This window comes from Taurulus bubalis (assembly GCF_910589615.1).
Source record: "Taurulus bubalis genome assembly, chromosome: 3".
NCBI classification, from domain to species: Eukaryota; Metazoa; Chordata; class Actinopteri; order Perciformes; family Cottidae; genus Taurulus; species Taurulus bubalis.
Window position 1 is genome coordinate 5,695,141 of NC_136591.1, and position 144,179 is coordinate 5,839,319.

At 42.1% G+C, this 144,179-nt stretch overlaps 4 protein-coding genes across 4 annotated transcripts in view; 3 read left to right on the forward strand and 1 right to left on the reverse strand.

Moving 5' to 3' along the window:
- The window catches only part of rbpjb (recombination signal binding protein for immunoglobulin kappa J region b), a gene marked incomplete at both ends in the record, with an annotated part of 39,198 nt that extends 31,758 nt beyond the window's left edge, over window positions 1-7,440 (forward strand). Inside the window, 8 exons of the mRNA XM_079214913.1 lie at window positions 2,487-2,652; window positions 3,001-3,175; window positions 4,168-4,305; window positions 4,570-4,682; window positions 5,157-5,297; window positions 5,653-5,808; window positions 5,936-6,039; window positions 7,116-7,440. Of these exons, the coding sequence (XP_079071039.1) occupies window positions 2,487-2,652; window positions 3,001-3,175; window positions 4,168-4,305; window positions 4,570-4,682; window positions 5,157-5,297; window positions 5,653-5,808; window positions 5,936-6,039; window positions 7,116-7,440 (1,318 nt within the window). The remainder of the gene's footprint in view (window positions 1-2,486; window positions 2,653-3,000; window positions 3,176-4,167; window positions 4,306-4,569; window positions 4,683-5,156; window positions 5,298-5,652; window positions 5,809-5,935; window positions 6,040-7,115) is intronic.
- A 6,063-nt stretch (window positions 7,441-13,503) lies between these two features.
- Window positions 13,504-20,333, reverse strand: cckar (cholecystokinin A receptor; the record flags this gene model as incomplete). Its single annotated transcript, XM_079214668.1, has 5 exons — window positions 13,504-14,087; window positions 14,707-14,834; window positions 15,345-15,606; window positions 19,208-19,459; window positions 20,213-20,333. The coding sequence occupies 5 exons, from the start codon at window positions 20,331-20,333 to the stop codon at window positions 13,504-13,506; spliced, it is 1,347 nt and encodes a 448-aa protein (XP_079070794.1).
- A 1,862-nt stretch (window positions 20,334-22,195) lies between these two features.
- On the forward strand, window positions 22,196-36,367 carry tbc1d19 (TBC1 domain family, member 19; the record flags this gene model as incomplete). The annotated part of the gene is made up of 21 exons (XM_079214925.1): window positions 22,196-22,291; window positions 22,413-22,485; window positions 22,620-22,665; window positions 24,258-24,333; window positions 24,505-24,579; window positions 25,005-25,068; window positions 26,041-26,087; window positions 26,178-26,288; window positions 26,400-26,472; window positions 27,499-27,537; window positions 29,673-29,785; window positions 30,905-30,979; window positions 31,148-31,210; window positions 33,321-33,405; window positions 33,598-33,642; window positions 34,053-34,085; window positions 34,247-34,356; window positions 34,491-34,582; window positions 35,010-35,125; window positions 35,313-35,383; window positions 36,293-36,367. 21 exons carry the CDS (start codon window positions 22,196-22,198, stop codon window positions 36,365-36,367), a joined length of 1,578 nt encoding a protein of 525 aa, XP_079071051.1.
- A 3,883-nt stretch (window positions 36,368-40,250) lies between these two features.
- stim2b (stromal interaction molecule 2b) lies at window positions 40,251-77,961 on the forward strand (the record flags this gene model as incomplete). The annotated part of the gene is made up of 12 exons (XM_079215060.1): window positions 40,251-40,383; window positions 59,381-59,511; window positions 67,597-67,708; window positions 68,204-68,315; window positions 69,720-69,835; window positions 69,965-70,142; window positions 71,463-71,640; window positions 72,040-72,201; window positions 73,243-73,343; window positions 74,088-74,326; window positions 74,416-74,605; window positions 75,722-77,961. 12 exons carry the CDS (start codon window positions 40,251-40,253, stop codon window positions 76,332-76,334), a joined length of 2,265 nt encoding a protein of 754 aa, XP_079071186.1. The 3' UTR covers window positions 76,335-77,961.
- Window positions 77,962-144,179: the final 66,218 nt, after the last annotated feature.

Here is a 144,179-nt window from a genome sequence, read left to right on the forward strand (position 1 = left end):
CGATAATCATTGGAAGTTGTTGGATTTGAGAAAATAAAGTAAGGTGGAGAAGGTTGTTCGTAGATGGAAAATGCACCCAATTTCATCAGTATGTGTAATCTCTTTGGATCTCTCTCCACTGTAGGATTAACACTTCACATTTTTAAAGCTGATTTCTTCTCCGTCTCAGAGGAGTCGTTCATCATTTTTGGGAAATATGCTCTGCGTTCTTGCTGAAAGTTGAAATGTTTGATGAATATGAAGCTATAGCCAGCAGCCAGTTACTTGAAGCAACGAATAGGCAACAAAATCCTCCACCCAACGCCTCGAAAGTTCATTCATTCTTTAATATTTTTGGGGGGTTATGTGCCAGACTATTTCTTGGCCGGGAGCAATCGAACTGTCTTCTTGTATCCCGTCTATGTGCTCAGAGGCTGCAGAGACTTTACTTTTTTTAATCTAATTTTGAACATTTTCATGCCTCAGTCCAATTTTTTCCAAATGGGGAGAACAAAAAGACAATCATGTGAAATTGTCAACCTCTTATTCTGGAGGATGCTTAAGAAGCCTTTAAACTTTATATTTTAGTACTCTAAATGCAAACAGCTCCGCTTTAAAGGAGGCTGTTAGCATCATGTAGGAACACACACACTTGGCCTCTTCACTGCAAGGGTTTATGGAGAGGTAACGTATGTCACTCAAGGGGATCCGGCTAAGGAGCGAGTGAAGAGCACACATTCCAGCTTGCCTCAGTGCAGCGTACCTCGACCCTTCTTGACCTCCCGTATCAAAAGAGGTCAGAGGAGGAAGCGAGCGTCGACCTCCTGTGTGAGGCCACGTTCAGGTGAAGGCCGCGAGGCGGAACTTCTGGTGAGACCTTGGAGCATCTAGGTGTAAGGATTCAAGGAGAAGAGCATACAGGTCTTCTAAGTCCTTAAAGTGTTGCCGTCTTTCTTTGTTGTAGTTTCCCCGCCCTCTCTTGAACTCTGCAGCTCATCGTTTCTTCCTCAAGCCCTTCCTGTAACTCTGCTCTCACCTTTTTACCTCTCACTCTAAAAGTTTTTATAGCTCCCCCCACCTCCCCTACTCCCGCTTCTTTTCCCTCATTATGCAACTCTCTGCAGCGCTCCATCCTCCGCCTGTTTTCTTGGCCGAGCTGCAGCGCTGCTTGCGATCGCATCAGGCCTATCTCTTGGCAAATCAGCCAACCCTTGAGACACCTCGGAGAGTCGGAGCACAACGGGAGAGAGAGAGGTTGAGAGTGAGAGGAATTCCTCAGATACATTCTTGTCCTCTTAAAGTGACACCAGTGAAGCAAATGGCAATGAGGGGAACAATCTAAACTCTTGTCACACGCGGATGTACAGGTTCAGTAGCTAGCTGATGAAGGCCTTAGCTGCGTGTGCTCCGTTAAAACCACAGTGTCTGTTACCAGTAGACCATCCAGAAAAAAAGTGTCTGAATGAGTGCGCTTAGCCGAAGGATTTCTGCTGTATCACACAGTCGGAAACTACATTCCCCCTCACAAGACAGGTTTCTGTCTCTGTGCGCATATCAGTGTTTCAACATCCTCTGGCTTGAAATAAAAAAACCCTGTGACGCGCACGTCTGTCTCGCGCCGCTGATTACATCGGCATGTAACGTAACCAGGGAGCCCGAGAAAGTGGGAGCATGGAGAATGCCAATGGGCTCTTTTTCTTTCTGTTTGAGCTTATTATAGGAGGTGAAAGTAGACAAACACCCACAGAGACAGACGCTTACCAAATAGGTCGCTTTCCAGTTCCACACTGACGCACATGAGTTTGTTTGAAGTTCTTTTGGATAAGTCACGAGTTGATCTCACATTTGATAAGGCTAAAGTTTTTTTTTTTTATTGAGTTATGTACTGATGTTAGAAAGTATTTTACAGGAGCGAAGCAGGAACAGCATGACATCCTGAAATGGAAAGATTGGTTTCATGTTGGGCTGCTTGTGTTAACATCTGCTAAATTAGACTGGACAGCTTAAGGAAAGAGCGCTTAGTTCGATTGTATACAACAGTGTGTGTTGGGAACCGTTTCTGACTGTCTTGAAGAGGAGTAGCACAGGTCTGCCCTCTTCTGGTGGAAGTGAAGAGATGCACGTTGTGTCTTTTCTATCGGTTGTTGACTGTTTGGACCATTTTGTTTGCGTCCTTGAGATTTACTTTTCTGTAATAATATTACTTTTTTTCGGTCAAATATTGTAGAAGTTAATCCTATAGTCACAGAACTTTCCGAGCACGCTTGCCAGTCATACAGATGTTATTTCTTTTCTTTTTCTGTCTTGGCCGGAGGATTAAAAACATACTATCCATACATCTCTCTATATCTATGAAATATTAGTTACATGGGGAGAAAAACAAACAAACATTTTGACCTATTCGGCTGAACAGGTAGCCGCTGAAGCGATTATCAATGAAGGAGAAAACAGATGGTCCAACGAGTTTAAGTCCAGACATTCATGGATGTTTTTGTGCTTGTGTTCAGGTTCTTCTGCCCTCCTCCCTGCGTATACCTGATGGGCAGCGGCTGGAAGAAAAAGAAGGAGCAGATGGAGCGAGACGGCTGCTCCGAGCAGGAGTCGCAGCCGTGCGCCTTCATCGGCATCGGCAACAGCGACCAAGAAATGCAACAGCTTAATTTAGAGGGAAAGGTACAACACACACACACACACACAGACAGTGTCACTCTGTCACTTCCTTTCACACAGATACATGAGTCATTCACTAGAAGCTGACACAGCTGCACACCTTCCCTGCCGGCACTTCACAGTAATACTACTGGAAGTCTGTCACTTGGCTTCCCATCATCTGAGGGCTTCTTCTGTTGACAGTGATGACACATATGTAACCGAGAAAGAAAAACAAACCGGAATGTGAGCCGTGTTCCTGTGTCACTCTGTGTGTCTTTTCCAGGAATCATTCATTTTCACCAGAAAAACAACATCTAATGTGTTCTGATTGCTGTCCTTATTCTGTCCTCCCCCACCTTGTCCACCCAGAACTATTGCACAGCCAAAACCTTGTACATATCCGACTCCGACAAGAGAAAGCACTTCATGTTGTCTGTCAAGATGTTCTACGGCAACAGCGCGGACATCGGTGTCTTCCTCAGCAAGAGGATCAAAGTCATCTCCAAGCCCTCCAAAAAGAAGCAGTCGCTCAAAAACGCTGACTGTAAGTTTGTGCGTCTTTGTGTCGAGCACGTTTCTGTCCATTATTTGTGTTGACACTGATGCGTTCTGACGTTCGCTGGAGTGTATGCTTCACTCCCTTGTTTGTCAAAAGTTGTGGTGTGTGTGTGTGTGTGTGTGTGTGTGTGTGTACACGCATTTGGCCTCCATCTTTACCCTTTGGGTTTATTCTTCAGTACATTATATGTTCACTGAGAGAGATTTCTTACAGCAGTATTATAGATGTGCAAATCAATGTCCAGGAAAGTAGGATAACGTGTCATTTATGGACAACACTCATTTAACAGATTTTCAACACGTCATCGTACATTTGTACTCACCAAACTGGATAGTCAAGCCAAAAGTCTTCAAATTGTTTAAATGAACCTTAAGTTACGGTCAGAATATTGTTGGGAACTTTTTATTTAACACATGCAATGGAGGTATTTAACAATAGTAATAATGTTTTGGCCTGGTCAAAATGTCAACACAATTTTGATGCACACACCAACACAGATGTCATAAATGTAATAAATAAGAATAGAGGCTAGAAAAAGGGGAGAAAAGCACAGAAAATCTGAAAACAAGTCACTTAAAAGGTTTCACAGCACACTGTTTTTACAAAAAAAGGAAGCTTGCACATTTCAGTTTTGTATTTTTTTCTTTATATTGCTTATTCTCGTATTTCATATGCAATTCAGACTTTTATTGAAATCTTGTTGAAATCTTCTAATGTCTTTTATTCTGTTTAATTGTATTTACATTTTCAATTTGAATTGTTGGATTTGTCTTATTGTCAGTAATCTTATTGTTAAGAACAGTACCATGGTGTTATATGTCCAACCACTAGAGGGCAGCGTAGCTTCACTTGAGTGTCTAGTAACCCAGTAATGTCACACGTAGCACACCTGTAGTGTAAACATCACCTCCTCATCACACGTCTGGGTTGTTCTAACCGGTCCGTCTGTGTCTTTGTGTCTTCATGTGGTTCCACAGTGTGCATTGCATCAGGGACCAAGGTGGCACTGTTCAACCGGCTTCGGTCCCAAACGGTCAGCACGCGCTATCTACACGTGGAGGGTGGCAACTTTCACGCCAGCTCCCAGCAGTGGGGCGCCTTTTACATCCACCTGTGTGAGTCCCGAAGCATAAGCACGAACATATTGAATTCTGAAAAGCTTTAAGTTCAGCGGGAGGAAAGTGAGGAATGTGGTTTGACGGCGTGTCGCTTTGTCTCGGCGTCTATCTCCGCTCACTGTAAATGTATCCCACAATGCATTATAGTCATTACACAGCTGAGTCATCGCAGACAAAGAAAGGGCCCCATTGATTGAACAGTGTCCCGTGGGTTATTCGCCGCAGCACTGACTTCTTCATTCCTGCGTTGTGCGTTTTCAGTGGATGACGAGGAGTCAGAAGGAGAAGAGTTCACTGTGAGAGACGGATACATCCACTACGGCCAGACGGTCAAGCTGGTTTGCTCCGTCACTGGCATGGCCCTGCCCAGACTGGTAAAAGAACACACGTCATTTAAGATTAGAAAGATCTGAACACAAGTAGAAACTTGGCAGTTGATCAGCGAAGAAAATGACGCCAAGAAACATGCAAATCACTTCAAGAAATACATTGAAATGGAGATTGTCCTTATGTTAAAGTAATGTATTTTTAAATTAGTTTTTTTATAAAGATTACCCAAAGTACATACATGTTAATTACTGAACTGTTTCCAGTCTTTATGCTAAGATAACGATGATAGTGGTACCATCTATCTTTATGTTTAAAAAAAAAAGTAACATATAGACCTTGTTTGTCCAAAGAATATTACCCTGACATTAGTTCCATGTTTCTTTACAGTTTTTACTGATTTCTGTCTGTCAATCTTTCTTGCTCATCTTCTTCTTATCCTCTTCCCCCCTCCTATGCTTTTCAACCTTCCCTTTCTCTCTCGTCTAATCCTCGTCTTTTTTTCTTCTTCTCCCCGTCAGATCATCCGTAAAGTGGACAAGCAGACGGCGCTGCTCGACGCCGACGACCCCGTCTCCCAGCTCCACAAGTGTGCCTTCTACCTGAAGGACACGGAACGCATGTACCTGTGCCTTTCCCAAGAAAGGATCATCCAGTTTCAAGTTAGTGGCTCACCCTTTTTCCAAGTCAAGTCAATACCAACCCCATTGAGGATGATTGCTTTAGCGCTCTGAAATAAGGAGCGATCTCTGAACCTTTTTTTATTTAAATGGACTGAATTGAAAGCGATCTGGGGCTCAAATCATGCATGCATTCTTCATATTTATTATGATGGTATCGGGGGATGTTTTAGGATGGTATTTTGTCTTTTTTTCCAGCATTTTCTTTTTTAAAGGTCATGAAGCCAAAGAGAGACATGTGATTGCGGTCATGATGAGAGTAGTCTTGATGGGCTCCAGTTGTTGGCGGTTATCCCTGCACCAGATGTGCATTAAGGTCATGACTCCTTTCTCTTAGGCCACTCCATGCCCAAAGGAACCAAACAAGGAGATGATCAACGACGGCGCCTCCTGGACAATCATCAGCACGGACAAGGCTGAATACACTTTCTACGAGGGCATGGGTCCCGTCCACTCGCCTGTCACCCCCGTGCCTGTGGTAGAGAGCTTACAGGTAGAGACATTGTTTTGAATACGCGGTCCCCGATAGAAGCTTTATCCCTGAACATGGACCTGGTCACGGTGTAGGTTTACTCCTCCGTACATCAGCGAGGTTACTAAATGATCTTCTTCGTCTGCAGCTGAACGGTGGAGGCGACGTCGCCATGCTGGAGCTGACGGGACAGAACTTCACTCCAAACCTGCGGGTCTGGTTCGGAGACGTTGAGGCGGAGACCATGTACAGGTGTGCCTCTTACTTTTTAATGGAATTCACCCGGCTACATGACGGACTCCTTCCTTTTCCTGGCCAAAATTAGATCCGATGTCTTCACCCAGAATTTCTATTTTCTTCTCTCATTAGCATACAAATTGTCTATTATGACTAATTTAAGGATCATGAAATCATTGAAGAATGATGGGCTTTAAGTTGAATGCCTATAATGGGGATATGAATAAGTTAGTAGTGTAATTTGAATTAATAAAAGCTTTCGAAATGCTCTCTGTCAGACTTGATGCTGCAGATCCTTTGAATGCACAATGGCTCGCGGCTGCTTCTTCAAACCTGTTCAGTGGTTATTTTGCTTCGGGTGAGCCAACAATCCCTTAAGAGCCAAGTTACTGCAATGTGACACGCTTGTAAAAAGACCTCTGAGATGTTATGAGGCTTCATTTGTAACAAGAGTCCCTGTTCTGCTCGGGTATGACGTGTAATAGACTTCGGGTCAGTTAACATGGCAATTTGTCAACTGTCAGATATTTTGATCTGTCGGTCGCTATCCCCTTTCACTATCTCTTGTATTAGCCTGTTGTGGGCACAGTTGCGAATTGTCGTTGTCATTGCTTTCGAATTCATCGATCCGGATCAATGAATTCGCAAGACACCGAGCAAATAGATTTAAATTCACAATTCCTTTTGTCATTTCCTTCCACACATATCCATAACACTTCTGCTAATATCTGTGTATTAAGACATCATTGCGGTAAGGAAAAAAGATCTACGGTGTATTTATATAGCAAGATACCACGTCGGAGGCTTTGAGTCCATTGATGGACACTTAAGGAGAAGTAATACATGAAAATCAAGTTTTGTATTTTTCTGATAACTTTTGTACTTTGAAAGATCAACAAACTATTTAAAACCCTCTTGGATTATCTGAAAAATGTATGTCACAAATCTGACTATAACTGTTTTTTGGAGCTGACATTTTGGAGATGCACAGTTTTCATAATTCCCTCCTAAATGAAACCCTCGTCTTGGCACCGTAGACACAATCTGGTAGGTCTGACATCGTCCCTGTTTCTTTCCCACCGAACACTCAGGTGTGCGGAGAGCATGCTGTGCGTGGTGCCCGACATCTCCGCCTTCCGCGAGGGCTGGCGCTGGGTGCGGCAGCCCGTCCAGGTGCCCGTCACGCTGGTCAGGAACGACGGCATCATCTACTCCACCACGTTGACCTTCACCTACACGCCGGAGCCCGGGCCGCGGCCGCACTGCAGCGCCGCCGGGGCCATCCTGCGGGCCGGAAACTCCAGCCTGCTCAGCAACAACAGCCAGGACCCCGGCCCCGGCGTCTACGGCCCCAACAGCACCTCCAACGCGGGAGTCACGTCCTCATCCGCCGCCGCCGCAGCCGTGGTCTCCTAACGCACACAGGGGGCCACTCAATACTATATGCCTTGAGAGCAAATGTACCACAAGGTATATGAAGACTACGGGAAACAATAAGCAAAGACTGACTCGCTCTAAAGTGCTGCGTAGTCATTTTGGATACAAAGAAGCTGAAATGGAAAAGAATTGGCGGGAGAAAAGGAGCAAATGCTGGGGGAAATCTGAAGGAGTGACATCACAGCGCTGTCAGCCAATGGGAATAAGCGGGAAAAAAAGTTCTCCTTGACACGCCCCCTCTCCTGTGGTTACTTTAGGGACCTGCCTAGCCAGCTCTGGTGTTGGGAATGAGTGAAATTCCTGCAGACCTCGGAGCACCGGCACCTTTCTGCGGCTGTGAGAACGGAAACAACAACAACAATACATCCATCGTGGACAAAAAAAACAAAACGGAAAAATCTCTTGAAAGGAAAGTATATTTTTGCGCCACCCGGCTCCTCCTCATCCTCCTCCCACCACTTGTTTTATAATTATTCCTTTTTTTTTTCTTTTTTTTCCCATTGATTTGTGGTTTCCTAAAGGGGGTTGGATGTATTGTTGTTGGAGGGAGCGCAAGGATGCAGAGGGACACACATAAAACGTGACGATAACATAGTTTTTATGGACCAAGGATCTTGTATAAGCTTTAGTAAAGGTACATTTTTCTCCATACCTTTTTTGTATTAAACATATAGTACACTTTTGTTACCAAATAGTTTCTATTCTTCCTCTGAGCTTGGGCTTTTTTTCCCCCTTTTGAGGTCCTAAATCCCAACCTGTTTGTTATTGTGACCTTACTACAAACGCCTGTTTTTCAGTCTATTGGATTGAACTCTTTTTTTTTTTTTTTTTTATACTCTTGCTTCTTCTGTTGGGAAAAACAAATTCTGAAGTCTGGGTTGTTTATTTACATAAGCAAAGGTTGGGGTTTGTTTGTTTGTTTGTTTTTAAATTGTGGAATAACCTCAGAGGGCCTATGTTTTACCATTGGTTTTTATGAAGTCTTTAAAAAGAAAAGCTTTAAGCAACGCCTCTGCCTTGCCTGCAATACTCTGTGCGCTATGTCTCCTTTTGGAAAGTAAACACATCAGTACATCTCACACGGAGCCATAGCAACATTTGCAGAAAAAAAAAAAAACTAGACTTCCACAGTTACGAAAGCAAGTCTGTTTCAAACTTAATGTAACAAGCGTAGTCATTGACTTCAAAGGATAGCCTTAGTACTGTATATTCTTACTGTGTACACAGTCGAACCGCTCACATATCTAATATCCTGTATCTGTTGCTCTGCTGGTCACTGTTAGCGAATCATAATGTAGTGAAACTCCAAAAGCTGCACCTCCCCAAAGGTGTCTTCCAGCGTGTGCTGTAACCCCAGCGGTTTTCCAAAAAAAAAAAAGACGGACGCTTTTGAATTTGATGTGGCCTTACCGATAACTTCAATTACAACAAAAAAAAACAAGTACTTCACCGTTCTCGTACCTGCTGTTTACTCACCTGGGAAGAAGCCGTGCGTAGCACCAAAACAAGCTGATGCCTTCGCAGGAGCTCCGCCGTCTTGAGCTCATCGCTGCAGCGCCGGAAAAAACCCAATTTGTCACGCAAAGCAGCCTTCCGAAGGGTCGTCTCGGCCTTTCGTTTTTTCTTGGTGTACAAGTACAATAAGCCCGTTTTTCTATTCCCATGCGGTGCCCAGCACCTTTTCTCTTTTTGGTACAATGTCTCACGAGCGCCGTAAGCTCTTTTACAGCCTTCTCTTTTTTTAAATCAACAAAAAAAACAAAAAAAAAAGGATCTCCTGTGGTTTATTATCTTTGCAGAAACAAGCTTGTGTACATTGTTAACTCACTGTCCGAGTAGTTGCACTCATCTGTGTTCATGGTGACCGCGTCTCCTGTAGGAGTATAAAGGCCTTCTAAATGTGTATTATCCAAGATGTGCATTTCCAAACAGAACAGCAATATTGTACAGGTCATTTCATCCTTTCTTTGTCCGCCTGAGCACTAGTTCACCAGCCAGCAAAAGCGCGTGTGTGTGTGTATGTATGTGTGTGTGTGTGTGTGTGTGTGTGTGTGTGTGTAACTGTCATGTATGTAGTTGCTGTAATGGAATATCGAGTCAGACTCGCTCCATTTTAAAGTGTGTTCCAACTGCTCTCCAAAAAAAGAAAAACTAACTTGAGATTCACGCGGTGTTTCTGTCTTCCGCCACGATGATCCGACTGTCTTGATTTATTGTGGATGAACATTCAAAGGCAATACTTGTGTCTAGTATTACAGTACGACTGTATACACTTCCGGGGGAGAACAACAAATACTGTAACTTGAATGTCTGCTTAATGAAAGTGTTCCAGAATTTTCCTACAAAACAAACCCTTGAAATAGGAACAAAAAAGGATTCGCTTGCACCCCCCTTCATTGTAAAAAAAATAAAATAAAAAAAGATTAAGTTATGCCCCCATTTTGCCCACCTGTCAGTCATTAATGTTAAATGTCTTATATTGTAATATTGATATTTTTTAAATTATTGGTACAAAGTCTCCCCTTATCTTATGTCAAAAACAAACACACACACACACACACATACAAAAAGAAGAAAAGTGCATTATTGCCCGTGCTGCCTGCCTGGGAGTGTATTTTCTTTTCTTTCTTTCAAAGAGGCCACTTCCTGTCCACGCCGATGAGTCGGCGCTGCAGCGGCAGTTGTAGCGTCGGAGATGTCGACCTTGAGCCCTTTACTCTGCAGGATGGAGGTCACACAATCTTAACTGTAGATTTTTAACTCAAGTTTTTGTTTTTCTACTAGCTCTAAAAGTCCAGTGAGTTGTTTTTTAACATAGCCCCCCCTCCGCCCCCCTCGAGCTTGGATATTTTTGGGTTTTTGTTTACATGCTGAGTCGCCTCTTACGGCAAACCGCCCCCCGGCTCCTCTAAATCTCCCCACGCAGAGCAGCTTTGTCGCATCGGCTCATACTAATAAGGGGATGAAGGGGGTGATGCATGCTTTTCAAAATGTGTCGCCTTGACAATCTGAGCTGGTTTACAGTTTTTATTTCTCTCTTAGGACGTTAGGAGATAGGGAGGATCTACCGAATAACTTGATATCAAGCCTAAAGGGGACGAATCATCGTCATAAGGGGTAAAATACAAAATAAATACGATGTTACACGCCTTCTTGAAAAAGCACGCTGTATTAACCACAAAGAGAGAGACAGGAAAAAAACAAAAAACCCCATCTCATTAGCGATGCTTTCACACAAGAAACATATCTGAACCGGTTTCTTTCTCTTTGTGTCTGGTCACATTTGTTTTACTCTTCCAAAAGCAGCTGTTTTTGTGTTTGTTTGTTTTATTTGTATTTTTTTTTTTTAATAATGAGCTCTGAACAATGTATGTATCCTCTAATATGCCAAATGTCTTTTTTACAATGTAGTTTTCATGCACTGCTAAACAAAACAGGGCAGAGTGAGAGGCAGCTTTAAACGGATATTAAAAAAAAAAAAAGTAAAAAAAAAAAGTAGTGTGGAGCCCTTCTGTCGCACTCAGCCTCCCTCCTTCAGACTGGTGTGTGCGCCGCAGAGCGCTAACCTTTCTTTTTCTCTCACACATTTCATCCTCACTCTTTACCGCTCATGTTTCTGTGTATGTACATTTGGAGTTCCACCCCTCCCTTTTTTCTATTTTATTTAACACGCAGCCTTTTTACGCATAGCTTCGCGACAGTTGAATCACCTTTTCATCATCATCATCATCATCATCATCCCTCTCCTCCTCCTCGTGCTTTCACTCTCACTGTGTCTGTGTATTATTCTAGTAAATGGTAAGCAGAGGTGTCATTGTGGTAGTATACTCAGTGCTCAAAGGGTTGCTGATGGTAGAAACCTGTGCCGTTTGTAACATTTAGCAATAATGTCAAAACAAAAGGGGACGGTGTTTTTATTTTTTTTTGGTTTGTTTTTTGATAACATACTGTTTTGTTTAGTTTTTGTACATATTGCAGCTCCAGATCATGCTCAAATCTGTATGTCATTTTAAAAAAGAAAAAGAAGAAAAAAAGGAGGGGAAAAAAAACTTGCAATATTGGCATAAAAATGAGAAATAAAAAAAAAGTGATATAAAATCTCACTTTGTGTGGTGTTTTTAATTGTCATCAGTAGTGTACGCATGTATTTTATTCATTATTTTTTGCCAGACTTCCCTCCTCCAGTGACGGCTAAGCATCTCCCCGGGCTTAAGCCCAAATGGAGCTCTTATCCTGGGGAAGAAGTCCCAGCAGACTCCCCGCGTTCTTTCCGCCACTTGACTGGACCCTAATGCCCTCTGTCCTTTTGGATCCACTTGCATTAAAGCCGTTAAAAGCTCTGAGTTATTCTGCTCAGAGCCCTTTTTCAAATGCATTTGCACGCTGGGCGCTCAACGTCTTTATATGGTCAACCAGACGCCGGCTATTCGGAGATGGGCTTCTAAACCAAAAGAAGACTTTTAAGATGTACAATGCAAACCTGTAATTTCACTGATTTACATTCAATTACGTTTAACGGGGACTTCCGTGCAGACGGACACGTCATCGTGCAATAAAACAAACGCTCCATTGATGTCGTCAAACGTTAAAAGTACGAATTTATATACAACAGTATTACATTTGCGACACGTAGAAACAAGAGAAAAAAACAAAAGTTGCTACATGAACACTGCTATATTTAAAAACAGTGGAAATCAGGTGGGTGATGCCGGGAATTTTGCTCTTTGAAGAAGAAGAAGTGATACAGGTGTTCAAAGTCCCACTAAATGATAAGGCCGCTGCAATTCCCATAGCACACACACACACACACACACACACACACAAACACACAGTACACACACACACATAGTACACACACACGCAGTACAACCCCCGTAGGCACACAAACACAGTGGGTCAAGGACGAGAGCAGAACTATTTGTACACTGCAGGACTGTTTTGATGCTGCTGATTACGTTGTGACATATGACAAATAACAGCCTGCTTACCAATGTATATACTTGTGTATTATTACTATATTTAATACAACGTTCAGACTGCTTTTATAAGGTACGCTTTGGAGCGAGGATGCGCGTGTTCGGGAAGTAGTGAGCGTACGGCTGGATTGATGAGTTGTGAGAGTATCTGATATGGTTTGTTAAACTCGGCCCCCCTTTACTTCAATCTATCAAGACTGTTTTTGTTTTTATTCTCAGTTCACCGTGGAGGCGTTTGAGGAACTACAAAAGTTTTCTTCGAGAATTCGAGGCATGGCGGTGTGAGAACATTTAAAATACAAATTGTCGTTTTGTGGGTGAAGAGTTTGTTTTGAGGAGCTGAACTTCCAATAGCTTCCAATGGTCGAGTCCAATCTTGACCTTGGAAACGGAAGAGGACGGGTCCTTTTAGTAGCTGTGCAAGAGCTTTTGACCCGATCACATGGTCTTCATCGGCATCATCGAGTTTGCCCAAAAACCTCAATCTGATGATGAAGAGGAGGTGTGACCGAAGGCTCCAAAGCAGCTACTAAATTAGCCCTTAAGGTGGGATTAATTTGTCAACTGATGTAGTCGCGAAGGAATATCACCGAGGGCGAGTACCTTTCGCAAATTGTCACTAACTGTTTTCTTTTTTTTTCATCTTAGGTGGAGCAGATAAATACTTTTCTCTGTTATTTTCCCTCCGGCACTGATTGTGGTTTTGGATATGTTTCACTCTGGTGCAAAACAATGAATGATTGGTGGCAGTGCAGCTATTTACAGCTGACCACTAAAGTGTGTAACGTGAGCGCTAAACAGCATTAATTGGTATTCTGCTTCATATACGCGTCAGACTTGAGGCCCTTCAACGTCAAACACTGCCAGCTTTAGGATAAAAAAACAACATCTGGCTGTATTGATCAGCTGTGACTGCACTGCACTCTATACTGCTTCCACGTTAACAACAATTGTACCCACGTCGCGTCACACTTTGAGCGAAAGCGACGCAGCTGCTCATAAACTAGTCCCACCAGCGCTGCGGGGGGCCTTGCTTTAAAACTGCACTCAGAGGTGTGGATCCGGTTTAGGTCAGCTCGCTCCAGGCTGAGGGACGGATGCCGGTGTAGGTGAAGCGTGTGCCGGTTCCACTTGGCGGGGCTTGACCGTTCTGCTCGGTGACCTTTGACCTCGCCCTTGACCTGCCCGCTTCCCCTTTAGCCTCCCCGATGCCGGCTGACCTCCCCAAGCGTCCGCCTCCCCTCCCTAAGCAGCGGCAGCAGGTGAACGTGGCCAGCATGCCCTGGCGGAAGCGCTTGTTCATGAAGCAGTAGATGATGGGGTTGACGCAGGCCGAGGTGTAGGACAGCAGGTGGATGTAGGAGATCGGCGCCCCGGTCAGGCGGTATGCCGAGCGCCGGTCGAAAGCCTGCCACGCGTTGACCACGAAGACGGGAGTCCAGCACAGGAAGAAGAGGATGACGATGACGAGGAGCATGCGGATCACGCGCTTCTTGGCCATCAGGTTGGCGGTGGAGCTGCTGCAGCTCACGCGGACCATCGCGGGCTTGCTGCTGGAGCTTCCCAGTGTGAGGCTCTTCTTTTTAGACGGCTGCAAGTAGCAGCCGTCACTGTCGCCGGGTTTGATGCTGCCAGTGCTGAGCTGTCTTTCTGCCGGGGGGAGTGAATATGAGAAGAGACGACCGGCGTGTCAAGAGTGCAGTTTCATCAGCGGTATGACATGAAAATAAAATTGAGGTTGTGTCTGTCACTTAAGAACTATGAATGTAAGACTTTCCTCAAAGCCAGGGATGCAATTAAAAAATGTTTCTCAATAAAGGACCAAATTTAACAATGAATTGATCTTACTAAAAAAAGTATAGTCTGCAGCTTATTTTTCTTCCCATAAACCTCCTTTTTTGTGCTTTTCTTCTGGACGTTCGCCCTGTTATCTGTTTTGAGTCAGTCTTACAGACCTGATGCTGTAAACTCTCACTTGAGCACCAAATGTAGATCAATCCGCAGCTGAAAATAGTCCCAAAGAAATGCACCTTTTACTACCGTTTCAGTGACGTTGGCTCTGATGTGTTTTTAAAGATTCATGTCTTCGGTATAAACCGGTGGCCTGGGAGCTAAATACCACAGACAGATTAGGGAAGTCATAAAATATTGAGACATGAACTGAGATATTGTTGGTTTTGTGTCTTTTCATATCATTTATTTACTATAGAATTTTCCCTTCAAAAGAAAAGGATTTATTTTGATTCCTTGCTATGTTTTATTCCCATACCTCTGCTAGATTTCCTGCTGGACAGCTCAAATTTAATTCCCCGGTAGAGCTCCAGGCAAATGAGTCCGTAGGCTGTCATCATGACGATCCCGGGGATTAGGAAGAGCAGCAGCACCAGGGACACGTACCTGCAGGGGACAAAGTCAGGAGAGTAAGAGCATTAACTGTTATTGTAATCAACAACAGAGCCTCGACGAATATAATCACGACAACATGACATTTGTTGTATTTGATGGGTAATACCCCTTGTATATTTTCTACATTGTTTCATCTTTTTTCTTCTTCCGTAATAGCAATTTAAATGTGCTTTTAATCCGATCCCTAAAAGCCCGTTGGCCAACATGTCTTTGTGTTCCAGTGCGGTTTTTAAATAAATCAACCTCACAAATTGACTCTGTGATTTAGAATTGTGTGCTTTTGTTTCGTAGGGTCAGATCCGTGTCACGACAGAACATTTCCCCAAGTGGTCGTCTCTCATCAGCAAGCACCGGACTGAGAAAATCAATGAAGGGGGACCATCTGAAAATAGCGACGTGCTACTTTAGCTGCCACACAATCTGAGTGCCTGTGAGTGCGAAGGCACCCTGCTGGGCCAGTGAAGGTTCGGCGCTCCCTAAACGCCCCTCTTTTCAGCTCACCACGACTGCTGGATGACGTCGTTGGGCCACACGAGGCGGCACATGTATCCGGTGCTGTTGTTGTGGCGGGTGAAGGGCTTGAGGACACTGGACACCGGGTACGGCAGCATCAGGATGAAGGACACCACCCAGGTGGCGGTGATGACTTTGGCGGCGTGGGATTTGGTCTGCCACGCCCGGGAGGTCAGCGGGTTGCAGATGGCGCTGTAGCGCTCCAGGGAGATGGCCACCAAGTTGAACGTGGAAACGCTCACTGACACACCTGCACAGATCAGGAGAGCACAAAGTAGACCACCGATTTGGTCAAATCTGAAACGTTAGAGCAATAATCTGATGCATGATAAAGGATGACATGCCATATCTGACAATAGCAATCAAATAAACAGTTTTTCATTTTTTAAGAAATAGTTGGTGGCACTTTATAATAAGTACACACTATTTAGCATCAGTAAAGCATGACTAAACACATAGTTCATCATTTATAAAGCATTGTTCCGACATGAACTCTCATTAGTAACTCATTAGTCTGCAATTCATAAACACAGTTATGAATGTTTAATTCTTGATTAATAAGCTTGACTATTATGCGTTTTCATGATTGGGTTTTCATACTTTATAAATGATGGATTCGCAAATTAATTAATATATATTGCAATTTTTAAGGACTTATAGATGATGCACTAATGGTTAACATGTGCTTTAGAAATGTGTTTTAATACTGCAATTCATGATTAATTCAGGTAGTTATTTCCCAGAATGCAACTTTTCCTTTAATTCGGTAACATTTCCATCAACCTTGGTTCTGTCTTTTTCTCCTTTGGGCTTTGCAACACCCAGACTGATCAGCATCCTCACAGCATGTGGCTGCTCGTGATGCTATGGCACATTCATTTTTAGTATACATTCAATTACACATTCAGGTACATCCTGCACGGATCTGTGACCAGATCAGTGTCAACACACTCAGTAACAATAACAACCAGAAGTATAAATACATTCAAATTATCGCTGTGTACGATCCGAGAGAAGTGGCACATAAACAGATAAACACTCGGACAAATGAGGTAATAAACCTGGATGACGCCGCTCGTCATCTCTCGAGACGGAGCGACGGGAAGTAAGAGGATGAATAAAAACCTGACTTCCTAGCGGCCCTGTAATTGGATGAGAATGACATATTAATAAAAGGTGCGCCATCTGTTATGACTACCTTGTTACGAAGCTCCCGATGAAGGCTTTCTGTGAGGAACTTCTGGAATTCATTAAAATCACGAGCATATTCAATTCATATTAAATTATAGAATGCTATGGGTGAAATTATGACCTTTGTGCTGTAAAGGTCAGTTTCGACCCAGTTATAAAAATATATAATAAGATTTGCTTGATTGGTTGATGTTTTTTTGACCTTGCGAATCTATATGTTGTGTTATGACTTGTTCTGCTTTTCATTTTGTGTTTGTATTAACGTTCTACTGCTGAAAAAAATACTTTTTAGCCTTTTTCTTGAAGTAAATATACATGGGTCGAAATTGACCCGTAGCACCATAGATGTTACTATAGTTAATAATATTAAAATGAAAAAATAAATACAACTAATTTATTTAAGAGATGGGTTATAATACCCCTCAGTAAAAGTCAGGTAACACAACAACCTTTTATGTATTTATATGATTCTCTTGAGGTTCATTTTACCATTTTTTTAAATTGAAATGGAGGGGTATCCTGACAAAGAAAAGTCCCAGAGGCCCACACCAAAGATATTAAGACCTACAACAATATATTTCATGGATAAGGAAGCCCAACAAGGTGACCAAGAGATGAGAAACAAATTGGATGACAGATAATTGTTTTTAGTGTATTTTACAGCTGATTTAAGACATGAGTCAAAACCGACCCGTTAACACAAGAGGAAGGTTAAGACTCCATCAGGTGGAGCCTTTTTTTACAGATTTTTCAGAAATGAGGAAGTTTAAAAAAAACTCAAACGCTTCTAGATCATCATCCACAGGTCCGATCTAATACATTTAAAAGGCTAAAGTGCTGTAAACCCTTGTGAGAAGAGAAACGATGGACTACATTAAAAAAAAAGATCGTTATATTTTCATAATTACGTAATTCTGTAAGCTCCTCAACATGACTAAGCGATTATAACGTTTCACTATTTAACTAATTTACCTAACAACGGCAGATTTCGCTCAAAGTACCACGGCTGTAACCGTAGAGACTGTACGAATCTTCCTTTTTTTTCTTCCCCGTGTTTCGCGGCCCTGCGATCTCATTGGCCCTCAGACTCATCTGAAAGCGCGTCAGATGACACACGCGGAAGAAGACTACTGGAAAGGCCTGAAAAAATGTCATTGCTTGTGTTTATTGTGATTATTATTGCATTTTGATGCTTTATGTCTTACTCTTTCTAAAGAGGTGCAGTATTACTCTGTGGCATGATGGGAAGGCACCGAAAATACAGTTACATTTTTTTATCAGAATCTTGACTGATTATTTTTAATTTTTTTTTAAGGAAAGGAGTTGCTGATTCTTTAGAGATCAAGGACAATAGGGGCTTGGTATTCATATCAAGGTCATATGAGCTGTAGAAGCTGATCAGGGGACCCTAGGGCTGATGAGGTTAAATGGTGTGCTTGTAAAAGAAAATGAAGGTCTGACCACTGCCAAAAACAAACACATATTACATTATTATGTTTGCAGGTTGACTAGCTAAACTAAAGCAGGCATTTTAGTTTGGTTACACATTGTGTACATTATTGAACACCATGTTGAATATTACCCCATACCATAAAGTGCGGGGTAACTGATATTGCTTTAAAAGTTCAGTGAATGGTCTTTGTCTTCCTCAACTCCTGCACTGATTTGATTTGCCTCCGTCTGACTCAAGTGGGTCAGGTTGTGCTGTGTCCTTGTCTTGTGTTCAGCCACTGTATCTTACATCACACCTCTGAAAATTGCATATCGGACCGTGTTGCATTGGCCGCTTGTACGTACTCGCCCTGAGCTCAGATTCAAAGGGAGCTGCAGTGGAACTTTTTCCCTTCGACAAATGTGACCGTGAAAACAGCCGTTAGTGTCAAACTCTGCTCGTACATCATCATTCTGCAAACACACAACTGTAACGTTTGGTTGAAAAGGGTCCTGAACTTATTGTATCGGTTTAATTCTTCATTTCCAATTGGAAATGTGTATTACCCGCCATCCATCATTTTGCTCAGGACTGATTATAGACCCTGTCTGTACATATTCATGAGGGTGAATGTACTGTAGAACAAAACAGGGAACAACAGTCTAGATTGCACATACCGATTTAAATAACTGAACTGGGGCGACAGGTGTGGCCTCGAGCTGTACTTAGCTCATTTTTAACTCACTAAATCAACATGAACATGCCGGTAAATTAACCTTTGTTCAGGACAAGGCCTTAGATGACTGTACATATCCTCTCTCTCTCTCCGACACACAATATAATTACCATATCGATCGAAAACACAGTATTAATGCACGATGTATCCAGAGTTTATTCTTTTTGCATCGGGCATGGCAGAAATGTGTTGGAAGTAGAAGGCAATAGGGCACCAGTGCAACTTTTACACATTTCAATCAAACCTTGAATGTAAAACATGGAATAGTTTGGCAAATATTCTTGAGTCAAAGATAATCTACTTTGGAGATAATACTATAGAGGTATCAATGTTTATCTATTTCAATGAGTGATAAGGACAATTAGTCATGTAACTTCAGAACACTGTATAATTTAACTGTAAACATGAATTAAGACCACAAAAAGACAACAATTAAGATATATCTCAATTTAAAGATGACCAAAAAGAGTCCAGCGTCACAATTCCACTCACCCATGAAGTACATGACCAGCTTGCACATGCCGGTGCCGAAGATGAAGTCCCTCATGAGGTTGGGGATGAGGGTGAAGGGGATGCAGACCAGGGACACCATCAGGTCGCTGATGGCCAGAGACAGCAGGAAGAGGTTGGTGACGGTCCTCATGCGCCGGTTCCTCACCAGCACGGCGATGATGAGGCTGTTGCCCACGACGCTGAGGAGGAAGATGAGGCTGTAGAGGACGATCCGCACCGACTGGTTGATGTCTGAGAGGAGCGGGAGGGAGACACATGGGGGCACAAACACATGAGCTCAATCTTATGTTTATATATACACATACGCATTTTGATTATAGCTGCTATGTATGTGTTGTAGTAAGTTGTCAATAGCTGTCAGTTACTTACTGTGATTATTTTTACAGTATTTTACTTTACAATAGCTGCTATTTATATATTGTTTTTGTTTTGCAGCAAGTTACTTGTCAATGGCTGCCAGTTAATAACTGTACATTTCACAGTGCGTTTCTCACACTCTCCCTCACGCGATTTATTTGCATTCTCAAATGCATTAACACCCTAAACCCTAAAGTTCAATACTTCTAAAATATTCCTATCCGTTTGTCCATTGGAGTACATCTCTCACCATAATAAGACTAACTGAAATCAAAAAAATGTTGCGTTCTTCTTCCTCTCCACAGAAATGCGCAAGCCTTGTGCCATGAATCTTGTATAGCGTGTTGAATGGCATTTCAATGTGTGTCGAAACCAGTGTTCACTGCAACATATGTAATGGCAGACTGTATAGGCTTTGAGGTACTGAGCCATATGTGCGTAATGCGCTTTGACGCAATTAAATGCCCAAAACAAGTCGCTCTTTTGGCACAAACTGGAGACAATTTGGTTGCATTTGGAACAAAACATAACATCACAATTCTAAATACAACTATTTAATAATCGACAGAATGTCACATATATTTTTTTCACAGCCACTTTCACAGTTTCAAAATAAATCCACTGTACCTTTCGGGGAAGGTTCCTGCTCGCTCTCGCACTCTGACATATTCTTGATTCCAAAATTACATAAAATCTTGTTCAGGTCAGTCGAGTTGATGAGCATGTCGTGTATTGTAAACGCCTCCATGTCGCGTTCTCTCCTATAGCCCTAAGTTAAAATCAGTCATATGGTATAAACAGCATGCGTCATGCTCCTGCACGAAAAGAAAAGTCTCCAAATAATGAGATGTGTCCCCAATAGTTCGCCTCAGTCGCTTTTTTTAAAAAAAGAGAAGAAATGAGGAAAATAATAATAATGTTCTCTATAAGTTTCCGTGCGCTCCCAGTCTGCTGCGCTCCTCTCGTGCTCAGCATTTCCATCTACTGACAACATGTGCACGAGTTGCACTCTTGAGAGCTCGGCCCGCCTTTAAGGTCTCTGCAAGTCAGCATCTCACCCCCACCTTTCTTTTTTACATTTTATTTTAATAAAACAAACAGTCGTAAACCATTGTATTAATAGAGATTCTGCATGGCGGTAAGTTGGCAATATATTGTCTGCTTTGATTCTTTACCTTATCATGTCAAATTCCATCATTTATGAGAGCAATGATGGGGCCAAAAATATCAACTGAAGGTGCAAACCTGAAATAAAAAGCATTTCTAAATGTCAGATGTGTTCTGCACTGCGTCGAGGCTGCTATCCATGTCCATGCCTCCATGACACATTGCAAAGCCTGCAGTGGCATTTCATGTGAACATGTCAGCAGCAATATGGAGGTTCATTGACTCGTGCTGTAATTGTTCTGATGGGTGCAGAGATGCTCTGTCATTAGTGCCCAGACAACGCCAACTCCAATACTTTAGCTTTGGTCACACGTTGAACAATATTGTCTTACTCGCTAGCAAGAGCCAAGACAATTATTATTAATGTTATTATAAACTATTGGGAGTGAGGCTGTTCACATAGAGAAACGGCCGGTGCTAGTTCAAGGTTAATTATGTTTAATCAAACACAAGAGATGAGCTTCAGAAGTGTTTTGACATCACTGTCACTTATATGAAAGCAGAGAAATCATCTTCACATCAGATGCATCTTAATGGCCTTTTCTTTGGAAGTAAGGAAGAAAGCACTGGTGCTCTAATTCACCATAGAGCAATTCATATTAGGGTCTTTTCAATTCATGTTGGCTAATGTCAGACACCCACATGCACCTGTGTCATGTGATACTTGTATGTGCAAAAACCACATGTCACATGTGAGTCTTTACTGGAGTAAAAGTAGCAATAGCCTATACGTATTCCATCCTAAATCCTGCATTAAAAATCTCATTTGTAAAAATACAGAGGTATTATCATCAAATGTACTTGAAGCAAGTATTCATGCTGCATAACACAAGCTCTGTAATTAAGTATAATATGAATGTATATTTCATTATTTTATTGTCAAAACTGATGCATTAATAGTTAAGCAACATTGCATGGATGCCGTAGAGGTGGAGCTATATTTACTAAGATGTTGGGAATTTCAATTTATGACATTTCAAAGTTATATTATGTTATCCAATCATATGAAAGTCACATTGCTTTAGCAATGTAGTGCGATAAAAATGAGTACAACACAACTGTACAACACAACTGAGCTGAAGGCCTGCAGTACTTGAGTAATGTACTTATCCCATGTGACATGACATGTGAAGGGTTTTTCAAATGTGCAGTGGTGGAATGGAAAGTACTTTATTTAAGTACAGTGTTCAGGTACGTTATTTAAGTACTTCCATCTCATGCTGCATCTCATACCTCCACTACATTCTTTTCAATAATGTCCCCCATGTAAAAAAAATGAAGAATCCTGTCGGAACCAAAGTATCTTGGCTCTTGTTTCCCCCGCGCATGCGCACCGCCGGCCCGCAGCTGCTCGGTAACCTCTGCAGGGGGCCGGATGCTGCGGATGTTTGATCCCTTCCCCAACAACCGGTCCGGTTCAGACGCAACACTTCGCTCGGGAGGATGGACGAGGACTCCGAGTTGTCGCTGACCATCGCTCACATCGTGCAGCGGCTGAGAGGAAGCCATTTGCACTCTCAGATAGAGAGACAAGCCAAAGTGAGCGAGGCGGCTCGTTAGCTCGCGGCTAGCTGTCAACCTGCACGTTGCACCTCCAGTAACGACAACACGATTTATGACACATCCAACCCTTCTTTATTGTTTCTCAAATGTCCCGCAGGAGTGTTTGCATCAACCTGAGATCAAATTGGATTCCCTAAAAGAAGACGTGCGCAGTTTTCTCAAAACATCAGGTGGGCACATTAGTCTTCTTCTTCTTCTTCTTCTTCTTCTTCTTCTTCTTCTTCTTCGTCTTCTAAGACTCACAACTGACGTACTGTTGTTGTTCTACGTCAGTGTGGTGATACCGTGTCTCACTGTGTTGCAGGCTGGGAAAGACAGCTGCAGAATGCAGTGTACAGGGAACTGCATGTGTAAGTTACATTCAGTTTGTGAGTGTTGTGTGTGGAAAAGCACTGACACACACACACACACACACACACACACACACACACACACACGTGCACATACACACGCACAGACATGTCAGGAGTCAATTGGAGAAGGTGCACATCCATTGGAGCGGGTAGCTTGTTGGTTAAATGGAAGTCAATGAAGAAGCGCACCCTGCTTATGAGTCTTGATGCATGTGCAGGGAATTATCTTTTCCCATGCAGCAGCTTTAGGACTTTTAGAATATTTATAATGTCAACACACACGTCCAATGTTCTTCGTAAAAGAGTGGCCTAAAGATTCCTCACTTCTCCAGAGACTTAAGTTAGTTATTCCGTGGTCTAAAGCAACAGATGACAAGTGTATCGGCACATCCAGAGCAACCAGGCCCTCTGTGTTGAATATGAGGGCGACTGTGGCTAAGTGGTTAGCATGCCTGTCTTTCAGAGGGTTGGTGGTTCGCGCCCCGGCCCCGACTCTGCTAGTCTGTGTCGTTGTGTCCTTGAGCAAGACACTTAACCCCTAATTGCTCATCGTTGCTGTGTCTACGGTCTATAGAGAGCAAAAATGTAAGTCGCTTTGGATAAAAGCGTCAGCTATATGAAATGTAAAGTAATGAGTAACTATGTCCACACTTCTCCATTCAGCTCTTACCAGTTTATGCTTGTGGGGTGAGGTGGGAGTCCTAATGATCTGTGTGACTGACATCCCACTGGGGAGGCGACGCTTTGCACACTGTCGTGTTTCAAAAAGTTATTAGATCATTTAGGTATTAAAGATCATTTTGAAATAAACTTGCCTTGCGCTAGTTTTCGTACAAAAATGTGTACCTCACATTATGAACTGCCCCTACAGCCGCTTTCAGTATTATTGGCTTCATGTGCTCACTGGATATTGTAAAACATTGTTTATCACGCCATAATAATCCGGATTCATGTCCTTGTTCGCTCTCATTAGTAATCTTTATTTGAATCAAATAGCTGGAAAACACTCTGAATCTTCAAAGGCGTTGCTCATCTGCGCTCCCTTACCTTGGAGGGTAACGTACCCTTCTTGCTCTCTCGAGGCTCCGACTGAAACATAGGACGACTAATGCTCTGCTTTTAAAGGATGGCATATAACTTTGACTAATGCCTCCTCCTTTTGGCCATTAGTCAGCCCCGTGTGCTCTTATAGGTGTTTAGATTAGTTTGAACGTTGTTTAACGCACTGAGACCTTGAGTCATTCAATATGCCCTCAGCGAGCTTCGCGGGGAAAAGACATGAGCCGGTTTCTGCTGCATCTGGTGGAGACGCGCTCTGACTCATCTGAGCTTCATGCGCTGGGCACTAATAATGACCGACTGCCTGTTTTTAAAAGAAGAATCTCAAAATGGGATTTGCCTTTTTTGTTTGACAGCTTACTTCTGTTAAGGACCTTTTAAGCAGTTCTTCATACAATTTATGTTGTTTGCGTTCGTAGTAGCTTCAATCCCTCAAAAACACAGACATTTGGATGTATATACTTGATCAACCTTTCTTTTATTGGACTCTAACGCTCCTTGCCCGCCTTTCTTGTGTTTGCTTATTCTAGCCAGCTGCCCCCGAGCCATCCCGCAGCTCCTCCAGAGCATCTCAAAGAGCCGCTGGCCTACATGCGCAAGGCACAGGTCAGTCTGTCTCTTCTTATCTCCGTCACTCTTCTTCTCCTTCACTCTCTGACTGATGTCTTTTTTGCCGGCCTATTTCAGAGACAGTGTTTTTTTTTTTTTTATCGCCAAGGTATTTGGCGATAAAATGTGAAGCCAAATGTTTCTGAGTGTTGGTGCTCTCTTACACAGGCCAGCTGGGAGAAGCGTGTCCTCAAAAGCCTCAACAGCATGAGCACCGAACTTGGAGTGCCTCTGGCTCGCATGGTAATGAAAATATTGTCAATCACGGTCGACCGACAGTAGTATAATTACAACGGCTCTTACTTGAGATTCTCTGGCAGCGGCCTACATAATAGCATTGTGCAAAAAAGTAATCTGAAGCCTGTATAATTTTCACCCCGAGCTGACTGAGCTCTGAATTGTGGCTCAACTGAGGCGCAGCTTGACAATGGTCTAGTTAAGCTCCGAAAGAGTTAGCAATGCCTCCGTAGCTGTAGGCCGATAATAAGCAGGCAGCGCTGTTTGGAAACGGGCAGTTTGGGGAATCAGCTTAATAATTTGTTGTTGTTCTTGTGCACTCGTGATTATATTCATGATAACATTTCAATTGTGACATTTTCAAGATTGGTTCTGTTGTGGCCGTGTGGCAATCGTTTGTTGAAATGCTCTCTTTTCCGCCCACTCCGCAGAGACCCGCCGCGGAGCAGAAGGAGCTCGCCAACAAATGGAACGAGATGGGCACAGATGAGCCAGGTCTCGAGACGTTACCCAGGGGTTTGACTCCCCGAGCAATCTGCCTTTTACGAAAGATTACTGTTGATGTGTCTGTTCGCCGGTGCATCGGTCAGACGGCGCTGTATTTTTGCATCAGCTGAACACGTCTCCGAACCGGATCTAGCGCGCCCACGTTTGCTTTTCAACCAGTATTTATCCAGGAAAGATCATTTTCATAAGTACTCTGAACCCATCTGAAAAGATTCCAGATGTTGATCCTGGTGTTCTGTCTTCACATATAGTTGCTCACTTATATATCAGGCTTTAAAGGTTGAAAACACGGCCTTTGAGCTGCTAATTGCTGCTCCGCTGGATAGTTTGATTGTTTTCAGCCATAGCTCAAGTATTTAGTATTTTACATCATTTAGTCTCAGGAGACACGTGTCACACCTCGCTATGAAAAGCTCTCAATGAACCAAACCATTTGCACTCGAAGCCAGTACATTTACAAAGAGCACGGTAACCATGTTTCCTAACAATGCTATCACAGCTCACTGCCATATAATAACATTTAGGATGTGCCGTCCTGCAGCTATAAACACTTTGGACTGTGAATATAGAAGCTGTCCAGACCCCTCGTACGGAGCTGCGATAACGAGCAAAGGATGACACGGCGCTTTACAGCGCATGGAAGTCCCACTTAAAGCTGCCTGAGTGTGCCTCCTATACCTCCTATACCGATCTGGTGACTTTAGGAGAAGCAGCCAAGTTGAAGCCGAGTATCACGAATGCATTCCGGAGCATGTTCAGGTTCAAGTTGATTAAATGGACTTCATGGTCGGATTCATTTGTGTAGTCTAGTTTTTACAGCCGCTGAACCTGGTTCTGGAAGAGCAGATGTAAACATTGTGTACACGCATCAGCTGGAAGGACCACTCACACAGTGTCCGTTGGACAGTAAGGTTGTACTCGCAAAGGTAGAGGTTCATTCATGTCTTTGTGTCTCCACAGATCTCACTAGCTTCAGGCCTGTATATGCTCCCAAAGACTTCCTGGAGGTAAAATCAGATTTCTGCAGCTCAAGAGTATTTAGTGTGCAGAAAAAAATAAAATAATTTGTATATGCTGCGTCACTGCTTCCTGCTCAGGTGTTAATCGGCCTGCGGAATCAAAATCACGATGGCAGCGAGGACGTCAGCGTCAGGAGCCACTGGGGTCTCATCCAGGTTCCTCTGAATGTCAGGGACATCCCACAGCTGGTAGGGACCTATGTGGAAGATTTCTCGTCCCTTTGTCTAGCTGCGGGTGTTGCACAATGTATTTGAAATCTGTGAGCTTGATTTTTTATTTTGTGTGTGTTAAATTGCCAGAGACAGGCCTACTCCGAGCTGAGCCTGACCACTGGACAGTTGGGGATCGATGACCATGCACACATCCATCCTGGTATGACTGGATAGCTACACAAACTCAGGCAACGTCGAAGTTAAAGAATAGTTTTTACACTTTAGGAAATATCTTTATTTGTTTTCTTTCATCAGAAGATGGATAACACCCTTATGTCAGTACGGTAAATATGCAGCTGTAGCCAGCGACTGGTTAGCTTAGCACAAAGACTGAAAACATGGACAACGCTAGTCTGGCTCAGTCTAACAGTATTCAAATCAACCTACAAGCGCATTTGAAGCTTGGTAAATATCACATTGTATCTTTTTTTTTTTTTATTCATACAAAAACGTAAGTGAGGAAAACGACACGTCTGTGCTAAGCTAAGCTAAGTTTAGTCGACAGACGCAAGAGGGGCGTTGATTTTCATCGTGTAACTTTTGGCCGGAAAGCAAATTGACATAATCATTTTTATAATATTATATAAATTAATAATAATGCCTAAAATGTGAAACTATTCCTTTTATAAGTCGGCTAGTTTAATGGTTTCTGCATCCTGTGACCATGACACTAACCACGCAGGACATTGTGTCACAGCTGAGTCATTTCCAGTTGTGATACTGGTTTGGACATTGGACATCTTAAATGTCTATTTACAGCATTTAACCTTTTTAGAAGTATTTTTAATGCGATCAAATGTATAATAGCATATAGTATATGATTATTAATAAAAAGAGGTACGACACCCATTCAGTGGCTTTTTAATGTCATACCTAAACACATTTTCATTCTAGCGGTAGAATGAATCAGAAATAACCAAAATAAATGTGTTTACCTCATGAACACTGGGTTTAATGGTGTGTTTACCACTCCGGTGCCACATGGCTGTCTGGGTTTTCTCAAACAATATCTCTGTTAAGTCCAGATATTGACATTGTTACGGCCTGGTGTTTAGACTTTAAATAGAACTGTATCCACCGTCTCTGTGTTTGTAAATCAAAGAGATAACATTAGTTTGAAAAACTGAGCTGCTGCTGCCGGGCGATTATTAATCTGTTTTGTTCTCTCTCTCTTCTTCATGTGCAGACATGTTTGAAAACGAGTATGTTCAAATCGGGAAGAAAGGTCAGTGTTTGGTTATTGGATTTCAATTGTTTTGTAATGTATTGCTGTAATCGTCTTTCTGTTGTTCTAATTCTTTCGTTGAGGTTTTTAAATGCACTAATGTGCAACATTTCCTCCACAAACTGATCGAAATGAAGTGCAAATACAAGACCTGCAGGCAGGTATATAGGGGTCCAAGCACCCAAATCTGAACCGAGAGCACTAGCCGATCTCCAGGAGGATCAATACATTATTATCATTCATGAATACTTCAGTCAGTATTTCACCTCAAAATTGAGTAGAGGGACCGTAGGCTCCAGTTGCAGCCTTCAATCTGCCTCGTGTTTTATATTTGTAATTACTTCAGACCGTTGTTGTAGTTCTGGGTTTTCTTTTTTGGGGAGATCAGTAACAAAAAGTCTAATTATATCTCCTCTGAATCACTTTCTGAACAGACTAAAACCTGGAAGCCTAGATGGACAGGTGCGTAAGAGAGCAACATACTGACTCCAGCATACTGGTCTCTTCACTGGCCTCAGCTCTCCTGAGTAACCTGATGATGTTCTATGCACCGGCATGTTGTTCATAGACATCCCTGAATGCCAGTGAAGAGGACTGAAGAAAAGAATAATAGCTGAAAGAGAGAGATGAATACTTTTTTTATATAATCGCGAATAGAGTGCATGAAGTAATACATTAATTATATTAAGAAATATCAGTTTAACTGACCAAATAGTCAGCTCCCCGTTAATGAATCTCCCTCTCAGGTGCAGATGTCAGCGCAATAGACACTTTAAGTCTCATCCCATCACTCCGCTATGACACCATTGTAAACACCGACCTTATTATGGACACCAATCAGACATCAATCGACGAGCGTCTGAAACACACATTTTTATATACACAGCTTCGGGGCCCCGGTCCAGTATTTCACCCTCGGTTGGCTACGCGTTGGGTCCCGAGCTCCGAGTTGTATTCCAGACCGAGTGTTAAGTGCACTCAAATAGGAAATTTAAGAGCCGAGGAGTGTGTTCGTTTATGTTATGACTGGCCGGCACCTTGAGTCAAGGGGCTGTGTGTTTTTGGCTACTGTCACAACAGAGATTTAGGGTAATATGGAGATGCGGGAGAGGCTGCTTCCAGAGTGTTTTTTGGAAAGCTATGTAATTATCACCGTTATGGGAATGTCTGTGTTTATGATTTTTTTATGTTTATACATTGTCAGAGGGATAGAATGAAATCGGAAAACGCCGTGTGCGTTTTGAACAAGCGTGTGGAAACCAAACATGTGGATATGAAGCCACTGCTTGCCCGCTCTTTTAGATAAATCGCTGTCATGGCATATTTGTAGCAGTTTAATAACTTATCTTGTTGTTTTTGGGATGCATCAAAGTCCCTGTTGGAAGATGTTTTATTGCTGTGCTAATGGAGGTCATCCTTTCCAAGCTTTCCTGGAAAGGAGAAAACAAACCTCTTAACCGTTCTAGTTGTTGTTGTGCGGCCGTTCAAGATGTGCAGGTGTTCATTTTCACAGCTGCTGTTTGTACATATTATATAATTTTGCCAGCAAATCATGAGGCTTTCTATAAATTGTTATTGATCAAATGCATTCTGGTTGGCAGGTCAAATGTATTGTATTAAAATCAATATCATTATTTTTGATGTAATTTAATGGTTTATTTAAATTGAAGTACATTTTTATTAAGTAATTATTGATTGATTCATTAAATTAAAATATTGATTTAAATGCATAAAATACTATACATTTAATGCAATTTAATATATTCATTAAAATGTAATTTGAGTTGATTGAATTTAATTCATTTAATTAAAATGTATACAATATAATTACTTAATTATGTCATTAAATAATAATTAATAAAACATTTGTAATTACATGTGACTTAATTTGATTAGACAAAATACTTTTACTTAATTTATTTATTTAAATTTGATTTCACTTAATTAATTTAGAGTTTATTAAATAATATATTTTGTTTTAAATCAAATTTATTTGAAAAACATTAATGTTACTTTTGTTAGCACTAAAACTGTCCATGGAGGAAATAGAGACTGTCTGTCCATGTCTTTCTGTCTCCTGCACCTCTTCTATTGTTCTCTATTGTGTCTGACTTCTTTGTCTTTTTTTTTTCTAGTGGTCGCTGAGCAGGACAGTGCAGCAGCGCAGCAGTACAGCAGGCAGGGCTGTTCTACTGGGCTGCGTGCAGAGCTGTGGGCCCTCATCCTGAACTCTAATAACCAGCCACAGGTACCCCACACACACACACACACACACACACACACACACACACACACACACACACACACACACACACACACACACACACACACACACACACACACACAGCTGAGTTGCATCCTGGTGGCGGCTGTTAACCGTCAGCCGAGCACACACAGCTGCAGTGATTCCCACAAGGTGAAGTTTTCACAGTTGATGGTCAGGTCTCTTCTTTTTGTATTTTTGTTTCAGTGGAGGATTCTAATTGGTCTGTTTTTTTGAAAAACCCAAACACTGGCCTGCACCATAATCTGTGTATTAACCACTCCGTCCTGTTTATCTTAGCCGGGGCTTGTCCCGTGTGTGCGAATGTAAAGATAATCAAATGCAGCCGATTTAGCACCGCTAGCCCAAACAGAGCCGCTGCCGGTCTGTGTGGCAAAGTGGTGAGTAACCGCCGGAGTCCAGAGTCTCCTGTTGAGGCTACGGAGGTCTGGAGAGTGTTAGCATGGCTCTGGACGGCAAAGGGCAAACACATTAAGCACTCAGCGTTGGAAGGCCGGTACGTGCCTTGTCCCATTGCGTAACCTGCATTTTGGTAATTACTTACGTTTTACCGACTATTTAAGCGCTGTTCTTTGTCTGTTCATACAACGCTGGTATTTTCATCTTTTACGAATAGCAGGAATGACCCACCGTGACCCTAATTAATCCGTTTCAAGTATTTTGGCAGAACTTACTTCAAGTGTCTTCCATTGAGGCTGCCCATATTACCACAGTAGTTTAAATGTTCTCCATCAGCTGTCAAAATTATCATCTCTGTTTCTGTTCTCCTCAAACCGGAGACACGTTTGAGTTTAACCATGTGGTCGGAAACAAGACACCCATCCTTTAAACTCGGTTTAATCCCTCTGTCGTCGCCGTCAGAACGCATAAACTTGATTTAGCAGCAGAGAGGGAGATCTTTTACATACAATGGAGAGCTGGGATTTGATTTTGTCCAGATTATCCCAGTATAGCATTAACACCCAATTGTGTAAGCAGACAAAGTTAATTTATCAAAACGGCCACACGCATTGGGTTCTGCATACAGGTTTTATTACGCAGGTTATTATACACATAAACCATGTTGTCTCTTTGCTGTTTCAGGATGTGATGCATTATGAGCAGCTAACGGCTGGAGTCATACAACACGACCTGCTGGTGGACAACCTCATCTATAAGGTACTCATCAATCAGGATGTTACAATTCAAAACAGATGCTTAAAACATCGGTCCTGCGCGACATGAACCTTGACCCCAAGGTTATGTCCTGGAAGTATTTTCTGATACACACAATCTCTGTATACATTTAATGTATTAAAATGTAATTCCCAACGCCTCGCCCTGCAGGATGTGAAGCTCACTGCCAGTAACGACGACTACTACTTTGTGTTTGAAGATTTCCTCTATCAGGTAGGCTCTCCTCTCTCATGTCTCATGGTTTACCAGACCACCATCCCACATCTGTTTTAGACACCGTGGCGAAGCAAACAAAGTTAATACAACTTTTATTCTTCGATGTCACATTTTCATTGTTCAGTTTAAAGTGTATGTAGCATACAAACACTTTCTGTCCTTCCCTCCTTTGGGGGCGTATTCTCATTTTAATACGGGTAATAGCTTTTTATCACCTCCCCTTTTAAGAAGTCAGCATAGTTACATGGTCTCTCAAAAGTATAAAAAAATATATATATAAATTAAAAATATAATTATAAATAAATAAAAAAAAATCTATTTATAAAAAAAATATATATATAATAAAATAAATAAAATATATATATATAAAAAAAAAATATATATATATAAAATCACGAGCTATTCTATTCTGAATTATTTGACGCTTCCTGGTTTGCAGCGTTCCTTTTTGCCTACAGTTACGTATTCATGCCAGACGAGGATACAACCGGTTATCATTAGCCGCTGCGTCAGTCACCGCTTTGTTTGCCTTCGCCGCTGATAGACGAGCATCAACACATACTCGGCAACCAGTTTATTCAGCAGATGTTAGCATGTCATGCTCCTCGGAGGCTGACCAATGAGCACGCAGGCGTCGCAAGAACAAAGCGCTGCTATCGCTGTCAATATTGACCGATGGTAAACTCACCAGGCAGTGAAAGAATCCACTCATTGTGGAGCGAGCGCCGATTCAAACAGGTTTTACCAGAGGAAAGCACAAGTATACACTAAAGAAACAATACGCATGTTTGAAAAGGAAGTGACTTTGGAGACAAATACCTTTCAATGTAGCTATTTACATACATTATTGCTTATTTACTTTGATTTACTTGTGATACATCTTACATTTATTAAACGTTGCCCTGCCTCCCAGTATATATCACAAACCCAGCGGGTACGCTTGAGGCAGCCTAGACGCATGCGATAAGCCTCTTCTATTAATTTACTCCTATAAATGGCTGCCGTCTTATTTTGGCTCCAGACAAATGATTTCGACCCGAATGTAATTTAGCTGAAGTGGCCGGTGGAAATGAAATCGGCTCTCAAAAAGACATGGAAATTGGAGCGTAATGGAAAGAGCTCCCCTTCACTTGGTCATTTTGTGAAGCGAGCCTCTGCCTCAGGTGCACATTGTAATGCCACTACTCCATCATACGCACTCATCCTAATTATTGCATATTTCAATGAGTTTACTAACCAGATAGTAAAGAATTCCTGTGAAGGAGAATTAGGCTTCTTGTGCGTTTTTGCCCACACAGTCTGCAAATAGCTGTTCATATTTTAAACCCAGACTGTTCAGAAGCAATTAAGAATAATGAGACTGTATTTATTATTTATTTATGAATTGACACATTCACTGTATGGCTTGTTGAGACGTGCCACAATTATGTTTAATGTAGCCTATTGTTGTATGAGAAACTTAAATGCACTTTTATTCAACAAAAAAAGGTTATTTTAAAGGTGTAATGTCTTGTCTAGCCTTTGAATTGGTTTTAAATACAATTATTTATAGAATAAACAAATATGCCAAAAATAACTCTGCTCTGCAGGGCGCACCCTCTCACTCACAGCTGAGTGCACACACACATTCATATAGAGCATGCGGGGGCGGGACATACAGGCAGATAGACGAGTGTCTATCATCAGGCTCACGTTGTTTGAGGCGCAGCCTGGCAGTCATAAAAGGAATGCTGAGCAAACCGGAAACTTGTTGATCAAATACAATTTTAGTTTTAATCAAAAATCCCTCGCAAAGTAGCCGACTGGACTCAAACGATGAGTCGGCGGTTTGGCCGGCAGCCGCTGCTTATGGAAAGCTCTGCAGGTGCGACGCTTTAATAGAATTAAAAGCAAGACCGCTCAAGGCCATCACCGGCTCCCGAGCAAAGAAAACAGTGTATTAACTTCTGACTCCTTTATTCCCTGTTGTCAGGCAAGGATTATGTTGCATATTGTGCATGTAATCCACTCTGTGTGTGTGTGTGTGTGTGTGTGTGTGTGTGTGTGTGTGTGTGTGTGTGTGTGTGAGTGTGAGCCTGTTTAATACCACACACCTGTGTATTGCCAGGTGTTGCTGTGTTTCTCTCGAGACACCGCCGTCTTGGAGCACTTCAAATACAACAGTGCCACTCCTCCCCGATCCTTCATCCAGGGTGAGATGAGGCCTTCATCAAGGACACACACACACACACACACACACACACACACACACACACACACACACACAGAGACACAGTCGTAGTACAGTGGTAGTAGTAATACAGTAGTAGTAGTACAGTGGTAGTAATCAGGTACACTGTGCTGCAGCGCTTGCTTATTGATTGATCTGTGTGTCTGTTTCACAGGTAAGGGAGAAGATGAGCAGTGTGCTGTCGTTTACCCTCCCAACGGTGAGCCTGCAAACATTCACATCACATAATTTCATATAGAAAACAGCTAAAGTACAAGATTTGACATTTTCTTACCACACATTTTGCCCATTTGTGAAAGTTCTTTCATGAAGACTAAATTATACTTTGTTTATCTACATTGATAATGCAATGATTTACATTCTAACATACATTTGATATGTTTAAGAATGCTTTGATCTGCTATTTTAAGACATTGTACATGTTTAAAGTGACATTAATGAACATTTAACTGACGTATTTAGTTACTATTAAGTGCTGTTTTTGTTTGTTGCCATTTTAATGTTGATGCCTACACACACAGTAGGGCCTCATCCGAAGGGGCTTATCCTAAATACATAAATAAATACATTTGTTTTAACTGCATTAACTGAAACATCTCAATTTCACAGGTGTAATTCCTTTTCATGGGTTTTCAATGTATGGTGAGTATATTTTGCCCCCGTTAGTTCGCACACTAAACTTGCAAGAGGAATACTGCAACAGCAATATATAACTGTGTGTGTGTGTGTGTGTGTGTGTGTGTGTGTGTGTGTGTGTGTGTGTGTGTGTGTGTGTGTGTGTGTGTGTGTGCGTGCTCCTGCAGTGGCACCTTTGTGTTTCTTGTACAACGAGCCATCCAAGCTGTACAGTGTATTCAGGGAAATGTACAGCCGCTACTTCTTTAGATTACACTCCATCTCCTCCTCGCCCTCGGTAAACTCCTGGATCATTACTCTTTTTTTGTTGTTGTATATAACCACTGCCAAATATCGAGATCAAAAATATTCTGTTTCTCTGTACGTCTTCCCTCACAAATTCGCCTAACTGGTGCACGCGTGCTCCTGCAGGGGATCGTGTCTTTGTGCCTGCAGTTTGAGCGGCTGCTCCAGACGCACCTGCCTCAGCTCTTCTACCACCTGAGACAAATTGGGGCGCAGCCGTGAGTAGCCCTGCACACAGCCCCGCCCTCTCCTCTTCGTGGTCCAACAGTTGAATGACAGTGATGATGAAGAGTGATTCGTCCCCATGCGTTAACAATGAATCCACTCAAAAACAATGACACAAGTGAACCAAAATTTTTGTCTTTCTCCATCCAGGTTCTTAAATTCTTAATTCATTTATATTTCTGTATCTAGCTGCTTTTTTTTTCAAATAACGTAGGAGACACACACACACACACACACACACACACACACACACACACACACACACACACACACACACACACACACACACACACACACACACGCCTTATTTCTATTATGCACTTCTGCCATCTTGTGGTGTATATGTCTAATCACAGCTCCTGAATCAAAATAAGCATAATCTATTCTTGGAGCCTTAAGATGTGGTGGTTTTGTCCCCAGGTTGCGTATCGCCTTTAAGTGGATGGTTCGGGCCTTTTCCGGCTATCTGTCTACTGACCAGCTGCTACTCCTCTGGGACCGGATCCTGGGATACGATTCACTTGAAGTAGTTGCGGGTAAGAGTTGCTGCACTACAAACTCTGCAGTAAAAGCCTTGATATTTGTATGGACACTCTTACCTTTCTCTATTTTAACCCCCTCTGTTTTTTTTCTCCTCTTTCCCCCAATGCCTCATCTCTTCTGTCACCTCTCATAACATGTGCTCTCCGATAACCCCCCTCCCTACACGTGAACCTCCTCTAGTCCTCGCTGCCGCTGTGTTCGCCTTCCGCTCTGAGAACCTGATGGAAGTGACGTCCCTGGGCTCAGCTGAGGTATGGCTGTCTCACATTCGACTTGTGTGTGTGTGTGTTTGACACTTCGGTCCTCTCCCTGTCCCCCACATACTCCTGGAAGGCTCTAAATAGCCGTTATTGACCAGCCAGGACCAGTAACCCGGTCTTCTGCATGCACATGTCTGAAAAATGCCTGGCTGGACACTTCAGGATCCTCACCCTTTTACCCCTCTCACTCCCACTGAAAAGAAATAAACTTGTGATTTCACAAAGAATATTAGACAAGCCAGAGCAGATGTCATCTCTCTGTGCAGAACCATTTAAGTCTAAATTCTGTCACGCCAATGTGGCGCACCTTGGAGCTAAACTAGTGCCTCCTCTTTTTTATTAGCGTGTGCACGGCTTCTTGTGTTGCATTATGATCCTAACCAGTAATGTTATTCTTGTGCATGTCTGCACTGTATGCCGCGCCCGCTCCCATACTGTGGTCCCACTATCATATGACTGAGACCAACAAGTAACCCATACGATGACTCGCTCCCCCTGAGGGTGAAGGGGTTAAACTACAATATGACGCATGGGCCGACAGGCTGATGTGTTGCTCCAAGGTGCTGGCCGGCAATATTTGCTTGCTCATTTACCACCTGCCCCAGCAGAGAGAAGATATCATAACATACTGCTCCTTATCTTATATTTAGAACCTCGGGCCCAGCGTTGAAATATTAAACCCTCCCTCTAAACATGATAGGGTACCTAAATTTAATCTCCCGCCGATCCCAAAAGGACAGGGTTGGGGAGCGGTGGGCTCTTAAGTAAGGGTTGTCGCTTCCCAAGGATCCTGCACTATTATTGTGCATGTTGTTCTATGCTCTTTTCTTTCTTTCTTCTTCTATGTAGAAACATGTCTCTTATACCTCATTTATGTTTCGTTTGACATGCTCGCTGCAGGCTGTCCTCGCTGACCTTTCAACTCTGAAGGTCATGCCGCTCATCCAGATCTTTCTGTTTGCCACCGCCATCTGAGGAGCGTGGAAACTATAGGATGTGATCTGTGCATCGCAGCGGAGAAAAATGGCACTCTGCAGCGCTACAACCACGCAACACAGTGTCGGCAATCCTCCATCAAGAAACACCGGGCTGCAGATCTTGCACCAGTTCAAACAAAAAGCCAAACCCCTCTTTAGCATGGATGTACCATAAACAGTGAATCCCCGCTATCATATGTTATTAGATATCATACAGTGTGTAAGTGAAGCCTACTCACCAGGAAGGCTAAGCTAACCTCCTTAAGCCATACGCTCTGCGAGAAACACAATACGCACGTCAGCGCTTGGGTCAGCGAAGAAGATCATTCGGAGAACAGGTTGCATGAAGCAGTAATTGTTTTGCGAAAGGAGAACAACAGTAATGTCGCCAAGCTTGGCTAATGAAGTGTTAATTAGCTCCTGCAATTTACTCTGCTCTGCTTTTTATAACACTATTAGTGGATGCTGTCGCTGATGAATGAGGAGATTGGACGCATTAGAGTGCGCCAATGTGTTGAGAGGAACAAATGAGTCGAATGACAAACTGGATTAATATGTAACTTATCTAAATATATATATATATATATTAGAAGCTGCTGTGTATACACATAATTTATTGTATTTATGAAGAAATTGCATATTACTGCTGAAGAGAATTTAGCACCTCTAGTGCCAGTATTTATTTAGTTTCATTATTAAACATTTATTTAACATTCTGCATTAAATTCCTGAATGTATTCGGCTCTATTGTATAGTACATACAATGTATTTCACATCTCATTTCAATGCAATCAAATGATTTTTCTATATTATTAACAGTATTCTTTGTCAGCCAATGCCAATGTCTTTCTTCCAACCCATTTTAATGTCCTCAAATAACACGTTATTTTTCTTTTTTTCAATGAAATAAAATTGTTTGAATCCATCTTCTTTGTTATTGAATGCAACCTTTAAAAGATTATACCTTGAAATGTTTGTCAGCTTTGTATTCAGCCTCGATGCAGTACGTTGATGCCTGATCTTTCAGGCTCCTTAATTGCATTATTTTCTACATAGATATTTGGACACGGCATACTGTATTTCGGGAGCTCACCATAGTGATTTCTAGAGAAGGCTGAAAAGGTAAGTGACACATTCAAAGAGCTGAGGGACTTGACCTGCTGCCCCTTCGCCTCCTACATGCAGCATCTGCTCTATTCCTCCTCGTTGTTGGCTTCCTTCCTTCCTTCCTCCCTGCACCCCCCTCCTTCTGCGGGCACGTATCGAATTATGCTGTTCTTCTCTTTCGTCTCTCTCTCTCTCTCTCTCTCTCTCTCCGTGCTCCACCTCCCACCTGTTTACTCGGACACCCATGGGCAACTCTTTTATCATGCACCTCCTTCGGCCTCCAGAAGTCTGTTCCTCCTGAGACAACTGCTACCTGCTGTGTGGTTCACTCACACAGAGGTCGCTCCTTCTGGCCGATGTGTGGCATCGCAGGGAGATATACTATTACCAAGTGTTTAGTTTGATTTTCAACTATATCAAATTGGACATTTAAAAAAAACGCCCTGTGTAATGTCCCCGTCCCAGTTGTTTTTAGACAGCTTACAATTATATACCAATCAAGCTTTATCAGATCAAAAGAACAAACAATGAGGAAGATACAAATCCAAAGGTTCTGTTTTAATGTGAAAATGCTTCCCCTAAACATGCAAAGTTCAAGTTTATTTATTTTATCATGCAGACCTGAATGTAAATAAGTTAGCTTCATGGGAGGTTTTGGCATCCAGAACGTCTCTCCCCCGAATTTTCTTTTACATGAACAATTCATGTATTAAAAAAAGAAAAAATCAAACGGCTGTTTCCCATCCTTTTTTTCTTTGATCTTTACCTCTCAGTCAATAACGTTGTCGTGCATCCCATGTGTTGTGTCCAATTAGAATTGGACTCTTTTACATTTATTTTACATTTACTTAGTTTATTGTATTTGTTGTGGACATTACAGCAGCATTATAATTGTAAAACACCTACATGTACGCAGAAGGACCAGATGCACTGTGTTTAGTGATTGTAGAAAAAAAACAATTATTTACACTGCTAATGGTTTTTATTCTTCTTCAAAAGTTCACCTTGTCAAACTTAGCTATAGCTTTCTCAGATAACAAAACCACAAAAGCAAAAGAAGGATAGATGTTGTGATGATAGATTTGTGTCTCTAGATTTATTTCCCACTATCATTGCATTTGGTAACACAGCAATAACAACTTAATGACAGTGTGGTAGTGGTGTAAATAGTGTAGTGTAGTAGTTAATAATAACAACATTACCACTATTATTATTATTATTATTCATATTGTTAGGATAATGATTATTTAACACCGGCATTGCCCTTTAACGTGACTTTATTTCCCGCGCGAGCCTCTTTAAAAGTGACACAAAAAGTGCTGCCTGAATCGGCCAATCAGGTGGTGCCATGTTGGGACAGTCTGGCCAATGAGAGCTCAGCCGGGAGGAAAAACTGGCGTGGCCCCGCCCCCGAGTGAGGAAGTGAAAAAAAGAACAATGAAGCGGGTATCATCCTCCGCGTCATCATGACAGGAAAAAAAGACGAAGAAGAAACTTAGTGATGAGAAAACTGGGTCGCATGGAAGGGATGCCCTGTTGAATATCTCCCAAAAAATAAATAAAAAATCCTTCCACCAAGCCCTGCACGCAGCAGTAGTTGTGGCCACATTAAGCCCCGCCCCCTCTCCATCCCGGTGTCAAATCAGTTTGCATCCTGACTTCCGGTCCGCTCGCGCTCGCCCTCCCCCTTCTTTGGTCGGTGTGGGCCGGCGAGCAGCAGCCGATATGACGGCAGGCATCGCAGTATCACGCCGAGCCGTGAAAGGCTGCTGACTTAAAAAAAAAAATACAACAACTTCACCTCTAAAGTAGGTGGACGTCGCGTGCGGGGTTTGATATAGGTCGCGGAAGGATTAGGGTAAACGAGGAGGAAGAAGAAGAAGACGCGAACGTGTTTTTTTTTTTTTTGGGGGGGATGCGATGGGATTTGTTCCTTTCGCGTGAAGAGGCGGACCTATGAGACGCTGCGAGTTCAATATGCCGAAGCTGTCTCCGGTGTTTGTGTACTGTACGTGGAAGTACAGAGACTGTTTTCTCGCAACTCACAGGCCCACGTAAGGATTTAAACACAGCACTTGGGTCGTGTTATTTTCTCGGCTCGCGGATATTCCGCGGCGGACACACAGCTCTTCACTGGGTCTGTTTTTGTTTTGGACACAGGGAATTCCTCCAGACGAGGCTGCATGTGCGTTTGCTCACTACGCGGTCTTTTTTTGGGGTCAGCTCATATATATATATATGTAAATATATATATATTTTTTAAATTGATATAATTAGAAATGGGGGACTGGCTTGTCGTAGCTCGCAGCAGTCACCCCTCTGAAGCCAGTGAACCCTTAGGGTAATAACCGTAACATAGGCTTTTTTTTAAGGGTGGGGGGTCTTATTTCAAAGTAGTTTTGGCTCGTCCTTGATCCACGATGAACTATTATTTTGCAGGTATTTCATGCTCCTCTGTGACAGCAGTCTCACGTTTTAGCTGCTAGTCGCTCGGGTTTGCAAACTCAATATAATAGCTCGCACCAGTCTACTGCGGGGATTTTTTTTCTTTAAGTTGGTGCATTTCCAGGTGTCTTATTTTTTTGTGACACACCATATTTAAAAAGACAATTTTTTGTGTTATTATTAATTCATGGACTGGCTATTGCTGTTCTTTCCAGTCTGAACCTGACATTTCTCTCTCTCCCCGGGATTGCCCTAGTCATCCCCACTCCCAGTCCCACGGATACGAATTACTAGCTTTTTTTTGTGTGTGTGTGCGTCTTCCTTCCACCATGAGTTACATCCACAAGGTCTTGAATGTTTTGCTACGTGGACTCGTCATCTATGCGGTACTGGGCTCGGAGTGCACTTACTCCAATAATCTACCCGGCCACGCGTCGGATGCTGCACATGTAGCCGCCACAGGTAAGCGCAGTCCGTGTCGTACACAAGAGTCTCCATGTCCACCCCCTCCCCCTCTTCCTCCTCTTCCTCCTCCCTGTGGCTTCCTCCGGGAAAGTCGAGGAATGACCTGCGCATGGGGCTTTAATAGAAAGTGATGCATTTTCTGCACCTTTTCCCCCTCTTTCCTTTCCTTTCCTTCTCCTCCTCCTCCTCATTGCTGAGGAACGCATGACATGACAGGAATGCCGGATGCATCCTCCCAGTAAGGTGTCTATGGTAGTCGTGCCCTTCACGTGTCACCGGGAGATGCTGCGGAGGGTAAACGTACATAACGTAGATGATCATACACGCGCACGCACGCAGTGGACGAAGTGACGTGTACATTTTGCACTACAAGTAAAGGAAACCCGTCTAAATGGTCTCTGTGGGCATGAGCAGGTGTTTTGTTATGTCATTGCTGCACGGCCACAGGTGACTCCCCCAGTGGCATTAGCTAATGATAAGAGGATTTCCATATATTTGCATCTGTTTAAACCAGGGAATATATATATATATATAGATATAGATATAGATATATATATATATATAGATAGTTAATAAATAAAGGCACACATTACATTTATTTTATGCATTTGATTATTCAGATAAATATTAGTGGGCGTTTTTTCAACATATGTAATGTTTAAAAGGCATATAGTTGCATACATATACATACTTATATTTCACTGTATATACTATATTTACACACTTCCTAAACTTTGCATTTTTGTACTTTTATTATTATGTTATTTAAAATGTCTTCTTTGTAACTTTGCTTGCTGCTGCCACAACCAAATTTCCCCTTGGGGTTGAATAAAGTATATATCATATCATATCCTATCCTATATATCCTATTCTAGTTGAAGCTAAATTGCAGGAATTGAGATCAACAACGTTAAACACAACGAAGCCCCTCGGGGTAATGACATTGGAACAGATCCAATGGACTGTGTACATGTGATTGTGTACACATTGATGTTAGTGACACATACGTTTAAATGTGTATGTGTCGGCGTACCTGCACAGTATGTTTAACCCATAGGTTTACTTATATGTTGATAACTTTGCGTTCCTGCTGGCATGTTTTCAGTGCGTGGCTCCTTTCACCCACCTGACTGAATCAGGTGCTCGGCTTATTTTCACTGAGTGTAAATGTGGATGAGTTCCTTTAATTTTCTGTGTGTTTCTGCTTTCAGTCCCCACGTAAACCACCTGGTTTGGTCCTCACAGACTAAGATCAGACAATACTTAAGGTGTCTGTAATAACTGGTGGTTATGCAACTGGAGCGGACATTCATATAAATATTTTCAAAATGACATTCCTTCTAAACTATTTTGACAACCCGTGCAGATTTTTGTTTATATGTTGAACTTGTTTATGCACGAGACAGTTTGTTAGGACTCTTCTCTCTGTGTTAAGTCAAAGGAATAGCTCAACATTTGAGGAAATTGATCTGGTCTTTTTTTATTGTACAAATGAAACAAACCAGATATTATCTGTTGCATGCAATATCCTGTGTGTTCATTAATGAGCATTAGACGCACTGGTGGCATTTTTATTACCGTTGAACAAAGGCAGTGAGTTTTCCGGTCCTCATGCTAAGCTTTATAGCTTAGCATGAGGACTGCCGGTTCGAGGCTGCAGGTTTGTACGAGACTGGCTTTGATCTTCTGATCTAATGTGCGAAATATGTACATTTACATAAAAAAGTATTCCTTCAAACTGAGGTTTATTTTCTGGAAAATGTCCAGCTGCATGCCGTGACCAACATCAGAGGATGGAATGAATTGGTCATGGAGATGATACACTTGACCCCTTTGAGAAGAAACACTGGTCATGATCTTCCCTCCAACTGTTATCACGTGATGACAACTGATCAAACTTCACACACGGACCGCGTGTATCCGTAGATATCCGAAACTGCCCTCGGCTCACTCACCCTGACAGGCAGCCTGTCAGCCATAAGTCAGTCAAGGTGTCACTGAGGCAAATATTAGCCCTCACTGGGTTTGTGAAATCCCACGTTGTAGCAATATTTAAAAAGAAAAAGCTAATTACAGGTGTATGTTTTGAGTCATGTGCACTCTGGGTTGTTGGTAGAACAGCTAAATGATCCCTGTGTTGACACTGACAGAAGACTGCTAGGTGCGGCAACTTAAGACACAAACACACACTCTCACACACACGCACACAAAGCCTTGTAACTGGAGGCTTATAGACTCCTCTATTTGTGTTCATCTAACACATCAACCCCTGCTGGGTTGAGGCTGCATGAGAAAGTAATAAACCTTGGTCCCGGACAGCTGTTAAGCATTCATGACTGTCTGTTTACAAGTGTAAAGCAGCCCCTGAAAATAAACCAGGGATGTACAGTATATTGATTATGAAGGAGGAAAAGCACCCGTTGCCCTTCAGCACAACGACAGCCGAGACAGTGTAAAAAATGGACCGTGGGACGACGTCTCCCCGTGTACAATGAAGCGCAGTGGATGCAGGGACAGTGGTGATTTAATACAGTGTCGGCTAACATGACCGCAGTGTTACCCATTTCCCAGCTGACTGCGCGGAAAGGTCAGCCGCCCTTTTCACTGGTCTTGGCGTTAGGCGAGACAAAATACATCTCTGTGTGTGTGTGTGTGTGTTTATGTGTGTGTAGATAGATTAATGGCCGCCTAAGTGATCTTAGATTTGTGTTTGTGTTGCTGCTTAAATGCTACTTACTCTTGGTTTTGAGGTGTGATTATATTCCAACAAATCGACTTCAAAGCGGGTCAGTTTCAAAGCCTCGAAAGCGAGACTATAGCTTTTGAGAGACACGCTGCTCCTTCTACACATTACAAGTTTAATTCACAGGGAATGAAACGCGGCGTTGCTCAATTCGATACACTCGAGGGATTTGTTGCCACGGCCTTAGCCGGTCTGGTGTGACCGGGAGCTAACGTGAGCTAACTTTAGGCAACTGTTGCTGTAGAACAGACATTAAAGTCAATTTGCTTTATGTTTCTTCTCTACTTGTGCTGATGTTAAGTTTTGCAAAGTAGAATGTTCACATCTACAATGTGGCTTTAATGATATGATTATTAATTAACATCTGTGACTAATAACACTTACTCAAGGATGTTTGCACATCCAGAAATTAGGTTCCAGCGCTGAGTGATGCTCTTCTTTGGGAATTATTAATTTTGCCTGCAAGTGAATTCACACACACACACACACACACACACACACACACACACACACACACACACACACACACACACACACACACACACACACACACACACACACAGTCTGTGCCTGTGAATGTCACGCACATTCATTAGTAATGTATAATATAGTTCTTGCCCTGGTAATTGAGGTCACAGAAGAGGCTGTTGTTGTTATCGAAGCAGTTTAGGGTTCAAAGCTGCCATTTTGCCTGCTGTGAGTGGTGAGGGGGTGAGAACCGGTGGGGGGTCGGGGAGGTTTAACATTTGGTGGGTCGGGGGCGGGCGGCTCCGTGTGATTTTTAGGAATCTTCAAAAGACCGGGCCAGGGTTTTGTTTTCAGATGTAAAGCTGCGCAATTTGTCACATTTGAGCATCGTTGTCAGAATTCCCGACACGGTCTGGAAAGTGTGGAAAAGTGATGATATAATGTTCAATGTAAATGTGGACAACACGGCTTAAGGTTCATCCTTTTTGGATGGTGTCATGTTGTATTATTTTTTTTTTAATAACTAATTCGCACCAGTCAATAGTTGCTGTTAACATCTTTTATTGCACTCTAGAAAAAGGTGTGTCATTTAAAAACAAAAGATTAACAAATTAACTGGATTTTTGATTGTCACGAACCTCCATCTGGGAAGAAAGACGAAGCCGAGTCAGGTGGCGAGGTAGTAATTGATGTCGGCGTTACACAAGATCTGAACGTCGCGTTAGAGCTGTTTTTCTTCTCAATGTGTCGAGATGAAGTGATGTGCTCTTCGTCTGAAGCAACAGAAAGTTGCTCCTCATCGTGGGCCTTTTCAACTGTGCGACTCCCGCTTTGTTCTACATTTACTTGCATGCTCTGCAGTTTCTTTTTTTCCTTGGGCTAAAAATTCAGAGTAGATGTAAACAATAGGGATCATTAATCATCTCTAAACACCTCAAGGGAGAAAATGGTGTTCGAGCAAAACACGGAGGGTGGAAAGGGCAAAAAGAGAAAGAGGTAAAGGGGACGCTTGAGTGGCGATGTGAACGTGGTGTCACCCCTCCTCTGTTTTAATGGTGTGTTTAGCTTGTTTGGCTTTTCAACAAACAAAGTCCTTCCCTCTGACTGCAAGGAACATCCAGTTCCCAAGCAATGTGCACGTCCGGATGATAGTCGTCTCAGAAACAGGTTCCTCATATAGCGAAAGCTTCACATAATTCACAGAAAAGCAGTAAAGCAAACATGAGTCCGGATGTCTCTCACACTCTCACACTCTCACTCCTCACGCACACTTTAACACAAGCTAAGATTTTATTTAGAGAAGCATCGGGGGACAATTTATCTGGTTATCGCTTTGTTTATAAAATCAGAGGTGACATTAGCTATCTCAGAGCAAAGTGACTGCATTAATAAAGGGATTTGTTTGGAATGGAGGTTTAAAATTTGCCTATCTCGCCAGTGCTTGCTCAAGTGCTGCTGGCAGCACAGGAATTTGCATTTTGTGATGCTTCCGTCGCCGCTGGCCGGCTCGTGTTCTATCGAAGTAGCACACTCGCCTGAGGAAAGCCAGGCTTTCCTACTTAATGTGGTGTTGGAGCTTCGGAGAGGGTTTTGGGTTCACTCTGGGGGCTAATTGTGACAGAGTGTCAGAGTGAACGTGGAGCGAGTCGTAATGTCCTGGTTCTGTGGCGTTCTGCTCAACAGGCAAAGCCATTTCCTTTCCCTGACTGGAACAAACTGTCCTAAAGGAGTTCCTCACGAGCCAAATAAAAAAAAAGGTCAGACTTTACCAGAACTTCTGTAACCAGCCCTGAGAGCTCTTATAACTAAACGAAGCTAAAAGCAGAGTGAATATTGGAACTGCTGTCACTGGATAGGTACATATAGTCAACTCCGGAAGTTGATAATGTTTGCAGAAAGAAAGTGCACTCAGTGTCTTGTATCGTGCCTAACTTTAGTTGATCATAAGGTATCTGGTATTTTAGAGACATGACAAAGGCCAAAATGTGAAAATGCTACTGAAGCAGTTGTTCATCACTTGTTGGCCAACCGCACGGTGAAGTCACGGTCTGCATCCAATGAGGAAACAAAGCAGCCAATAAAATAGTTGTTTTAACAATTGTGAATCACCGCAACCACGAAAGGTCCTTGAGCATCAAGTCATACATGTCTAAACAGACAATTGGCTGATTCAATTCAGTTTATTTTGTATAGACCAAAATCAGCGAGGAGAGCAATAGTATGAGAGAGAGACACACACACACACACACTCACACGTGCACACACACGACTGAGCGCATGATCCCGTCCAAGCGGAGATAATAACCTTGAATGAAAGGCCGGCAACGCATCGCCGCACTGACGCAACTCGGTTGCCCGGTTGACTTCCCCCAGGAGTGGGCAGCTGTCGCCCGTCTCCATCAGGGGCTTTAGGGTTGCGATCCACCTCCAGTGTTGGGGTAGTTACTCAGAAAAAGTAACTAGTTACAAGTTTCTAGTTACTTCTGAAAATTGTAACTAGATTACTTTACTAGTTACTGCATTTGAAAAGTAACTTCACTACTAGTTACTTTACTTTCCTTTTTTTTTAAGCAAATGTCCAAATTAACTGCAAAGATACATGGACAAACATCATGGCCCTTTCATCACTTTATTTTCAGTAAAGGGCATCTCTTAGCCTTTCCACATAGTGTATTGTAAACATGTAAAACAAAATGGCATATAAAACTCAGCCATTAACTTGAACGAACATTAACCCTGTTCACACTGTCTGACCAAAGAAATATGCCTCACTTTAAAACCCACAAACAACAGGATACAAGAGGCTGTGTATGGTGGGGACATTCAGGTCAAACAGCATAACACATTAAAAACAGGCTTTTGGAAACATGAGACCCCACTAAACCAAATGGGGGCCGACTCCTAAGAACTAAACCAGCTTGTTATAGGAATCATTGTAGTGGTTTAAGAAATATAGAAAAATGAATGGCACTTTTCCCCATAAAATAGAAACAGAAATGCACTTAACCCAAAAAATAGAAACAGAAAATGCAATTAAATAAACAGAAAATCCACTTCATCTTTGCCTAAATAAACAGAAAGTGCACTATATCCTATGAAGTTTATCATTTTTCTCTATCCTTCAAAATAGCGATTGTATCGCATGAGTAAAAGTCTCTGGAATCTTTTACCCGACAGCCTGTTCCTCCTTGGGGTCAGAACAATACTGCCCAGGCTGAAAGCCTTTCCACAGTGTTGTAACTTGTTTTATTACATGATTTACTCTTATTGTGAAGAACATGTAAACAGGAAGTGCTTTTACTTTGAAGGCAGAAAGTACAACCATACGTGCTTGTTGACGCTAACTAATGTTGATGTTACGTGTGGAAAATACATACATGTCGGGTGCAAGAGCGCGTTCTCAATCGCTTTAACAGTTGTAATACTGCAGTTCACCAGTAGAGGGATTCCGTTCATACCAGACGTGTCTTGTCCTCATTAGAAGCTCCACGTCATTACAGACAGGTGCACTTGATGGTATTGGAGTGTTGTATTGCTTTGCAATATCCTTAATCCTAGGGAACCTGGAGAGAACCTCCCAGTTGGATCCGGGGACTCCGTCTCCGTCTCATCCATTCCCCGCTTCCCTCCTATGCACCAGCAGCTACATCACTCAAATCACTCAGATGGAGTTCTGTGATAGGTTGTTCATGCAGGAAGTGTCGTGTGACTCGCGCGCCGCTAAAAGAGAACTTTTCGGACTGGTACAAATGTCTTGAGTAATGTAGGAACGCGCGTTACTGAGGTCTAGTAAAGTAGTGTAGTTACCAATATGTTGAGTGTAATGCGTTACTTTACTTCGTTACCTATAAAAGTAATTACGTTACTGTAATCCGTTACTTTGTAACTCGTTACCCCCAACACTGTCAACCTCTAATGAGTCCCGCCACCCAACAGCACCGTCCCGGGTGTATTTATAAAGCCACCGGCGAGGTTTTCCATGTGCATTTTCCATCACGCCCGGCCGACATCGACACGGCGGTCTCCGCATCGTTACCGAGATCACGGCATCGGGCCAGTCTGACTTTCAACTGGGCTCACTGGGGAGATAATGGGGCTTTGTTTAATGGTTTCTGTGCCCGTGCAGAGATTGAATTTAAACCCTAACAAGCACTGAGACCATCAATGACCTGATTCACTGGAATGGAGGCACCGCTAAGTCTCTAATCTCCATTGAGTGGCTATTGTTCTTTCTTTTTTTCAATTTCTTTTTTCAACATATTAACGACCTAACTCTGAATTTCTCTGGACGATTGTGGGGACCGGTATACGTTCGAGATAATTAAAGCCGGTTCGCTGGTGCAGAAAGCGCCCCGGTGAGAGATGCAGGGCGCCGTGCTCGGCTGTACAGCGTTTCCTGCTGCGAGCGTTCTACAGTAGCAGAAGCGTCTGCCCTCCACCCGCCCAGAGGGGACTATTGTTGTGCCGCTCCGCCACACTTAAAGGTGTCGATCCCCCAGCTGGCAACACGTGTGAGCTCGGCTGGCTTTGTAATGGATGCACACAAGCTCGCACATGCCAATGGGCAGAAACATATAGTGATGTGTAGTGTACATAGTCCTTTTTTCTTTCTCACTGACCTCTGTTCTTAGTTCAATGTTGTCAGGTGCACAGCAGTGCTGAAGTGGTTAGTAGGCTCACAGAAAATACATTTTCAACTACTTTGATAATCGTTCAAGGCCATTTTTGAAGGAAAAATGCTCAACATTCGCAGATCTTTAGCTCATCTTGTGTGAGAATCGGCTACTTTTCATTTTCATCATTGAAAAAAGAGAGAAGCAAGAGGCTGTTAACTAAATGCCTAAATGTCTTTTATCTGGTCTTATGGTATTTAACGGTTTTTCAAATTAAAAAGTGAGTCCCCCAAATGACAGTTCGGGAAAGACAATAAATGCATTTACTGCACCAATCACGGTTCGGTGCATCCTTACAACATAGAACGAAAGCCACTGTTTCAGAATAAAAGGCGGTTAGGGGTCACAGCTAATAACATAATACTCGTCAACTTAACACAGGAAGAAGCCAATGCCATGCCCTTCACAGACGCCTAAAATTGCCACTGTGGCTTTGCGTGTCACTTCCTGGCTAATCACTAGTTACTGAGGCCTTAATTTTCTGAGCACTGAAAATAAATCCTACATTTTACTTGCTGTGAGCTTTAACCTACAAAGATTTAATCCAACCGTTCAGTTTTTCAGTGCGAGATTACCTGTAGAACACTTTTAACTATTTGGAAATAAGAAAGGTGAACAGTTGTGATGTCCCCTGCCGATTCTCATATTCAGGCGACTGGATCTATATATATTTATATTTGAGTTGGGATTCAAAGTTAGATGCCGGACGAGAGGAGCAGTGCCCTCTGATTTCAGGGACTTTCCCTTGGCAGACGGCACGTGATGTGGTGGCCTGGGCCGAGAGGGGCAAAGAGCAGTGTGGATTTCTTAAGTATGCTGTCGCCCTCTCACGTCTGTGTCCACCAACCCCCGAGCTCTTGACCTGCGCTCGTAACAAACTCATATAAGTAGAGACCAAACATAACAAGGAGACTCGGAAGCCAATGTGATTCAATGAGGAAAAAAACAACGCGTGTGCGCTTTTCTTCTTGTCAGTATTGGTTTCACAGGCTACAGTCTGCTGCCCCTGCAGGTTCTACGTTGTATTACAGAGCGATCAAGGCTGTTTTTCAGGGATCAAACAAGCGGCAGCCGAATTGTTTTGCCCCCTTGTCTTGGTTGGGGGTGCGCGGCGGTGAGTTGACTGCTAATCCGCCTCAGCGCCGCTAACAGTAGCTCGTCCGGACCAACAGCTGGGTTCTCGAGGGCTATTGGCCTCCCCTTGATCTGCTCCGAAATGAGGCCCAGTTTGTATTACACATCAAAGGACCCGCGAGCAACAGCATGACTTTCATTTCGCTTTCTCCTCCTGCTTCTCAAAGGTCAGGAGGTTTTTCGCCAACAGTTTCGCGGGACTTGATGAACATGATTTGTTTCTGCAGCGTTTCACATCGGAGGCGGTGGCTTTCAGGGGCTTGTTTTGGTGCAGGCGGCCGGTAACCTTTAGAAGTACCTCACTGCCACTGTTAATCCTCTGCATGGGTATTGCATCACTCGAGTAAACTCAGCTGCCTTCCTTTCTCCAGATTTGATATGGAGTCTTTATTTGGACCAACTCCACAAATCGGCTTTGCCATTATCTGAAGTGTGGTACTTATTCTTAGTGTCCATATTTAAAAAAACTCATTAGAATCCCGTCACGCAGGAAGGTACAAGACATACAAAGGAAGCTGGCAGAGAGCCAAACCTGCTGTCTGCTATGGAAGTGTCTAAAACCAATGTATCACTTAGTGCCCGCTAAGCACACATACACACACATTGGCTGGTTTTGACAAACCTATCAGGTTTAAAGTTAGCAGTGAGAGTTTGAACAGGCTTTTAATGCCATTTTATATCTTTCTCTTTTCAAGGCCGTGCAGACGCCTGAGCTGTGCATTTCTTGTATTATATATAGTGTATATATTCGCACACGCCTTGAACACCGCCTTTGTAACGTTAGATCCAACCAGATGTAAACGTAATAAAGAAACGTACAGCAGCGTGCAGTGTTTTGTTTCTTTCACTGCTCCTCTCACATGTTGTCCTTTCACGACTGTCATGCCACTAACGGGATCCGGTTTCTTTTTCGACTATGGACTTGTGTACATATGATCTTTCTTACTGTAAGCTATTTGAAACTGATACTCGGGTAACAAGCTTACCTTCTCTACCTGAACCCGGGACGGACTGTACTACTTTTCTCAAAATTCCCCCTTGCTTTAATTGGGTCAGGTTCACGTCAATCTCCAGAAATGTTATACAATCTCTAATTTTGAAGCCTCATTAATAAAGTTGACATTCAAATTTGAATGCTGCGCCGTTTTGGTTTTTCTTTTATTTATTTTTTGTTGGTCTGTTAAATCTGTTAAAACCCAGTAGGCTATATTTCTGCACAGTTGCGATAAAAATAAGACAATACTAATCAGTGTTTTTTTAATTCATTCTGCAGCGTTGCACCGCAATCATTAATATCCTCTTCTCTCGCGATTCAGCCAAGTGTGGGGCTGTGTGCAGAGCAGCTCTCCACACACGGCAGAAAAGATGCAGATGAAGTGAAGATAACGTTGTCAGTACTGGTCACAAACAGGCTTGGCCGTGGAAAGAAGCCTATTATACTATTTGTAAAATGAGATTCCATTGTTTCGACTCATGTGATCCAAACATTTCCAATAACTCCAGAGCGTCCAAAAGGGAAAATGTATGACGTTTCGTTCCAGAGTCGATGCTATAAAATGAGATTGTTACCCTACTTGTTGTTGTACAGTACCACAGGTACCGGGAAGAATAACGGCGTACCATCATCCAGAGGATGATATCAAAATTTTTCTGATAATGCTACATTATGAACAACAGATGCTGATGCAGTTGAAATTGGCCAGAGGAGCGCTAATGCTAGCTGTTAGCTCCATTCTTTAGACCACTGCTAACAGCTAACGTACTGAGGTTACATTGAGTTACATTACGTTCAAGCTCTCATGAAAATCAGTACAGGGCAAAATATAAATTATTATGTCATTGTGATGCTGTTATTTGCTTCCATGCACATCTGGGTTCCATTTTGTGTTGCTTTTTCCCCATCTTTTATTTGTTGAACCAGTCTGTGACGAGGTCAGGGCACACGGTGTACCAAACCCTTGAAGAGATGCTTCTCAGAAGTCCAGTGGGAACGTCTTAACCCTCAGCTTTCTTGTCCCGAGGCAATGACACAGATGAGGAACACTTGATCCCAGTCGGGGATGTGGAGGATTTATTTTGCCATGTAATGCCTGATGTTCATGAGTTGTGTAAGAGCATTGGATCCCATTACTATGTGGCCAATGCATGTTAAGTCCTCATCATGCTTTCCATTGTCCATTGTTAACTGTTAAAGGTCCCGCATGTGATCTGTGATCTCGGCCCTCCGCTCCCTGTCTCCCTTTCCATAGACACTCAATCTACAAACTTTATATCCAGCGGAGCGTGTCGGAGGCCGAGCGAGCTAATGAAGCGAGCACTCAGGCCTCCTCGCCTTTTCATCCCCGCTCCTCCTGCTTCTCTTCTCGGGGCCGGCCACGTACATCACATGTCTCGTGTCCGCGGCTCTTATTCAAACATTCCTGGGACGCCCGGGCGCAAACAGTGTCTCCTTTTCTGGACATTTTTGGATCAGACTTGGTGGGCCTCCACACATTTTGCTCTAGTTGCCCCCCCTCGCCTTACTCTTTTAAGCTGTGGCCTAAGCAGAGGATTACTGATGCCCGTTAAGGTGGTTTAGATGTGTAAGGGATACCCTGTTTCAGTGGAAAGGACTGAGTTCAAACAGGTCAAACAAAGAACTCCCTATCCCCAATTGAATAGACGGTTGGGAAGTGGAAGGCTTTTATTTGTTTCAGGCAGATGCAGTGCAAACAAAACAGGAACTCGCTCGTAAAAAGGTTGTCCCAAACTCCACAATGCACATCTATCGTACTAAAACTGACTTTGTATGTCCGTGGAGCCTAAACGAAGTCAGACCTTTTCATTCACGCCCTTAAAAAAAGCCACAGCAGTTGCCTTCCTCACACGGCTGCTGCCAGAGCGGATCCTGCTGCACCTCCGACTGTATTGTTTGCGTCATCGATTGCTTCCAACACTCAGCAAATTGCGACAAGGATAATACAGTTCAGGGTGGATCCGGTTTAGTTGAGACATGTTGAATGTCTGCAGCTTTTGTCTGTGTGTGGTCTCGTAGGCTGGAATGGGGACTCTGCCTCCGTGTAGGTGGCTCTTAAGAAACATGAATGACGGATGGATAAAGTCTCTTCAAGGAGTTCTGACATTATTATTGGGAAATGGGCTAATTGTGTATTTCTCATTTGGTGTTGCAGTTACACATTCTTCTGACATGCCCTGTGGCACCCTGGGGAGTTCGACAGCTCACCTGTCAGCATAGCAGTAGCTCAAATATATAAAAAAACAAAGCCTGCTTAAAAAAAAAATTCAATCGTATTAAGATATAAGAAATATCTTGTCTGATTTCCGGATAGAGACGTTTGCTGTCAGGTTCGTTCCCTCCCGCTGGCTTCCTTTAAGCCACCTCTGAGCTTTCTTTCTTCCTTGTGTCCCTCGGTTGAACAACAAACCGAAGGGAAAGAGGTCAGCTTTTAAATGTACGCTCACGACGCGTCCATTTTCACAGCTTGTGCAAACCCAGAGTAACATAGAAACACTTTCTGTATCTAGTTTCTTCATCTCTCTCTCGCTCGCTTAACTCTCTGCACTAGCCGGTGGCATTTGTAGGCGGCTAATGATATTTGTGTCTTATTAATGGCTGCTGATGAGCTGAAATGGTAGACTCTCCAGAAGCTTTATTTACTTGCTTTAATACTGCCTTGTCAGCTTGATTTATCACACTGCCATATGGGCGCTGGTTACGGGGCACAAGTCTGATACACATTGACACCCCCCCCCCCCTCAATGTAATTAGGATTTTGTAGCTTTATTTTCAAGACGTATGACTTTGAAGTAATCACGAGATGGGGTCATACATGTTAGTTGCCCCTTGAGCAAAGGTTGAGACTAACTGACGGATGCTGATTAAAGCATTAAAAAAAAAAAGCCCCAAAAAGCAGGAATTTCTAAGAATGTGCCTAACATCCCAATTACCCGTACGGTAAGTGCAGACATCATGAATGTGTGAAAGATGAGCGGAGTTTGGCTCGGTGACAGCGGATCTAATGAATTGCTGACGTGGCTGTGAGACAATGTGGTAAGATTATTGTTTGACATCCAAGCAGGAGGTCGCCACAGTTGTTACATCAGAGCCGAGGAGTCCTGAAGTCAATGATCTAGACTAGAAGGAAGGAAGGGAGGTAGGTAGGTAGATACTTTATAGATGCTCAATATATATATATATATATATATATATATATATATATATATATATATATATATATATATATAAAACAAAACTCAATAAATACGTCAATGTATCAATGTAGTGGCCTTCATGCTGAAGTCTCCCTAAACAAGACAGGAGTCTTTCAACTTTGACTAGCCTGCACAGGACAACAAGAGAAAAACACATGTTTTCTTCAGATATCAATAGTTGGCAATAAAGTTCTTATTTTCATTGCTTTGAGGGTATTTGGGAACACACTATTTAATGCAATTTCCGGCAGAAAACCTCTGACACTATGCATAAGGATATAACTCATCATGAACGAAATTATCTGCATCTGACGTGGCGTTCTCATCTGTATGGGATCGATTTACAAGGCAACCCTGCCTTGACTAAACCCGATCTGATTCGGCCTCCGCCTGCTTGTACCCCGGCCGGCTACTATAGCTGCATTGTCCGAGAGCATCTGAGATGGCGTCACCGTCAGGAGGCTGAAATACGAAGAGGCGAAACTCCTCCGCGTGTAAGCGAGCTCTCTCCCATCCGCTTTAGTGCGTGGAGTGTTTGCTGGCAGGCCGGTCTCGCCTGCTTCCGCATTACTTCACCCCGCTCTGCCACCTGCACTGCCACCCTAGACACTCGAGTGTGTGTGTGTGTGTGTGTGTGTGAGTAGGTGCTGCATGTGTGGGCAAGGTGTGTGTCTTTGACGGGACATCTGTGTCTGTACTCAGGAGAGAGAGAGAGAGAGGGAGGGAGAGAATGTGTGTGTCTGTGCGAGAGCAGGAAATAGCCGAGGACACAGACTTCTTGAGCAGTTTTCTTTTGCGGGTAAGAAGAGGCCACGTCAGCCGCCCTTTTGGCTCCATCATATACTGCTATCTTAATTCCACGTCTCCTCTGCCCACGCACGCCGCTTCGGATACTCTTACACGGTTGTACCTTCCTCTCTTTCCGACATAAGCCTCTATACGCTGTACTGCTGGAGCTCTGAGCCTAGTTATCGGCTTCTGCTACGAGACTCAGCATCGTCAGGGCTTTGTGTGTATTCTGGCTGCCCTCACAATCTTCTCATTATTTTATTTTCTCCCATGTGTTTTATATTTACACTATCAAGAGTCTTATGTACAGCAAGAGCCTTTTCCTTTCCTGAAGAATATGGGTCACAAATACATTTCTTGGGCAGTGTAGTTTTAAGATGACGTTAATAAAACTGGAATATATATCGTGTAGAGTTGGGAACTATTTACAGCTGTGGATTTACACAAGTTTGGTGCAGTTAACTGAGTATTTACAGAAGCAGAACTAACTGAGAATAAACCGCATTGTGAATGTTTGTTGTATTGAAGGAACATCTCACACAGAGCAATGAAGAAAATCGAAATACGCACTCATACTGTCACTTCTATCATATTTTCACATCAAACGTGCACGAGAAGACGTGACTGACACTCCCACAAAATTCGAACACACACTTGCAGTGAGGTCATTAGCGAGCCGGGTCTGCTGCTTCGATTCAGTCGTGCAAACATCATGTCCGTGTGCCTCAAGGGATCGGGTTCAAGGAACTCCCCCCCCCCCCCCCCCCCCCCAAAAAAGTTCCCCGAAACACATCACACACACATTCCTCGTTGTCTGCTTCTGCTGTCACCTACTTAGCAGGTTTTCTGTAAAAAAAATAAATAAAGACAGTGCCTATTTTGCATATTTTGTGCAAAAAAATTAAAGGCTGCAGATGACAGCGAAACGCTTTTGTGATCAGATTCTTTTGAACAAAATCTGCCGCCCTCTGTGACAGCTGGCACGCATTTTTGAGTTATGGCAATGTGAATTATCGTATGACTGCTTTCGTGCTTGCGTTAGCCTGCTGTGTGTGCGTACTTAACATCTGCATATGTGTGTGTGTTTGAGCAAGGGAGACCTCTGCCATTGTGGAGCTTTTACATCCTGACAACTGGGTGCCTGATGGGTTAAAAATAACCCAGTGCTTTCCAATTTTGTTATCTTTTGGGAACGCTTCTCCCAGCTGTTTTGATTATTTTTTTTTGCGTGCGTCCCCCTGGAATGCTCGGGGTCGCCAATGGCCACTTCCTGTCGCATGTTTCCTGATTGTAGTGCTCGAAACTGTCCCTAAACGTACTCAAACGTACTCAAAAATAGGACACCTGGGAAGGTGCTGTCATCTTTCTGAATGGCACACTGGGTGGCCCAGCCTAAAGACTGTCAGTGAGCGACAGCGTTGTTTTCTGCTTCTTTTATCTTCAAATTATTTTTCCCTCGACGAGCTTCAGAAGATAAGTTGGTTCATGAAGGGTTCTGCACACACGCAGAACAGATTTAGGCCACCGGTATAGAAAGAAATGACAAAGAAAAGAAAGATCAACATCATAGAAATTTGTTTGCAAAAGTATGCCCGTTATCAATTCTGATGTCTCCGCAAAACACAAAGAAAGACTCACAAAAGGATGTGCAGCCGTCCGTGTTTGTTGTTGTGCATGTAACAACACAAGTAAAGTATTTGAGTTTTGTGCCTATTTAAATAAGCAAACAGCCAAATGGATATGCATGCTATGCAAACAGCAGGCTATGTAAACTGCACTTTCAAGCTAAGCAAATGCATTATCTAACTCGCTCTCAAGTATCAGATGCTTTTTGAGTAGAGACAGACGGACACTGATGAAATGAGGCTGATTTGAGAAAGAGAAAAAGAGCCGTATTGTGTTAGTAATCTCTTTTTCATCGAGCGTGGTTAGCTAGATTCAAGATATTGTTATTGTCATATGCACAGACAACAGACAGCTACTCCGTACAATGAAAAGCTTATTTTGCTAGGTCCTCCTTACACACAGAATTACAACAAACTTAAGGTCAAAAAAAAGAAAGTAGAACCAGACAGTTTGGTGTGGGTCAAACAGGCAGGTTGGGTCTTACCACTTGACCCCAAGTAATTGCAGCAACTTAGTCAAAACACAAGTGAAATACTGAGTTCACATCACCACATCATCATGTTAACAAGAGTAGATGTTAAAGCTGTATCGGATTACACAAAAACTAAAGATGGCCGTTTAACCCAACCTCTGGCACCGTCTCCACGCCAGTCCAGCGCTGGTTTCTTCTTTTCACATGGACGTCCACCCCAGTGCCCTCTCAACCAAACTTAGCCCGGGCACACGGCCAATCAGATGTGTCCTTTTGCATCATCTGCAGATTGCCAAGCGGCAACTCTATAACTAAAGTGTCAAGTCTTGTTTCAGTAAATTGATCCTACATCAAAATCTGTCACTAGACTGTACATGCTTCTGGATTTTTTTGCCGTATTTAAGAATAGAAAAATATATATCAATAACTGCTTTTTTTCCACTACTGCTTATACATATTGGTTAAACAGCTGAGATATAATATATTCATTATTGAGTGTTAGAAGAGTTGGTGGCTGTCTTTTCCCCACATATGGACAGAGCCAGGCTAGCTGCTTACCTCTGTTTCCAGTCTTTATGCTAAGCTATGCTAACCAGCTGCTGGCTCCAGCTTCAGTGGAAGCAATCATTTCATTTAACTCTCAAGAAAGTATTCCCCCAAAGTGTCAAACTTTTAAACTCATGTTTCAACAGCATATTTGTACCTTTTCAACATTTTTTTTTATTTTGAGCTTTCAGAAAATGTAGTGTTTTTTTGTGGTTTGCCCAGATGCAAAAATAATCTGTGCCTCCAAAAGGATATTTGACACTACAGTACAAGACAATTGTATTTTCTATTGTCCCTTGTTCACATTTCTGGCATGTTTCTGGCATGTTCCGGGCATGTTCCGGTGGCTTTTCTATCGTCCTTTTAGCTCCACTGATGGAGAAGCGTCACCCTTTGCCAGCGCCTGGTCCGTGTGTCTGGGTGCTGTGTCGCCCCCAGCTGCTGTGTGGCTTTTGTGTTTGTTCTGAAACTGTTGCCAAATAGGGAGCGTCATCATGTGTCGGGCTTGGACAAGGCCTTTGCACTTCTTGGATTGCCATTAATAGGCAGTTATAAGATAAGAAAAAGTTTCTGTCCTTTTGAAGGCAGTTTATGGAGGGATACATTTAAGACCGTGACTTTAAATGTGGTTTTGAGTTTGTGTATCTGTATGTGTTTATGTATAAGCCACTTATGTATGAGCCACTGTTAAATACTGTGTGTGTGTGTGTGTGTGTGTGTGTGTGTGTGTGTGTGTGTGTGTGTGTGTGTGTGTGTGTGTGTGTGTGTGTGTGTGTGTGTGTGTGTGTGTGTGTGTGTGTGTGTGTGTTTGTTTTGTGGCTCCATTGGGACAGTTTGGCACCAGGCCAGCTCAAACAGCCCATAGCTTGGAAGGCTGGAAGTAATGGGCTCATTTTCCCAGTGGGACGGGAGGGTGAATGAATAAAAACAGGGGGGGTGATGACTGGGGACGCTGCAGGAATGACAACAGCACACGAGAGTCCAGCAGCAGCTCTGAGGACCGCTGCTGCAGAAGGATGCTTCAGAAGTCGTTGTCAGCACAGCATTTGAGATGTTCGTGATAACGGCCACAACTGGAATCACTTCAATCAGACCCACCAAAGCTCTGCATTTACAAATGGGACTCTGTTCCCAAAATTTCAGGTTTCAAGTGCAGGCAGCCAATGAACTTGTTCCAGATCACACACAAGGAAGTGCCGTGCATTTTAATAAACACCTGCGGGGACAGGTGTGGTCAGCCAGGCAGCTCGCACCTGGTTAGAGCAGATCCTCTGTAATGAGTACACGGAGGGAAACAAGCGCTCCACCTTCATATTCTGAGATGTTTCTGTCAGCAGATCCCTCTAAATCGTGCCGCTCAAAGGGACTCTCTCATTTGCATCAAACATTTGGCCTTTTTGCTTTGAGAGAATTACTTAAATGATTCATTGATTATTAATAAAGTAGTTGTCAATAAATGTGTGGTCTAAGGAATCAACTAATTACATTACACTGACTCTTTTATCCAAGGCGACTTACATGTTTGCTCTATACACCGTAGACACAGCAACGAGGGGCAATTAGGGTTAAGTGTCTCGCTCAAGGACGCATCGACGTGGACTAGCGGAGCCGGGGTTTGAGCCACCGATCCTCTGATTGAAAGACGGGCGTGCTAACCACTGAGCCACAGTCGCCCTAATTGTTGCAGCTATGCATGTCCAAAAAATATTTTAACATGTCATCTCACTTTTAGGTAAAAACTTATTTTCTCGAGTTACAAACTCCCTGTGACTTGCAATGTAAACTCTTTTTAGCAGCGCGTGTCATCTGTGAGCCACGTCTGCAGTTTAGCAGGTTGTTGCGGTTGCTTGTAAATGTTTAATTACACTTGTAATAAAGATCATTTTAAGTGGGCTGGCGCTATGGAAGCCCATTTCCACCAGTAAAAGAAAACAATTCTGAGATTAAAAGTCATAATTAGTAAGTGCGCATGCGCTTCAGTGGCGCTGGCTTTTTTTTTTTTTTACTAGATAACAAGAAAGAAAAGAAGAAGAAAAGCTAGTGCTTTCTATTTCATAATTAGGACTTTCTATCTCATAATGTCGACTTTCTCTCTCATAATTTCGACTTTCTCTCTCATAATTTCAACTTTCTATCTCATAATTAGGACTTTCTTTCTCGTAATTATTTTTATTTTACTTGCGAAATGGGTTTCCATACTCTAAACTAACTAACAAAAACTGATACAAAACGAGGGAATGCTCTCATCTGTTTTGCACCCGACGCTAATTAGAAGTGACGCTAATGGTTTAGCCGGCCTTCCTCTCTGACCTGACCTTGTCGCCCCTGCAGACCCCTGCCTCACAGCGATGCCGCCGTGCGTTGGCGAGGCCGACCGCTTCAGTCTGGAGGCTCTGCGGCACATCCACAAACAGCTGGACGACGACAACGACGGGGGGATCGAGGTCAACGAGAGTGTAGAGGTGAGCTTCGTGATTCCACATTTAAAGATTTTGCGATGTTAAGGATACATCTTTGTGATCAAATCTTCACGACGGTCGAGTTTGAACGCTGTTACTGAATTTGATTGTCTCTCATGCTGTGCTTCTCGTAATGCGGATATTTGACCACGATCACAGGCTTTCCTTTCTCATGTATTTCCTAGAGCATTGGGTTAACCAAACCCAAGTGTTTGTGATTTATTGAACAGCGAGTAACATCTTGTAGAAGTGAGTCCGCCTTTGTAGCTGTTCTAAAAGTCAAATACATAGGAGAGAGACAAATTGGTGTCAGCATCATTAACACACATAACATACCAACACCGATACGTCATCAGAAAGACATTTTTACAGATATTAGCGGTTGGTATTTATAGTTTTATTTATACGTGCACATGACCATCCTGCCTTTTGCAATGCATAGCGAATATCACAAGACAAAGGCCTTTTATTTGTGCCTTTCGGTTGAAATGAAAGCACTTACAGACCTATGAAGTTTTAGTTGAAGTCTTCTAGCGATGCGGTTGAAGGATGCTGATAGTGAGGAAAAGCTTCTGTACGGGACGAGAGTGGCAGTGGTAGAACCCACCATGACCCACCATGGTCACATTATGTGTGTGTGGGTGTGTGGGTGTTGGCAGGAGTCATCTTGAACTGGCTGAGAAATGCTGGTGTGAGAAACAGTTATACCCTGCAGCCCTCCGGTGGCCCCTCGGTAAAGAGCTGGACGGCTATGAGTGGAGCCTAAAGACCCCCGAGGGCTGCAGTGTTAAACCTGGCCCCCGGCCCACATCAAGGCGATGCACGTCTGTGCATATATATCCTCGATGCCCGTATCTGCTCTAAACGTAAAGCGGTTTTGTCTTAATAAGGGCAATGAGCAGTGTCTTGTTTCTTTCCAGCAGTTGTTTTTGGCCGCGGCTCGTTACTGAGGATTTCCAAGCGTCTCCTTTGGGCCCCGGCGGTGGGCGGTGCCGGGTTTCATAACATGACGGGCGCTCCTTTAACTAAATTAGTGTCTGTCTGTCAGTTAGTGTGACTGAAACAAGTTGGTTTTCGACCGTCTGCGACGTGAAAAGGGTTGAAGACGGACATTTTCTGGAGATATTTTCTGCCGATGTCATTGTTAACACTAGGATCATGTCAGGTTGACTGTTTATTGAAGGGTTGGGGTTTCCTGTCCATATGCTGAACTGTCCTTGAGCAAGGCGGCGGACCCCAAATTGCGCAAAGTTTTTGCATATGGGGCAAAAAAAAAATGCACCCTGTTAACTCTGGGTTTCATTACAATGTCATTATATTACTGGCAGCGAACAACAAAGACCTTGTGGGCACTTCCTGCTTTTCCTTCTCTTATTTTGCCCCCCTGACACCTTTTTATTACAAAATTTGAGAGGATGACTAAGATGGGAGGATGCTCGTATTTGCAGTAATATTATACTACAGTTTTTCATGACATGCATTTCAGAGATGCTCATGCTGGTGATAAAGATGCCGTGAGGTCAGTGGTGATGGATGGTGACAATGATCATGAGAGTGCGTGGCAGTTTTTTTGGGTAAAGCCACGTACTCACGACCTTTTACCTTTATCATGCCAACCTCTGACAAAAGAAATATATGTTTGCTTCTCAAGAGAGCTATTTGTGTTCTTCAAAAGAAAGAAAATGATTTATGAATATTTAGCGCAAAATATGTGATAAATAAGCCCAGATAAAGGCACATTTTTTATAGACGGTGAAAAGGACAGGCTTCTCTTTTTTGTGTTTTTGAAAGCATTTCTCTTTTAAATCCAATATATTTTCCATTCTTGAACTGGACGATGCTGAGGTTTTCATTAATTCATGCATTGATCCGATATTCATATCAGATAGCGGCATCTATTGGATTAAATTCTGTTTACATCTGATTACATGGGTGCGCACTACGTCGTGCTGCTGGACATTTTGTTTGATGTGGCCTTACACATGAAATAATGACCCCAGCCACTTCCACACAGCGAGGCAGACAGCTTATTAGTTATACCCTGGCAGCAGATCGGTACTCGGTATCGGCCGATACCCAAAGCGCAGCTATCGGTATTTGGGCTGAAAAAGACCAATCAGTGCGTTCCTAGACCGTACACATTGTGTTTAGAGATTCATAGGACATTACAGAGGATACAAGAGCAAAGAAATCCCCTGTTGCAGCTCGTCAAATATAAATATTTGCTGGTTTTCCATGTAAACGATATGAATCAAGAAAATAAACGTGGTCTTCACAAAAAACAAAGACGAACGCAGCCCACAACACAATGTTTTATTTGAGCTGAGCAAACTCTATTTCAGCTGACATCAGTAATCTGTCTTTGCGATGTCATTTAATAAACACAGCTGGCTGTAGCCGAGTAGGACGTGTCCTTATCACCGAGTTACCTGGCCGCGCTGAAGCGTGCAATTTGTTCTACCCTTAAAATTCCTCCGTAGCTTAACAACAATCAGTGTTGCTAAGTTACAGGGAAATTAACCCCCACAGACGTATTAATACTGACCAATGTTTCACAGTTTCTATCACCGCACAAAGATCACACACACACACGCACACACACACACACACACAGATCATGTACAGGTCACTGAGTCACTGATACAGGATGCATTGGTCACCACAACATCTACCTTGGAGCATTTTCATTTTGACTATATATTTATATATATTAATTTCTATTCATATACCTGTTATACAGTTATCAGTCGCAAAAAAAAGAAGCTTTTGCTGCTTTTGAAGAACACAAATAGCTCTCTTGAGAAGCAAACATATATTTCTTTTGTCAGAGGTTGGCATGATAAAGGTAAAAGGTCGTGAGTACGTGGCTTTACCCAAAAAAACTGCCACGCACTCTCATGATCATATGATATTTGAAGTGGTGCTAAATAAAGTGTATTTATAATCCGTGCCCAGAAATCTCCCAGGAAGTGATTTTTCAACCTGTGAAGTTGGTCTCGGATCAAAACTGTCAAATCTTTCCCCCCTGCCTGTCGACATCAGCCTGAATCAACACAAACCAGAAACCTGGACCCTCTTTACGACGTCTATTTATAGTCTCAAAAATCAAATAACTTCCTTTTTATTTTTTCCACTCGCAAGTGTATCTGTGGCCGACTACCGTGGAAGAATTTCATTAGGAATCAAATCCTGTTAAACATAATCCTGCCTCTGATTACTCCGAGTCTGGGAGTCGCCAGGGGGGGGTTGGTGTGACGTGAGGAGGGAGGGAGGACGAGGAGGGAGGAAGAGGAGGAGGAGGAGGAGGAGGAGGAGGGAGGGCTGTTGCTGAGCACAGCCACCGGGGACGGCAGGTGCACGTCCTCTCCTCGGGGTGCTGGGCTGCGTGCTGCCCGTCTACCAAGGAGACGCTCAGCTGGATCGTGTTGCATCACTTTGAAATCGCAAGAACCCAACCCATGTCACAGCAGGGTACCCGCCTTTGTTTGTGTGTGTGTGTGTGTGTGTGTGTGTGTACTTTATTAGTTCTTGACAGGCCATACATAACAGCTAGGAGGAAAAATGAGGCTTGCATGTGAGGTCTGCTTCTGTGTACGACTTGTGTGTCGAGGGCGGGAAGGAACAGAAGGAACCCGAGGCGGCTCGAGGAGCGTCGATGGAAAAGGAGGTTCGAGACAGAGTTTGTTGACTCGTCTGCGAATGTTCTCGCGGGATCATTCGAGTTCAACCAACGGTCGATTTTAATTGAGACGTACAGGTATGAGCGCCACAGGGTTGCTTCAAGAAGATGAATCCTGTCTGAATCGCAGCTGATGTTTGACAACTGCTGTAGATTTTGAGAAACTGCTTACATTGCTCGCTATTAAATCAATAAGATATGGTTTATAATAGTATCAGCATTAGCTAGAAAGTCACATTCTGCTTATTTCATCCTTAATCAGGTTCCACATGATTTTCCAGAGAACGTCATATATCATGGATACCAATACACATTACACACACGATGTGACATAAGATTGTATTTATATCCAGCAGCCTAATTTAAAACCCAAACTAGTTGGATGTATTTTCATCATTTAAGCTCAGCCCTCACAAAGTCTCTGAAACAAGTTGTTTCAAACGTCTCACAACGGATCACATTGTGATCATTGTGATGATCTCAGGGGATACCCGGGGAAAGCACGAGGGAGATCTTCTCATCGGAGAGATGCTTTCACCAATGACCAACCCAGTTGTCATGTGTGATGAATCAGTGGTGCTGCAAGTAGCGTTTCATAAATCAAACCCAAGCACAACATACTTCTTGTCCCAAATGTGTAACAGATTGATAACAATTAATCAATCTAATAAGCAACTTCTTGCAGTTTTAGACGTTAAGCCTATGATGGATGTAATAACTTTCAGTGAGCTCGATGCGTAGATGTGCACAGATGGACCGATGCAGTAGATATATAATAGTGTAGAATATCTGTTCTCGTGCATTATGTCCATGACGCCCTGTTTCTTCGTTTTCCGGTCGCGTGATTCGTGGAGGTGAATCGAGGGATTACCTGTATTCTACGAGGCCTAAATAATATGCCGACCGGCTTAAAGGAAATCAACAGGTGGTCTCTTGAAAGGATCCTTCTTGTTGGCTATATTGTATGTCGTTTCCATTAAATATCACAGTGTTACACATGTCTTGTTTAAAAGTGCTGGTGTTACTCACCCATCTTTTTCACCGCTGCGTCTCCAGTCTGATTTCGAGCGGTCGGGGATCTGTTCACGTGTTTTTTCTTCTTCTATTCTAATACATATTGACATATAGAATATTCGTTGACAGCCTCTGTGGACTGTTGGCGAGAGCAGAGACTCATGGGAAGAGCCTCCAACTCAGCCAGCGCCCCGCAATCTGGAATCTGGAGAGAACAAATGCGTCTTTGTTAGACTGTGTGGAGGTATTGTTGTCTTTTCAGGACCGACTGTCTTCAGGCAGAGTTGAGGCTCTCTACCCCAACGTCGTGGTTGTAGTTATCACACCATTTAAACCCTGAACCACAGAGTCCCCCACAAAGACCAGTCTTTATATGCGCTGCTCACCACATATTCCACAAAGCTGTCTTTGACCATGATGCAAAGCTGCTGCGCCAGTCTGGCTGCAAATAGAAGTTTTATAATGAGATGGCATCACTTACACCAATTACATGTACTTGTAATACTCGTATTATTGTTTTAGTCTTTCTTTAACGAGTGCAATTTAAGATTAAAAGAAGACCGTTGAACACAAACACATTCCCAACTTCCCAAAAGTGGGTTTTAGTGGCCATAAAGATCAAGATCAGGCCTCTTCTGTTCTTCTTCATGTAGAGCACATGAAGAAGAACAAATGTCCCCGAAGTTTGCATCTTTGCCAGCGGGACTTAATTTCTCATAAATACAGTGAGCATTAAAGGCTCTGCGAGACGTTTGTTGAGACGTCCTGGTCCCTCCAGTCACTCAGCAGGCACTTGCTTCTCTTCGGTGGCTCCTGGCTTTACGTCAGCGGGAGAAACTCATTTGCATTTGTATTGAGTAAGAAGAGAAAACACTGAGCAAAGGATCTGTACTTTGGCCGCTATGGTTGTGATGAAAGAGCTGCTCAGACCCACACTGGGACTCTGAACAACATTTTAAAATATCTCAGCTATTGGATGGATCGCCACATTCACTTCCCCGTCCCTCTCACGATGATTCACCATGACTTTGGTGATCTTCTAACCTTTCATGTGTCATCAGGACAGAAATAAAAATTCAATGCGTCCAATACTTTGTTTATAAGGACAGTTCACTCCCAAATCCAAAAATATATCTTTGTATATCTTTTTCCTTTTCCTCTATGGTTCCTACATGAAACTGCCCAAAACAAGGTCTGTGGATTATTTTAAATAACGTGGGTTATGATTTTTTATTTAATAGACATTGCTGTATTTTGTAATGTATTGAATGAAGGTAGTTAGCTCCACTGGCAAGAGGACAAATATGTATTCTGGGGTGAACTGTTCCTTTTTTTGACAAAATACCTGCCGGTGCGATTTGGTCGAATCACCGACGTTTAGCAAATGTCGGATCTTGACTTTTAGATTTTGAGTTTTATTTCTTTATTGTTTGTAACTTATTTCTCACAAAGCAACTTTGGGTTGTTGTATAGAGTATTTTCTCATGACTGGCTGTTGGATGTGTGTTCAATATCCTGCGTCACACATCAGCTTTGTGTGTGAGGGTTGAATTAGACTGCTGATAAAAAGCGGTTTAGATCTCCAGCTGGTCCACTCTTATGCCACAGGCTCGGAGATTTAGTCAAATGAAGGAAGAGATCTTCGACATGGAGGCGCCAGGGCGTGAGCTATACTGACACTGCACCAACACGCACACTTTCACCCTTTTTTACGACGTCCAGAAATATATTTGATGTGAGCGACGTCGGATTTCGCCTTCAGCACCATCCTTTCCCATCTCAGATTATAAAGTGCGTACGAGCGCGTGTGCCAGAGGTGAGTCTCACAGAGGACATTGTAAAAAAAACAAAAAACACGTCTCAGTACCAGAGAGGGAGATTTTATTTTCAGCGACAAGAAAAATGCATTCAGTGCCTCTCAACACGCTCCTTCAGGCTCTCTGTGTGAACGCAGTACAGATGTGCAAAAGTGCCGGTGGATTTCTCTCAAATGAATGCACGTATGTTACGATAAATGCAGCTGTCCAAGACGTGTCTTCAGATGTTTTTAAGACTATCTCAAAGGCATTTGATGCTGTCTCAATGCAGGCACACGACATTTACCAAGCTCAGATGTTGAAACCCATTGATCTGGGTTATTGTGATTCATAACCGCGCGAGACGTCGAAACGCCCTGAGCTGCGACTGCTTGTACTGTTTGTAGCACCTTTTTTGTTTGCTGTTGACGTGAACATGCACTGTGCATGTCAACGCTGCACATCTCACATTCAGCGCCCCGCTGGTTACACCTTGGTGGAAAACTGTGAATTTACACTTTCGCTCCGGCATCTTAATTAGTTCTACCAGCTAAGCCTCTCTTAATGTCCCCGAGCAACAATTACGTCTTTTTTGTCTCTCCTAAAGCGGTTGAATCTACATCTAAAGTGTATTCTGGACCAGCCTTTATTGTATTGCATGGGCAACGCCAACTGGATGCTAACTTTGGAGTACAGATAATAGAGCTTAAGCTGTTAGTGGCAGCAGGATAGCATACGATACTTCACTGCAGTCATATCAAAGAATCATTAGTTATCTAAAGCATGAATGGAGTGTGAATTAGGCAGGAGGTGTTAAGTTTTTAGGCTACACACACACACACACACACACACACACACACACACACACACACACACACACACACACACAGCACACAGGTGGAAGTGGTGCCTTTCGCCATGGGTCTCGTTCTCTTTTCAAAGTCCCTAAAAGGAAGAAAGGAGAGTGAAAATAAAGTGTGTGTGTGTGTGTGTGTGTGTGTGTGTGTGATCCAAAGCCAGACTTTTAGGCAAAGCCAACTCTTTACAGCTCTCTGTCAAAACCACACATGGACATGCCCGGCACGGCCGTCTGTATCTCCCCCAGAGTTCTTTGAAAAAAAAACTCATTTTGCAGCAAGGTTACGCAATTTATTGTAAAGCATTTTTAAAAAATTGTTGAAATTATCTTTACATCCAGACAGTAATCAATAAAAGCTCGACAGCTGTGAGTACGCATTAGCCATGTTCGTTGTTCATGTTCAGCGTGATTATGTTTTCTTGCATGAGAATGAGACACGGCTCAGTTGGATGCAGTTAGCGATGACAACGATGGATGCTTTTAAAATCTACATTTTTAAAGCGTCCATTTTATTAAAGTTGTCCACACCAGCTTCAAAATGCTGGAAAACCAACACGTCTTTACTTTTTGTGAAGTCTGAAAACTCAATTCTGCCCTTCTTCTTCTTCTTCTTCTTCTTCTTCTTCTTCTTCTTCTTCTTCTTCTTCTTCTTCTTCTTCTTCTTCTTCTTCTTCTTCTTCTTCTTCTTCTTCTTCTTCTTCTTCTTCTTCTTCTTCTTCTTCTTCTTCTTCATATCCTAGTTCATAATAGAAGACATGAAGCAGCAGCAAACCAACAAACACAGCAACCTGCACCGTGAAGACCAGCACATCACCGTGGAGGAGCTGTGGAAGGGCTGGAAGAGCTCCGAAGGTAAAGAAGAGAACACAGATTCTTCTACTTTTTAGTCCTTATGATCATCTTTAACGGCTCACACTTTTAGAATAATGCTGGGTGTACAAAATGTGTACTTTTACTTGACTGTCTCCTTATTATGCTACTTACTTCTACTCCATTACATTATTAGTGGGACATACTGTACTTTTGTACTTTCCACTCCACTACATTTATTTGAGGACACTTCAGATGAATATTTTACACCCAAAGATATTGCATATGCTTGTAAAATTGAAAAGCATCGTCGTAGGTGGTCCATGTGTTATTAAAAGCCCAAAAAAACTAAATGAAAATAGTGTTGCAGACCCTTTGGAGACCACTGTAGGCTACTACCTATATAAAGAAGTCCAAAGCGTGCACTATTTATTCTTAACCGCATCTGTTACAGTTTGAGTCGCTCTTGATAAACGCATCAGCCTAACAGTGCAGTAATGACTCCATCTTTTCCTTCTTCTTTCTCTCCTCCTCCAGTCCACAACTGGACCGTGGAGGACTCGGTGCAGTGGCTGAAGGAGTCGGTGGAGCTGCCGCAGTACGAGAAGAACTTCCGGGACTTCGGGGTCACGGGGAACACTTTACCTCGGTTGGTATCGCTCACAGGAGCGGCTAAATGCGTCCTTATTCTCCATGCTCATAATAACATGATGAACATCTTTATTATCGTGCTGCAGCTTCATGTAATTTGTTTGCCTATAATTAAGATGTTATGCTTTGCCATTGGTGATCAGTGAAATGTACTTATGAATAGCAGCACCATTATGAGCTTCCTTACAATACTCAAAGGCACCTTTTAGTTTTCATTACTCTGTGCAACGCTGCCCACTGCTGGTCATAAAAGGCAACGCAGGGGGGGGAAAGATTACTGCCTGTGTGTCTTTGTTCCTCGTTTTAGGAGAAAAAGTTTGTCATTGTATGGTTTTAAATGCAACCATTATAGTATCTAAATGCTTTTTAATTTTTTTTATCAGAGTGACTTCTCCCTGCCACTGTGTAGTTTCTGATAATATCATGATTTAGTCTTTTAAAGCACACAGCATATAGTATATCCGTAATTGCTAATAAAGATGAAATTGTTAGCAAAGTGATCTCAGTGCATCACAGAAGAAAGTGAGACATCGGTGAGACACTTGTGGAATGCGACTCTCTACAATCTGCATGTACAGCGTGAGTAGACAGAGCGGTGGGCGGCGGGGTTATTGAAGGGTTCATGTTACGCCGGTGGCCGCTGACTCATGAAGTGATGTCACAGCGCAGGGTTACAGTTTCCCCAGGCTGCCATGTTGTCTGAGCCTTTAAGATGGTGGTGGTGAGACAACGCCTGATAACTCGTTATGACATTTAAGTGACAGCGCGGAAGAATGCAACTCATTCAGTCACTGATCTTTTTTATTGAGCTGACAACGTAATCATATTTTCTCACATATATATATACTTTCTCCTCCGGGGTGAATATATGAATATATAGAGTTTAGCAGGACACCTTTTCTTTTATGCTCCACTTCTTTTAAGATTTCAGTAACGTGTCAATCCAGCCTGGCATCAGGTTTTTTTTTTTTTTTTTTTGCTACACCTTATGTAAATCAATAAACAATCTTTCTTAATCCCCTAAGAAATTGGAACATGCTGCACCCCAACAGTCAATTTCAGTAGGCTTAGTAAATACTCCCTAAAAAATGCAAAAGTTCATATCATTCAGTTATTGTCTATAAAATCCTGATACACTGGTAAACTGATATATCACTCCTTTATTTTATGTATTATAGATAGATATCATTATACAAGGCTACAACATGACCTAACTCTAAACTTCTACGGTTACCCTTCACTAAAGTTATTTGTTTGTGAAAACACATTTTAAATGCTAATGAGTTTTGGAAATGTTCTTCCAATGACTAAAGTGCAAGCCTGACACAGACAGAGCTGAGATATGACTGGAGATCAGTGTTCAGTATTCAACGCAGTATTTTTCTTTCTCCCCACATTTCAGAATAGCGGCAAATGAACCGTCGTTTATGTCGATGCAGTTGAAGATATTGGACCAGCGGCATAAACAGAAATTAAATCTAAAGGCACTGGATGCAGTGCTGTTTGGTCCTCCTCTCCGTAAGTATGCGATGCATTTTAAAACCAAGAGCACATCAACTCCACCATCGCTATTCATGAATATTGTTCTGGCCGTATTTTCAATTAAATATGCAGTATTTGCTAAAAACACCCTTCCTCCCTCTGCAGGTGCACAACACAACTGGATGAAAGACTTCATCCTGATGGTTTCCATCGTGATCGGTGTCGGGGGCTGCTGGTTTGCCTACGTGCAAAACAAGTCCAGCAAGGTGCACATCTCCCAGATGATGAGGGATCTGGAGAGCCTGCAGAATGCAGAGCAAAGCCTCTTAGACCTGCAGAGCCGGTAAGAGGAGGAAATGCTTCCACTGTACACAGATGTAGTTATTAAAGACACGTTCAGACAGGTTAGAAACAAACAAAGCAGCATTCCTGGAGGTTATTAAGAACTTAATGAAACATTACGTACACACACACACACACACACACTCAGACAGTCCTGATAATTATGCTACAATAATACATAAAGTTGGGATTAATGTATATTTTAGTGGGTTCGTGTCAAGACCGGGTGTGGTGAGCAGAGACTCAGGCGCAGAGGCAAATGACAGGAGGCACGTTTGAGGGGAAAACTCCAAAATGTACTTTACTTAAGTCAAAACTCAAAACAAAACAAAACTAGGAACTGGCAAAATCCAAAGCTCAAAAAGGTGGCATATAACATGGGTCACACGATGAACACTCACGTAACGAAGACAGTCTGGCAGGGGACAAGGGAAAGCGGGGGAGTATATATATGAGTGTAGGTGAAGGGAGTGAGACAATCAGGAGACACACACACACACACACACACACACACACACACACACACACAATTAACCAACAGGGCGTTACAGTTCGGTGGTGCAGATTGGCTCTCGGGTTGGACGGGACACTGTTTCCGACTTGTGTGATCCATCTAATTTCCAATAGCTCCAGAGCTCAAAGAATCTAAATTAATTTGAAAGATTTAGATCTGACCAAAATCTACAACATGTTTTTATATTTGTATTCTAATTAAATGAATGCTATGCTGATCAATTAATCAAATGAATGCAATTAATTGCATATATCCCCGAAATCAAGATATTTCAACTCCTAAACATTAACGTGGCACTAAGTAAAGCACCGAGTAGAAATATATCTTGGGGATATTTAGAATTGATTTCTCATTATATATGTATTGATTGTCTTTCATCATTAGTTATAATGTTCACTAATGTCGCTTAGCCTTCACTTAAGCGCCAATGTGGTCATAACACTCCTTTAGTACATACGATTTAACTACCCGGTGTCGGAGGAGCACAGAAAGGAAGGCACACACACACACACACACACACACACAGTGTGGTCTTGCAGCAACCTGACAGCACCATCAGTGACAGTTATATATATATATAACCACTATAACGCAACTATGTTGTTTTTCACGTTTTATTAGGATGATGACATCGTAAAATACGACGACAGACATTCAAAGCTTTATTCGAAAACATCAATATGAGCTTTTAATGTCACAGAAATTACATTCAGCGCCGCCCTGTATATAATGATATGTGGCTCCCTTTCTTAGCTTCTAGAAACATTTGACTGACTCTACATTTTGTCTTTTCCACTCGTCCTCCAGGCTGGAAAAGGCTCAGGAGGAGAACCGCACGGTGGCCGTGGAGAAGCAGAACCTCGAGCAGAAGATGAGGGACGAGATCAACGGGGCCAAAACGGAGGCTCACAGGCTCCGAGAGCTGCGAGAGGGCGCCGAATGTGAGCTCAGCCGACTCAAGTACGCCGAGGAAGAGCTGGTGCAGGTAGGGCTCTCCAGACGGCCGACTGCCCCTGAATGCCTCTCGGGGAAAAGAGATTTATAATTATTCACATGCACTGTATTTACATATTCAACTCGCATGGCTAATGTATTCACTGTATATGAATGTAAATTTATTCATGGCCTCTGCTAAAACACCTTGAAATAAAAAGATGATTTTCATATTCTTCTTTTGGACAAAATAGCTCTTTTGCACGACCACAAGATTTCCCCATTTCCAAAACTCAGCGCCACCAAATCCAAGAGTTCCACTCTCTCATGACTTCTCTACTTTTCATTCATCTGAAAGTCACCCTCACTTAAAAGCATTTGATCGGGGACTTTTAAAAAAATATTTGCCAGTGAATGTAACCTCTCGTATTCCCCCCTCCGCCCCCGTCAGGTGCGTAAGGCCCTGAAGCGAGCGGAGAAGGAGATGCACTCGGAGCGGTCGGTGCCCGAAGCGCTCCAGAAGTGGCTCCAGCTCACGCACGAGGTGGAGGTTCAATACTACAACATCAAGAAGCAGAGCGCCGAGCTGCAGCTGTGCGTCGCCAAAGACGAGGTAACTTCATTTACTGATGTATTTATTGATTACAAGGCAGGATTGTGACATCGGACTGAGCTTTTGCAATATTAGCATTGCATGTATTTCCAATGTGGAATGCATGCATTAGATTTCAGGTACTATGCAAGTTGTTAGCTTACTTTATGATTGACTGTCTACGTCACGTATCCACAGACCCTACCAGCTTTTAGTTTTATCGCCTGTCAAACTAAAGTACACGGAGCTGCGTCTGGCTCGTCTCTTTGTCTCCACATGCTAAAGAGCAGTACGTCATGTTTACTGCTGCTATCGAGCATCAGGAGCTCAGCACGTCAGTCTGTCGCTTTTTGACAGCCAGTGTTGTTCAAAAGCAGCGTGACGCAGCAGCTAGTGGTGGTGGGGGTGTAATTTATCATTTCTGTAATATTTGGGCTGGTCAGGTGAAGAATGACGTGGATGCATTGATGGCAGGAAATAGAAGTCTTTAGCTTGACGCTTAAAAATCCAGAAATGTGACTTAGGAAGATATTATTCGAGTCAGTACTAATTTTAAAACTTCAATCTATTTGATTCATTTTAAAGTAAGATTTCAAACAGATTTTTTTTATTCAATGTACGTGTGATAAATATTACTGTTTTATTGTGGCTCTAGGCTGAATTTATATGATTATGGGTTCCATGTTTTCAATTTGTTTTTCTCATTAATGTGGCCAAATTATGTTTATTTCTTAATTGTTACTTGCATCAGGCCAAACTCAATTAACTTGTTGATTCACGTCAAAGCCTTGAAGTTGAGGTGGACTAAAAATAGATCACTTTTCATATTAATAACTTGATATCAGGCACAACCCAAGAGCCCGATGAGCCCGGGTTACAATGAAAAACGTTTCTGGGACCATTCCCGGCTTGAAATGTAAATTCTATGTAATACCAAAACAACAATAACCCTTAAAACCTTTTACATCTGAATTACTTCTTGACATAAATTAAGTGAGTGACAATCTATCTTCAGTCTAGTTAAAATTCTATTTGCAATATTTTCATGTTTTTGTATCCTAGGCAGAGAAAATAAAGAAGAAACGAGGTTCTGTGTTTGGAACCCTTCACGTCGCCCACAGTTCCTCCCTGGACGAGGTGGACCACAAGATACTAGAAGCAAAGTAAGAAACTCACAAACTGATCGTGATACAACGATGTGCGTAACCAAGCATGTGACTACAGGAGAATTTATTGCCCTTTAATAAGTACTGCGATTAAATTACAGCAGTTATTAATATAAAATATTACAAGAAGGGTCCTGTTATATTTACAATGTGCCATTACAACACAGGATGTTATGTTTTAATGGCACATTGTAAATGTAAGTGCAACAGTAGTGTTTGCACTGTATATTACTCAGCCCACATACATATGCATATATACGCGTAGTCAGACTCTGCTGATATATTAAATTGCGCCATTATCTTTTGGGAATTTGCTTTGTTTGTTTAGGGCTTTAATTCTTTAGTACTCACCGCGTTGGAAATAACCCAAGCAGTGACCATATCTGACTCGAGTATATCAAGTTCTTGCACACATTTAACTACATAATGCTGTTACACTTATAGTAGACACAAAAAGTTTTATTCCAGATATATTGAATATATTCAGAAGTCTTAAGTATAATCCAGGCTCTGCCCAATGTGATAAAGAATTCCTTTGTGTTTTAAAAGCCCAAAAGAAAAAAAAGCACATTAAAGAGAACAGTCACATCTTCTTGCATGACCACTTTATTAGGCACACGTCGAATAAGCAAAGACTGCTTCTGACCTGTTCCGACACACTAAATGATTCAGAAACAGGATCCCTGTAATGTGTGAGGTACATAAGTACACTACCCCCCTTCACTGCTGTGTGTTTTTTAGGAAAGCCTTGTCAGAGGTGACGGCGTGCCTGAGGGAGCGGCTGCACCGCTGGCAGCAGATCGAGAAGCTCTGCAACTTCCCGGTCGTCAGTAACTCGGGGCTGCCGAGCCTGACGGCCAGCCTGTACTCGGACCACAGCTGGGTGGTCATGCCGCGGGTCTCGGTGCCGCCCTACCCCATCGCAGGAGGAGTGGATGACCTGGATGAGGACACGCCTCCCATCATTCCACAGTTCACGAGTGAGTAAGAAGCCGGAGGGATATTCACGTCGCATTAATTAACGCAGACAAATTTCGTGACTTGAACCGTGATCCCCGTTTCCCCCCAGCGGCCACGCTGATCCGGCCCTCGCTGACCCGCAGCAGCAGCCTGTGCCGCTCCCGCCGGAGCCTGCTGAGCTCCCCGCAGTCCTCGCTGATGTCCCCGGACCCCGACCTGCTGTCCATGGCCAGCTCGTCCCTCTCCTATCGCACCGAGGCAGACGACGAACATATCATGTTCAGCTCGGATAGGAGGGGGTACGTAGCGGTGGCCGGGACGCCGCGGAACGGTTTTACAGTTTGGACTCACAGGTGTTTTATCCAGACATTCACTTTGAGCTTTGGGGTTGAACTGCCATTTGTTACTGGGGGCCATCTCGTATGTGAAGGATTCATTAATTACCTCTGCTGGAACCTGCACATGACACACCATAATTAGTTATTGTCGAATATAATGAATTACCAAGATCTAAAGTGCATCTTCTGCCGACTTTAATTCCCGCAGTTTGTCCCCAATTTCCCTGACTAATGTATTAGTGAAGACGAAACGCCAATACAACTCGAAAAAGTCCTATTCGTGTCAAATAATGGCCAGTAAATAACAAAGAGACATTTTGTAAAACAAAAACCAACCAGCAAGATTTTTAAATCTTTCAAATGTTGTCTTAGACTGAAATGCATTTGTATAAAATAAGAAGCCCTTGCGAATTGATTAGTGTAGTAAGTGTAAAACATAGGTCATATGTAGCCATTCATATTTATATAACGCAATAGTGTTGGAAAATAAATAACTGCCTCTGCTAAATATTGCAAAATGTTGCAAAATCTTGGTACTTTTTGACAAATGTAATCACCACTTGGACCAAATTGACTTGTTTTCGTTGGGGCCACCAACCTCCTCACCTCTGTGCGTTGTGTTCAGAGTGCACTCCGTCATCTCCACGTTCATTAGGCACAGAGCAAACAGCAGATTACACTCATTATATCCCCAGAGACCAACCGGTGCTCTCATGCTGGAATATAACAGAAGTTTTTCTGTACAATAGTTTGAGGTAATTTGTTTGAGTGTCTTTATTTAAGAGTGTGTCACCTGAGAATACAATATAGATGTAAGACATTAGGCCACACAATTGCAGCTTCTTCTTTGGTTTATGCCGTGTGTAAATTGTACAAATTCCCTAAAATATTTACGATTTATTTTTGTAATTTTGCTCTCTCTAGTAAGGTCTTTGCTAAACTCCGTGCCAAATTAGCTCCATTTGAAAAATAAAAAAACGATGGAATGTTTTTTTAAATTTTTAATTAGATGAGCAAACAAATTAGAGCAATCAATAGTTTCCTGAGTTGTGACCTTGGTGCCTCTGCTCTCCTCAGGGAACCGGCTCAGGAGTGCAGCTCCGACACAGACTCTCTCAACTCTTCCTTGGGCCGCAAGCAGCTGCACAACCCCTGCACAACGGGCTCGGACACCCCGTACCGCAAGATCTCCCGCGAGGAGCTGATGCTGTTGAGCCAGAGTGCCGAGCTTCCCGCGTCCTCCACCTCCACCACCCACACCAGCAGTCTCAGGGACTCCACCCCTCCTCCGCTCCCTACCACCCCGGCCAGCAGCCCCTCTGGCCCACCCTCCACCTCCCCTTCCCCGGCCTTGGAGCACCACTCGTTTGCACACAAAGGCTCGCCCGACCTCACCCGCGGTATACCCGAGTCCCAAAGTCTAACCTTCTCACAAGGCGTCACCTCTCCGTCAGGCAAGGGCATGTACAACGGCATCCTGGAGAAGTCCTACAGCTTCGGCCAGCTGCCCGCCGGCATGCTGCCCAACGTGGGCCGCTACCCGTCCCTTACCTCCCTGGACTCGGAGGGCCGCAGTGTGGGACGGGAACACAAGCTCCAGAGCACCTCGTCCCAGGACTCCAGCGACAATGGAGAGAAAATCAAGCGCTCCTCCTCTAAAATCAAAAGCTTATTTAAGAAGAAAAAATAAAACTTGCAGAGTGAGGTAGTTTATGAGAGAGAGAAATACAATATAAAGAGTTGTTTTAGCCCTAACACAAAAAAATGGACATCAATGTAAGCTAAAACATTTCATTTTCTCTCGTATTTTCTTCATTTTGTCATCAAAGATGGAATGTAGCTCAGTCCGGGTGTCTTTAAACTCTTCAGACTGGTAGCCTTATTTTTCAATAATGCCTTTTTATTTAGTTAATCCAGCCTCACAGGGAAACCTGCAAGGGTCAAGGAAAAGGAAAGGTCTAAGGTCATGAGATGTTGACATCCAGACAGCCCCAAAAAAAAACAACATGACCTGTCAACAGTCTTCTATTCATTTTGGTTTGAACCAAAAAGTCGTGTAAGGGTCTAACGTGTGTATTGTTTAGTACAGAAAGATGTTTGCTGTTCCTGCTGAAAGTATTTAAGTAACTTTCAGCAGCATTACAAGCATAACCAAGATAAACAGGTCATAAGATTTCTTAAATACGCTTTCCTCGCCGTTAAAATTATGGATTGCATCTCGAGAAGTTTTGAGTCATAAACTCATGTACTTGATTAAAAAAAAATAATCCTGCTAAAAGTTTGTTGCACTACCGCTTCCCTGATATTTTGGGGAGGAGCCGCTGCTTGCGGACGACATATTGAATAAAGATATAGAGATGAGATGAGTCATGGCCGGCGGCAGTGGAGACGCAGCACATGATGCCAGAGCCAAAGTCATCTGATGCATCTTCAATGCTACTTCTCATGGATCTCTCAATATATATAAATACAAATATATATATATACTTTGTGTTCACGTGATTATGTTCTTATAGATGTTTTTAAAAAGATTTATATTGGTGGGGATTCCTATTGTATGAACTGATCTTTACTGGAGAAAGTTTATTGAATATGCAGATTCAACCCGCACCAGTCATTTTTCGTAAAGTCTAGCTGTCCCTTACTACTTGATTAACTGTCAATATCCATTCTTTGTCTTAAGCACCCCGTCCCCTTGTAAAATGTGGTGGCATTGCCAGATTTTGTTAAAATGTCTTTGTCTTACCACATTTAAGGATATACGAGTGCCAGGAAGTCAAAAAAAGAAAAGAAACAGTCTAATGTAATGTGACGACATGGCCTCTACCATCTTTGTTTCCAGGTTTTATTTACTAGACAAACACTAAGGAGTATATTTCTATAAAGGAACTATTTCATCCCTCCCTCCCTCTAAGCTCGAAGCCGACCCATGCAATACGGCCCCGCTCCTGTTCCTCCACTCTGGGCCCGCACCGAGCGCACTGATGTCAAGAGCTCCTGCTTCACACTGTGATTTCTGCCTTCATCCTGGACCCGGCTTCAAACACGGCGAGGGTCACGCCGGGGGGTCGATGCCCGCGTGCGTGTGTGCGTGCGTACGAGGTGCGCCTGGGTGACGGGACGACGCGAGGATCCAGCGGCCTCCGATTTTAGAATAGAAATGAGCTTGTGGCAATACAGCACACGATGAAGGAAATAGAAGAGAGGACTGCGAGAGGAGGAGATATGAATGTTTACGAGACATTAGGGGTTTTTTGAGAACATTTTCTGTGTGAATATTTGTATACTGTAGAAGAATTAATAATAAAAAAAACAATGGAGGCATCATAGATGTTGCAGAGTCGTGTTTCTAGTTGGTTCAATTTCATACGTTTAATTTATATTGGTTGTGCAGTTCATGGTTAGATTTTTAACTGCTCTGTGTCACTGAGCAAACGCATCATTTCAGAATCTCTAAACTTGAGCCGTGACTTTCCTGACCCTCCTCTTTGGAGCCCGCATCCTCAGAGCGCAACGGTGTGGGGGGAAAAAATGTCTTTGTGACACCCCATTTGTCTCCATGCGCGGCACACAGAAGAAGAGCATGCATGATTGCTTTATCAATATAAAGTGAACGTGACGAAACTTGAGTTGATGGTTCATCAATTCAGCGCGTTTGGAGGGGAGCTGGGACGCCTGCTGGTGATGAATGTGTTGTTTGGGCAATGCTGAACACAGCAACAAATCCCAGACTTCCACATATCTAACCTTAAAGCCCTCACCACATAGGAGCAGTTACAGCGATGGCCACAGGATGGCAGCAGCGCGTCATGTGAAACCACGCCAGCCTACCTGTCTGCTTTCTGCTCGGGGTTATAGTAAGAGCTTATGGACACATAATTAGACAAAATATGATCTGGTTTCCCCACTACCCCCCTTTGGAAAAATGGACTTCCTTTGATCATAAGCTTAAATAATACATCATAATCCAAATCACAGATATCCAAAGCAGTTAAACCAACATATGAAAAACATATCCAACAGTGAAAGATGATATTTAATCAATTTAAAGTAACTTTCCATTCAGAAGCTTCAAAGATGTGCAACAAGTAAGAACAAAATAAGGACCTAATTTCAAAATAATAAAAAGATAACACCAATGTGAACCGATATACAGTATGCATAATATACTGCATACACGGATACAATTAGAAAACTGGACTTAACTATCAAAATCTTATCACCAAAAGTAACCAAAGTAACAAAATAAACACCAAAATTGAAAGAATATGATGCCACGTGTACCATGTTTGCATTATATGCAATTGCTTCGTTCTCTACAGCTCACTGGATTACCACACTACTGGAATCCATTAAATAAAACTCAACCCAACGTCATGTTACATGTGATCTTCACTCTTTGCCGATCAACGCAACAACACCATATTTAATCTGTCATTAACCTTCATCATTATTAATCATCTCTGAGGGATGTCGAAAGTCTGAATTAGTTTAAGGTTAAAGCCTCCTGCTCACAAGTGTACATTTATGAATTAAGTTAAAGCAATATGAATATAAATGCACATGTATATGAAATGTTTCAGTAAAACGTGATTATTTATAATGGAACAATTTCCATGTTTTCTGTGTTTTATTAATGCTGCACGTCCATTTTAATTAATTTCACGATGATAGTATGTCATGCTCATACCCTGTGTAACAAGTTTCCCCTTTTATAAACTGTATACTACACTGACTAATTATCATAATCTCTTCCATTTTCTGTGAGTGATTGTTAGATTCATTGAGTCTCTTTCATAAAAACATCAAGATGTTAGAAGATATTATTGGAACGGCATTTAATGCAACTCATGTGATGTGCTGCTTGAGGAAACCAACAAATATTACTGCAGAAAAATGCAGATGGACATTTAATTTCCAGAAATTCATATTATAACGATTATAATTATTCACTGACTCTCCATGAACCAACTTAGCCGATCCCAGCTGACATTGGGTGAAGGGTACACCCTGGACAGGTCCAGACTATTGCAGGGTCTACAAATATTATTCTAATATTATTGTTGCAGCTGATCGAACTGATATAAATGTCACCGAAGTTTCATTCCAGAGCGAAGGCCATAGCTGGAGACACACAGATCAAACTCAAATGCATCACTCCCGAGATTCATATTTTATTTGTTCAGATTCATCATCTTGTTTTAAAAAAGAAATCAGCAATAAACACTTTCTGCATAATGTATGTGATGTGATGCTGATAATTCCTGAGCGTCTGGTTAGGTACGAGTTACATAATTACAATTTTACCAGTGTTCAAAAACTGTAATCATATTCTCGGTTATTAAATAATGACTTCTAAATCTGAACATATTTCCGCCTCTCAGCAGGACATCTTGTACGCGATACATTCAGAATGCAAGTTGTTGTTCGTGTGCAGGTAACCGGCTACAGAGAGAAACTTCAGCAGTGATAACTTTATTAGCATTAGCACGCACACACACACACACACACACACACACACACACACACACACACACACACACACACACCATCAAAAGCCTCTACAGCTGTTTGAAGCCCACCAACAGCTGATCCAGCTGTGATCAGCTGCCGCCACCATTAGAAACAGACGTTGCTTCACATGACGCTTCACATGATGCTTCAGATGAAAGGATGTCTCATTTCTCAAAAAAACATATTTCCTTGTTTCCTCTCTCCTCGAATGGTTCTTTTCCGTCTCTCCGTGCATCCCTGGTGGGAGAGACGAAGACACACGGAAAAGACCAAAGTTCGGGAACTTGGATGCAATTAAGAGACTTTGGATGATATTTACTGAACCTCAGTCCAAATTACTGCACTTTAAATCTCAAATACTGAAAAAAAAATCGTACATGCAAGTTGCTTTTTTTAGGGCTCTTCTTGTTGCAGAGGCGCTTACTTTTCTAAACAACTCCGTCCCGCTCCACCCAGACGACAACCTCCAGTTATGACAAATGAAGCCAATACGAAAGTGTCTTCAAACGTTCATCCCTCTATTGGCCAGCAGGGGGCGACTGCTGTAGTTGCACAAATAAATCAGATTGTATTGTAGTCCTCGAGAAAATTACTCTACTTCTCACTTGGTTTATTACCTCAGTAGACATGAGTTTATGGTCTCAATCGATAGTTTCAAGTCTTCAATAAGCACGATTCATTTCCTAAACTATGGACCCATTTTGAGTGAAAGAGTCCATAAAGCAGAGTATGCTTTAGGGCGGGCCTTGTGTGATTGACATGGCTGTATTTGGCATATACGTCACAAAATGATAACATCTGTTTACCGTTTGCAAAAAGTCAAGATGCAATGGCCAAATTGCCAAAAAAAGCCAGTCCACAAACCAATGGGTGACTTCACAACGACTCAGTCCACTTTTTATCTACAGTGAATGCTTCCACCTCCAAACCAATCACATTACAGGAAAGGTAACAGCTCATAAACAACCTAGATGAACAAAACCCAAGACCCGTCTCATTTTCTCACTTCTGTGTCTTCTTGACTCCTTTCCTCAAAACATAAAAGACACGCATTACAAAATAAATACTATTTAAAATATTGAATTAAAACATGGCAATGAGCTAAAATGTATAAACCGGAGAACGAACAAAACATTGGTACAAGGTATGAATGAATAGTCCCAAAGTTAAATCAATAAACGGCAGCAGAAAACAGGACAGGCCCTAAACCATTTGCCGCTTCATAAACAGCAGCTATATATCAAAGTAAATTATTTTACAGGCAGGAAGCCAGCGTAAAGATCTGAGATCCACCATCCATACCCAAGTAGATGTCTAATCAGCCGAGGTGAAAACACAAGTGAGCATCATGGTTGAGACGGGCCTCTAAAAAGATAGATTAATGGGGATTTATTGGCAGAAATTCTGTAGGTAATTCATAACTATTTTCTCACTAACACATAATCACCTAAAACAAGGAATTGCTGCATTTGTCATTTTCTATTTTCACCAGTGCAGCCTTATGGCGAGCAGCATTACATAATATATGCATACAGTGGCTACAGAAGGCAGTTTCTCTGCTCTCTGTAAATGATGCTCGTTACAGTCCAGCTCTTTGGCTTCACCAAGGTAACAACGTTTGTTTGCATATTCCAATGTGTCGGCTTCTTCTCCGAGAAACAATTATTGTTGTCGTCGTCAACACTGGCACAAGACGTGATGAAGTCCAAACAGAGTTACAGAGTCACGCTGAGGTCGAACAAATGGGACTCGACAGTGACTGACTGACTGCGGCACCTATTCAATTAGCAAGGACACCTTCGCTTGGATTGAAACAATAAACATGCCAGCGGGTGAATCCTTGAGACCACTTAGCCTCAAAGAAGTGTTATCCTTTTCTAGTTTCCTTAAATCTTACCTTCTGTGTAAAGGCATAGTAAGAAATGATGCATATGCCACTGGTAGCAATGACTTGCTCTACACTTAGCCACACTGATGTTTAATGTTCGGCTAATGAAATATATATATATATATATATATATTCAACATAATGATGTATGATCATAAACTGCTCAGAAGACAGAAACACTAAAGTATCCTTTCTTTAACGGCCTTAAATTAATGCATATTCACATATGGTGCATTAACTAGAGTATCGACCTTATATTATGCAAGACGGTCGTGTATGAAATCATTATGATATGAAGTGCTTGTCATGAACATCTACCACAGAGTTTAAAATTCAAAGTGATTTAAGACCCGAGACCTCAGCAAAGTCATTAAAAGAGACATCCAAAATCATAATACTGTTACGTAGGATTAGACTACAGCTACACTTAAGGTTTTTGTCAAATTGTTGGAGAAAACCTTTGTCCAGCTGTCATTGAAAAGTAATAGATGCCATATTAGCTTCCCACATAGTAGCTGCAGCATCAGGCACATTACTCCAATAAGTGCGAGGGCGCAGGAGTCTCACAGCTCACACCCTGAGTGGGAGTTCAGAACTCAGTCCTGTAACTCTGTGACTTTGCTGCAGTGACCTGCAGGATCCCATTATGAGCCCGGCTGACACTCAAAGTCGCTGCTGTGATACGCAGAGGGAGTCAAGGGGTTTAGTTTAATTTACTTTAGTTGATGAAACACAGTGAAACAAGACAGAAGATAAAACGAAAACAAAAGAAAGTACAGGAAAAAAAAAAAAAAAAGAAAATTTGATCAGATGAGATAAAACCCCCAAAAAGGGCTTAATACAAATTCACGCCTAATCATGCTAAATTCCTGCAGGGCTCAGCTCGGGGTTTATTGAGCACTCGGAGTGACGAGACCTTTCTGCCAATTACTGCATTGTCCAACGCGAGACTAAAACAGATCGCACATTTCTGCAAATCACATCTGACCTCGGTTTCTGCTGCTCAGAAATATTTGAATTTCACTGACAGCATGATATCAGAGTTGGAGAAAGGAAGGGATAAGAACAATCTGAAAGGAGAGAGAAACGCACGAGATGAAAGAATCTCAACAAAACAAGGGAATCAGCAGGGTGCCAAGGTCACCTGAATGTGAGAGCGGCCGACTTAGAGAGAAAAACACTGCAGCGGATTGTGTGGAAGAGTGAAAAATAAAAAAGATACCATGCAAGTTGATGGGAAAGATAAACTTGTGGAACAAAAATAAAACATGTCAGGCTAATTCGCACTTCTTTGTCTCATTAACCTCCCCAAAAACACCTTGTCCTCTGCAGCACACAACTTTCTTCATTTTTTTAAGCCTAAAAAAAAAATCCAATCATTTCTATGTGTCAAACCTCAAGCCTTAACTCTCAAACAAAAGGCGGGTGAATTTGATTCGAGTGAATTCAAGAGCTTTGTGCCGATGAATAAAACATCGCTCCTCCTTGATGTTACCCGGACTTATCAAGTCACAGATTCCCCCTTTGAGCTCAGCGGTGACACCGTGCAGGAACCCAAAAAGATGAAGTTTCTACTGTATATCTTCAGCTTTGACTGCAGGGAAAGATAAGTGCACGGGCGCGGAGACTCACACAGGTATGGGGCAACACACGGACATGATGGAGGACGACTTTTGATCAGTTTTTGATGGATAAAGGAGACAAAAAAAAGAGAAAGAGTTGATAATCGATGTAAGGACTGCGTGGAAGTTACACAACATATAATGATTTATCGTCCTTAATCCACAATTCACTTGCAGACTCACTGTGATAAGCGACAGTGTGTGTGACATTCATACATATTTAAGTGTGCTGAAAGCCGCTGTGGGTCAAATTAGTAATTGAAATGGGATTTTCTTTTTCTTAATGTAATCAATCACAAGTGGGTTGAACAGCTTTGAGCCCAGATATCCACATACGTGGAATTATTCAAACAGATTCATTTGTATTCTCTGTCCGGTCCATTTGTCAGTGATGTACATGTAGGCAGCGGCTAAATTGCTGCAAAGATGTAAAGCAACATCTTAGTGGAATGATATTTCCACTTGATCCCTTTCCATTCCCCCCCCCTTCCTTCCAAAATTGGATATGATGGAGATAGATAGAATAAGATAGCAGATGAAACGGCGCGTTAGATAAGGGAAAGAACACAGCAAAATGATCAAACCCTAATTTCCACACGTGATTATTGTGGTACTAAGATACTAAGAATCTTAGTATTTTAAGATCGCTATAGAGTAATCGGTGGAAACAAACCAAGCAGCAGCCAAATGAGTCTCGCCGCAATAGTGAGGGTAAACACTCGGCGGCCGGGAGAAGTATTCACGAAACTTGGCCAGCGCTCAGGCTATGCTAGCAACATGCTAGCATCTCGAAGGTTTATTGTCAATTAACAAATGTTACCGCGATAGTTTACGAAACTAATCTGGTAAAAATGAGAAACATTATACCAGCTAAACATCTGCATGTTTCATAATCATTGTCAGCACTGCTATCTAATACAATGAATGAGAAAGTAAACTATTGAAGGGAATTTTTGCTTTACTTTTAAAAAGACATACGTGTCATATCGTACTGACATTCCATTATATTACTTTAAGTACATGCTCGTATAGGTTTAGTGACCGTTTTACATGAACATAAAAAGGATCCATAAATAATCTGTTGAATTCAAAGCTCTGTAACTAAAACATTTATTTGCAGTACTCCAAGCTCGACTCGAGCCAGCATCTCCTGTATACATATTAAATGATCTGTTAGCTTAATTTAATCAGTCAATATATCTTTTCTAGTTTTGAAGAACCAGCATATAAAGCATTGGTATTTGTAGGCTCATTTATGGATATACGGGAGTGAAGGCAGCTTTGAATTTCATGCCAACTCATTTCAGATATACTGACAAACCCGCTGTAAAACCACCTCAACTAGAGAGGAATATATAACTTTATTTGACAGCAAATTAGCAACCATTTAGTTGAGATGAATTCAGACTTTAAAAAAAATCACACTAAAGCAACATTAAGATGAATATCGGTGCCCATTTGCCTCTCAGGAGATGCTGAAATCCTCCTCTCCTTCTCAGCAGATGGCAGACTTGCCCCGTGTAGCTTTCAGGCTCATAACACACTGAAGCTGCACGTCTGACCACAGCACACCATCCGAGAGAGGATATGAATGAAAGAGAAAGGAAGGAGGGATGGACAGAGATAAAGGGGACCATTTTAAAGTTGTTTTACTAGAAAACAATGTTCAATTCATGAAGCATGCATTCAGATTTAAAGTATCCCCCATGAAGGATCATTAAGACGTTGTCATACCGTCGTCATCGCATGTCAAAAAGTCTAAATGTGAATGTGTGTTCACCTTTAAGAGGTTCATACAGATTTAGACTTAGTGAACAGAATAAAAAGGGGCCTCTACATACTACAAATAGTCTTGATAATCAGCATGTAAGTCAGAGTGACGTTGCCGCTCAGTCTTCCTGATTAACACAACACCATCAAATCAAGTGAACGCAGACATTTTAAAATCAAATCATCCCAGTGATTAGCTGACCATAAGAGCCAGAGGTGCTGCAGGGAGTACACAAACAAGCTCCCATTGAATAGCTGAGACGTAGTTACATATAAATAGTTGACAAATGGTAAATTAATAGAATATTTGTTTTTGTAGTGTAGAAAATGCATCAGAATCATCATATGATGAAGCAAAGCTAAAGGGGTGCTAAAGCTAAAGGAGTGCCTTTGCAATTTTCTTCCATCAAATTGGGGAATTCATAAGAGACAGTGCGGGTCAACCCTGGAGCCTACAATTCCCAAAATGCAACTCAATAGTATCTTTCATTACATCCACCCCACCTCCCACTTTTAAGGTCCATAAAAATTGGTCTTCAAATCTTAATTGTTGACTGTTTTATCATTAAAGTCATGACTAGATAAGCAACAATCAATGTGTAAAAAAAAAAAAAAAAAAGGTATACATACAATATTGTGGTCGTGCAGGATGACAGTAGTTAGATGAGATTAAGATCTTTTTAAAGGGCATTTGAACCCCACATCTGCATCTTTGTAGCACAGGAATCTTACAGCTGTTTTCTCAGGCCGTGACTAGTAAACTGAACGGTAAACATGCTCGACAGTGAGCTTGAATAATGAGTACATACACTAGTTTAACACTTACTTTAGCTTGTAGTGTGTTTACTATTCATGTTACTTTTTTACATTTATACTTTGTGTGTGACTGTGTGAAGTGCACACACACACAACCTGTATTTTTCATGGTGCACACATGGAAATTATGCTCACACAAATCAGAACTTTTTACCGTCGCCTGTGAAGTGAGAAATGTCCCGCTGAAAACACCCTTCTCCCGTCCAATCATCACGTTTAGCATTTCCTTTGACTGCGCTGTGATTGGGTGCAGCTTGCACCAAAAGACAGACGCACACTTGAAGGCTGTGTGAAAAATGGGAAAAGTGCTCTCTACTTTTCATGAACTCGTGAACTAGTAAGGCAGTCAAGGAATTTGTGTTAGCACTGGGCCCTGTGCTGCAGAATATTTTTGAATAATCCCACGCGAGTAGAAAGCTGCCTGTATGGCTCAGTTGGTAAAGCGTGACAGTAACACTAGCGGGGTTAGTGGTTCGATTCCCTCTGTGGCCATGCTTGATAAAACCGTACGCACACATGGTGCCAAGAGGTGATAAAAGCAGCTACCAAAATGGTATGTGCAGTGAATGCTAAGCAGTAATATATGCTCAACTTTTACAGTTTGGTGTCAACGTCTTGACTTGCAAAGCAGCTGTAGATCAATGTGGACGTAAGGCAGCCTTGTTCAAGGTAAAAGATCAGCGCTATTGGTCCTGTATGAAGTACAGAAGGTACATCCAGTCATGCACCTTCAGCGGACACAGAGAATAAGAGAAAGAAATTGCCAAAAGCGAAGGAGTGTGGACAAAGAGTAAAAATGCAAGAGGAGAAATGAGGGGATAATGTGTTTGAGCAGCGGTGTGTTTTAAAAGTAAAAAAAGGTAATGTGTAAAGGAAGAAAAGAATAAACTCGACCATGAGTTTTGTGGCTTGAGAGCGAAGACAAGCAAGAAGGTGTGAATGAATGATGAGAAATGAGATGAAGAATGGCCTTTTGAAAAAAGACAGACATTAATGAAAACCATTGTAAATGTAAAATTACCTCTTTTTTTTGGAGTTAACAGCCTATTTCAAAATGTAAGATGAAAGAGTGGGAATTATAGCAGGTGAATAGCAGCACAGAAGAGGTTTAGGATCAGACTCTTTATATTACCAGCAAGTTAATGGCAGAAAACGGAACAGGAAGGCACAAGAACAAAAGAGCAGAGCTCCTTCTGAGTCACAGCTGATGAGGTACAAATGCATCACACTGTTTATCAGATTTAGTACATAAGTTTTACTGGATGCACACAATGCATTCAGCTCTAATGAGTCCATTCACAAAAAGACGTGGGCATCCATTTCCAAGTTTAGCTATTATGTTTTTCTGTTTTGAGTTTTTTGTTACCCTGTTTGCACCTCCATTATTCTCATGAAGCCACCCTTAAATCATTTAGGAAACTTATTCGATTTCAAAAGTGAGGACCGCTGAGGTCATTTAGGGCTCCTGTATGGACCCACTGAGGGTTTCTATATCCAGCTTCTTCCTGTGCCTCACACAGCAGAAAACACACATGTAACCCACGACCGACCTAAACATATTCATCCTATTTAGGTGACAAATGACCGAGTTTTGAATCCTTTGCCATCACAATCTATGCAGGAAAAAGTCATAATTTATGATCTGGTAATCAAAAAGGTGAAACAAATGTTAAATATAAACTGAAAATACTACTGAACTAGTGATTAGCAAAACACTAACTCAACAGACGTGTAGTCAAGTTGATTGTTTTTATTACTAACTTAGATCCAGTACTATATTTATGAATGACAACTTACACACCATTTCAGTTCAGTCTCCCTGTCTCTCCAGTGACCGTGTCTGTCACCGGTTTGATAAAAGAGAAGTAACGCCATCACATCATGAAGACGCCTTCCCAACTTGGATCACTAGAATTTCAAAGACTATTTGAAATCTAACAATTACTTGAATGTCCAACAACTGGATATTTCTTTGCTGTAAACATGCCCATCACTGGTGTGGACATGGCTTTGCAATAACCGCCCATTTCCACCCGCCTTGAATCCCCTCAACAGCACATTGTAGTTCATAGAATAATAGCTTGTGTGAAGCAAATTGTTGTTGGCCATTAAATATTCAACACTAGCATCATTCTTCATTCTACAGCCAGTTTGGTAGATTCCTTTGGAAACAAGCAGAGCTGCAGCCCATGTGCCATCGTTTGAGGGTTTCCAATATAAAGCCCCGCTCTGACTCAGAGGAGATGCCATCCAAAAGCCACCCAGATTCTTACTTTTTAGACACTTTGAACTTCGGTTCAAGCAGTCATTTTACGTTAAAAATATTGCTCCCGTAGGCTGTGCCTGCTGCGTATGAAAGGGTGTAAATGTTAGATGGTTCTGATGAGCAGGCGGCACCTTGAATGGCCATCAGTGTGTGAAGTCCAAGTCCATTCACCATACAAGTGAACAATAATCACTCACTATTCTACCAGTACAGCCTGTGACCAGTCTCATAGCTCCTCTTCTTCATATGGGAGGCTCTGTTCAGAACAGCTACCATAAGAACACTTCTACAAAGCACAAAAAAGTTCTAAAAAAAAAAGGGAGACTAATAAAAGGCAGTGTAGATACAGCTCTATGTTCTTTAAGCCATTACAAGAAAAGACAGTCATCAAACAGTTTTTTATAGCAGATGGCAACAGGACCCAACAAAGGCTGTCTTCAAAGAACATCTAATGATCACTTGAGTGAAATGGATGGAGGATATCATATCTTGAGCAAAAATACAGAAAAGGTTGGATGTAAAGACAGAATCCTAGGGTGGTTTGTCTATCCACGAAACCTCACGTGTGTGACGTGTGATGCATCAATAAGAATCCCTCAAGTTGTGGTCTTAAAGCATTAGTATACATCAAACTAAGTATTTGTAATCCAACATTGGAATGTGTCCGTGACTTTCCGAAACAGACCGGCACTCGGGACGCAGTCAAATCATGAAACGTATACATTTCATACACTGTCATTGTGTTAATACTGTTATGCCAGTAATCTAAAAAAGGTACAGGAACACTTTGAAGAGGACAAGACCGAGAAAATGACAGGACCCAGGTGGCTGGAGTACAGTAGCCGTCTAATGACGCACGGCGGGTGAAGACGGATTATGAACAGGACACAAAATGATCCATTGCATCCTCAATGCTTTGAAAAATGCTTTTTTAAGGAGGCATGACCTTGAAATGTCCCTGTCTTTGACGCAGAAATACAGATCACCGCTATGCTATGCTCGTAGCTCTGCTAACATGTTCAAAATGGCAATACTAATATAATGATGTTTAGCAGGTATAATATTTACAATGTTAATTTGTTTAGTTTAGTGTGTTAGAATGCAAATATTTGCAATTTAGTACTAATATAGCTGAGGCTTATGGGAATGGCCTCTAGGCGTTTGGTCACAAATATTATTCAGATAAAACTTAAAATATTTGGTGTGATTTTTACCAGAAGAGTTATTATTATTATATATCAGATATAATGGTGTATTCAGCAAAGCCCACAACAGCTATAACTATGCTAGTGTAAAAATGCAAAGTAAGGGACGGTTTTCAGTACACCACAGCAAGATTATCCGCGTAAAAAAATTATCATATGCCTGATATACAACATGACAGCAAAATGCCAGAGAGTGACTGCACTGTTTGGTAAATCAAGCTAGAAACAAGCTACTCTGCAACCCAGCTGACTGAGCTAATATCTAATAGCTCTAAATACTGCTGTTGTCAGAGGGAACATCAATATGGAACAGAACTAGAAGACTGGAGAAACACTGGGAAAAATAAATGGGTGAAAAATGAACGCGGCTAAGTGGAATCCCCAAGCAGCATGAGGAAAAGATGGACTCCGCGGCAGATGGTGAGCAATGAAAAGATAAAGGACAAAGAGAGTGAGATGGGGGGGTGACAAAGAGGAATTGCAGCAGCAGTGAAAGAACAAAGTTTGTCCATGAGAGAGAAAGAGAGAGAGAGAGAGAGAGAGAGAGAGAGAGAGAATGTGACAATTCTAATGCAAGTGAGCAACTACAAAAAAAATGCATACATCATTCTGAGGGGCAACACAGACGGATGGAGGATCATCTGACCCGGTACAATGCAGCTCTCCAGTGAAGAGCGGTTGACATTCATGGAGCAGCAAACTGAATGGAAACCTGAGGACGTCGGCTACTGATCATACCGCTCGTTTTACTTTAAGGGACCCTCTGAAGGACCTTCAAGATATCTTCTCGTCAGTGCTTTTAGTCTGAAGAACATCGGTTGCAGCCTGTTGTCATTTGTTGTCTCTGCACATAATAACATGAAGGTAGAGGTGCTGTTTTAAGAACAGGCATTAGATGATGCAGCAGATTTAGGCAAAAATCACTCAACTGGTGAGCGGTCATATCGGGGTTATCTCTTGGCTGGGACCAGATGCCATGCAACCAGCGAAGACTAAAGCAGCGAGGTGCTTGTTGGCGGACATGGTTACCTTTGGCCAAACTAGCATGTGTAGTGGGGAACGCTCCCCAGAGAAGGGCTTTTGAACGCAGCCTTCGGGCTGGCTCCGCCCCTAATCAGTGTCAATATAAAACGCACCTGTTGGCATGGCCTCATTCCCTTTTGGTCCCTGTTGTGGCTCGTGGTGAGTTTTACATATTCATTTATTGTAAGTACTCAGAATCTTAAATTGTATGTTGCAGCATGGTGTTACCCTTTTAATTTCTGTTTATCATTTATAGGTTCACCTGCTGCTGTTTTGCTTTAGTCTGTGTTTTGCTGTTCTGTTTTTGCATGTTTTGGCTGTGATTTTATTCTGCATGTTTTGGCTTTTAGTGTTGTCAAATATATATATTTTAATTCCTGTAATAAACTTCTGGTCAATTTTATTAAACACATCTCTGGCCCAATATCAGTAATACATCTGTGTCCTTAACAACTCTTACAAACTGAATCTTTGGGTTGTTAAACTTATATTTCTTAGAGTGCAAGTCCCCAGGTGGTGTTGTTGGTTCCCTTTCATTCCCCTAAGACCCTGTCACATGCTTTTCCTCTCTCCAGCTTTATGCTAAGCATATTTGAAATACAGACACGACTTATCTATTTTCTCATCGAACACGCAGTAAGAACGCATATTAGCTTAACTGTTCCTTTAACAGTGTCCGACAATTCACTTGCACTTTTTTCAAATTACAGTTTTCTTCACATGACTGCTTTCCACTTAAATTTGTAGAAAGTTGTATCGTTAAAAGAGAACTATAAAAGCCAACCCTGACAAAGACAATTACAACATATTAACTTTTGTGGCTCAAGTCATTCTTGTGGAGATAAGCTAATGAATGACTCTTTCAAATCATATTTTCTCCAAATCGTTAGAATCTCAGGGGAATAATTTGACTTCTTACAACGGAGTCTAAGAGCCCAACCTTGCTCAGGTGACCTACTTTGAGGTTTATTTGGAGCACACTGTGGAGGATGCTGACTATTTCATGCTTTCTTTTTTCCTAACAATTCAATCAGTGCTTTCTACCCAGTGTAATTAGGGTCAGTTTGTTCCAGAGGAGAAAAGGAAGGGTCAAGCACATGACCTTATGTTATATCAGTTATGGGGTGGCCTGGTCATCACACAGGGTTCTTATTAAATGTTGAGACGAAATATGAGTGGGAAATGCCGAGTCCTGTTATTTTTTTCATTTCTTCCCCCTCTGTTCACTGGTCTCATTGCCTTGCTCATTTCAAACACGTGGCCACTGGGACCTAATTTAAAACAAGCACCAGTGCTCTTTTCTGAGTTTAAAAATGTAACTTTAAGGTAATGGTCACACATGAAATAAATGCATGGGCTCGTCTGCATGGGCTGAAACCCAAGGGCCCCGAGTAGCAGCTTAATGTGCTTGTCTGTGTACTATTAGTCTATCCAGCATGTCCTCTTCGCTTTTCAAAAGCCTAGTTATAGTTTTATTTGTTCACTAAAATATCTGCAAACTATGTCCTTTGACTATAGCGTGCTGCAGGAATAAGTCCTGGCACTCACTTGCAGTGCTGAACGGATTTTTAGTTTAGAGATTTTTCTGTTTTGCTCAAAGAAAATGTAATACGGACCTGTCATGAATTTTTAAGTTTTCATGCATCTTAAAAAAAGCAAATGCTTGTAAGAGGCTAGATGAGACTCTCAAACATTACCACGAGAACACTAGTAGGAGACTGTCATGCACTTAAGTTTACATTGTTAACTTTTAGTGATTGCATTTGCACTTCAAAAAATCATAAATGTGGAGTTCATTTGTGAATATTTCGCTAAACAAAACATGTAAACATCATTAAATTGAATTTGCCATAGAGCTTATTTCCTGCAATAATCCAGTTCCCACTGGGAGAATCCCGTTGGCTTTTTTACAGGAAACCAGGGAAATGCTAACATCCAGGTTGGCCTCCAAAAATACGTCACTGCTGCATTCAGCTGCCAAAATCCAGATATTACCATTTACGCATTCCACTTTAAAGCAATGGTTTTCTGTAAATATGCATACTGTCAACATTTCCTGGAACAAATTGCCTCACTAAATATACAAACAATCAATGCTGAATGCTTTGAAGACTGTATGACATTTGAAAAGGCATCAGAGGCTAATGCATATTTCTCATGCTTACCTATGGAAAAAAATATCCATGTGACCTTCGTGGTGCATCTTCTTCCTCTTCGTGTCTCGCCGCTCTTTGTTAATCATCAGTGAGCTTTAAAGAAACTAACATTTTAAAGATGTATAGATCAGTTAGGCCAACCTCAATGATGGAGCAAGCCATGTGGATGTGATGGGAGAGGAGCTGCACACTCAAAAGTTATCAGTCAGTTTTCAGGAGCAATTAAAGAGCAAGTGGGCTTTGAAATATACTTTTGACTATCTTACTGGCAGCTAACTCCAAGCACCGACAATTGTTTAAAAAGGTTCTATTCATTAGCCTACTTCCAAGTACCGAAAGCATTATTTTTGACCAATTCAAGAATCTTCCATTGAGACTTTGATTATATTCTTACAAACAATGTCGTCGGAAGATAAAATCAAAATGATTGGGTTTGATGTGCAGGGTAGCACGGTGAGGACAGACTGGGCTTGTTCCAGATGTGCTGTGTCTCACCTGGAATGTGGGCTACAGGTCAGGAAGCAGCCAAGAGTTTCCCATCATGCACTGGGTCCCGCAGCCGACGGAGAGCAGCTGCAACGCCTGACTTAAAATGACAAAAACAGTCTCAAATCTCATGAGGTAATCATTGCTCATGTGCTAAAAATAAACTAAAAACACATCTTTCCCGACTATACTTTGAATAAAGGAAGTAGCACTTGAGTAACACTTAAATGGCACTTACTTATAAGCACTTTGTAGTTTTGCATTCTTGTTGAGTTTGTACTCTTACTTATTGTACTCTTATTTATTGTGAGTCACTTTGGATAAAAGCGTCAGCTAAATAATGTAATGTGCGCTGGAGTCGAAGCAAGTCGGGATCAAGTCGGACACAAATCTGGCAAGGAGAGTGTGGGGGGAAAGAGGTGATTAGTACCTACAAGGCTGATTAGGGAAAGTGGAAACGGGTGTGTAAATGGTCGGGGCTGTCACGTGACCGGGACAAGTCTGAGGCCATCTAGTGGCTGGTTTGAGAATGGCAGTGAGAGGAGCTGGAAACGGGGACAAGAAACCCAACCAGCATGTCCTCATGATATCTAGTAATTTCTAAATGTTTTATTCAGCTCTGTGCTAAAAGCAATTACAATCGCCCTTGTAATACAAACTTTTGCAGCTGTGATATGAAGGATATCAAATATTCTACTGATTATAGTAAGATTTAAGTTTTCTACATCACTCATTAGCATTAAATTAGAATTATCTCCGCTCATTAAAATGCAAGTCTTTTTGAAAGTTGCCAATTAGCCTATATATTTCTGCTTTGATAAAAGATTTACTTTAATTTGGTTCATACAGGCTTCTGACCTATTTTGTAAGAACAGGTGGAAACTCTGTAAATTGGTTTCAAATCTCATTTTGTGATATTTGAAACTGGGGAAATTAAAATTATTTGGCGAGTGAAAGCATTCACAACAAAAAGATCTACGTTATTTTTGACTGGCAGACCCATTGTTTTTTTGCATAGTTGCCTTAAACATTTACCAATTTAGATTTATTCCTGACACTTCCTTTCATCTTCCTTTCATCCTCATCGGTTATTAAAGAGAACTGGATCTGATAGATTAATGAAATGAAGAATGGCAGCGTTACTGGAAATGAACTATGTATTCTGAAACTAAATCCTTATTTTTCATTTCACTCTTTAGCTGCACTAAACAACATCACAATCTAATAAAAGCACTACCCAGTTCGAAGCAATGCACCTAATATACCGCAGGATCATAGTTAACAGTGAAAAATGAAATTTTCACAGTGATAAGTAGATAAATATGACCCAACACGTGGGCGCAGCCTTCTGGAACTATAATGAGTTTAAGTCCCTTACTGGCCGACTGTACTGGCTCGTTGTTTGATAGCAGTGTTATCCACACTCACTTACCCTTTCTCTGAGGCACTGCTGGGCCTCAGGGACTCGGCTCGTTTTGTGTGTTTACCAATTCCCATAACCTAGCCGGCACTCTCTGGCGTCTCTCGGAAATTGCATTCCGTAAGGTCTCCGAGACTATTTAGCCGGCTGGGCGGTAATAATTGCAAGAAGAAAAATTCTAAAGGAAGTGCAACTTTCTACATACAATATATGTGTGGATGTGGTCGTCTTGAAACCACAAGGCAGCTGGTTCGATCCCTGGACTCCCCATTGTTTGCATGTCAGTGTCCTTGAGCAAGACACTGAACTCCTAGTTGCTCCCACTGCTCCTTAATTACTAAGGATGGGTTAAAATGCAGAGAAATGCAGATAATAAATGCCCCCACTGTTGAACTAAGGCTTAAATAATAAAATAAAGAAATGAATACAAATGTTGGATAGAAGAAGCACAGTGACACAAATTCAAATGTCCTTTTAACAGCAGAGCGTCCAACAGGTTTAAAAGAGAAAAAATATGAATGATCGTGGTATTTCATTTTTTGTTGGGACCGTGAACTGTAGTTAAACCTTCTACATTGCGAACTATGCAAAAATAATAGTTCATTTTAATGTGTGTGAACTGACCGTTGATCCAGCTCTTGTGAAGCGTGACCTCTCACAACACTGCTTGCTGCTGCATGCTGCCCGGGGATCTCTATTAGCTTCATATTGTGGCGGCAACTGCTGTATTTGGGACTTGACCACTGAAACTGCAGCAAGAATACAAATGTGGCAACTTTCATTTCCATGTCCACATCACATCTACGTCACTCACTATTTCAGGACCCTTTTGCCAAAAACTGCTCCCTGCTGCATCTGTTAGTAACTAACTGGGTTTTGAACCGATTTCAGTTTTGAGCTGAAAACTAAAACGATGAGCTAAAACTAAGCGTCTTTGTGTATTTAGAAAAGCGCTATATAAGATTGAAGTATTATTAAAAAAACATGCCGAGGCGCTTCGGATGGTTGCAAAACTGCCGATTCTGCAATTCTCTGGGTTTGTCGCCACATGCACTTCTTTCACAAGTAGTCATTTGATCCATTGTTTATGTGAAACATTGATATGAGCAGCTTTAATGTTCTCTTTTTTTAGTTTATACATATACATTACCATTTACAAAACTACCAGACGTATAAGAAGCACCGACCAGATATCTTGCATTTGTAAGGCTGAATACACTTCGTCCCCCAAATGCAGTTAAATGGCCGACTTAATCTTTGGACTCCTCTCCACCGCATTTCTTCTCATGAAATGCCAAATGTCTGTCTATTTGACCTATCTCCCCGCTCTGAAGAATACAATGACTGACTGACTGCAGGAGCCAAAGGTAAAGAAAGAGTGTCAGGGGAGGGAGGGGGGAGGCTGATAGAGCGAAAGGCCATTATTAGACTCATTCTGCATTTTTTTTTTTTTTTTTTTTTTTGGTGGGGAGCGACTCTGGAAATTGGAATTGTGCGACCTGCCAGTGACCGATAGGAGCCCTTTCAGTGAAATAAATAAACCAAAAATAAATGGATAACCCAGGTTATTTTTAAATTAAAACAATCAATCAAAAAGGGAGGGGGAAGTGTGCAGAGACTGGCCATTAAGAGCGTGGTGGGGTTGTTATTTCCGCGCCTTTTTGGAAGGGCATAGCTCAGGCGTGTATATGAATGCACAGTCATACTGGACACTAGCCAGTATAGCCAGTATCTGCTCCCAGCACATACACAGTGCACTAGTTGTTCGTTTAATCTCAATGCAGTAAACGTCTCCACTCACTGCTACATGTCACGCTGAAGACATACATCATGAATTATGCTCAATAGCCCATTGTGGGCTTTTTTCTTCTTTTTAATCACCCCAGTTTATTTAATCCCTTGTCATATTTACTCACTCATATGTGGCCATTTTCTAATAAGCAACACAACATGGATGCAATAATTGACATTCAATTTTAAATAAGGCTCACTGAATTACCTTTAAGTTCCCCCCTTGTGGAAAAAGTATAATTTAGACAGGCTGAAGGGTGGTGGTATACATTTTACCAGATAAAGCTGCATCTACTTTGCTGTAATGGAGTCCCATGTGTGACCTTATCACCCTGTCACACATTCGCCATAACAAGGCGGTTGATGTTATTGTAAACAACTGATATTGTTAGTCCCCTCAGCCTCCTGTCCTCTCCACACAGCGCAGGCCTAATTAAGGCTGGATTTAGATGGTGGCATTTGGGTTTGTGTGGGCTGAATGATGCTTTCTGGTAAATGACCACATTAATGTGATGATTCCCCTCCTGGTTCTCCTCTCCCTCTATCTCTGCACTCCTTCCCACCATGTGGTACAGGCAGTGATCCATGCAGATGTGAGCCCACCCCCGCTGCAGCGGCCTGTCTAATTGTTATCATATTTTGTCATCTGCAGCCTGTTATTTTAGCCATCGGTTACGGACGCATATAAATACCCGCTGACGTTTATTGAATGTCAAAGGCCACCGGGCGGCTGATTGATTTTGACCCCTTTTCCGTGATGTCAGAATGTGATTTGTTGCCACATCATGGCAATCTTAAAAAGCTATTTTCCCCGCCAGTGGAAATACTAACTATCACTCTGAGAGGAAAGCGAGACTCGTATAACTCCGGAATTAAGATTAATGGGCATTTTAGGAAGCCTGCCAGAAACTATGAAGACATTTTTTTGGATGCATTTAAAATAGAAAAGGGAATGTCACAGACAGCAATAATTAATAGATTTTGGGTAAAACTTTGGAGAAAGGGCAAGGCCCGTAGCATTTTCAAAGGTGTGTGTGTTCAAGCATCTAATAATGCAGAGCTGGGGCTGGCAGCAGATGTTTAATAGTCCAGGGATGTGCTGATGTTTACATGTATACCTTCCTAGTTGAATTTAGAATATTTAATAAAGTAAATATGAGTGGCATTAATATTTTATCCGGTTTTGAGGAAAAATTATATTGGGTCTAGAAAAACAACCTGAGCCGTGTGTGTATATATATATATATATATATATATATATATATATATATATATATATATATATATATATATATAAAAAATATTGTTTTGTTACAATTATTAAATAAGAATGCTATACGTTTTGTTTTGAAACAGGAAATGTTCTGTAACTTGTCAGGTGACTTATAATCAGGAAGTGAATAAGTGAGAACATGGCTCAGAACTGCCGTTTTCGGTAGTTTTCCAATCCAGTTGAGTCTGCCTGCATCTTATGCCTTTTGATGGTATCATTGGTATGTATTGATTTGTTTTATTGTTACTTATGATCGCAGATGATTATTTTTGTGACAATGTTTACAGGGCTCTCAAGTTTTTAAGACAGGTAAGAGTGACAGTCACTGAAGAATCAGTATATTGACATTGTGTATGTGTAAGGTTAATGATAAATCATTTTATTTGTATTCATTATGCCTTTTGTGTGTTTTAGTTTTACTCTTTCTTACGTCAATAAACCTGTGGACAACGGACAACTGTCTTCAGAGTCGTGATGTCAAGAAGGAGTTTGTCTAACTGCCAAGGTGTATCACAGCATATATATATATATATATATATATATATATATATATATATATATATATACACACACACACGTGTGTGAATGTATATATATATATATACACACACACACGTGTGTGAATGTATATATATATATATATATATATATATATATATATATATACACACACACACACACGTGTGTGAATGTATATATATATATATATATATATATATATACACACACACACACGTGTGTGAATGTTACATTGTAAAAGGTTTTATTTCAGACTTGTGTAGATTGTGTACTTCATATTGCAAAGTATTCTACACAATATATATCACCTCAACTGTCCAATATAAATACATTTCTATCTGTATATATAATATTGTTATTGTGCATTATTACTGTTTATATTACTTTTTACTTTTATTTTACTAAGTCTCTTGTGGGCATCCCCACTGCGGGACTAATTAAGGAATATCTAATGTCTACACATTCATAAATACAACGTCATCATTTGGTGAGCAATGCATTCAAGTTACTTTTTAGCACGTACATATTAAAATGTTATGACGAGTGCATGGATTTCTGTAATGTTAGATACTGGGACTGTGGTGCCCTTGTTTTAATTTTAAAATAGTATTTGTGTGGCAAACAGAGCACACTCACAGGACGACTCACTGCAAAGTGTATGCAATGAAGAAGAGAAAGTACACATAGTATTTAAACAATACCACCAGTACCTGCACAGGCAATACTTGACAAATATTAGGTGTGACAGACAAATCAACAGGGAATTTCAGAGGGCAGGGATTTCCTTTTTGACAGCTATTGAAAAATAAACCCCCCACATCTGGTTTAGAATCGCTGATAGATACACTACTTCAAGTTCCTCAGGACTTTGGACAGCTTTGCTTCTTCAACTTTGCTTCCTTTCAGCTTCCTGCCTGAGAAAACACCATTAGAGCCCATCAATGGCGAACACAAGACACCACAAACCCAGGCGAGCGATTACCTGCTTATCCGCCCACGTTTGGCGGTCTCATCACTTCTTTCTGCGGACGGCAATACGAGGGGAAGACCAAATGACATTTAATAACACAGATTAATGAGCACAGGAGTGTCGAGAGAAGTGAAGACACGCGACAGGGGTCAAGCATGTAATGACTGACCTTAAATTCAGTGACAGCAAGGCGGTAAAGCAATGTGTGTGTGTGAATCTGTGTCGGTGTGTGCGGGCGTTCCAAGAAGCCGTCAAACTTTATTTACCATCTGCCGAGGTTTTCAGAAGGCATTAATGCCAGAACATGTCAGCTGTCAGTTTGGTTTAGTGTTTTTCTGTAATTTAATGACTGATATAGAGAATATACAATACATTTTCTTCACTAGTATTCACTCTGACCTTTAATGAAATCATTAATCTTTACAGATTATGTGGGATCACTGATACTTATCTGAAATACACAGCTTTGTACAGTTTTATTTGCATTGTGATACAGGTCAGGGTCTGTCTGCCGCCAATCACAACACCTGCAAAAAGGCGTATTTGTGTACACGCACTGATGGCTAAATCTTTTTTTTTGCACTGCATTAATTAAGATTAATACTTAATGAAACAGCTTCAAGACACCGTTTTGAAGCCTGCACATGCCTGCTGCTCGCATTTAGAAATAAACTGGGAAGTGTCAGCTGGTCTTGCTCTGCTCTGCTGGTTCAGAAGCGTCCCCAGTTGGCTTGCTAATACAGAGAGCTAAACTCCTATACCCTTCAACAATTGGGATCTCGACAACTTTTTGACAGCTCAAAGTTGCTATGATGTCACAAAAGACATAACCCGCAAAAACCCACAATGTTGAGGCTCCACCCATGTTTGCTTGCTGGGGTCCTCCTCTGCAACCTGATTTCCATTAAAGCTTATTGGGTTCAAATAAATCAGAAGTCTTATTCTGAAATAGCCCTTTTTGTGTGTTTGTGATTGTCCCGGCTGATGAAAGCAAGTCCGTGGGCGCTCGCTTCAGGCTGATAATGGCCTGAGCAGTAGTAAAAAAAGGCAGTCAGTAACATTTCCGATTTTTTTTTTTTTTCTCTTCTCCGGCGTCTGAATCATTCAGGCTCAGGCAGTCAGCTCCAGCAGAGAACACTGATTTCATGGCTCCAGAAAAACGGGCCTATAGCCTCCACCTGTAGGTACGATCCAAGAGCCTTCTCTCGGGGACACAGGAAGACGAGAGACAGCCCAGTTGAGCTCGGGAGTTGGCTCCCTCTTCCAACTGTAATAAGGCAGAAAGTCTTATATTCGGTAGAGCAGGATGAAAATAGACACATGTGAGACAGGAACACTTTAATCTTTTCCCCTCTCTCTCTCTTTCCCTCTCTCCTTCTGCCACTGTCACACGACTGAACAATGTCTTGGGGTATAGGAGTACGGGATTCGAAAACCTATATCTGCTCTGCGAGACAGAACTGGATCCCAGGCTTCTTTTGTGTTTCGCTGCAGTCATAAATTTTGCATGCGGGAGCACGGGGAGCACTGCTTACTGCGAGCGCCTCGGCAGGCTGCGTGCTGAGCCAAGAGAGGGCGGCTGGGGCTGCTATTAAATAGCACCACAGTGGTTCTTTAGGCCACTCGGGGAGGAAAGAAGGCATTTCTGTGGGAGGCGATTGGTGTGCGGCGAGGAGAGTGACCACGTGCAATCTGTTCAGCACAGCGGCGCTGGAGGTGCAAGCCAAAGCCTTGTTTGGTATTCAAAGCAGCGGGCTTTAATGCATTGATCCATGAAGGGACAGGCTACACAGACAGAGTCGCACACGACTATAAATCCACAGCCAGCAAGCTATTAGGTGGCAATAACACTGACCAAGAGGTGCATATGTCTACATACAAAGAACCTCTGGAGAGGATGCGTGCGTTTGTATTCGAAGGCTTAAACACGGGCGCAAAACACAAGTGCAACCTGCAAGCACACACACATACACATACACACGCACGCACGCGCTAAAGCAAAAAGGATAAGGTTGTCAGTTGTTTTAATAGGGGGCTCTCATTTGTGCTGCTGTAAAATGTATTACTTTGTTGTGTGTGTGAACGTTTTAAAGATTCATGAGAAAAACTGCCTTCCACTGACATCCCTCCCACACAATCTTTCTATTTGCTACTATCTCACACACCCTCGCCATTATCAAAGCCCTTCTCCTTCTTCTTCTCTCTCCTACACATGTGCATACACGCGTGTGCTCCAGTCCACCTTTGCAAAATCAGAAGGAGGACAAGACAGGGAGAGGTGAGAAGAAGAAGGTCATAATATTCTGTGTGATCCTGCCTTCAAATCCGCAGCCTCCCACGGGACCATGGGAAATAGATGACAGCCCTTCCCTTTGCAATGGTTTACACATGATCGAAGGCGGTGTCAACCCGTCGGCTGGCGAGGGGAGAGTTCGGTGGTCCATGGATTAGTGTGCCAAGCCGGGCGTCTTAGTTTATGAGCGGCTAGGAAAAATGCCCCATTTTTAGGCAACAAATTACCTCCGGGCTCCGCTCTCCTCCCCCCAATGCCGGTCTGGTTGGATTTATTGCACCCAGCTATCACCTGACACCAAGAATTTACTGAGGGGGGCTAAGTTTCTCTCTGGTTGAGTAGAAAAAAAGGTTTGAGTACACAGTAGGAAGACAAGAGTTGATGCACGCGCTTATACATATAGACGTATGCGCAAAGGACACAGAGGCAATACAGAATATGCAGGGTGATGCATCATTAAGACATGATGTTGCAGGTTCAAAGTTATAGGCACAGACCTGTGAGAGCGTTTCGGTTGTGTTTCCATCTGACAGGATAATGCATACGACATTTTCATCGCCACATGTAAAGTGCGTAAACTGACATGCAAAACTGACGCAAGAGAGGTATCGGGCGCCATTTTGAATCGTAAAGCCACTGGAGCGTCATCCTGCAATCACACCACACATGGCTGAAATTCCACACCTCGCATTATCATTCACATGTCTGTCATGCATTTCTTAATAAAAAAAGAAAAGAAATCACATTTCAGGCATATACACATACTCCCGGACTGAAATAGTTTCCTTCTACATACGCTATTTCTTTTTTTTCAACATAATAATTGCACAAGTAAATATGTGACTTTCAAACAGTTCTTCCAGTTTCCAAACAGCATTTTAAAGCGCCACGGGGGCCTTGTATACAATAAACGCTCCAGGCAACTGACGAGCATTTTGTGCATCGCAGGACCATTCCGACACGTTTGAAGTCGAGCACACAAAAGCTCTGAAAGAGAGGTGATGATCCCACAGGTGTCTGCGTGCTATCTCCTCAGTTGTCAGCCGACCGGCTCTGCTACATCGGGTTTTGTCACGCACACTGACCCTCTTTGTCTTCCCCTAAGCCTCGCGCTCAGCCCCGCTCCTCCGGACACTAAAAGGCTACCGTACATCCCTCTTTCTGTCAGGCAGACAAAAGGGGATGCAACATGTTTACGTGTTTGGAGCGGGCAATTTTCATCTTTTCTCTAAGCAAGTTTAACGTTTGAAAAAAGCACCACTCATCCATGCTGAGGTTGTGGGAAGGTGCTGACGAATGGATGAAAGTGCTAATGAAAAAAAAGGGAGAGCGGCACCGTCTTCATTGCTCCCAGTGTGTTTATTAAAACTCTTCTTTCACTCTACGAACGCACAGGGAGTAGAGAAGGCTGTTTGACACAGCGGCAGCCGTCTCTTTCTTTCAGCCCCCGAAACTATGCTACCTTCAATCAAACGGCACAAAAGCAGACAGTAAAAAGGATAAAGTCACAGATGGAAATCCATTCTCCATTCACTATGCACAGCCTGTAGACAGGGGAGGTGCTTGACTTCAGTTCAAGGATTCTCTGTAGACGGCTTGTGAGTAGTTGCTCCATTTTCCCATCCATAATCCTCATCTTTCTATTAGGAGTCTAACAATTTATTAAGATTAGATGAAACTTTAATGATTCCTGTCGGGAAAATGGGTCGATGCAGTAGCAAAAAAGGATAAAATAGAGCGACGAGAGAACACACTGAATATTATACAAGAAAAGGAGTCTACTCAAATAATCGAACGAAGAGAACAATCAACTAAAGAAACAATGCTTCATTGTCACGGTTGACTGAAACGAGGGGCAGCTGAATATTAAATGATGTGCACTGAATCTCTTTTTTTTGTGTGTTGAAAATACATAATTCTGACTCAAAAAAGGACATCGTGCATTATTGAAAATCAGTTTTCGAGAAATAGTTTTGGGAACTTTAGGCTGCATTGCTTCAGAAATGATTACCCATTAGTTCAATATTTTAAATAATGTACAAGTCGTGACTTTAAATTCAAAATGCTTTTAGAGCAGCTCAAGAGAAAAAACATGTTTTACTTGTTTCTCAACAGGAGGTGAACAAAATGCATCAGCAGTGATCGTCTCATTTACACGGCCCGCAAATGTAATCATATTGCACGCTGCATTAATAACAATATATTCATGACTACCGTAAAGACACAAGGTAGTCTTCATCCATCAGATCCCTCCTTGCATCAATCTGCACCCATCTGTCCCTCCAGCAGCAGCCCTGCACCCTTCAAACCTCTCCAGTGCCTGCTCATCCCCATCCCACGGCTCCATCAGACGTCTACCGACCGCTCCAGCGAGGAGCCACGCAGCCATCCAAGTGCACATAATCAATTCCACCTTCGATGGAGCACAATGCGACCATTACAGCCCCTCGCGCCGCCATCCATCCTGCCGCTGTTCACCTCGGCAGCAGCCGGCTGCGCCACACAGATGGGCCTGTGCTCTGCCATGAAATGAGCTTGGTGTTGTGCATGTGCATGTGCACGCGCACGTGCGCTGTACATACTATGTATGTATGTGTTTTTGACACAACATCAGGTGAAGGTGATGACAAAACGTAATATATTCAGGCGGGGCTACATGTGAGCTGCCGCGATAAAAACGAGTGTGGATTCGCATCCCAGTCTGTCAAACTGAAGGTCGCTCCGCTGTCTGCTCGTGTCAATCACTTTGCAACGCCACTAAAGGATAACAGGGATGATATTGATGCTTCTGCACGTTGTCGTGGTTTCCAGTTTGTCTCCACGCAGACAGTATAGTCGGAGAAATCAGGGCTTGTTTTCTTTCCCTTCAGCGGGAACCGCTTGATGCTATTTCATGCCGCTACCACCACAGCTTTTACATTTCCATAGCTGGATAATCTATCACAGTACATTTGCTTTTGTTCAAACGGCCCTTTTATTTTTATTTCATTGTGGCCAAACTGATTGCTTTCATATCAGAGACTACACATTGGACTAAATGTTATTTTAGGCTCACTGACTGAAGAGTAAAAGCTGAAAAGTGTTCCTGTCACCATGTACAGTATGATGATGATGATGATGAGTAGGAAGCTTCTTTTTTTGCTGGTTGCTTTCAATCTTCTACAAAGTAACAGAAGTCTTCACTAAGATATTCAAACTAAACTATATAAAACTTTTATTCGGTTTCGCCAGAGCATTCATGTCTTTTTAGCTGCACACACACAACTCAGACATTCGAGGTTGCTCATAATAATAATTAGCAATGATATAGCATTGCTGTGGCTAAGTAAAGCCTTATGAAGCCTTTACAGACAAATAAACAAGTGGAGAAACACGAGGTGCTAAAAAATAAAAGGGAACAGCTGAATGATTTGAGAAAAACACCAAATAATGTTTGGATTGCAACAGAAATATTAGAGAAAAGCCACAAAAATACAACACAAGATCATCATTTTAATATATTGACACACACACACAAAAACCGCTGCACTGGGTACACATTACCTCCCACAACCCCGGTAGAGTCTCCACTGCGTTTTCTGAGAAGCGGGCAGTGCTGCTGTGTAGTTATTTTTTCTGCCCAGAAACTGATACATATAATTAGGGCGGAGAAACGCAGGGGGAAATAGTGGGGTAGTTGACATGTCGGTGTTTACTCTGAACAGCTGCTGTCAGAGAGCAGGGAAACAAGGCGTGGTGTAAAATAAGCGCAGTGAAAATTAGTCGCCGGGATGCACTTTTTTGGGTGTCTGAGGAGAGAAAACAGATTTGAACAAAAAGAAGAGACAAAAAGGAGTGAGAGAAATGAAATCAATCTGAGTGGCAGATGGACATGTGAGAAATGTGTGCTTTTAAAAATACGCATGTTTTAAATGTTTCTTTTTGTTTTTTGTCAAATGTCTCGTGTCTCTTTTATCTGTTTGTACTTGTAATAGTACTGTAATATATCCATTTCTTGAAAAACATATAGATAATAAAACACCAACATGGGTGACTGCTTTACTTCCTGGTACTGTCTCACAGTTAAAACTCTTGCTCTACACTTACACACTTCCACACTAGCTCATGCTCTCATTTTACCGCCACATTAAAATTCCAGACACTGTTCAACCATTGTTAAATATAGCAGAGGCTTAAAGCTCCCAGACATATGACTTTAAAGTGCTTCTGTTGACACAGAAGACATTACATGGGCTTACACCGACATATTATCAGACCTAATTGTTCCTTTTGTATCCTCGTGTGCCCTCAGAGGGCAGTCTGCTGGCTACCTGTCTGACACCAGAGAAAGTGAGCAGGCAGCAGAGGGCTTTCCGAACCGAGTCTCCATCTCTGGGATCGACTCTCCGTCGTGCGATTAGGGAAGCAACTTCTTAAGGCTTAAAATCCAGACTCACAATTTATCTGTTTTCACTTCCTAGCAGGGGAGGGGTTTTTTTTAGCTTTTTTTTTTACAGTTTCTTCTCAGACAGCATTAATATAGAAACCTACTTTTGGGAGCCAAGTATAAGGGCGGCCTCATGGTTACTGCATCTCCACTGTGTGTCTGTATGCGTGCCCATAGCTGGATGCATTTGCTCTGAGTGTGTGTGTGTGTGTGTGTGTGTGTGTGTGTGTGTGTCTGCTTATCTTTTCCAGGCCTAACACAACTGTACTGGCAGTGAATACAGATGCTTTGATACTGTATCTTTACCTGAATCCAACACACTATCTCTTTGTCAGGACAAGTTTATCTTCATTCAATACATGTTTTTTCATACATTATCCAAAGTGACATGTCCATTTCATGATTCATTTGAACTTTTTACCTCGAGGAAAAAAAAGGTTATGAAGATAAAAAAACTAAACATATTCTGATAACTCGTTTATTTTTTTTTATATTAGAACATCAACATCTTGGAGCAACCCCATCTCCTAAGAATTATATATATATTTTAATGCTTTTGTTGAATATATTCTGTTTTTTTTTGCAATTTTATCTGCAGTTTGTGAACTGCTCTGCTCTTGTGCACTGGACAAAAGTAAAAAAAAAATCAGGGTGGGTGACCCTAGACCTTATAAACCAGATATTTTATCTTGTGTGTGGTTAGGTTTCAGGCTACTAAGATATTTTAATAGTCAGGAGAAATTCTGGTTTGTTAGGCACTGAAAAAGTAAACACTTCCTTTCCATCTCCTGTCACTGTTTTTCCGTGTGCTGTCACCAGCATGACAATCTTCTCCTCACCTTATTCGAGTGCTATTTGTTTACTTTGCCGACACATTCATTAAAATGTTTTTTATCCAACGTGTATTTCCGAGCAGTATTTATTTATATAGTATTTATAACCTGCAGGTGTCCAATGAGCTTGGGTACGAGTGAGGTGGTTCCCGCAGACTGTAAACTGTTTTCATAGGGGACTATTTCTTCAGTAGAAAGAAGTTCCAGTGAAAACGTGTGGATGTGGATTGTCCAGAGTAACAATGGCACTGTTTCAGGAAATGGGCTCTTGCCATTTTTAATGCTGGACCACAAACCTCTCCATCAATTTGGAGACACAAGTGTTGCTCATGCTGCTGTGTGATGGCCTCAACTAAACGGAACAAAGCCTACTTTCCACGTGTGTTTGTGGCGTAGAGCTCTTTCAGGTGTATTGCTGTCTGACCTAAATGATCACCTGGCAGACGGGTATTTTCTGTTGCTATATAGCAGCTACAGGTGTTGCAGGTTTACACATTCACCGCAGAGGGGTTGAGGCTTAGAAATGTTCGAAACGTTCACAGATAACAACGAGCATCAGGCGGAAGACAACTCCATGCAGACAATGAGATAGGACACATGGAGGATGTGTTTGTGTTGCTTTATAGAGGGAAATGCACCGTGGCTGCAACAGACACCTTTAGAAAGACCGGCAACGACCGCAAAGGAACGCACAAGAAAGCTAATGCGAAAAGGTGAGTTCAGCACACTAAGGCGGTCTTGTCACCGGAACAGAAAGCTCTCAGCACGACTCATTCTCCTGCATGAAGGTCTGCTTCTTCCCATTGTTGCTTTGAGACGGCTGTTTTTTTTCCGTCCTCGCGTGGGACAGCTCTTTCACAACAACTCCCGGAAAGAATGTAAACAGGGAGATAAGTGACAATTTCAACGGTTTTACTGCATAATTACTTTCAGTTCAGCACTCAAAGCTGCCGCCACATCTTTGAGACTTGCCATTTTATCTCTGGTTGCTTACATTTTGAAGTCCTGATGTGGTATCCGTATCACAACCAACACGTTTAGCTGCACGCAGGCAGATAAATGCCTGCTTGGCTCAACTGTGATTTGTCAAAGCAATTTCTGTCGGTGGGATTTTGCTTCTGCTCTTAAACAAGCCAAAGCGCACAGCGTTGAGACTCCAAAGTAGATTCTGTCAAAGTACAATTGGTGAACGAATGCGTGCTATTCGGTGAGTAAAATGCACAATTAGAACAAACGATTCATACTGTGGGTTGTCTTTGATGAGCAGGATTCTTTGTGTTGTGGCCTTGTGTTGAAGGTGTGATGAGGTTTAAGGTACAAGCTGATGATTTCAGCTGGAGACCGGTGACTGCCACTACTTTCATCCAGCCCTTGTGTGCTAAAGGTAAGTGTTAAAGATAAGTGGCTCAGCCTGATTACCGTTTAATAACTGGGAGGTGCCATAATTAAATTTCCATCAATCATGCTACTTCCCCTCTAACGAATGTCTGAATCATCTGAATCATTATGCAAATGAATAAGTAATATTCGCAGAATAAATTGGTCTATTAACCAGTGGTACATGCTGTATCTGGTGGGGCTCAGCGGCGCGGGGCTGTGTGTGTGTGTGTGTGTGTGTGTGTGTGTGTGTGTGTCAGCATGTGTGTATCATGTAATTGCAGCGACTACACCTTAAGTTGTTTCCCCCTTTCATCAGAAACAGGCCGACGCCGCCGCGCTTCAGGCTCGTTGCGCCCGCGAGCTGTGAATGTCAAACACGAGGAAAAAAAGAAACGGCGGGAAAAATAACAGTTGGAAACATGGTCCTCTGCAACCTTTTCATGATATAAAAAAAAGAGAGGGAAATAAAAAGAAACAACGGAGCAAAACACCTACAGTCATTACAGCTGCAAAGTTAGAACACAGTTATTAGAGCTGAGAAACTTTTGACGCTGCTGACTGAGGCTTCAGGAGCATGAAGGAAGGAAGAGTAGAGAGAGAGAAAATAGGGCACGGGAAAAAAATATCAATATGAGATATGAACGATGGTGGGTTGCTCCCTCCCTTTAAAATGCTGGTGGCGGGAGCCACTCAATATTCATCGATTAGAGACGCTGCGTCGGCGGGAGAGAGAGCTGACGCGCAGAGAGAACGCTCCTCATCGAGTTCCTCTTGTTTTTCTAACCCCCCCGAATTAGCTCTTTTGTCTACAAGGCAATTTATTTCGGAGATAAAACAGCCTGTGGTTAATCCAGATCCCGGCGGCGCCTTTTTGCCTTTGTTTTTTTGTTTTGATTTTGTCTCCGCTTATGCACAGGGTGTAAATTAAGGTAAAGTTGCAGTCAGCCTGACCCTGATTAGTTCCACTCTTCAGCTGAGCCGCCTGTTAAAAAGAAAGTGTTGAAAGACAAATGAGAGAGGTGGATGTTTTAGCGGTTTCCTACATCCTCAATAACTTAGCCTCCGCACTTGCTTTGGCAGGTGAAGGTACCACTACATCTCATGTGTGCAGCTCTCTGTCACTCCCTCACTGTCTTCATTGTCTGAATGCTAATATAAAGCAGCCGTATTCAAACCACTTCCACATAGGAAATCTACATAACACACAGCGCGGAGCCTCTGCAAGAGAGATGGAATCTAGCGCCGTCTTCCTTTGATTATCACTGGATGTTAGCTCTCTATCTGTGGCCACCAGCTAAGCTCCTCAGCTGCCTCCCCTTTAGCAATCTGCTCCTCTGCTGCATGAAAGGCACACAAACACACATAAAATACAAGTACGAGAAGAAAAGGAAGTGTGCAGGGATATGCATGCACAAAAACACACACTGCGCTTAGCTGTCTGTCTGTCTTTCACTTTTCTTTCTGTCTTATCAGTTGCTGTGTTTCAAAGTAAGGAATCTCAGCTTTCACATGAAAGGAAGAACCTTTACACCTTCCACCTGCTTCTTTCCTCTCTCCCGCTCAGTCACTCAGCATTATCTCTCTTGATTGCGCTCGTGCCATCTGCTAGTTTAATTGATCAAAAAGGCTCAGAATGTTCCTCGATGTTTGCTTGATTGAATTTGGGACAGCCGGAGCCTTCATATTTTTCACCCCGAGCTTCCTGCGCTCTAACACTTTCACACACTCTTCGTCTGTCTCCTCTTCACTCTCGTCTTTTTCATTGTCGCTCCCTTTTTTTTTTTATATCCCTTTCCATTTTAACACCTACACACTTGGTAATATCCCAGGTAGTATATCACACAAGAGGAAAAGAATAACGACATTTATGTGGCAAGGAAAAACTGATTCGCTCCAAGCCCCCCCCACTTCTATTCCCCCCCAAAAAGTGTCCATTAAAGGGCCGTGCCACGTTACAGTCTGCTTGCTCTGCCCTATGAAGCATGCACAGGGAGCCCCTATGGCCATTCAAGATGTCAATAAATAGACCCTGAATCAAGGAAGAGCTGAGACACCCATGTGCTCGTGTATTGGCATGTGCATTTGAGCATACACAGCTTTTTTTCTTTTTAAGCATGTCATCGCAAATGTGCTTGCATGTGTGGTCATACTTTGTTAAACTGTTGTTTTGTGCGAGCTAGCCCTGCTGTGAGCATCCATGTAGCACATGAAAGGAGTAGATATCATTGTTTTTGGATTTTGGTTTGCTACTTTTTTGGGGCTATAATAGCATGAGAAAAGTAAAATTGGTTGGCTCAAGATCTCATATTTGAAGATATTAAAAAGCTTAAAGAACAGAAATTTATTTGAGAACTAATTCAGAGCCGTCTTTAATAATAACCTCATCATTTATTCAACTTATCTACTTTATGCTTGCACGACATTGCAATTTCTGTTAAATGAATTTCTTTAATAATCAAATCAATGAATCAGGTGGAGAGGACAAGTTGTCAAAGTCTATCTATGCATCCTCCAATAAACTACTTTCATCTACCAAACATTTCTACCAATGACTAGAGAGGTAGGATTTCTAGGCCTATGACTAAAAGCTACATTATGTTGTTATCCAGTTCTCTTGGTGCCGTTGTTTACACATTACAAGTGTTACTAGTGTTCCACATGAATATTCAGGTAAATATTTTGGGACAACAGGCATCAATATAACAACCACCTGACACCTTTCATAAATAGAAACAGTCTTGAATTAATAATTGGCAGTTGAATATTAAAAAAAGAAACACAGATCAGAAACATAGAGAGATGATTGTAGGCTTACGATCCAATCCAGTAATACTGTGTTTGGTGATTTGGTTGAGATCAAAATAGGTTCCATTATAAAATCAAGACAATCATTGGATTTATTTAAGCTACTTTGACAAATGTAATGCATTTAAACACAATGCCTGAAATTCTGTTGAAACCCATTCAGGCTATTAGCATTCAAACTGCATTCTGCACCACAATCCTGCTCACTCAACACATTATCTCGAATATTATGGGAATCATTTTCCATCAGTGCACCAATCAGATCGTGAGTGATTGATGATGATACTACACGTGTGATACAGATTTATTATGTGCATTGAACATTTGAGTCAAACTGACAGCTGTTTCGTGTGCACAGTCTCAGTGTTTTAAAAACACAAAGAAGGACATGTGTCACTTGATGCTGTTTATTTGAATGTGAGGGTTATTTCTTTGAAAGCAGGCAGGTATCACCTCATCAAATGCCGCTGCATGGCGCCCCTCAGGGTCTGATCCCAAGTCACCTGGCTTTTAATTAACTCCACTGTCTCCATTAGACAGTCAGAGCAACGGATGCAGTACAAAGAGAGAGATAGCAGGGAGGGGTCGGTGGATGGGTCAAACGACTGCAGGACTTACGTCCAGGAGGCCGCTATCCATGCCCCCATGTGTTGTATCCGACCTCCTGCCACGGCAGCCATTGGTTATAAGAGTCGGTGGTCACGTGACTTTCACGTGAGCCAGTCAGCTACACGTTCTTTTCCAAAACCCTAACTAAGTGGTTTTGCTGCCGAAACCTATATCAACCCATTTCCTTTGAGTGACATAGGTTTTTGAAAATACTACATGCATGTAACATGGCCAAACTCACGCTAGAGCTGTGGTTCTCAAATTGTTTTTGTCACGCCCCACTTTGGAGGAAGAAAAATGTCCACGCCCCACCGCCCCAACACAATTGTAACAAAATGCTCCATGCTGAATTTTTATTGAAATAACTATTAGTGACTCCATCTGTGCTTTTTCAAATAATAGAATGAAGGAAATTGCAATCACCTTCAAGTAAACCAGATTGCTCCATCAGACAAAAACAAATAAAATGTGCAATCACTTTGTTAGAACAATGCAAATAAAGTTCTATCTGGGCAAAAAAAATACTAAGATTTGGCAAAAACAAGTACTTATTGTGGCCGCCAATTAATGCGCTTTGATACGGACTGAATCAATGAGGAAATAAAACAGCATGTAAGAAGGAGGAGACACAGTAGCAGTAAAGACGTGGCATGGAACTTAACTGATGTAATCAATAAGCAAGCGGAATAGACGAGATAATGAAGCGCGGCCACGACGCTCTGAAAGGGACTCTGCACTGATATTGGACATGTGCATTGTTCATGGCGGAAGCAGCTCATTGGTCAAGCGTTTGACATCACTATGCCACCCTGCTGGTGTTTAATGCGGAGGCCTAACCTTGTTCGTGTTCTCTCGGGAATTGAATTTGGATGCATGAAGTTCTCCGGTATGAGGTGGACTCCTGCATGAACCTTCACTTTGATATCACTCTCTGAAAATATGCCCATCACTCTTTTTCAACCAGCACAGCATCAGAAGGTTTCCACACCCAGCCCCTGTAAGTTTGAAGTGTTTTTTTTTCCAGCCTCATAATGAGCTGTTTTTTAAACGTTATAGAAATGTGCAGCCCAGGAACAAGAGTGGGTTTCACACGCAATCCGCTCCACTGTTAGGATGTCAAACATTGAACGCGTCTCGGGAGGGTCTTGGACTTGTAACGCGTTGATTTGGGGACACCGTGGTCACCGTGGTAGCAGTTAATTCCACATCGAATCGCCCTCGAGCAGCTACTTTGTCAGATGTACAATCGACGAGCAACTGGTGTTTACCGCACAGCCAAACAAACAGGAAGTAAGCAGCAGCAGCCGGTGGATGCTCGGTGGCATTAACGTACAGCCCTGAGAGAGTAAAGAGAGCAATCGGGCAAACAGTGATGTTGTTGTCAATACGTTTTAATTGCAACATTTTACTGTGAGTTCCCGGTCCATCTCCAGCGCATTAGTTACACGTTTGTTTCCAAATCTTTTTACCTTGTGACAATATTGTAAAGAAACATTGATATATATATATATATATATATATATATATATATATATATATTATATACATTATATTATAGCAGAAATGATGATAAAGAAAGGAAAGCTGTGACTTTCTAATGTGCAACAAACTGAATGTGTTATTATAAAGTTTTCCAAAACTCTGTAACTCAAATGATACATTAGAGGCACAAAAACATGACGCTCTAAAGTTAGGGAACTTCGTTGAAACACCAAGCCTTTGCAGATTATTTGATAGCGATGTCAGTATTTCTGAACCATAAAACTTACCAAAAAGAAGACCAAAGAGATCCTGCTCAGTCCTTTTTAGCAGAGCAGAATTAAAATGTGTCGACGACACCTTGTCCATTTACTCTAACTTGCTTTCCTCCATTCTACATGTCTAACATCACAGGAATACCGTACGCACATTTTGATTTAGATTGTTGTTTCCTTTCAAGTCTTGCCAATAAAAGCAGCATGTTCCTGACAGAACAAAAGCAAAAATAACGGGTGTATCAAAGAAAGGGAAAATGTATGCAGTCAGAGCGTCAATTTGCAGAGACATTGATCGCCCCGGTCTTCAGCATTCTCTGTCGAGCAACTTTGACAATGCTGCTGGAGAAGGGGTGGAGAAAAAAAAAACGGCCTTCTCTTCATGAACATGCCAACCTGGCTCGACTGTGATCATGAGAAACAAAAAAAAAGATTGGCGACGGTGAAGAAAAATAGTCCTGAAATAAGCCTGCAGGTTTGCCAGCTATATTGATACAGCTACTGGGGAGAGAGCAAACACACAGAAGGCTTAGAGACAGAATGAGGGTCGTGCAAAAAAAGAAAAAAAAAGAGGGAAGAGGCTAACTCTCAGAGATCAGTAAGAAGTGTGTATTTGTGTATGTCTGTGTGCATGAAAAGAAGAAGGGACAGACAAAGAGAAGAGAAATGCAATCACTGAGCGTATGAGGTTTCTCCAGTCTGAGGATTTAGGTCATTTGAGAGAATACAGCTGAATCAGCAACACTGCTGCCACCGCTGAACTTAATCTACTGAATAGTCCTGCAGGCGGGAGACTGAGCGAGGAGGAGAGGAAAAGGAGGAAGGAGTGAGGATGTCAACTGGGAAGAGGGGGACGTAGAGGAAGGGAGAGGAGAAGATGAAACAAAAGGAGAGGTAAAAGGGGAGGAGGGGAGGTGCAGCGATAGATACAGGCGAGATGGGAAGAGACAGAGGAGGCGAAAAGCAGTGGGTGAGAGATTCATCAGAGGAGACGGCAGGAGTGGGAGGGGAAGAGGAAGGGAAGGCAAAAGAGAGAGACAGAGAGATGAAGGGAGGGACGGGAGGATATATGGGAGACAAACAAGAGGGAGAGAGAGAAAGCTCACCCATTGTCTGCTGCTGCGGCTCACTCGTGGATTGTTCCCCCCATCAGATTAATGAGGAAAGGGCTCTGCACCACCCCTTCCTCCACTGCTCCTCTAAGGGGCGCTGTGCTGCTTATCTTATCATCTTTTTCTGACTCATTCGCCACATCCCGACCAGCATTTGGTTTTCGATTCAGCAAAACGCAGAAACACTGTTTCTCAAGTGTAAATCAACCCTGAATCACATGTGTTTATTGCTCCTGAAGCCCTGCTCCTGCATCGCTATCGCACCGAACTTAAAGCATCCATGAAATGTGCTTTAAGGGGAAGAATGTTGAGGATACAAACGGACTAGACAAATCTTCTGAGGGGCTTAAAACTGAACAAGCAAACATGAAACATGCTCTATAGGTGGGACTGTGCACATTGCTAGAATCTTTTGTGTACATTGCTAGACGTTTAAGGGAAGTCACTTCTCTGTCTGAGTTCATCTTTACATCAACCTGACGCTGAGTCACGAAGAAGATCGCCTTCCCCTCCAGGGAGTGAATGCTCAATATTATTCTTGGAACAAATTTCCTGACTGACTGAAATGTCCATCCAGGAATCAAAACACTTGCAGTGATGCCACTGACTAGGGAGCAACCAGTTAGTCCATGCACTCGAATATCACAACGTATAACAGGTATTACACTTTACAAAATCTAATTGAAACATTAGGTTCCTATCCAAACATTGTTTCCTTCCTGATTTATTAAAATCCTTTTATCATCTCTTCTCAGACACTGCTCTTATAAATAGTCCCTAGTTGTGAGTTTGAGTCTAGAACCCAACAGATCTTCATGGCTATCAAACCTTTGCTTCATCTTGAGACACGTTTTAAAGTTATTACCTAAAGCAATATTGTCTCAATGCAAACATCAAATGCATATGCAGACGTACATTGGTAGAGATGAACTAGACATGCCACATGTAAACAGTAGCTTTGGCTTTTCCCAAGTGAGGGTTAAACCGGCTTCTAGTTGAAGCACAGTTTGGAAATGTAGAAATCCCTTTTCAAAAGCAAAGAAATACTTTAATCAATGGTATTGATCAGCAACTGTCAACTCTCTGAAGATATAACATGGTGTGATATGTGGCAGGGGAATTGAATTCATTGAAATCCCCATGTTGCACTTCATTTCATGGAACTGTCAGGGTGTGGAAGTGATGCATATTGCCAGCTACGTACCTGGCTGTCTTTGAATTTGAGAAAAAACAACAACCATGTAAACCACATTAAAGATAATAGTGCTGACTGGCTTATTGGATCTGCACGCCATCAAAGAACATATGTGGAGGCTCTGGGATGTAGTGACGACTAGCCGGGCTTATAGTATGAACGAACATTGCCAGTCTTCAAATAATTGGTCATCAGCGAGACCGCCATACGTCTGAATGGAACCTGACATGACAACAGCACGATTTGGAGGCAGATCCAATCATACCTGTCCATCTGAGAAACTAAAAAAAACTTCACAAATAAGTATTCTATTCTGCAACAAATTGGATGGAGATTTGCCATCTAGAAACCAGCTCATGAACACCAATACTCTCTCTCTCTCTCTCTCTCTCTCTCTCTCTCTCTCTCTCTCTCTCTCTCTCTCTCTCTCTCTCTCTCTCTCCCCTAACCACTAGATGGCAGACGTGCTGTGTGGCGCCACCACGGTCGCATGCCCCTCTCCCTTGGCTGAGCCTAATGGCATGTGGCGGGTGGTGCCTGTGAGTAATGCCGCAGGAAAATGCGTTCCATAACCTATTGTTCTTATTGGAAAAGAGGAGGAAGAGAGGAGAGGGACACAAACAAAACAAACACGAGAGAAAAAAAAGAGAAGACACAGAGAGGAGGAGAAAGCGAGTGACACCAGGCGAGCGCTTTGGGTGAGGTTTGTGCGGTCCAATCTTCTGACAGGATGGTGGGGAGGGTTACTGGGAGATACAGAGGCAGAAAATGGTCTGCTGATGTAGTTAGTGTATTTAACACTTGTGCAGACACACAGAGACACAAATAGAACACATGCTCAGCTCAGAGATGCAGAAAGCTCTTTCAATGCGGCATAACTGTATTCCTCGTCTATGCTTTAATGCACAAATGTAATTGCAGTACACAGTAAAAGTGATTCTGAAAGCTGACTGACTGATTGTGGACCTGCTCACATCATGCTGCTGCATCTGTTCCCACTAATGAAATTGCTACATTTGGCTCAATACACAAATCAATGACCAGGTTAGGGCTTCTCTTCGTTCTTTAAGGAGCACCAGTGACTCTGAGAAATGTTCAAACACCAATGTTTCCTCATTTATGTTACTTTGAAAGCTAATGGGCTGCAATTAGCCTCGTTAATGACAACAAGCCACGAATATATTAAACAAAAATTGGAGACAAATAACCTCAAAAAAGTACAAATGATCACAAGGGTGATTGAAACTGTAAATAAAGCTGCATTTGCAGTGATTAGAGTCCTGCTGGTGAATTACTTCCACCCCACTGTATTGGACCGGGGCTTCTGCAGGAAGCCAGCGCATCAATCAGCATGGAGGATGCACAGAACACATCTGACTGCAATCTCACACGCGGCAGGACTCGGTGTGTTTTTGAGCAAGTACAGTACACAGTGTGACGACGCAGCGTGGGATCTGTGCAATGCCCACAAGAGCACAGCGCGAAAACTAGAAGGCTCGTATAGATCATCATCATCTGAAGTTTACACGAGTCCGTAGACGTCAACAGAAACGTGTATGTTAATGAATTCAAAGCAAAGAGTTTGAGTCTTAAAACTATACTTTCATTGTTGCTTAATTCTTCTTTCTTTCTTTGTAAGCACATCAAATATACAACCTGGAAAAGTACACACAGCCGTCACCCTGATGCCCACCCACACATATACAGTGTACAGGGGAAAGGGGTCCTCATTTGTCTTTGCCACCTCTGTGCCTTACTTACATCCTATTTTCCCCTTACTCTCTCACTCTCTCTCTTTCTTTCCCTAATGTTGGATCAGATGAAAAGCAAAACCCTTTTACTTGCACAAATAAAAAATAAATAACAGAGAGCTGTTGGTTTGACTCATGTGCAAGGTTTGATTTCTGGATCGTTTTATCCTCCTGAGAAGCTTCTGTATACAGCTTGTGCAGCAGAGGCTTTACTTTGCCTCATCTCCCCACTGCTGGCTGTATAGGGTTCCCCATTAAAGTGCTTGTGACCTTTGGAAGAGAGGGACAGGGGTTTGATTGGACTTCTTTCTTCTTCTTTTTTTTGCCGAAATGGGCCACGCAACAAGCCCAGGCACAGCGACGGCCCTTACACCCTGCATGTGAGGCTGCGGGCTGTGGAGCCCACACACTACCAGTGCCATGCGGAGCTGCAACACTGGGTTATTTATATTTTAAAAAATGTTGGGACAGATGTATGATAAATAACACTTTCCTGTATCCACTTGCAAAGCTTAAATTTGTCAGTAGGTCAGTGGGTGCAGTAAAAAACATTATTTTCCAGAGCGATAAGATATCATCACCCAGGGCAATCTCTGTATTAAGGAAAACAATATGATGAATTTCTGCTTGAAAGGTGCTATGAGTAGCATTCTAAAGCAGAAGTAATAGGTTGTTTTGGTCACTTGGGAGCAGAACAAGCTGTACACCTCAACATTGACATATTGTCATCTTCTAAAGTTGATATGGAGACAATGCCAGTGTAGTAGTGCCTATCGTGGCACCCATGCTCTCCTTTTAGCTCTGTTTTGGTCTCCACCAACTCCTGCAGAAAATAACTTGTTTGTCACGCTTCGTCGTTGCTGCCTGCTGACAGGTAGCGGGTTCGTCCGAGATTTAGTTGTTTTTTGATGAAGCTCCCCGCTGCTTGAAACGAGCAGTGAACCAAAACAGTGAAGTTGTGGCCCTTTTCTCTAAAACAATGAGTAATGCAGCTTTAACCCCATCAAAGCCTGTCTTTACCATATTTTCTGTACCGGCATAGATTTGATATGCATTTAAACTGTAAAAAGACAAGTAGAAAAAAAAATGTTATATCAGAGATTCTCTAGAAAATACATTTCGAGTGTGAAAAAAAAGCAGATGCTTTTAAATTTGAATGTGAAGCTTTTTTTCAAATTATTCGCACCAAATGTAAGACAATTATACTGTTCGCCAAAATTATGTTCAAATTCTACATATAGTGGCTCTAATATACTGACATACCAATGAAATAAAAGCTACCAATGGTCTTTACAGCAACGGACATGCCATTTATGTGCAAAATTGCTACGGATAGCAACTAAGATGCACTTTGTCAAGCCAATGGAATTATTGGCTCTCACTCTCTCTGAGTGCTTTAGAGTTTTAAAAATGTCTTTCACCATTCACATGTGCATACTCTTTTGTCAAAGTCTCTTATTTTCTGATTTTATCCTGTCCTGCACTCACAGGACCTGTCATCCTGAAATCCACTTAAAGGCGTTTCTTGTCCATGGAAATCAGAAAAAAAGACTTTATGGAAAAGTAATCAACACTCACCCACCATGCATCCATCTGCCTTCTCTTCTGTACCACTCTTTTTATTGCCCTATTTTACTTCACTCTGTCTTTCTCTTTGCCGTGTTACTTTGCACCCGTGGGAGTGTGTAACTGCCTCAGCCAGATGTGGATTTCCACTGTTGCTGTCCTCACATCCTTGTAGAGATAAACGCACACTTCACTTCCACACATTTTCACATGCAGATACACGTGACTGCCTGGAAACGCACTAAATTGTAAAAAAAAAAAAATGGGAACGCGCTTATTTCCACCCTCAATATCCCTCCATGACGTGAGTGCGATGATTTGTAGAGGCAACGCGTATGTAATCAAAACAGATCCATATATCAGGAATAGCCTGTAATATGGAATATAAGGGTGTGAGAAGGAGATCGAAGGAATATGAGTGAACGTGTTTGACAAAGGAGATGTAGAAAGCTAAAGATGAGGTGCCATTCTACATATTTACTGCAACATGGAAAAAAAAAGCAATTAAAGAAAGGCAAGGTGAGCTAGGAAGAGTAAAATATAGAGAGGGAGGTGGGGCAAAAAAGTGTGAGAGAAGAGACAGATCTGCTGTTGTGAAGATGACTAATAGTCTTGGCAGACTTGATTGCAGCACTTGTGTCTAACTTTAACACCTCTCTGTTTGGGCTGCCAACCACCGACGTGTACCGCCCCTGGTGGCGTAGTGCTGTACCTTCGAGTGGAGAGCCCTCCTTGTGCTTTCTGCTCCTCTATTGTTTAGTGTCAAGCAATTCAATTGACTAAACAACAAAGATGATTGATGATGAAGTCGACAACGATAATCCGCACACCATTTTGGCGATGGGGAAGTGAATGAGATACATTCAGGCAGGTAGGCTAAGGTGGCCCAATGGGGTGTGGCCCAATGGGGTGGCTCAACGAGGTGTGGCCCAATGGGGTGTGGCCCAATGGGGTGGCTCAACGAGGTGTGGCCCAATGGGGTGTGGCCCAATGGGGTGGCTCAACGAGGTGTGGCCCAATGGGGTGTGGCCCAATGGGGTGGCTCAACGAGGTGTGGCCCAATGGGGTGTGGCCCAATGGGGTGGCCCAATGGGGTGGCCCAACGGTTAGAGAAGCAAGCGGTACAATCCCAACGGCGGCAGGATAAATATGGGCTGCGGAAGTGAAAAAGCAGCACTTCCCCCCTCTTCCTCGTTACTACCAGAGGGCCCCTTCGAGCAGGGCCCTTCACCCCAACTGCTCAGTGGCAGCAGGTCAGACTTGTACGTATTGAGCGGGTCTGAATGTGTAATCGTGTGAATGTGATCAAGGCATTCCTGCAAAAGAGAGTCTTCCTCTCAGTGAGAACCTTCCTCGGTAAATAAAGGTTTAAAAAAAGAAAGTTTGATTGTTTTTTGTGCGCGCATCTGTAAGTAACTTCACCAGATCTGCTCACAGTGTAACTGCGACTGTGTTTTATAAATGAGGCGTCATATCTATTTCAAATGCACACAGACACACAGAGGCGCATGTGTTAATCTGAAGCGACATTGACTTTAATAGCCACTTTAAATGTCTTTATTATTTTAGAGCACTTTATGAGTTGCCCTTGGCGTGGAGGAGCACAGTATGAGATTCGACTTGAATCACGGCAACAAAAGCCGGTGCAGACTCCTTTATGTCCCCTTGTGCCATTTGCAGGTTGCAGGATAATTCTGGTTTATTACAATTTAAAGTGGTCTGCCAGAGATTGCGTATTTGAACTGCCATACAATTGGGGGAGAGAGTAAAAAAGCAACGGTCAAAATCTCAGTAATGGTGGCAGACTTTAGATTTTGATTTTTAGCCCAGAGTGAGAGTCAAGCTTAAACAATTCTACATCCCACAATTCCAATAACGCAAAAAAATTTAATTGCAATCCTGCTAATAATCCCTATTTATGCTAAATGTATTGCAATCTGATCATCTGGTCTTTTTCCTGCAACTGTTTCTTCTTTTTTGCTTCCTAATTACGTCACACCGTTGCATGTATTCTCAACTCCTCGTACCTTCTGTACTTTCCTCCACAAGTTCACTGACCTTTTATGTCATTCATATCAATAAAAACAACATTGTCAAATGCAGAGACCTTGGGACAAAAGACAACAGCAAACAAATAACCAAAATGTCAGTTGTAAACACCCATACTAGTTTACAGATCAAGCTTTTGGTTCAACATTGACCTTCTGTACCCATCGTAGTTTTTTATGTGGTTTAGATAATCTTGCGAAACCGTGTTTTTTTTTACAGCCAATTACGATTGTCTGCCAGTCCCCATTGAGAGTGTTATCTTTTCCCTCATTTGCCTGTGCTCCATTCTATTAAATGCATCAATTCACACAAATCCTGTTTTTTCCCAGCCCTCAGTTAAGTCATTCAAATCTCACAAATCTCCTGTTGTCTATATGTAGAGAGCCTATTACCGGTATCTATAATCACTGATCAAGGCCCCCCGTTTCACAGTGGGCTTTCCAGTTTCACTATAGGCTCGAATCAATAAATAAATATATAAACATGATGCTATTTTCCATACGTTTCTCATGTTACTCAGCCGGATGACGATAAGGAGCTGCCGCTGACCGACATACGACTGCTTTTGAGGATAATGACCGCCAAATGTAGGTCGGAGTTAGTGCCGCTTAAGCACTTTCCCATGTAACTGTGTTTCAGCCTTGACAATGGTGAGTGTAATGTTTTCATAACCTATCACAATAATGGCCAAAATTATGAAAATAAGACCCGACAGTCAAAACAAGCAAAACATTCAAAAGTGGCTCCTTTTGTGACTACATCACTACTGAATATACTGGGTAATGTTATTCTCTCCGGAGGCCTAACTTGCAACTATAAATGAACCCACAATGAAGAAAGAAGACAAACACACTTACAGATTGCTTACTGTAACTCAATATCTTATAGACTACAGTGACTACAGTGTGCACACTTCTTATAGTTAGATGACTTCTTCAGATACGAATAAAGAGCTTAGGCCTACACACCTTTCTTTCATCCTCTTCATCCTTTGATTTGTCCTCTTCCTCCTTTGTCACTTTCTCAACCATCTCAAGCACAAACAGAAACTCACACAGATGTACACATATACACACACACACACACACACACACACACACACACACACACACACACCATAACAATCATCAACACTTACACGAATGCAGCAGGCCTGAGGCCAATTGTCATCTTTGGGGGGTTTCTCTCTTTCACCACACAAACTGGTGCATTTTATAGACCCGTACGTCTCCAGTCTTGGGGATGCACCGGCAATCAAGGAGAAGTCTATCCACCACGGAGAAGAGCCGCACAAGAAGAGGGCGAGAACACTTCAGAGGTGCTGTCTTGGTAAACACAGGTAGTCTAACCCACGTATGACCTTCCTTCTCATCGGTATTTTCAATGCTGCTCATGTTTACCTGCTGAGGCAGTAAAACGCTGCCTACAGATCATTAAAATGTTAAGACACTTCCTTATCCTGATGCTTCTTTTAAAATAATGGGAGACTTTTCCTTAGAGGAGTGGCAAAACAAATTCACGTGTCTCAACTGGAGACGGAGGAAGATTACCTCCATCGCGCCACGAGCAAGGGGAGAGAAATCTCTCAGACACATCCGTACACTTATCAGCTGCAAAATGACACAATGCTGGTACCAGGGGGACTTAAATATTAATTCCCAGCCTGGTGAATATAAAAATAAATCCTTTTGCTAATCGTGCCGGGAGATGCTCGACGGCGGTAAAAGGGTTTTGTGTAAATTACTAAAAGATTAGTTCCTTCGCTGGTTTATCTACAGGTCCAAACCACCGAGGTGCACTCCTCCAGCACCTAGAATTCCTCTCTAACTTCTGAACAGGAAATATAAGGATTTACCGTGTGTGTGTGTGTGTGTGTGTGTGTGTGTACTGTAAATGTCCCAGCAGCTCCTTTGAAATCCTGCGATTGTCTCTGCTGAAACAAGATAAAGGTGGTGCTTTGAAGGTGCAAAGCTGTGACAGGATGGTATTACCTGCGTGAGATATCGCGACGCGGGAGGTTTTCGGACAGACGGACGTTCGTCACATATGACAAGGAGACGCCGTTTTCATGGGATTAGAGCGCATTAGCCAAGATGGGTGCCAGTCTAGTTGTATTTACTCATTTCTTCCTAATCTTTGGCAGAAAATAAACATTCATATAGCTAAAAGAATGTAAGCTTCTTTCTCTGTCACGTAGCTAAAACCCATAAACGCTGAATACTGACCCATTTTAGTGGACATTTTGCTTTGAACTTCGGGATTGAAAAAGTAAAATAAAAAACTGTAGCAGAGTAACCCATGCGTAAGGCCTCCCTTAGATATGATAACATACCCAGGGGCCATTGCACAATGTGCTTAACTATGAAATAGTCTATTTTCCAGGATGAGACAGTTGTAATATCCCAATAAAAAAAACAGCCTCCACACTGACCATCATCGACACTGTTCTGGGGGTCTTTTTATGTCAAGATCTGCACATAAAAGTTTATGAATAGCTTTAACGCTCGCTACTCTTGAGTTTACGACCTTCTTCCAGCTCTCTGTGTAAAAACCTCAGGACTGGCTTCTTACATGAGTCAGAGCTGATCAATTAAAAGCTTATTGATCTGTTACGGAGGTGGCGGGAGAGATGGTGGCAGGAACGTGGGAATTACTTTGCCACAAAAAAAGAAGCTGTTCCCGATCCCATCTCCTCAACATTAAACACACACCCTGAATTAGTAGATGATACAATTACGTCAGCAAGGAGACTTTAGAGCCAATGCACATGCTTCATGGTGGATGTTACTGTACTCAAATGTGATTAGAAAAGCAGGGTCAAGGTGATGTGGCCGGCAATGTGAAGGATACGTGTTGCTTTTAAAATGCTATTTTAAATAGTTGATGGTTTAAGAATGGCACCTTACCTACGAAATCTGAACGTTTTTGCCAGAGAATTCCCTCAAACAGGCATGGATTGCTTACTGTAACTCAATATCTTATAGATTACAGTGACTACAGTGTGCACACTTCTTATAGATAGATGCCTTCTTCAGATATGGATAAAGAGCTTAGGCCTACACACCTTTCTTTCATCCTCTTCATCCCTTGATTTTTCCTCTTCCTCCTTTGTCACTTTCTCAACCACAAACAGAAACTCGCACAGATGCACACACACACACACACACACACACACACACACACACACACACACACACACACACACACACACACACACACACACACACACACACACCCCTGGAGCTTAATTTGCAATAGAAGACTACTTCATTTGAATGTCTTTGATGTAGCGTGGCTTTGCTCAAATGAAGTATCTGATCCCAATCCCCTGGACAGATCCATGTGGGCGTATCGGTGTAACCAACCAACCACTCTCATCCCCATTCTACTACCGGCTCCTTTTCTTTGTGTTCCTCACCTACAGTTCATACGCCATCCCCTCTCCATGCCCATCACCCATCTAGCCTTCCACAATTTAACTCATTTACAATTTTACCAAGCATGCTTAAGTAGCTCGCCATCCGGGTAATTTATGGAGATGGGGTCTCAGGTCTGGTCCCCTGGGTGCCTTGACATGTTGCTCAACTTGTCTTTGGCCTTTATAGGCTAAAGGAAGGGCGAACATGTTGAGGGATGAAGTTATGGTGAGCATAACCAGTGTTTTGCGAGTTTTCCTTAAATACAAATCCTGTGTACTTAACTTTTAATTTTTTTTTACATTTCCACAGAATGAAAAATACATCCAAAGAAACAAAACACAACAACAAGCTTGTTCAATTGTTATTTATGACGTAAAGTACATTGTATTTGTCATAAATAGCTTAAAACATGCACAACCACCACTATGGTCCTTCAACGTCATGGATTTTGGTAATAATGCAATAAATTGCAAACTGTGAACTGGAAATGTGAGTGGTATATATATATATATATTCATACTACTTTTTCATTAATACTGTACTGTACTTTAGTTTTGAAGATTCAACATGCAAAAAAGGGCTTCTGTTGCACAACCTGTTTTCAACGCTAAAAGAAGGTGATAATGTAATCTAACTACTTGGAAATAAAGAAAACTAGCATATATCCCAAAGTGTTGAACTATCCCTTTATTCATTTTGACAGTTGCCTGTTTGTGTTTGGGAAATTCTCTGGGTGACACACACACACACACACACACACACACACACAAAATCCAACTGCATTCTAACAAGAGGATTAGAGCCTCCCAAAGCCCAGTTTTGTCATTGACTGTGAACAAAAAAGAGAATAGAAAAAGGGAGCTGAAAATGTGCAGATTAAACTAACAAATGCACTGGTGTTTTCTAGGTGCTTGAGGTGCATGCATTCCTGGAATGGCACAGAGCAAGAGTAAATATCCTCATGCTTACACATCCAGTCTCAGCACCATCTTGCGTCTTATTGGGGCTAATCCTGTGTGTACACCCCGACAGGCTTACAGATGCCCCTGTAGACTCCACCAGCACACAGAGCCTCGCTGAAGCTCCGTTCAGAGCATGAACACGGAGAAAAATATGTTCTAATGACCAACATGTGAAAACAAGCTGGCAACCAGCAGCCCCAGAAGTACTAATTATGATGATGAGGTAGTGGGCAAACACTGGAGCATATTAAATGGCATGTGTTGCACGGCAATATTAGTACCCAGCTGTTGAATCATTTGTTAAACTAGTGCAAAAAGTATTTTATTTTAAGTTACCGTAGTCCGGCTTTAAGCCCAGAATCCCAAGTCATGAGGTCAGTCTTATAAATTCTACTAAATGCATATGTATACATGTATGGAAGCCCGTTTCTGCCACAGTGATAACAAAATTTAGATTTGTATTATGGGATGGTATCTCATAATTATGACGTAGCATCTCATAATTATGAGATAGTATCTCATAATTTTATATTTGCATCTCATAATTATGATTTACAGGATCTCACATTTTTTATCAGTGGTGCAAACGGGATTCCATATTTTAGAGTAACAATGATGATACTACTATTTTTAAGTTTGAATAAACAACCTGTGTGTTGGCTGGCAAATAGTGAATCATGGATTTTGCGTTAGAAAGCTTAAAGAAATAGTTTGGTGCCATCATTTATACTGAAAGTTTTCTTACGCTTTATCCATCCATTCATCATATTTTTCATATTGTCATATTGTTAGGGCTAACACGTGTATCATCCATCAAGCCACTCTTTCTTCTTCAGAAACAATAATTTGGAGCTGCTACTTTTTGTAACTTGAGGCAACCATCTGGCCCTTTGTTGAGTAAACTGACAATTGTATCCATAACTGACTTCAATGGAATATCGAGCCACCCATAAGCCATCCATAAGATTAAAGGCTTTCCTAAATTATTCTGGACATATTTGCAGATGAACTCAAATTTGATCCATATAGTGAAACAATATTCATCAGCATATTTAAAAAAACATATTTAACATATTCTTAAAAATGGCATTTAGTAGTTTGGCGTTCTTTAGGATTTTTTTAGCCACGTCCCAAAGCATACCTTGCGTTATAAACTTTTACCATATAAAAAAAAGGACCATATTTTAAGAAATGAACATCATGCTGTATAGAAGAAGACTTGAAACTATCAGACTTCTTTTTCCAACCAGAGGAGGCGCCCCCTGCTGGCGATTAGAAATAATGCAAGTTTAAGACGCTTCAGTATTGACTTCCATTCCATATCCATTCTCTCATCTATCTCTCTGCAAGAAAGCAAGTAGGCATATTTTCGAAATCAAAATATTCCTTCAAGCCGGTTATGTCAGTTTTTAATACAATAATTGTTAATTTCCTTGATAGCTTGATTAACAAAAATAAAATGACTTTCCGTGAAGATTCACGTTCTGATCCAAATACTAAATAAATCATGAAATACTATTTGTGAAGACATCACATCTAAAAAGTAAAGATATTCTTGAATCCCTCCCTCTAGGTCCTTAATCAAAGTCAAACATTTCAGAGACCCCCTTGTGTGATTTCCACCTCAAATGTCATCTGTAAATGAGAACATCGCACCTAAAGTTTTCATTTCTGCCACAACCTACTTGACCTTCAAGAGTGTACACGAGCGCCCTCTCCGAAGTGTTCATTCAGCGGGTCGGTGTTTCAAGTGCGGAGTGCAACATTCGTTGAGGTCAAACAGGAGGAAGGGTCGGCGTCAAGGAAGGAAAAGTATGTGAAGAGTCTTATCATGTGCTGTGATTACTCCTCCAGGCCGTTGATACCCAACCTGTCCTTTGACTGGAAATCCAACTGTAGTTACAGTGACATGGACTTTGCATATCTCCTCTCTTTAGATCATGTGTGGAAAATCTCTCCGGAGGATGCCGGATCCACACAGACTGCAAACACAAAGTCACCAGAGCAGCCATTTCATGCATTTGATTTGTTGCTTGCTTCTTAATTTCCCTACTCGCACATACAGCCGATGGAGAAAAGCTGCCCTCTGGCCGATTTCTGGAGTTCAGTTTGAATGTTGTCTGGCTGTACTTTGCTTGTTTACCTCTGAGGACAAAGGGGAGGCTGATAATATGGCAGCCGAGTCGTGGCCGCCGGCCCTTTTTGATGAGGAGAAAGGTCTGTTTGACTAATTACCCCGGTGGTCAGACCACTTGTTTTGTTCCAATGCCACATCTCCACGTCTTCTCTCTCTCACTCGGGTTACGCTTCCCCTCGGCTCTCAGGGAACACGCGCTGAGCCATGACATCTGCCGCTGAAATTTTCATTTGAATTAGCGCCTCGAATCACTCGCTATTGATTCCCTGCAATCGCCTTTCTTTTCTTCCTAGATTCATCGTTTTTTTAGGTAGTACTTTTAACTCCTTTAACAGAGTCATTTTTCAACCTCCCCGTTTTCCCTTTTCTCCATTTGCTCTTCTTGGACTCCCGAGTTTGGGCTGGGCTGAAGTTCACCTGGTGAGTAATACACAAACCATTCTTTGACATGAAATCCATAATCTGCAAAGTGGTTCAAATAACTTGCAAATGCATACATCTGCAGAGAGTTATTGATGGATATTGCACTGGTCTGTAGGGGAGGGACAGAATAACATATGATATTTATATGGGAATAGTGGTATCACAAAATCAAGAGTTGAAGACTGGGCATACATAGCCCTAACGTTTATTTTAACAACTAAAAAGCATTATGAATGATCTGTATACACATCTTCAAGTTCATGTGAAGAATACCATATACGCTGGAAAAGTTGGGCATGCAAGAACATTTTCGTATTTTATTTTTTTAAATATATATTTCCACCTGATGAATGCCACCTGTTCATGGTTAGTTGGACACGTTTGTGAGATCTGAGCATAATCTACACCCATAAATTGCTATACAAGGCAACCTGTTTAGCTCTGCTAGTGGACACGTTTTATTCACAGAAAAGATTATTCATTTGCATTGTTGCATGTATTTTTGACATTTGTTTTTAGTTATTGTTTAATTTTGTGAACATAATCATAATTGATTGAGATATAGGCATTATCCATATGTACTAACTGTGGAAAGAGGCAGACTCTTCGCTGCTCCGACAAGCTCTTAAAACCCTTTTTTTTTTTTAAAAAAAAGGTAAATTTTTTGAAAGGCCAATTCTTCGACCACAAAAGAGTGTGGGTATTTTTAGAGGAAAAACAGAAAAAAGGTGGCCTTAACATATTTAAAGAAAACCAAAAATACCCCTCAAAATACAGCCATAGCAACTTGTAAAAGTCCACATCCCTGAAGCTCCTCTCCACCACAGACGGCTGCATTATTATGCCCCAAATTGGAATGACCGTTGCTATTCTCTGGGCACACAGACCCGCCCTGGCCAAGGCACGGCCATTTTCAGGAGTTGGGTTCCATCTTGTCTCCTGATGAAGAGCTTTGTATGGACCACCTGCGCTCACAGTCTGGACAAGCACAACTGATTGCAAGGTGGATGGAGCACACACAGCCGGAGAAGCGGCACCATGCCGGAGCTAAGTGGCACTTTAACACACAGCGCTTCCTGGGGGCCTGGCTGTCCACCTAGAGCGCGGGCAAGGCCACGATGCAAGAGATTGGCTCGTTGAAGGACACCGAGAAGCAAACAAACCAGAGACTTGAGCACAGGGCGGCTAACAGGAAAGAGATTAAATGTTTCTAATTACGATAAAATCGAGACGGATTTGTTTTTTTTCTCTCCTCTTAAGTGTCTTCTCTTTGAAAACACTGTGATTAAGCTTTAATTTCCGACCAAAGCGATGCCGTGGCTGCTTGTCTTTGGATGAATGTGTGTGTGTTTATCTGTGTCGGGACAGATGGCGTCTGTGGGGGTGGTGAGTGATAAAGTGTGTATCAACTCGATAAAGATAGTATGAGCTGGGAGAGCTGCAGGTGGCTCATCATGATGTTTACCCGCTAAACTGCTGACTTACGTATGTCCCTAGGTTGAAAGAGACAATTTTATCAGCTGGCAAGTGGGAGGTACGGTTTCTTTTCTTTCCACCCGCCTCTCACCCCGTCTTTCTGTATATTGAAGAGGGAACTCTCGCTCTGGAGAACAGGTCTGTTCATTTGTTTTACTGTATTGATCTGAAATTAAAAAAAAGTGAACTTTCGTCTGACCTAAGGGTGTGTGAATGTTGAAATGAAATGTAGCCGGCTAATAAAATGAATAAGTAGATCACCGAGCGCTGCAGGGGATCACATATTTTTGTCGGCCAACCCCGGGAAGTTATCATCGCACCGGTTTTTCGCACTTATTTTAAAATTGTAGGATAAAACTTTAAAATCTCTTCAGCATGTGTCAACCACGCACCTCATTTCCGGCATCTAACCAAACACCCATTCAAAAAGCCCATTGACTTCGAGACAAGTGAACCTGAAGACTCGTTTCCTGCTATGAGGACTCATTCCTGCAGCACTCTTTTGAACCATGCACTCATCCCTTCCAAATATTGTTGAAAACACTAATCATGTCCAAGGCTACCTTGTAAAAATAACAGAAAATGTGGAAATGATGTCTTTTTGCCAGAAGAAAAAGAGCTCAAGCAGAGTTTTCATCACCAAATCATCCCGGCTGTTCGGTACAAAACAGACTGCTTGAACACTAGATAAATACAGTGTTTTTTTTAGTTCATGGAAATTAAATGTGAACTCAGTCAGTACAGGCTGTGAGTCATCCTGCACCGCGCGGTTCGTACAGTAATGCTCCTCGCTAGAGAAAATGGCAGCTTTTAAGAGTCAGACTTACATCAAGGAATTGATCATTTGGAGGAGAAGGCTCTGTTCTTTGTTTGAGATCTCAAAGCAGCAAGGAGGATTCTGCTGGTGAACCAAACTGCATAAACATCTTAATCAGAATCAGGTCCATTTCCAAGGAGGCTTCACATACAAGGAATTATTATTGTTATTGCTTGTATTTTGGGTTTCTGCTGGAACAACTATGCTTAAATGTGTAGAATACACGTTATTTCTCTCATAGCGTCCGTCTGAATATACCTGTATTCACCCTCTGTCTGAAAACGCTCCGTTTTAGCCCCTGTGTCTTTAAGCCTCCCGAAAATAGCCCAGTCTGCTCTGATTGGTCCGTTTTCCTGTCTCCCTCATCAGCCTCATAATTGTGTGTGTCAGCTACATGGAGTTTAGCGGCACGTCTGTATAGTTGTGACCTCAAGTCCTGTCGGCCCGTTTAAAGGCACAGTGTGTGTTTTTTGTCCGTGGATTGAGCTTTTTTTCTGTTTTTTTTTTTTTTTCATTATTCATGTCGCACCTAGAAATGCTTCATAATCAATAAAGATAAACACCTTTACTTTTGAAAAAACTTCAATGTTTTCCCTTTTTCTAATACAAACAAATTGATGGTTAAAACACTGTAAAAAGTAGAGTGAATATTTGTAGAAGTATTTGCACCTTGATGCCCGCTCTCATTCACAGAACAGTACTTGACAGATGGAGGGTAGATGAAGGGAACCAGACCTGCTGAGCTGTGAACAGGTTGGGTGGTCTTCCACCTGAATGATAAAGAGCATTCCTTATAACTCAAACTGTGGCATGGCCGACACTAGACAGGACAAGCTTTGTGGGAGGCTCTTGAGGGATATTGAAGCTTTAGCAAATTCTGACGAAGGGAAGAGAAGATAAAAAAAAAATATATTGTATTTCACAATTGAACTTTGTACATTGCTTTCAAAGAACAGGAAGTGGGAGGCAATGCACTATATATGAAGTCCGATTACTTAGAGGGTCACCCTTAGCTCAACCATTAGAACTGTTACATCATTGAAGTCCAGTCGGGGTTTTTTTGGCTTTTGAGGAAAGAAGTCAAAAAGTCAGCTCAGCATTGCAAAGAGGTTACTGGAGAATCCGCAAAGTTCAAATCTGTCTCTCCAACACAATGAACTTGTGTCAGCCCTAAGACTTCCGGGCAGTGGTGTATCTGTGGTACATGCGAGCTTATTAGCGTCCAGATCAAAAGCATAGTATTGCAGTACAGTACAGTGAATACATCAATAACCTCTTCTTATCTACATCATTGTATTCTCTGTTTTATCTCGCTACAAGGATTGCTTTGTTCTTCATTCCACAGAAGTTGAGTCTCCTCCAATTAAATTGTATCCGAGCACTACATGACGTTGCTCAAAGAAAGATAATTACGGTCACTGGTCGCAACTCGGTTGACATGCCTGTGGCCTCGCAGGTTTATCACGCTCACAACCGAATGGAGATGTAGTTGCCCTCTTGCAGTCAAACCGCATTTGATGGCTCCAGGTATATTGTGGAAATTATCTGGTTTGTGGAGGCAATTTGCTCGAGAGTACATGAGTGGGAGTGAATTAAAGACATGTCCGACCAATATTATGAGGCAGAGAGAGGAGTGATGGAGACTAGATTGGCCTATGCATGAATAGATGCCAGAGAAAGTAGATGTTGGAAGATACATTTATATAACCTGGGTGGGAGAGAAAAAAAAGATACAGCAGCGAGATAGAAGGGGGCCGAAGGGGAGAGGAGTGGGGAGATGAGGTAATTATCCTTTCAAGCCTAATTTGAGGTGCTGTTTGAAATTAGCCTATGCAAATGAAGTGACTAAATCACATTGAGGACCACATTGACTCACACATCACCGGAACAAGATTGTTTTTTTTTACTTATCACAATATTATCAAATGCAAATTCTGAACTTCATGGAATTTATTGATGAATAATCTTGTGAACATGGTCATATTGCATTTTGGTACGGCATTTCTTTTTCTCATAATTTGCAACCGGGGACATGATGAAGACCAGGGAAAAACACTACTACCGTAAAAGTCAGGTTATACGTCGCTACTACCTCCGGTCAGTGTCCCACTGTAGCAAGCTAGGAGCTCCGCTAGCTAGCTAGCGCTGCTACTAGCTCTCCGCTCCTGCTGCTAGCTCCCCGCTGCTGCTGCTACTGTCCGAGTCCCCTCTGCCCAAGTCGGATGTAGAGCCGGGGCTGGTCCCTAACTTTGGTGGTTGTCGGGGAGCTAGCGGAGAGCTAGTTAGCGTGGAACTAGCATGAGCGCCAGCTGGCTACAGCGGGGTGCAAATGGGGACAATAACCAAAGGTAGTAGCGTCGTATAACCCGACTTTTACGGTACTGTAATGGCTGAAAAAGATAAACACATATGTACATTTCCACCACACTAATTCTATCGGTATCAGCCGGCGAGGGGAACTAACCAACCGCCTGTATTTGATGAGTTGGGCTTGAGACCGGTTTGCTGTGTCTGTTGGATTGTTTTGGGAGCTGTTGATAATATACCTGTTTCCATAACACAGACACATTATCTCTTGCTTGCTGTGCTGCCAATGTACATGCCCAGAAGAAACAACAATTAATTCAGTTTAAAAAGATGGAAAACTATGAAGTTGAGGTAGATATTGGCCAGTTTGAGAATCACAGGTACAAGATAAATCAGAGAATGTGAGTATACTCTTTTATATATATATATACACAATTAACCCAGGATTGTAAACTGCACAACAATCCCCTTCTAGTCATTCACAAACAAGTGTATCAGACTGTTTTCACGTAACAGCAACTGGCAGAGGCCCATGACTGTGACCTTCTGCAGCGACCTGAACCAGTGCAGCGTCCCCCGTGTGAATCTGTGCGAAGAGAAAGAGGAAGTGAGGCGCATGTGTTTAACTGGCGGAGATGAAATTAAAAGTGATGATTTCCCTCTCGACTGCTCCCTCTAAGCAGCTGCTTACTTCTCTTCATGGTGAGGATGTCATTATTTAATTCCTAAAAGCGTTTTTTTTATTTTATCATGCTCTTTCACCCCTCTGCTGCGCACAGCCACTTGCCAACTCTTCCTGTTTACTCAAGCTTGCATTCTTCCAGATTCACTCCGCTCCAGTTTGTTCCTTCTCTCTGTAAACACTTTCAATTATTCCAAATCCTATTCAATTTAAATCAACAAGCACAATAAAAGCCCAAGGAATTGTCTTGGTGACATTTACAAAAGGACTTGCTGTAAGGCACACGTCACACGTCATTCAGGGCCTCTCATTGCGCACAACTAATAGACAGTGCAAATCAATCAACATTTATATACTGACTGTTGAATCACTCAATGCAGCCATGCAGTATGGCATAGCGCATGGCTGCAGCTTTAGAAAGGGATGAACGGACATTATGAAGAGCTTGCTCGGGATCATCTTGCGATCTAAATGCAAATTTCCGAAGGGTGTGAAAGCACTGAGGAAGTTATTACCTACATGGCTGGCTTTGATGAACAGCTCCCGGCATTTGAGGCAAATACCAAAGTGGAGGATTGTATCCATGTGATTAGGGTGATTAATTACAGTTTTAAATATAATCCTTTTTTTTTTTTTTTTTTTACACCTCCTTTAAGCAATCAGAGGAGGTGTGTGCAAAACCTGCGTAGCCACTAGTTTTAAAGTGTGTTGTGAATTCAGGTGTGGCGGTTGGCATGAGCATGGGGAGCCCACATGTAATCAGTACAGATGAGTTGGGAGTTAAAACCATGCTCTGAATATGTATATCGGAACCGTAATGTATGATTTAAATATGAATATTAAATAGGCTCTGCTGGCATATGGAAAATGAAAAAATCCTCATAAAAAAAAAAAAGGAGATAATGTGAAATCTTAAAAAGTAACATTAAAAACCGCACAGCGCCGATGAAAACTCTGTAGTCATGGCTCTATTTAAATCTCTCCAACAACACGTTGGAAGCATTACTCGTTTATGTAAAAGCCTCCAATTTGTCCCAAGGACATTTCCAGAGACAGACCAAAACATATGCCGGCGTGACATCACTCAGCGACAAACCACTTAAAGATAAACTCTCAAAAACACACTTTCAGAAATAAGTCACCTTTAGAGAGGAGGAAAATACTGAATAAGGGAAATGAAAGCAACCTTTCTCCTTTTGAAATGTAAATGAACAGCGATTTGCTGAATACCTTTGAAGAAATCATGTTATTAAGAATCAGGTGTCGCTATGTAGCCACCATTGATATGGAGTTCATCGTTTTAAAATGAAATATTTTTCTTCCTCTTGCAATTTCTTCACCCTTTTCACTTCTTCCTAAGTGGAGAGCAGGCTTTGTTTGAAAAGGTCATTTGCTTTTCATGGAGCTCACAGTCACCTGCTGACTGGCGGATGCAGTCACTTTCCTTTTAAATGTAGCACCGATTTGTTTTACAAGTTTACACATGCACTTAAACATCTCAGTGTGGGGCTGCTTCAAAGTATTTAGCATCAGTTTGTAAACTGAGTGCAACATTCAATTCAATGCTGCCATTTTGAGGAACTTGATGCAGAACTCGTCCTGTTTATGTTGCTTCAGCGACACTAATACCAGTAATTCAACAGGATTATCAATATCTAATTAGTCAATATGTTCCAGCCTTGAGAGTGTGAACCGGGAGTCTGTGTGTGTGTGTATGTGTGTGTGTGAGAGATCAAACACTGCACAATGAGGCCATTTAGTAACATTAGATCACAGCACTGATTCCAGACTGAGAGTAAATTAATCACTCTTTCTTATCTTGTTGGTTTTTCTAATTAACAATGTCATGAGCAATTTTAATTAGGTCAAATTAGAACATTAGGAATTAATTAAAGTGCAATTGTACAGGCCGGTTAAAACTCGAAAGACTCATTTGCCGCACCACAAATATATCTCTTGTTCATTCATCATGTTTCCGTTACAGTTTGAGTAATACCTCTGCTGAGAGTCAAGCTGTTTGTGTGTACAGTGGTTCTTTAACGCTAACGTCATGACCACAATGAAAATGCTTGGGCCTTAATGTTTAGCGGCATAGTGATTACTTTGTTCATCATCGTAGTTTAGTTTTTAACCATGCAAACAATTGCTAATAAGCATCAGACACAAAGCCCAGCTGAAGCTGATGGGGAAATACTTCTCGGCCAATCTCCTAGTGTGTCTGGAAAAAACACCACTTTGATTTGACCTTTTATCTTTATTTATTCAAGTTGATATCTTTAAAGCGGTACGTAACTTTGTCAAGAAAAGGTACTTACATACTGTAAAAAAGATACTTTAGCAACTCAGAGCTACTTCTTTCCAATTCCAACTGTGTTCATATTCCCATTGTGGAGTTGAATTTGTAATAAAAACTACTATAATTCTATTGAGATGAAACTAGAGCAGATTGGATGACTTATTTTGTTTGTTCACAGCAAAACAAGGTTTCAAAATTCACTTACCTGTGACTCAGGGGTGCTCAAGTGTTGTCTTTCTCTGGTCTGATGCATGAGGATATCACAGCGGTTGTTTGCTTTTCTGCAGTGTCTCAGGAAAGAGTGGCTATGAGCTCATGTCATCACTGGCAGTTGTGAGGAAGCTTTGTGGTTTTATTGGCCTTGGGATTCACATGCTGCTCTGGATTACACTTTTGAGGCACTTATATGTTATTCAAATGCACCTTAAGTGTGAAGTGGATGAGAATATATCTTGTTTAACTCTTCACTTTGCTCTGTAATTAGAAGAAAGCATACTGTATGTAATTAAAAGTAAGCAAATGAAGGGCAAACACATTATTACGAAGAATTTTGCACTAGGGAAAGGTCCTAAACTATACTATCGAGCTTCTGGGCAGCTTTTGGTACTAAAACTTAGCTGCTTTCATACATTTTGGCATTCTAAATCAATTAAATGAACTTGTATGAATGGTTGGCATAGATAATTAATACAAATGAGTCTGTATTTGAAATTGTATTAATTTATTTATTTGTTTATTTTGCAAGGACAATGCACACTAATCAACAGTAAAACTGTAAGTGAGCCAGAGTTAGCCAGATAGGCTAATTTTCCTCAATTCAATCAATTGATAGAATTGTTTTATACCCATGCAGTTTTTTTTTTTACATAATACCCATGTATACCTTATATTGTATAGTATAGATTATACGGTATGTATGTTCATGTGGTCTACAAACGGACAGAACATAGGTGTCGGTGTGTAAGCGGTCATGATCCTGTTGTTTCTGACCACCAAACATGCAACTACCAGAAATGTTGATGTTAACAGTTTAAATTCTTTTTTCAATGCTCGCTAACTTGTCTGGATGGCTGCCAGCTCCTCTTCTGTTGCCAACGTGCGCACAGAAGTTCTTGATGACTTTGGCTGTAAGAGGACTTTGGCTGTAACACCAGAGGCCAGAGGCTGAGTAAAATGTGTTGACTGTGGTTAGCATGCCTGTCTCTCTGCTAGTCCATGTCGTTGCATTCTTGACACTTAACCCCTAATTGCTCCCCGTTGCTGTGTCTACGGTGTGTAGAGCAAAAATGTAAGTCGCTTTGGATAAAAGCGTCAGCTAAATGAAATGTAATGTAATATTGCAACTTTCAGGTCCGATCAACTTCTGCCGGCAAGCTAACTCTCTAGCTACCGATTAGCTGCAACGCGGTGCGCAGTAACCCAGTTGTTATTAAAACTTTACTTCTCTTGAGTTTGAATAGGTTTGCAGCAGTCGAAGACCTTTCTCCCGAAACACATTTTGATATCTAACATTATGAAAACCGCAGGTGTAAGTATTACAACTATTGATGCTGACCAAATTCCTTTTTAGCTGCTTCAGTTTCAGGGTCCTGGTATTGTGTTCAAGCTCACTGCAACACTTCCGTGGCTTGCTGAGACACTCGGTAGAATCCAAACACAATAGAACAGTGGAATTGTTCATATTATTCGTAACACCTAGAAGTCAAAATGTCTGGAGTGAAAAAAGCCCTATTGTGAAACGTAGAGATATTTTTCTTTTATAAATTCACACCTGGATACATGCGTTTAGATGCCATTATAGACCACAGTAATCTAACACTGATCCTGTATGACAACTGAACTTCTACTAAAGATTGTAGCCCAAAAGTTACAACTGTATTTTGAAACACTAGAACATGAATGATACATGACCTATTATTTTTGCATATAAAGTGGTAAAATATAGGTTTACATCTTCACTTCCAAAGAAGATCATTACGTCTTGACATATACCATTTATCCAACATAATCTGCAGCCCTGTAATTGCTGCCGCCACCCACGCACATTCAAAAACCTTTCAATCCTGGTGAATCAAGGCTCCCTTAAATCCCAGTTTGACTCCCAGGTGTACTCTACGCCCACCTTAAAGTCAACTTCACAAGTGTTGTTTCTACAATTCAGACTTACAATTTCGAAAAGCTGTTTAAAAACTTGTCTAGACCGAGGCACATTGCTTTGCTGTGACCTCCATTCCAGCTTTTCTCTTACCACGGTCCCACATGCAATCCATTTTTCATGCCGGCTCTGTATTGTTTCAGCCCATTTTATTTTTCTCCTCTGGATAAGACGCGTGTTGCTTTTTTCAGGGGAAGCAGTGTGTGCTGTAGCCTGCTGAGTCCAGGCAGTTGGTTGGGTAAACCACGTTGCTTGCTCAGCACCGCTGCCGTCTGGCATGGATGCTATCGGTTATCACAACCAAAGGCCTGTTTGGTTCTGGTACTTTTTAAAACTTCTTTTACTTCCTTGACATATTCTATTTGTCTTTACACTCTCAGCTCCTGGCAAATTATTAAGTGAAAGATTCAATCCTAAAAACAACGTGTACTGAATTGCAGGGTGTTTCTTAGCAGGAAATGCAACAAACTTCCTGGAAGTATCTAAAAGTATCCCATCAGTCTGTAGTCGTAAGAACAGTCATGAAGTTTGTTCCGTTGGTTGCCCCAGTGCAAAGCACTGAAATGAAAGCTTCTCAACGAGTAAAAATCAAACATGTGGGCTTTATACCAGCGATTGAACATCAAGCTGAAAGGTATAAGGGAGCGTCTGCTCGCCTTTATCACTAATGGGGCCCAAACTGCAGCGCTTAAACTGAATATGAATGTTCCTCCGGTGAATTATTAATGTTGTGGTGCGCTTCGTATTCTGCCTGGCACTTCCAGAGGTGATCCACCTCCCACGCGGATTGGAAGCTGTCACCCGTAATTGGAGAAATCACGACAGCACGGAGTTAAGTGCTCCACAGTCCCCGGGTGAAGAATTTGACGGTGCATACTGCAGCACCAAGAGGTGGGAACATATTCCCACTTTTTTTTTTTCCCCCCTCTCCATTTCTTTCCTTTCTATTTTTTTTCCTTTTTTCCCCCAGTCCTTATTTATGGTTGATTGTCTCTTTCAATCTGCATGTACATTTCATTTTAGTTTATTAGAAAACCTTTCTTTCTTAAGGATTCGGTAAGAAATGATGAATGATGTTCAAGAAATACTTCGAAGGGAGATGACAATGTTCAGTGAGTGCTCACTGATCAAAATATGCTACACTGACTTTCATGACCTTTGACCCGAACCACAACCCATGCATTCCACTGAACATATTCCATAAAGCGTGAGAGATGAACCGCGTCTGATGAAAAACATGGTAATATCGCAGAAGTCGCCATTCCTGAGGACTCCACGGTACATTTTTCTGACAGAGTGACAACTCTGTGCAAAGTGTGTGGATCCCGGGTCCCACAGAGTGCCCAGGGCACCATCAAACCGACAGCTCACAGCACACATGGACCCCCGTGTCCCAAAGATAGAGGCAAAGTTGTTGGCACAGCAAGGAGTTCTGGCAGTGCTATTGCCCCTGATCAAAGGGATCTGTCACTTTTTATGACAGGAGCAAGATTGCAGCGCTTCATTCTGGACCAACCATAGCGTCTATGATCCATGGTCAAATACTGGCATCATCATCAGCTTCAGCAACCATGGTTTCTTGGAGGCCGGGTTCGTCCATCAGAGACAACGTTGGTGATTGGGAGAGACAACGCTTATGTTGACAGAGGTTCAGGCCAGTGCAGGTCATGTGTGAACTGGTGACAAGGTCAAAAGATGAAACTCATCCGGGTCTCGTCTGGGAAACAGAGGAGCAGAGCTCTCCGAAGCGACAAGTGAAGCTTGATGTGGCAAAGGGCTGTCTAAATTTGATAAGAATCCTAAACTGGGGCACGGATTTGGCTCTGCCTCACAGGAGTACACACTTTTGTCAAGAGGAAGCAGGTGCAGTCTGTTTTTAGCTCCACAATTGGAATTTAATCACTTTAATCCATTCATTGGATTATGATGCCACTGCTTCGTGATAAACCATCTGTGTGAGAAGGTGCCTGTTAAATTTAAAGTTCTTCTATTATTGGCTGTAAATCTATTTCACTCATTTCCCACAGCTTTTCTTATTACATTTAATGATGTTTCTCATTAATTTCACTTTTAACCGTATGTATGTCCTGCACTAGACTTAAATCTAATAGATGATAATCCCACTTCCAGTTGTTAACAAACTCTGCATATTTACAATATATATACTGTTGGTGCAAATATGCTGACTCCTCAAGGTAAGCAAAGCATTTAATTTAAAAAGGAAGGCAACATTTTGGAAGAGATCTACAAGATGAGAGGGTATGTGGTCTCTGAAATGCTAATATTTAATGGACGTGGAAAAGAAATGAGAAAGATAAACAGAATCAGAAAAAAAACAATGGAAATATATACAACTATACTTGATGTGGGGAAATGTAAGCAGGTCGGAAAAAGAATTATGAATGTACACACGGTGAGCTCAAGTAAGTAGCCCTAAATGTGAAGTTATAGAAGATGTATGTCGAGAAACAATATGTGTTCACTGCCATGAAAGTATATGCCAATGAAATCCATATATGAGGAAGTTAAGTGTCCTGCCGGTCTAGTGAAGTTGGTGTTATATTTGAGGGCAAAATAAGCATTATTGCCAAATATGATCTGTGCGTGTGAGAGACAATAGTTGCTCAGTGTTATCTGTAGAACCTCCGATTAGAGGGCGTTAACGTTCTCTTTTAATAATCTAACATTTTATGACTTTTACCAAGTAAAAGATCTGACAGCTCCTTCCACCAGTGGGTGCTAGAATATGCAACAGTTTTATTTTATTTTTAAAAAATCCACTTACGTATGAAATGTACGAGTGCAGTCCTTGTGGCGTCTCTTCTCCTCCTCTCTTCTCCAATAGATTCAAATGAATTCAGCCTTGCCGAGAGCAACTGACAGAGTTAAGTTATTTGTGCTGGGCAGATAACCCTGTTCCACTGATCTCTATACAAATCCAATTTCAATTTGAAAAGCAGACTGTTACTGCACATTTGTTAAAACATCAACATTAGCCTGAATAGTCCAGTGGGGGAGGCTCTGGCATGCTTCTCTGAAGAAAAGCAGTCGGAGTATTGTTAACGTCTCCCACACACACCTTGGGTTTGAAGCTGAGAATTCATTCTATCAAACTGTGACATGGAAGGTCTAGCAACAATGACACAAGTCTACATTCATGCATTCCAGTCTGTTGAACAGTAGATGTAAACCAAAATTGTTTTTTTCTCGGGACAAAGGAAGGAACCTTATTATATCAGGAATAACAATGAAACGGAGTCTCTGCATAAAATGAATCTTTTAAAAAGCATGAAACAAAAGTGCAGCAAGTGCTTACCACACAGGCCAAGGGGCGAGGTGGAAATGGAAAGTTTGAAGATGAGACTGAAGAAAGGGAAGTGGCAGCAAGGTCCCTCAGCTCAGGGTCAGCAACACTAACGTTTGATCGCCCGTGGAGCCGAGTTTTTTTGCGAGAGTGTGGGAGAGACAACATCTTCAAGAGGAGGTGTAGGGCTGCTAGAGGTTGCAGTTTTTTTTTTTTCTTGGATCAAGTGCAAATAAAAATGCTTGAATTGCCCAGACAACTGTTTGTCAGCATTTTTTAGCTTTCTGGCAGCGTCAGATGAAGAAAGACTTGATAGAGAAAGAAGAAGGTGAATACATAAAAGAGGAAAAGTGAAGAGTGAAACATCAGCAGTGGTTTTGATTCACCTATTGATCTTGGCAGACTGACACTCCCTCTTATTCTCTCCTCGTCTCTCCCACCTGAAATCAATTTTTTTGCCCATGTCAGCAGAGGAGGAGGAAAATATGGCTTTGGGTTGTGATGAGTCAACCCGAACCTGGGTCACATGACACACTTTGTTGTATGAGGTTGAGTAAAGTATGCAGGGAGTCGCTAAGCAGTTAAAGGAATAGTTTTGGGAAATATGTTTATTCTGTTTCTTAACAAGAGTTAGACGAAAAGACAGATTTCACTATCATGTTTATGCATTAAGTACAGAGCTGCAGCAAAGAAGCGGTTAGCCTTAGCTTAGAGTAAAGTCTGGAAGCATGCAGTAACAGCCTGGCTTTCTCCAAAGATAAGCATGTTTAATCCACGCACCAACAGAAATATACAAATTACAAATAGTATTTTCAAGGGAGGTCTAACTCACACAGGCTCCTCCCTCTACTGGACTCTATGGGTAATACCGTCCTCCACTGACAAGCTTATATTCACCCACTCAATATTTGCACGAGCATAGCCAAACAATCAGGGTGGGCCTACCCCACTACGTGCGGACCCCACAGTAGGTACCCCGCTGTTGAGCTATCCTTTTCTTTTCAGAGGACAGCAATTTGCCCACGGACTGACCATCTCCTCGAATGGAGTCATCGTTTCCAGAACTTCTTCAGTGCCCGACAGAGTCCCAGGCATGTTTGCCCAGATTGCTTCATGACACCGGCAGGGACCATGCAGAGGATGCTGTTCAGCTGCCACCAGCCTCCACCATGGTATGCACCACCGCGATGAGTGAGCTGGTGGTCCCCGCCAAAGCTAGCGATGTTCTGCCACTGCCACCAGTCATCCCTGCTGAGACGGGGCCCATCAGCGGATGACGACAATATCCCATTGGTGTCCGGCACATCAGCCTCTTCCGGAAGCCCACCACCGACAGCACTTCGATACCACATACCACTGCGGTTGGGTTAGCACTGCCCCCCTTTGGTTCCACCCAGGTAAGTGGGCCATCTCCGCCATCATGACTTTTACAGCCTGATCAGACCAGCTGAGCTGCATTATTTCGCCTCACCCCTTCAGCCAGACATCTGGCAGTGTGTTGGGGTGCCTTGTGATGTTTCTAGCCCCTGTGGGCTCTTGCCAGATGTGCCTGGGACTCCTGAGGAAGGACAGAGTTGATCTCCTGGGAGCCCCTGTCTTCACAGATGGGCTGTTGTGATAGACTTTATCTGTCAATCAGTGCTTTAAACATCTGGAGAAGGAGAAATCGCAGTACAGCCGTCTTCTCGCTCACCCTCCCATTCTCCCAGCATCGCGCTATACGCAGTCGAGGTGAACGGATTCGGGACTACAGGAAAACACACAATGTCGTGAGGGCTTGGCAATCAGGTTGAAGGCACAGGGTCCATGTTCATTTTGATAGTTTGTTAATTGGCTTAAATTCAAAGTGGTAGAGACCCCTGGGGGTCGGGGTGGTCTCCTGACCACGGCAAGGACGGCACAAAAGGTGGAGGTCACCATTTTGGATTCAATCCATTAAACAAACTGTCATGGCCAACACAACCTGTGCAGCCGTCTGTTAGTGGCACAAACACACAGACGGCTAATGTAAACTATCGGCCCGACGCCACACGTGGACATTTTAAGATCGCAGTATTATTTTGCCGAGCTCTTCAATTCAGCATTTGTCGAATTTTGTGCATTTGCCTTTTTTTTTTTTTTTTAAGGATTCCTGTATATTTAGATTGAATAAATGAAGGTGAAATGTTGCCTCCTGTTTCTTTGGAGAATAGGCGAGCAAAATGGTACAAGCAGCCCTATACTGGTCGCTAAGCAGAAAGCCTGTGGCTTCATCTCATCCGGTGACTATTCTGTAAAAACACTTGTGAAATGCTGAAAGGAACCCTTAATTTGCCTCGGGTTCCCAAAACGCATATTAAGTTTAAGTCTGACTCATGACCATTGTCGTACATCCTCTACCCCTCGCTGCCTTGCGCAACTCCACAAATTGCATCGCTTATAAATAATTGTCACACCAATACTCTTCAGTTCGTTAGTTTGATTGGCATTTGTCAGCCTGCTTTACTTTCAGATACACTTCACATCAATTTGAAAATGATTTAAAAATTGATGATTTAAAAATAGCATGCAGTGAAAAATACACTGCCTTTTAAATTCATAGATTATCTTTCTCTTGCTCATTTTGAAGAATGGACTGCAGATGATCCTTTTTTCATCGCATTGTATATATTTAAGGTGATGTTAAATCTGAATTTGTTTTGGTCTGGGTCAAAGTAAATGTTGAATGGAGAATTAACTGGTTAAAGGTTCATAGAAGTGGATTAAAAGTCCCAGAACAAGTACTTCTTCAGTACAGTACATGGCAGCATACATTATGTACTACGGTGTCTAGTATATTGTGGTCAGGTGGTGACACTCTCGCTTCTATGTGATAATGGTTGGTTAGTCTCAATAATGGAGGATAACTTTTGCTATCCCTTATTTACTGCCATTTATTTTTTTTAATCTGTACTATTCTTCAGAAGAGCTTATTCTTCACTCTGACCCATAAAATGGGAGCTCCATTGTTCTTCAGTTAGGAAATATATTAAACATTTAAAAGCAAAAACTTACCAAATATGTACAAGTCATTTATTTATTATTCC